We start from the raw sequence: 144179 nt of genomic DNA, 5'->3' as shown, positions 1-144179 counted from the left end.
AGAAGTTGGATGAAGTTCTCTGGAGATCAAAATGGTTCATTATTGCTTATTTAACTGCCACTATGCTGTACATACAGAGCAAGCAATGCTCCAGATTCTTTATTCAGTGGATGTAAAAGATCCATCTTACATCAGGACAGGTCATTATTATTTTGCTTGTTATTTTATAAAATAAACACACACAAATGCATAAAAGAACATTTTATTGTAACAACTAACTTACAGGTGAAGAACTGTCAGAATGAAGATTTCTTTGTTAGATGTTGAATCTCTGAGTGCTGCTTCAGCCAGTAAGCCATACGTCTTAGGCTGATCATTTACTGGAAGGTTTTGGGGGCAAATATGATCCTTCTAGCATACCACTTCACTGGTGAATTTAGGTCTAACTGGCAGCGATAGATGTTTAGGCCTTGTGTGTCTGATGGAGAAAATGCAGAGGTATGTCACTGGGTAGCAGAAAATAGAATAGGGCCCCTTTTAGTGATCCTGTGAATCTTACTCCTGATAACATAGTTGTCATGAATTAAATGTATATCAAGAGTGCCTCTTTCTTCAATTTAGTCAGATGGGATGATGGTGCCTGAGTCTTATTGGAATGGTGCACTGAGACTTTTCAGCTCTAAAGCTCTCATGCTGTGGGAGCCTGCAGAGGCTCTACACATGAAGCTATGTAAGTCTGACATTTGCTGAATACAGTCCTTAATGATCACACTAGATCTCTCTGAAGTCATTTGTGATCTGAAAGCTGGAAAAACCTGTAAAGGGAAAAGGTAAAAAGCTGTAATGAAGATAAGAGGCACCCAATGACTCACATTCTGCATTTCTTGCAAGAAACTTGTTGTCTGCGATCCCAAAGAACTGAGAGTTTTGTCAGTTTATCAGAATATTTTTACGAACAAAATAACAGAGCTAGGTTTGCCAATTTAAATTCCATCTTACATTCCATTATCTTCACAATATATAGAAAAACACCAAAATGAAGGCCAGTTATCTTGTGAATCCTCTTTTGTGAATAGCATGGACCAGGTATCTTTACCTGGAAAAGAGCAAAGAAAGGAAGACAGGAGAAATGGAAAAGTAATGCTTACATCTCCATTTCTAAAGCATTTCTAAAAGACAGAATTAGGGCAAAGACATGGGGTAAAAGTATTTATTTTCACTCTAGCTGTGATACAACAGGATTGTTCCTTGGATGTCCAAATGAATGAAAAAGAATTTCAGCAAGGTATTTGGGGTGGGGAGTGTTAGGAAGTTGTGTTTTTTAAAAGGCTGAAGAACGAATATGGAAATAACAGGTCTTTACTGATGATGCACAGTGAATATTAAACTCTTGATGTAGCTTTCACCAGCTGAGGAATAATTTCTGGCAGGTTCTTTTGAGAGAATTGTTTCTTTCAAAAATTGAAAGTATTATGTCAGGAAAAGCATCTGAATAGTATTACTCATGAGTTTATTCACTTCTCTTCAGTTTATGTGTTTGTTATTTTTTTCTTACCCTATGCCTTTTCAGAGTACTGTGCTGAGGCACATGGGTATGCTTTCAAATATGTTCTTTCTTCTCAAATACTTGTTTTGTTTTTTCTGCCTGAAAGCAGCAAAAGAAACAACTTATATTTGAGCACAGAGCAATAATAAAAACATTGTGCTGTTAGATGTGATAATCTTTGAGGAGAGGATGCTACTGCATGTTTGTGATTTTTGGGATCACACTCTAAAGAAAGGCCATTCAAGGTTTTTTTTAGATAAAATAACACAGCAAAAATTAAAATTGAAAAAAGCAGATAATCTGAGACAAAGATGTACTAACAGAATGCATGCTGTATGTCTTGATGACACTGTAAGATAAATGTTTCAAAGAAATGCTGATATAACAATATACTTTTCAATGCTGTATCACCATCTCAGCAGCAGCACCAGTGAGATTTACTTCGTAACATAGCTTCTAGGTGTCAGATTTAGTTCAATGTTCAGTAAAGAGGAAAACTAACTTTTCCATCCCATGCATACCTGCAGCTCTCTGTGGGCTTCCTCCTATACTGTAACCACTGAAAATACTACTTCATTGCTTGTTGATTTCTATTCAGGCTATCTGGAGGATTCAAACAAAACAACATCAACATTTTGATTCAGAACATTACAGCAGTTCTGAAGTGAGTCATACCAGAGAAAGAGGCTTCCTTTGATTCACACAAGGAGTATTTTATAGTGAATGTAACTAAGATTCCTTTGGAGTAAAGTAAATTAGGATCTCCATTTCAGTTGCTCACCAAATGTGTACCACAGCTTCATAACAGTCTGAACAAACTGCTCACAGTACCATGAGTTTCTTCAACACCCATGTTCCATTAGAAGTATTTTTACTTTTGCATATATTAGTGCCCACTGCCTTTCAGCTCTTTGACTAATGCACCTTACTCATTCATAGAATCATAGAATAGTTCGGGTTGGAAAGGACCTTAAGATCATCTAGTTCCAATCCCCCTCCCGTGGGCAGGGACACCTCACATTAACCATGTCACCATGTCACCCAATGCTCTGTCCAACCTGGCCTTGAACACCACCAGGGATGGAGCATTCACAACTTCCCTGGGCAACCCATTTCAGTGCCTCACCACCCTCACAGTAAAAAACTTCCTCCTTATACCCAATCTAAACCTCCCCTGTTTAAGTTTTAATGCATTACCCCATGTTCTGTCACTACAGTCCCTAATGAAGAGTCCCTCTCCAGCATCCCTATAGGCCCCCTTTAGATACTGGAAGTCCGCTATGAGGTCTCCATGCAGCCTTCTCTTCTCCAGGCTGAACAGACCCAACTTTCTCAGCCTGTCTTCATCTGGGAGGTGCTCCAGTCCCCTGATCATCCTCATGGCCCTTCTCTGGATTTGTTCCAACACTTCCATGTCCTTTTTATGTTGAGGACACCAGAACTGTACACAATACTCTAGGTGAGGTCTTATGAGAGTAGAGGGGCAGGACCACCTCCTTCAACCTTCTGGTCATGCTCCTTTTGATGCAGCCCAGGATACGGTTGGCTTTCTGGGCTGCGAGTGCACACTGCTGGCTCATGTTCATTTTCTTGTCAGCGAGCACCCCCAAAGTCCTTCTCCACAGGGCTGCTCTGAATCTCTTCTCTGCCCAACCTGTAACTATGCCTGGGATTGCTCCCACCCAGGTGTAGGACCTTGCACTTGGCATGGTTAAACTTCATAAGGTTGGCATCAGCCCACCTCACAAGCATGTCAAGGTCCCTCTGGATGGCATTCCTTCCCTCCAGTGTATCAACTGAACTACACAGCTTGGTGTCATCGGCAAACTTCCTGAGGGTGCACTGAATCCCACTGTCCATGTCACTGAGAGTGGACATTATTCATCCATAATTCACTTGGCTCAAATTAATTTTTGTTGTCTTCTTTTATTTGCTATTCACTAATGCCTTGCATATTTTGTCTCTCTCTTTCTTATAATTTCTCCTTTATGATTGTTCTTTTAGAAACAGAAAGATACAGCAAGATCCCAGCTGGATTCCCAAGGAAATGATGAAGCTCATTCCTAAGGAAATGACTGTGTGAAATGAAGAAATTAAGATTCTATTTATGAAGACTCAGGACACCCACCACAATTTGCATACTTTGGGTGCAATGCAGAAGATGTTCATTGATTTTAAGCCTCTTGAACTGATCTTCAGGTGAGAATGTACCACCAGGACTACTGTTTGACTGCATGTTCACACCTGAGGTCCTGGGATCACCGTATAGTAAAGGTTTATGAGCCTATCTAGCATTGCTTTATCATTTCCATTTGTCATGGAAAGGCAAATGGACAAGAGCACATCTACAGATAGTTTTTTAGCTTGTTCCTGGCACGGATTGTATCATCAACCCCCTGTGTGGCCATTGTGGTTTCCAAAGCCCCCAAAATTGTGATATTCTTCTGTACCTGTCACTATTACCTGTGCAGAAGGAAGGAGGAATGACAGCTGTGGTCTCAGAGTTGCAGAGAGATGACACATAGCACTGAATCATAAAGGCTGCTTTGTCTTTGAAAGTTGAACTGAGGCTCTGAGCTGTGAGGGAATCTGCCTGACATTTAGGTATGTCAAAAAATGCCTGCCCAGCCTGTGTCCTGTGTGTGTCTAATTCATCCCCAGTACTAATCAAGCCACAGTACTGCATCACCACAGGCTCCTATAAAGACCTAAGCACATCATTCTTTCCCTTTTTCAAAAGCAGTGGATTATGAGGGGATAATATGATCAAAGAGGCACCCATAGGATGATTTTGTCATACAGCCTTTTGAATCTTTGCCTACAAACTAGAAAGACAAGCAAGGGACATGGTCTTTTTGTTCAGGGTACAGACTAGTTAGTGGTAGAGTTAATGTTTGATGGTTGTAATATTCCCCCCTCCCCCTTTTTCACCTTTCACAAGGTCTCCTAGGACACTCCAGCCCTCAGTGGGCTACTGAGAGTATACAGTGGCAGTATACCTGCTCTTAGGACTTCACCAAGTCATGGATTTCTCTTCATGTGGTTTTGAGCAGCCACTTCAGGCTAAGGTGGCTAATGGTTTCCAGGAATAACATTAGGTGCAGATTTTCATCTTTAGTTTTAGTAGGCAGTCTGCAGGTAGAGGCTTAGCTGCGGGTGTGAGCTTCTTTGTGGTTGGGTGAAGAGAAAGGCATGTTTTGCCGTATTTGCAGATGCACTGTCACTTCTGATGGAACAGTCTGACTGCATAATCTATTGTTACTTGGTTTGAAATCAGAAATTTTATTATCAGTAAGAACTGCAAGCTGTCAATTCTGAAAAGGGCAACACTATGATGTTTTGCAGTCTTTGTGGCACACATCCCAGACTTGGATGGCCAATTATAGGGTATGGAGCGGAGTCACAGAAACAGAGACTGGGTGACCCTACTACCTCTAAGATCTCAAGTACTATACTTGGGAGTGGTCAGAGAAAGAGATTCCTGTTTTTATTTTACTTTTTGTGTGTGTGTACTCATATAGTAAGGTAAAAAAAGAAAAGTAAGAGATTAGTATTACTGTGGACATTAACTTTTTTACAGAAAGCACCATATTTTTGAAGGCACTTGCAGTATCCTGTTCCACCTCCCAGTTTGTCATATGGTCCCAACTACCTTAGATGTACACAACAATATGTACACTCCCTTTCCGTCCTGTTAAGGCTTACATCTTCCTCACCCAGATACAACCTTACAATCTCTTAGAGAAGGGAGTCAGTAGCATTTTCCAGTGAAACAGCAGAAACAAATTATGGTGTATTATTGTGTCCAGACTTTTAAAGGAAGTACTAAAATCCCCACAAATTTGAGGTAGCAATGTGTAATTAACCACATTTAAATTATCCACAAATTTATCAGGGAATGAATCAATAGATGGTTCCCAAATCAATAGATAGTTCCCACAGAATTTAAAACCTATGGAAACCAAAGCCTGGAAATTTTTCATTATGTTAGGCCCATTATTTAAACAAGCAGGTTTGGAGAATGACATCTGAAGTCTTGACCATTGCTTTGCCTACAGTAGTGGATTTGCTTAAACTGGTCAGACCACTGATTGTTAAGTGTTCAGTGTTTCTGGGCTTCACAAAACAGAGGAAGAGACAGTTACTCCTTTTAACATAGGTATGATTTTCTAAAATGTTAAGCCATGATAGAGAAGTAGGAGTAGCTTACAGTGCTGTCAACTCAGCAGAAGAGAGCCTACACTGCCTCCGCAAAAAGAGTATTGCATTCACTGCTATTCATCCTATATTCCCAAGACAATTAAATGTGTCAATCGGATATGAGCAGGGATAGAAACAGGTAAGAACACAGGCAGGAACAGAAACTAAGTTTGTTTCCATTTGTGAAGTTTTATTTGAGCCATGTTGGAGTGGGCTATGGTACACTACTATCATTTGCCTGACACAGAAAAAAGGCCAGTATGACACTTTGTAGTGTGGTGAGGGTTTGTGGAATACCTTTACTTTTTATAGCTTTGTATCTCATGTAAGATGGAACTGTTAAGTCTAGGAAATAGAACTAATCTATACCGAAGTAAAACCCCAGACCACATAGAGTGTGCTGTAAGGACAGAGCTTCAGTTTATTCACTCCTCCTATTGTACCATTAGCAAGTAATTACTTGCTAATGTAGACCTAGCCAATGAAGCCTGGAGGCTGTGTTAAATTTTCTCTTTGGAAATCCTCTTCATAGCCTCATTTTCAAACCATCTAACTTCATATTTCTGTGGACATGAAGAATGATCTCTTTTACACTAGAAAGAGTTAGCAGTGATAATGCAAAAAAAGGCATGTCAGATCAGTTATACTCACAGAGAGGGCCCCTCTCTGAAGGACAGTGAGAGTAACCAGCAGGGAAAAATATAACTAAAGAAATCCTTTTGTAGTCCCATTTGCTGTTCTCTTTAGTCAAGAGAGTGGGAAATAGATCAGTTCTATTCTTGGTGATACCACCAGAGAAGTCCTTGCCATTAATAAAAATTATTTGCCTGTGTCTAACTATAGTTTTGTGTTTCTGCCCATCATCATCATGCCCAAACATTGTTCAGTTTAATCAGAGCTTTGTAATGAGGACCATAATAACTTCAGAGAAAAGCTGTGTCTTACCTATTGTCTCTTGATAGGTAACAAAGAAAAAAAAAACAAACCTCAAAATAAGCAAAAAAAAATTCCCAACAACAACAAAAAAACCACAAAACAAAACCTCTAAAATGTTAGGAGACAAATTCTGTTTTCCAGTAAGCTTGCAGGTCTCTCTCCCTCTGAAGTTAAGAGTCACAGGTGCACATAGGAGAGTAGAGATGAGATCCAATCTATATATAGCCTTTCTTGAATAAAACTGCTGTCAGGTATTTAAGGTGTCCTCTTTGCAATGTTTATTCAGAATGTATTTTTTGTGCAGCTGGGTATATTATACTAACAAATAAGCAAGCCTAGGTAATGAGAATGTAGGAATGCTGATATTCTTAAAGGTAAATATGAGAATTTGTATCATTTCTAGTATAAATACAAATACGGCTCCCAGCACTGATGTCAGATGAGTGGCTAATGTCAGCTCAGCATGAACGACTGCTAAGGCAAGAGAAATTCTCTGATCATGACTCCTCCCAGAGTATCGTATCATCACTTAAAAGCCTTGGAGTTTCTGAGTAGAAGAGGACTAGGTAAAGGTCAGTTATAGATTTATTTACTGACAAATGTTTTATGAACAGAAATGTGTATCCTACCACAATGGGTAAGGAAGGCCCACATCTTAATCAAATCATAAAGTAAATTTGTTCAGACTTGAATACCAACAGACACAAATACACTAACAGTAAGAAGGAAGAAGTTAAAACAACACACAGAAAATTGGGTCAAATTATTCTTTTTTTTTTTTTTTAATCCTGAAGCCTTTTCACTGATTCTGTTCAGAATGTTCTGGAATTAAACATAAAAAGAATGAAAAAAGGAGTTGTATATGACCACTGATCCATGTAAGAGGGAGACCAGATCTTGTAACAGCTTGACGTTGCTAGAAATCTGGGAATTACTCCAGTGAAGTTCAAGAGAAAAAAAATCATCTGAGTATATCAACATGTCAGAAGTCTAAGGCTCTGATCTTTAGTCTAAATTTGTTTTTACTTGGACTGCACAAATGTGCAGGGAATAAAGACACCATTAGAACCCTCTTTAAATATCCCAATAGGCAACAGTTCATGATCAGAATATAAATATTTAAATCAATGATATTTCTCATATCAACTCATCTTGAGCTCATGGAGAAATAGACTGAGGAGTGAGAAGAGACCAGGCTCTATGGTTTCCCCATAATCCTGTGTGCTGGGGTTAATAAGGAAACAGTAGTAATCATTAGGTAGTCTTGAATAGAAGTAATTTGCTTCCTTAGAGGAAGACAAGAACAGAAATAAAGTTACTTTCTCTATCACGTTTTGGGGAGGGCTGAAAGTAGAAAATCTGTACATCCAGAAAATTAAAATCTGTCAACACTGTTAATGAGTTAGTTAGACTTTTCCCAGACTGTGTTCTGGTCCCTGTTTCCTTTTTAATTAATGCCAAAATTCCCATTTCCATTAAGAGTGTCAGGATTTTGCGTATTTTTTTTAGTTTCACTCTTCCTTTCGCACTGAATTGCTACAGATACTTAATTTTGTTTCATACTTATTTTCTTGAATTAGAAGGAATTTGCTCATCTAGGCAGATTTACAGAAATTTGTAAAGCTTTGGAATATTCCCAAATACCCAAATGGATTTTTGTGGCTTTGACAAAAAAAATGTGCGTAAATTTATGAATAAAACTGATTTTTTAAATCATACAAAACAAATCAACGAAGAAATACTTTTATCATATGGGACCATGACATGTTGCTCAATTTATAACTCATTATGCCATGAAACTGAAGTTTTATGATGCCATTAAAATTCATATGAAGTAACAAGAAATCAAAATTTATCAGCATAATAACGATTAGAAAACAGCCATGTAACAAGGCAAATAAATAAATAAAACTGTCTTTTTTAGATGAGTACAGTAACAATAAAAGGAAATATATGAGATAAATGCAACAAACAATGAAAAGAAAAAGGCCCTATAATCATGTACTTAATTGTAGAAGAATTGTAACAGATCCAATTTTTCTAAACTCATTTTAAAATCTACTTTTAGATTTTAATTCTTTCAAAGTTATTTGGTACTTGAAGTGTTCATACTATATATTGGTATTTGCTTGTCATTCAGTGCTGATTATAAATACCATTCTTTAAAAAAAAACCCTGAGGATAAATTCAAGCTGTTAGCTTAGTGTCTGTCAGGTTTTGTGAATATTATCTATCTAAACATTTTGAATGGAGTACTGACAATACAGCACACTGTTCTGCCATCCTTCCTCACACATGGAAACAACTTCATCCATTAAAAATTCCCCTAGTTCCAGGCAGGCTTGTCACAGAGTAAACTGATCCTTAGTATATTTAAGATTAGGAAAGAAAAAAAAAATAAAAAAAAAATACAGCTACTGTGAACTCAAATAGCTGATTAAAACGGGCAGTTTTGAAGACCAAAGAATAAGACACAAATGTGTATTTTTATGTAACCAGAGCAATTCTGAAAACTGAAATTCAACACATTTTTACTTTGTTTTCTTATTTCCTCACACCCCCCCCCCCTTTTTTGGTTTTTTTATAATTCATGTCAGGGACTCATGTCATTTAAGTAAGCATATGGTGTAGATGTGTCTTTCAAATTAAACTGGAAAGTTCATTAACCATTGATACAAAATAAAAAATATACTTTTTCCCCCTTTGAAATCTTAAAACAAAGATTGACAGAAGAATTAATTTCCAAAACTATGTAACAAAATTTAGGCGTCTCACAGAGGAAGCTGCATGAAAGGCAGGTATCTAATACTTTAAGCATTACAGTCAGTGACATCTGGAGAGGGATTTTGCTAAACAGCTGTCTGCTTGCAAGGGGATGTAAAATTCCTTAGACTCCACTCATTGTATTGAGTATATCTTCAAGGAGGGATTCAGTTTCTCAAACACAGGCATTTTTGGTGTCACCTACCCTTCCTTTAACTCTTTACATTTTGTTGTATAAATATATCTCTTTTAACACAGAAACTAAAATTTTCGTATAAAAGTGTCAGTTACCCCAACTATTGGATATTTTTCTTTTTTTTTTTTTTTTTCTTCTTGTTTGGTGGGGTTTTCTTTCTACATCTAAATCTGCCAAATTGTACCAGTGAGAGCCATGAACTAGGATGCTGCTGCTCAGCATCAATAACAGGATTACTTCCTATGACTGTCACCTAATACTGTTTTCAGGGGATTATTTTACACACAATAAATTGTTGCCAGATACAGTATCCTATTACTATGAGTCATAATAATATTTCTGACAGTTAGAAGTATTGGTCTTCATATCTAAGTAAATATTTCTACAGCTTCTCACTTTGTGAATTAGAGGATTTCAGCCTGCATATTGAGGTCAATAAAGGCAAATATTGTATTGAAGAATGTGATGGAGAAACCTAAGCAATGTGTCAAGTTGTGTAACCTACTGATACCATAATTAATGTTTTATTATACTGAGATAAGCGTGAATAAATAATAAGCTTTACTTAGCATACTGAACTGAGAGAAGGGTCAGGAGTTTGAAGAAAAGTATTAGGACTCTAAATGGAGGAGGAGGAGAATTGATGAATAATCAAATTAATCTCTGAGAAGTGATATTATATGTGGTGAGAAATCTCATATTTCATTTTTTTCTGCTGTGCTAGGATATTATGGCTGTCTTTCAGACCCAGGAAAATTGCCCCCAATGGCAGTAGAAAAGATAATGTAAAAATATATAAATATTATAGCAGTAATGTAAAACCATACAATTTTATGGCCATTTCAAGGTCAGAAAATGGACCAAGGAGGAGGCTGAATTTTTACTGCCTTTCTTCTCTCTAATGCACAGATAGCCATGTGCAGATTGCTCTAAGCACACAACTTCAAACTGCTTTACAGATGGCAGGGCAGAGAATGGTATCAAAATCCATCACTTCATCATGAAATGATACCCTAGTGAAATGACAAGAAGTTATGCATTAATTAAAGTTCTGGTAGGATGGGTAACTCAACCAGTTAAGATATGAGCTCAGTTTTAATGCACATTCTATATTCAGAAAAAAAAAGGTAACAGACCTCTCAACTAAGTAATACGAAGCTTTGAGGCAAGACAAATTCTGTGTTCCATTACACAAAGGAAGGAGGAAGCTTTTCCATACTACTGTTTATTCGCATGTTTAAAATATAATGTGTGGTTAATAAAATGTTCATGAGCAATCATACTATAAAACAATGCAATAGTACATCTTCATCTTCAGGGACATCAGCAATAGACAGGGATGTGTACTGTGCATCCATTCAAGTTTTTTTTTTCTTTCTGATAGGTTTACATGCTGAAAGTTGTTAACAGGTCATTAATATCAAGCAAGGAGTCTGAAATTACTTTGTCTCCTAATTTTTGTCACATTTTTTCTACAGTGCTCACAGTTATTGCACTGTATTGCTGTTTTATGTGCTTTAAGACCCCTGTAATTAAATTTCTGTAAAAAAAAAAAAAAAAAAATCACTGCTTTGTGTTCTCTGGGTTATAAATGAAACATCTTTATGTTAGCTTAGACTGAAAAGATATCTCAGGATATTTCAAAGTATCACATGAAATGATTAATTTTTTTACTGAAAGTGATTATCTGATAGCAATTCCTGAATTCCAGATAATCACATACTTGTTTTGTGACTATTTTCAAACACATGGTTCCAGCGCTTTAGTTAAAACTGGTCTGGTGACTTGCCTGCTAGCACATGGCACTACCAAGAGGAAAGATTTAAGTTAGTACCTCAGGCTTACTAGCACAATCAGAGTGTGACTTAAGTGACAGTGTGATTGCATCATCAGTGGACTTACATATACACATATATATAACATTGTAATGAAAACCTTTTTCCAAAATGAAAGATTCAGAGATTGTCTATGTTTTAATTTTCAGCAAATCTAGACTTTTACTGGTGTACTGCAAAGCATGAAATTATTCCAAGGCTTCTCGGCAAAATAGTTGAATTTTGCTACCCTGAAATTTCAGGGTGAGGGTAAGACAAAACTGGTATGCTTCTCTCCAGAATAAAAGGAGAAAGAAAAAGATGGAAGATGTGAAAGAAACACAGAAGAAGGAGGAGGGACAAGAAGAAGTGCCAAATTCCTGTCATAGTTTTCCCACTATTGCCAGGGAAAGATAAAGACAACAAATGACACTTAAACCACAGAGCATCTGCCACCTTCTGTTTCCCTACCATATCTTTGGTAGAAGAAACCAGCTTGACACAGGCAGAGGACAGAAATGTCTTGTTTGTCCATCTCCAGCAATGTGATCTCCTAAGCAGCTGATCATTCTAGCAGTGTCTGAAGGTGTCACTGGCAAGGTGAATGTCGTAAAACGAATGAAAATATCCTTCCCACGACTTGACAAATAGGAAAGGCATAAAAATACACGAAACAGAACCCCATAATTTTCAGATGTGACGGTTACACATAAGCTGGGACTTATTTCCAGTAGTGAAACTGATAGAGTAGAAATTACATGCTATGTGAAGGGTCTGATTTCATATCTTTCTTTAGTCCATCTCTAGGATTCTACAACCAGGAACTTATATATGTCCTCCCAAAGCATGTGCAACCTATTGCCCATCAGCTTTGGCTAACTTTTAATTTAAATGACAGTAGAAAAAAGTTCTATATAGCGTGAAGCCAAAGACTATTTTGACCAAAATACAAGGGTCTCTGAGTTTCATGAATTAACAACCACTGCATTTATTATTGTGTATGTATTAACCTAGTTAAATCTAGTTTCTTGGCCTAGATACTCTTTCTTAAGCTTTCCTGACAGCCTTTGTTTAGACTACTCATAGTCACAATGAATTAATTACAATAATATTTACATTTCAGGATTTGGGTTTTTTTTAACCTTTGGAAGTCAAAATATAATCATTTTCTACAGAAGTTAAAAGGCACGTAAGTAACTTCTGATATGATTTGGATTTCCAAAGGTAAAAAAAAAAAAAGTATATTTTCTGAAAGGTGGGTTTTGGGTTTTGTTGCTTTTTGTTGTTTTTTTTTTGGGGGGGGGGGTGTCAGGCCTCTTTCATGTTTTTCTCTTGTCTTGTGCATACTTCATAAAGACTCTTTGGGACTAATATAAAACTTCAGGTGTAATACAGAAAGGAAAATAGAATAGAAATATATTATGAAAGCAGATGATTACTTTCATCCATAATTTAATTAGAAAAGCTCCTTAAAAATCTAAGGCACCTTTTGGAATATTAAAACTTCTAAGATAACTTACCTTGGAAAATTCTTTTGTTTCCCTCTTTTTGCCTTCATACTTGTTTCACTGTCAGAATGCTACATCTCTATCATTTAACCGATAAATTGTTACAGTCTTTTACAACTATATTGTTATATAATGATTTGTTAAAAATCTTTATGGATTTTTTAACTAATATTTCTGCTTTATTTCTAAAATGCTTTGAGATAGTAAGTTAGACATGAGATTTTTGAGGGGCTTTGATTTTTCTTTTTTTTTATATCAGTGCTTTTAATACTCTTATTTCTAAGACCAGTGAAAAAAAGTTACCCATGACTCTCTGTGAGCTGTTTAAAGCCTACCCAGTTTGGATGCCAATGTGGCATAAACTCTTGAAGTGTTGAAATAGTCAGCTTTCTGTATTGCTACCTGAGAGTCATGCTAAATAGAAAAGCTATGGATGAAGACCTTACTGTTTAGAGGGAAGTAAATAATGTTGAGTCTTTTGTAGTGGCTAATTTTTTTTTGCATTTTTTTTCTTTTGCTTTTATTTCATATTTCCATTCAGATATTATATATTTAAACTAAGCCATTTAGAATTAAGTTCCAAAGCATAAATTTATAACAGATTGTTTTCATAAGTCCAGATAAGGCATTTATCGATCCTACACTAATTGTCTTGGTTCCCTGACGTGAAAGCTGGCATTTACAGATGGATATGACAATAACAGTTGACAGTGAAAGCAAGAAGCTCACCCATGGGGAGGACATAATTTGGAAGAATTATCCACAAAAGTTTGTAGGAGAAAAGTGGGCAGAAAATTATGAAGAAAAAGCTAGTAATACTTCCATACTAGACTGGGAGGGTGTGGGGGGTGGAGGTGGAAAAAAGTACAAATCTAACAGGGAGATGAATGAAGACAAACTGGACTTTCTGACAAGTACTATTTTTTTGTGCATGTGTTAGTCAAATCTACTCTCATGGCCTTGATCCTCTTTTTTAAGATTTCCTGGAAGCCTTTGTTTTGGCTACTTTTAGGCTACACATAGTCACAATGAATTAATTAAAATAACATTTACATTGGATAACTTTGATAAGGTTTTTGTTGGGTTTTTGGTTTTATTTGTGTGGGTTTTTTTGTGTTTCTTTTTTTTTTTTATCCATATCTACTTAATGTCTTTGTACAAGAACAAATCATATGACTTTAAATACTTGGCTGGGAGATGGCATTTCATCATTCTGGAACACTGTGACATTATGGTGTATTACATGATATAATGACCTTATGGTCTGACATGATGAATTGTTCACTCCTTGTGGAAAACTGCTTTTACTTTGCACTGATTATAAGCCAGGTATTTGCTCTGTACGTAGGTATTGTAGGGCGGCTACCCAAAAAACCCAACAAACCAAAAGCCGTTGTTTAAGCAGCTTGATACATTTGGCCAGCCCTGCTTCTAAGCTTCAAAACCAACTTTATAATTCAAGCATTATGAACTCTTATGCAGTTCAAATCAAGTTTAACTTCTGTCATAAATCTACAGGATCTTCTTTTCCAGGCACTGCTTCTCTTGGCTAATAGTGGCCACATGAAGAAAGCCACAGTGTGTGAAAGTGCACTTAAGCCTTTGAGTGTAAATATTTTTTGCACATCTTTCTGGCTAACTATTACTTTTGTCCAAAGTGCATAAGACAGAATAGTTAGAGTGAATTATTTACCTTTTCTTTTTTGTCGTTTCTTAACCCAAGTAAAGTTTTTATTGTCTGTCTGTATGCTTCCTGGCAAAACCTGATTCATATTGCAGTTTCATTTACTAAACTTTTGTTCAATATTGATTTCAAATCTATGATCTGTGAGAGAGTTATTATACATTTCAAAATGTGTAAATAGTCTTCCAAACAGCCATATGTCAAAGGGAAAAAAAAAAATTCTGCAATTTATTTTTCATAGTGTGAAGACAGAAACTTATTGGGAGAGTGCAGCTTTTTAATAAATCAAACAAATTTTTACTGTCAGGCAGATTTTGGCTCCCATCAAAATCTTCCAAGAAAAGGTATGTATTGGTGGTGTCCAAAAAGAGGTTTAAAATTATTCAATTTTTTTTTCAAAATATTAAATATAAAAAATCAAACCAAATTAAAAGTCTGCTTAAAGAACCTTTTTTCTTTTTTTACAATTTTATTCCACAAAGATGTGTTCTGTGAGGAAAAAAAAAAAAAGAAAAGAAAAAGAAAAAAGCCATCTAGGTTTCTGTGTCCAAGTCAAGGAGCCACACACCGTGGTGTTTATTGCATAATATAAAATGTGTTGACTGGTCTTTCTGACTTCAGAAGGAGCAGGATATCAGTTCTGATTTTTAACATTTCTTTGTGATGGATTCTGTCACTAACTAAACATTATATCTTGTCTTGATTTCCCTTTTTTTTGAGCAGTAAAAACTGTAAGGATTTACAGGCAGTGGAGATCCTCCTTGCTGAGGGCTACTGTGCAGGCAAAGGCACAGCATCCTTCCCATCCCTGTGCATACCTCTGTCTGGTATGTGACAGTGTCTGGCTTCGTGCTTTCACCCTCACTGTCTGTGCTTAGCACTGGAGGGAAGAAAAGCTCACAAGGATTTTTACTGAGGGTTATAAAATTCTGATGGGAATGGATCCTAACACCTCAAGGCAAGAGCTGCCCTTGCTTTTGACTAAGAATTATAAATGTCTTCCAGCAGAGATAAAGTCTGCCTGTCACTTCTGCAATCAAATAGTAGTTCTGTGAGGCATTTGGAAACATGATGTGTTATGCATCCTTCTCTCTTCTCTGAATCAGTGGGAGCTTTCCTATTAGTTTTTAAAGACCAAAACCGTAGGTGATCAGTGCTGTTTATAAAGCCATACTAATTAATGCTTATGTTTAGACAATATTAAATCTTTGAGGATTTTTCTTTCTCCTTAGCATGTATTTTGTGACTTATGTATTTTGCTTCCCAAAGTAATGAGGATCAGGGGGTTTTGGTAGGAATTTTTAGGATTATTTGTCATTTTTAAAAGACTAGTGTCATACCTCGAGTTTTTTTCCAGCTTTTTTTTTTTTTTTTTAATCCTCAGATACCTGCCCCAATGTCCATGACTTTTCAGAATAATTATTAACAGTGGCTCAGTGAGCTAATTAACTAATTCCCTTTGGGAAGACTAAAGAAGGCAGCAGGATTCAAATGCTGGTTATCTAGAAACAGTAAGAAATATATTAAGGTAAGTTTTATAATTCTGTACATGTTTTGTGGGAACAGAATTCGTATGCTTTTGTAAGAAAACCGAAATTCAGTCTTTTTAATTATGATCAACTTTTTGCATATCTCTATACTCCATGCAGTGATCATTTTGACAAGCATAAACATACACTTTCTTGATGAAAATAATTTTCTTTTCATGATTACACTTGCTGACTCCTCATTACTTAAACTGCTAAAAAAGGATCTCAAGGGAGTGGCTTAGTCTATTCCCTTAAGGTCAAGAGCTTCACAAGTGGATGTAAGTAATTGAGCTATAGGGCAAAGATAAGTAAAGCTTTTAGAAAGTTAGGAAGAAAAGTCCTCTTGATAAAGAAATGAATCTAATCTACAGAGTGTTATTTTAGTATATAAATTGTCTAATTATATTGCATCTCATAGCCAAATTTCCTATTAATTACTAAAAATGAAGGACCAATTCTGAGCCAGTTCCAGGAATCCTTTTATCACAGAGTGGAGGAGTTAGCAGCTCAATAAAAGTCAGTGTGCCCTGAAAATGAATTCTGAATCCTGCAAAGACTTGCTTAATAATGTTTTGTCACATAAGTATAGCTAAGCAGTTTGGATGGCAGAGAACTATCATTTTCTAGGGAGAGTACCTGTAATGTTCTGGGTGGCAATTTTTCCAAACAGGTGTTGAAATGTGTTTACATCTCAACTAGGAATATGGATATCACTGTAGGAAAAATGACACTTTCAGGTCACCAATCATCCCACCATAAAGTATTTATGTAAAATAGATCAGATGAATCTTTCCTTATAACTTCTTCTGACTATAAGAAAGCTCAAAACAATGAGCCTCATGTGGTCATGTCTGTGTGGGACCTTCACACTGTGGGTTTAATTTAATTACCTTACACAGGGGTGCAAAATGCCATGCAAGCTCATCAAGGGAATTCTGAATGGGAAAGACAACCATGAGCCTACACAGTATCTGTTCTTCTCTGGACAATCAGCTGGATGTTAGCTGGTATACCTAAGGTATCTCTAATGAGACTGTTTGGGTGACTATATTGATCTGCTAACATTAAGTGAGAAGCAAACACACTTTCCTTATACTGAGAGTTACTGCATTACTCCCTGGAGCATTTACACCACATCATTAATTGTCCTTGATCCTTCTGATTCAAACCTCTTGGAAATCCTTACTGTCTGTAATTGTGCTTAACCTCTAATCACAATGCTTGAGGTGGTTTGTGCTTTTTCTCCCAGCTCACAATATGGCCACCTGAACAGCATTGCACTGCTACAGTAAGGACAGCATGAAAAGAGACTACAATGAAGGAAAGATTTTTTATAGAAATTAACAAAAGTAACAGCATCTTTAAAAAGTTAGCTTCTTGGGAATTCATCTCTAAGCCTGATGATGCTGTCTTTATCATTATCTAATTTGCCAGTCACTACAGAACTAAAGAGCCTGATCATGACTAGGTAGGCTAACCCTTTGACACTAATGCTTCAGTCATTTTTTTCGGCTTTCTCTGATTGAAGAGTGGATGCCAGCTAATACTGTAAGTATGTTATTTGTAAATTATAGTGTTAAGAAGCCCTCATCTTGAAAAATGCTTCCACAGAGATAGATCACAAAAAATGAACAATGAAAGATCAATCTTTATTTCAGGAAACATAGGTTTTCTTCGGTATTTACACTGCTCCCACCAAATGTTTAAAACACATCAGTTCTTAGTGAATGTTTACTGAGATAGGAACTTCTATCACTGGAGACAGTCTAGGTGTATTTATCCAGGTCCTGTTGCTAGCCACACAAGTTGTGTCCGAGCTACAGTTTCAGTTTTTGAGACTTTACAAATACTTTTTGTTATTCTCTAAAAATGTGTTAGAGGTACCTTAGGTATATTATTGATTTAAGCCAAAGGAAGAGCTTTTCACCATGATACAGAAAGAAAGGAAAGGAATATAGGTGTTAGGGAAATTGGGCAATTTATTTTTACTAAGTTTTTGCTGATCATTTTTCTTCCATCATCCATCTAGACAAGACTAGTAAATAGTTTTGGTTTGTTGGCCAACAAGCTTGACTTGAATATATAAAATTTATTGTACATATAAAAAGTACATTATGCATGTACTCAGAAATACAGGGCCAGACACTGTATAGAAATTCAGAAATGCAGGGCCAAGAAGATCATCAGATCTTCTTGTCTGACCTGTGCTATCACAGTGGATGCAAAGCAAGCCCTCATCAGGTTGTGTTAGATGCTACAGGTGCATCAGAAGAAATGTAAGGTTTCTATCACTTCTCTACCAATTCTGGTTTTACAGGAGAAATCATTAGCCAGCCTTGCACGTCTGTGCCTTTCTTACTTAGATCTCTAGGGAATCTTCACCACCATAGTGTAAAAAAAAAAGACCTTCAGGTTACACACACTGTTCTTTAAAGTTTATCCAAAACGGTACCAAAAACTTCACATAACCATAATGAACACACTTATCCCTCTTCTAAAACCTACTTATCAACTTCTCTACATTTTCTTCTATGTTGTCCATCTTTTGCTCATCTTCCACAGTTCGTCCCCCTCTGTTGTTGTTTTGCTAGTCAAGTCGCTATATTATAACTGCTTTATCATGTATATAATTTTAGTTTGGTCTTCTATGAGGAACTATGTCTTTTTCTAGTTTCTTGTCAAACAATTTTTCTTCAATTTTCAAACCTTTATTTGGTCTTTTCTTCTCAAGGTAGCAACATGAATTACCACAACACTGGCAATTTTAGAGAAATTAAAAGCTGTAATGTTTTTAACATCATTACATGTAAAGCTGAAAGCATAAATCAGGAGTTTAACAAAAAATAAATTTGGTTACTTACCAAATTTTTCAAACCTTTTGTTTTACAGTTTTTATAGTCTACATTTACTTATTTAATGATGGTTAATAGATTTGAACTAAGAAGTTCTCATCCATGCATATTTTAAAACTGTCTTTTTGGTTTTTTCCCTCAGGTTACAAAAGTAATTGTATATGGGAACTGAGTAAGCAAAAAACCCCAAAGTTTTGGATCAAATTAATTTATCATTATGAACAATCTTCTTTTATAAAAAAAATACAACAAAAAAGCCCCAACAACCAAGCTTAAGAAGCTAATTGAATTAAGCATTTTTCATAAAAGGAAACCACATTGTCTTAATTATTTTTCTTATGTCCAAAATTTAACTAGAGATTTTAATTTATTAATAAAGAGCTTGATATATCTTGCTATACAACAGAACAAACCTATTGCCTTTGACATACATTACCTTTTGAGAAAAGGTAGTTATGCAGGATAGTATCCCACAAATTCTGATATGAAGCAAAGCCAGAATTCTGTTCATATTATTCACGCCTGACTTGTGGTGCACAGAACTGTAACAATATAAGTTATTTCACGAAGTCTTTTAACACTGAACTAGCACGACTACTTTCTCAAGAGTTTTTTTATGCTAGCTCAATCCTGATCTCCTTTGTGTAGAAATGCCAAGAATATAAACTTTTGTTTATGAGTTCTAATAGATATTATTTTCCTTTGGAGAGCAAGTCTGAAAAGAGCATGGCCCCTCTTGTAGCTCTTAGCATGATACAGGAACATCAGAAGTAATTAAATAAAATTATATTGCAAATCCCAAGATAAAAGTGTGACTAATGATTTATTCCTCAGTGTTTTGTCAAAGCCCTACTCATAATTTCAAAGCTCTAGTCAATATTCATGTAGCCAACTCTCCCTAAATATATCCCTAGTAGTGAAAGATATTTCTTTCACTACTAAAATGTTTGTGTGTAGATAAATAATTTCTTAAATTTCTAAGGATATGTTTTTAATAGTTACTGTTCTTTAATATTTTGATCCAAGCATTGGTTTTCAAAAGTATATTTACTTTGAGATTCACACTAATGAGTTAGATTTTTACATATATCTGTATATCATTCTTGCATCAAGAAGATGAATAAGACTCACTTCCCATAAAGGTATGAAAATCCAGTGCTGCATTTTACATGGCCCTGAGTAACATTTCAGTTAAAAAGCAGCTCTTGTTCAAAAAAGAGCTTTCAGAGTTGGGTTTCTTAACTATTTTTTCACAAAGAAAACAGATATAACAAATGCAAATTTTAAATCTGTTTTTTCTAATATGTACTTATTAGACATGAAACTGTTACTTTTGAAACCCCCAGAAATCCTTGCATCTCATTCTGTTGCACATGATTTATCTGTTGTTCTATACACAGGTTGAATTAATACTACAAAAATTAGCAGTCTAATTCAACATATGTATTTGGATGCAAACCTTTCAGCTTAGCAGAGCTTTTAGTCCACAGAATAACATCATCATCTGGGTATTCTTATGGAAAATTTTATCTACCTTGTATTTTCTTCCCTTTCTTCGTTTTAAGTAACTGTATTTGATGGCCATGTTACAACAACCTTCTTTTTAATATTGATTTGAATTTTCAGTATGTATGAGATGTTAAAGACACTAAAATTATTCAGCTTTTCAAAGCAACTATCAAAAATTAAACGTAACATGTAATTCTTTGCATTACAATATAAAATCAGGAGACTTTAATTTTATTCTTTAGATACGTAAGTTTATTTTATTTGCCCCATTTTGTTACTTTTAAAGTGCACTTATTTTCTACACATGTCAATAAAAATGTAAAACAATTCACAGTACTCAGTGACCACTGTGAACAAGCAAACAAGACTGACTCGTGTTATTTTCCACGCTCTTCAAGATGTTAAAATATGCTATTATAGTTCTGCTGAGATTGAGGTGGAGATAAGAGCATAAAAATAGTGAGGTAATGCAATTTCTTGACTGTTTGCTTAGACCCCAATCCAAAATTTATAAGTAAGGAAACATATTTTTGGAACAAGGATTTTTGAAGTTTTCAAGAAAAGCACGTGCAAAATTAATTGTATTAGGATGACATAGTGTTTTGAATGAGTTCACATGAGTACCCTGTAGAGTGCCTGTAGCTTAAAGTCCCAATGCAGAAGAACATTTAAGAGGCAAAAGCCAGTGTAGGATTCTTCTTGTTCAGCCTTATATACCTACCATACAGATATATTTGACTGATTTTTTCCCAATAAACTCCTTTCCTACTTAGAAAGGGAGAGGAATAAACACTTCTAGGGAACAAAAGTTGGATTCTATTTTTGACATCAACATTAAGATAAGATAAACTGTGCCTTTGAAGTTACTATTTTTCTGTTGATTATTACAGAAGCCTAGTGTGAAAGCTTAGATGTAAATGACTAAACAGTAGACATATCTCTTCCAAGGCTCAGAGACCTTAGACGGTACCTCTCAGAAAGTTCTAATTAATTTGTGTGCACAACAGATTGTTTCTTTACCACATTTACTCCTTTAGAATTTTTCACTAATCTTAGTCTGACAGAGGTTTATTTTTATTTACTCCATAGAAAACCCCTGGCAAGCTGTGGCACAGCTCATGTTATCTCAGGGATGTCAAATAGTTAAAACAAGCAAACAAAATCCCCCAAAGTAAACAACCAAACACCTAAATAATGATTAATTTTTAGAGACACAGGAATGTGGAAAAGAGCTGAAGTGTGTCCTATATATCATATGTATGGTCAATGTAGAAGGGATTAGCCCTACATGCAAACCGTTCTGCATTTGGAGACCAGAATTGATCCTGCAATAATGCCTTATTGGATAGGATACAGGTCACCAGATTAGTACCGTAATTAGCGATAAATGGGTACCTAAAGAGAAGTTCTGTTTGCCTACCTTTAGACACCTGTCAGGACAATAGGTTTGTACAGCTCAGCTGCAAACTATATTTATAGACTATAGAAAGCTTCTGGAAAAAAATGATTCAGACAAAGATTTAGATGAATGTCATGAAAATATACAACTTTATGCTACAGAGCAGAGCTACACATCTTCTAGTGTATTTAAATTTATCCCAAGAAAAAAGTAATTTGGGACATTTTCTGGGGACCAGTCTTTCAGTATTTACACAGACAACACTTTCAGTTCCTTTACTGGTGTCCATTCAGTTACACATCACTATCTTTGGCAAGCATGCTTTTGCAGATGATGATGACGACGACGATGATTATATTATTATTATTATTTGTTGTTATTATTATTATTACTGACAGGAAATCAGAATACTTATATATGCCTTCATAAGACAAGACTGAACATAGACTTTCTTTTTTATCTGTAGCACCTATAGTACCATACAGCAACTATGGAACTTCAGGAATTTCAAGAATGATCCTGAGGCTCTTTATCACCTTGTCTTTCCAGTAGAAAGATCAGAAAATGCTGTCTAGGGTATATTTATGCCTACCCTCACTTCTAATGAATATTTCAAAGAGTAAACCCTGTATAATTACCAATATTGAACATTTATGTTTGAAGTTGACACATTCTGTTGTAACACATTCTTTTACACAAAAAAACTTTTTTAAATTTCTTTTCACTTTCAAACTTTTTGTTTTTAAAGAAGTCTGCAGTTTTGGTGGGTTGGTTTTTTTTCTATTTTCCCACACTTTATTGAGCTTTTAAATCTGTAGCTTCATATGAGAGAAAAGATTATGGGATTTTATTGACACCAAAACCTTTCTCCCAATACAAAAGCCATAATCTGCCCCCCAGAAAAGGAAAATATATGGTAATGATCCTGTGTTTATAACCAGCTCTTGGTTTATAATTCAGTTCCCCAAGAATAGTCACTGAAATATTTGAGGGAGCAGTTATAAAATATATTCTTTTTCTTATGAAATCTGTTCATTTTTGTAGGTATGAAAAGAGACATCAGACATAAAGCAAAGAATGAACAGTTGAAAATGTTGCATATAAGCTACAATAGCAATATTCTATTTGTGCTCAATTGTAACTTCTCTGTTGAATTTCAAGCTCTGTACTCCAAATCAGTATAAAGCTACCCGAGAAGAAACACTGATAGAAGCAAGACAAAGCAGGCATTTGGTGGTTCCCAGAAACATCACCGCATTTCCTTCATTTACCTCTCAAGAAGGTAAATCATTTTAACTCCAAACACATTAGCAGACAGAAAGCTAGAAACATGACACCTCTCTTTAGGCGTTCCTAATTTAGGAACTATAAAGTTAAGCTCCCTGTATAGTCAAAAGGGAGCAGAGTCCTCTAGCTAATGATCAATACTGCACAAAATCTCAATTCTAACTTTAAGGAACCAAACTTAGAGTCATGGGTGATATTTAGGTTCCTAAAGTAGGCAATGGCATTTACATTGGTAAGTTAGTAGTAAAAATTTGTCTCTCAAAGAGTTTCTTGTTAGTACCTAAAGATGAAATACAAAGAGCTAATGTGTCTGACATATAACTCAGCTGAGATCTGAAATCCAAACTGAGTTACCTAGTGAACATTCACTTAACGTCTTAGAATTCTGCAAGTTTGTATGCCAATCTGTTGTCAGCACAGAACCTACTTAGAACATTACGTTTATAAACTTGACAAAAAAATGAGAGATCTGAACACCTAAACCTTATCTCATGCTTGTGAACTTGCATAAGTAGAATTCCATGTACCTTATTCTATTACTATATCCTAAATGAATTAGAAAAGAAAATATATTAAAAAAAAAAAAATAGAATTCTGTAGCTCGGAGATGAATGAACTCTAATGGGGCACATCTTCTTTATGCCATTTCTTACTGGTTGACTTAGGCATTTTCCTGTACAACATATACTCCTTCCAAGAAAATCAGCTCACAGGGCCTCTTTATAGAAGAGAGATCCAAGTGTGTGTTTTCCCTACATAATACCATAGGATCCAAATCTTCTACGGGCTGCTTCAGAAATAACATTTTAGTTACATGACAGGGCAGTAACCTACAGAGATACTGTAAAATTATACAGGTTCGTGAACTTTACTTGGCATGGATTATTAACCTGTAATTTCACTGCATTCTTGATGAATGATACTGACACCAGTTCTAGAATTTATCTGGACAAGAGCAGATTAAGACTGCTTGCCCATATTGCCCAGGATGATGTAGGAAGGAATTCACATATGCAATTTGGGAATGTGGCTTCATTTTCAAAACCCTGGCATTTAATTTAACATTCTGTTATTTTTTCATTTTTTATGTCTTTATTATTTATTTAAATATTATTATTAATTATTTATTTATATATTATTTTTAATTTATTTATTATTTAGCAAGCTGAGCACTTAGCAGCCTTCTGTCTTTTAGCACACAGACCATGAGAAGAAATGATACATTAATACTTGAGAGACAAGCCACACAAGTCAGTATGAACTTCATTAGAAAGTAAAGGATAGCAGAATAAAATATTAATTCTGCATTGGATAGACACAATACACATACTGTAATATTCAGTACCTGAAGATAGCACCCAGTTGAGACGGACAACAAAACATTGGCTGAGAAACATGCTTTTTTTATCCTCCCCTTTTGGTAATTAAGCAAACAATATATACTATCTCTTGACTATGAAAGTTCTGCAATTTAATATTGAGTAGTCTTTTGCATGTTAATAAAATATCACTTGGTATTAAAGTGGTTTTGTTAACATGCACTGAATTTATATGTCAAAATGCAATTTTGAAAAATATAAAAAGTGTAATACAATTCATGCCATGTATTGCCAATTTTATATCCATAATGAAACAAGTCTTCAGAGACACGTTCCATTTGGCACTCATTAGCTACCTATTTTTTGGTTTGTTTTAACAATATATGTAATGATAAAGAAAAGCAAAACATCTCATTGTAGATGGTCTAATTACTGTGTGTGAAGTGAGACTTTGTCCTGGTTTTAGCTAGGATAGAGTTAATTATTTTTTTTCCTAGTAGCTGTTGCAGTGTTGTGTTTCGGCTTCAGTCAGAACAATGATGATAAAACACCGATGTTTTAGTTGCTGCTAAGTAGCACTTACCCTGATTAAGGATTTTTCGGTCTCTCATGCTCTGCCAGTGAGGAAGGGCACAAGAAGCTGGGAGGCAGCAGAGGCGGAGAACCTGACCCAAACTATCCGAACTATATACTATGGTATGTTATGCTCGGTATACAAACTGGGGGGAGTTACCCAGAAAAGACCAATCGCTACTTAGGTCTGGCTGGGGATTGATCAGTTGGTTGTGAGCAAGAGTACTGTATATCACTGGTGTTTATTGTGGTTTTCCTCCTCCCTTTCCCCCTCTTAGTTTTACATTCTCTCCCTTTGTTATTTCACTTACTGTTATTATTAGGAGTAACATTATATTGTACTCTAGTTATTAAACTGTTTTTACCTCAACCTGTGGGTTTTAAATTCTTTCAATTTTCCTTCACATCCCATCTTGGGTTGGGGGGAAAGGAGGAGGTGAGTGAGCAGCTGTGTGATAGTGAGTTACCATGTGGGGTTAAACCATAACAGACTATTATTGATCATATATTAATATGCCCATTTCTGTTTAAATACATTCAGGAAAACAAAGCTACCACTTACAGAAATAATTTCGAACCAATTAAAAATGAGGTTAAGTTCTTCCAGGTAATTTTTTAAATGTGCAGCAGTATTTGTCTCCTGTGTGGTTTTTTTCTTTGTTTGGTTTGGTTATTTTGGTTTTGGTTTTTTTTTTTGTTTGTTTGTTTTTTTAAACATGACTAGGAGATAATAATACCTCTTATTTTAAAACTTACTCTTTTATTTGAGCAAGCTCTCAAGTTACCTTTTGTAGCTGCTCTCTATCTTGTTTGGAAAGAGAACCTATCTTACGTGATGATTAATTGTGTGAATTCCTTCTTTGAAATTATGTCAAAAGAGTATTTAGTAGAGTTACAACAGAATATATATACATAAGACAACTAGAGTCAGTCAGATTATTTGGGTACCTTGAGGGGATAACCTGAAGACCTCTGCTGGCAATGCAGCTTTTGCTATGACAGAATGTAAAGACTACAGTTGATCTGCAGATCTACTTGTATTTGGAAATGATCCCTTGTATTTTTAAAATCTGTTTTCAGGTAACAGGCTTAAGTAATTTCATCCATTTGATTAAGAGGAAATTAGGGCACTGTTGAAATGTTTCTCCTGAATAATAAATACCTGGCAGCACAAACAAGTTCTAGTCTTCTCAAGTGTCTTTTATCCGACCTCTGTTACTGTCAAAATGCCTACATAGGTTTTAGGAACTAAACTTCTGAATGCAGTGTTGCATTTTTCCTTTGCCTTGTTTTCTAGGAAGCAAGCTTAAATGTTTAAGATAAACTATAATTCTTTGCTCAGAAAAGAACGAGGATCTAATAGATCCAGCACTACAGAACAGTCTGTGAACTTCCAACAGTTTCCTTATGACCACCTGACATGGTTATGCTGTTGATAATCTTTCACATTTTAGTAAAACAGCAAATGAATGAATGTTCAGATACAAGCGTAATAAAGCACTTGGATATTAGGTGCTGTTAGTCTTTACAAAGAAATAAGTTAATGTGACATCCTTTTCAAAGGGACAGATCACAGGCAAACACAGATTTGATTTTAAATGGCTGTCACTCCTATCTGAAAGCCTGGGACTAATGCTACATATTGGGAGCTCAAATATCATGCAGTTTATAAGAAGCTAGAATCAAAGCACATGGTCCTCCTAGCACAATTTAGCTGCTATGAAAATGGATGCTTTCAATGGTCAGTTGCTTCAGTTTACACACCTTTTAAAAATCCTATAAGCCAGAAACCATGGACACTTGTATTTTCCCAAAACAAGCCAATACTTTCTTCATCTGTTTGTTCCATGGCAATTAAATGAATATTGTCTTCTTATTTATTACGTTTCACTCATTCCTTTATAAATTGTATTAAGTGTTACTTAAAGATTTATTTTCACTGACATCTAAAACCCATATAGTAGATCTGAAATTATTAGGCAAAGCTGTGCATACACACCAGGGTTTGGTTGTTTTTTTTCTTTATTTCTGTTCATTATATTTGAATATTTTTAATGAAAAGTATTTTTTTAGTTATTTCTGAATTAATTACTAATTAATTACTGTTTATTCTACATGATTTTCTTAAATGAAGAAGTAAAAAAATAATCTATAATCGAATAAACATTTTCTTATAAATCTAATTTTGAAATAATTCTTAAATTCTCCTAGGAGTCACAATGTAGCAGTTAGTTTGTTTTCTTCTTCATTCACTTCTACATTACAACAAAGCAAATTGAGGTGCATTCCTGACTGAAATTACCTAGCATTTTGTATTTGGAATGGCAAGAACAGTCTGAAATCCACAAACTAAACACTTGATCTTTCAGAAGCATGTAAAACTGAATGGATTTCCTCAGTATCTCTTGTAAGCATAAAATATATTTTTAATTGCAATCAAGTAGGATCTCAAAGACCAAGAGAATCTAGGGAAACTGTCTGAAAGACTGTGAAGAAAGTGTTAGACTTGCTATTTCATACAACCCAGCTCATCTTTAGGTAAGTAGCATGCTTCCCTGTGCTGCATACTCCTTGAATGTATCATTTAAATGTGGGATTTTTTCTGATGATATAGAATCAATATAATAGTTCCTGTGCAACTTCCACTGCAAAGAAGTTCATATGTAGCACCTGGTTTCCAGGAAAGCTTGTGAGCAGGAAATGCATTTTCTTTTCATTTAAGAGAGCAGAAAGGACTGAGACACTTCAGCACTCTAATTTTCTATTTGTGTTGTGCAGTGAGAGAGTTGTTAGCTGAAACATCACTTTAATATATATTACCTCAGTTCGCTAAAGCCCTACAGGTTCACAAAGGATATCAATAATTATGAATTATTCAGATCCCTGGGTACAGTTAACTGCTTCTATCATCCTTCAGTGTCATGGCTTAACCCAGCCAGCAGCTAAGCACCACCCAGCTGCTTGTTGACTCCTCCTACATTGGGATGGGTAAGAGAATTGGAAGAGTAAAAATGAGATAACACATGGATTAAGATAAAGACAGTTTAATAAGAAAAAGCCACACAAGAAAGCAAAGCAAAACAAGGAATTCACTCACCATTTCCCATCAGCAAGCAGGCGTTCAGCCATCTTCAGGAAAGCAGGGCTCTATTGCACTTGACAGTCGCTCAGGAAGACAAATGCCATCACTACAAACATCTATCTTCCACCAGCTTTATACGCTGGGCATGATGCCATATGGTATGAAATATCCCTTTGGTCAGTTGGAGTCAACTGTCCTGGCCAGGTCCCTTCCCAGACTCTTGTGCAACCACAGCCTACTAACTCGTGGGATGGTGTGAAGAGCAGAAAAGGCCTTGCCTCTGTGTATGCACTGCTCAGCAATAATGAAAACATTCACGTGTTATCAACACTGTTTCCATCACAAATCCAAAACATAGTGCAATACTAGTATGTCCCATATTAGTCTCGTACTAGTCCCATACTATTATAAAGCAAATTAACTTTATTCCATCTAAGACCATCACATGTTGTTTCACTATTGTAAACTATCTGTGGGTAATAGATGTGGCTCATATTCTGCAGAGATATAAGATCTTAAAAATTATGCTAGTACTGTGTATTTCTCCAGTTTTGACAGAATGAAGGGCCATGCAACATTCAAGAAAGAAAAGTAGATGTCCTTATAATTCTAGTGATATACAGAGTAGTGAATCAAAAGGTAATAGACATTAGGGGTTTTCAGTTTTGTTTTGTTTTTTTTTGGACTAGATTCCTTTATTCATGTAGAAAGCAAGATAAAATTTTGCTATAAATGCTGTGAATTAAACCATGGTGATTGAAAAATTGATTTCTCAACTACACTGACCGTAACTGATAATTTAGAGTAACCTCGAGTAAAATTTGTCAGGGTTTGTGAGGGTTTGTTTGTTTGTTTGTTTGTTTTCCTTATCAAGTCTGTGGCTGCAAAGAAATGATCAGAATAAGCTGGAAAAAAACTCCATCTATTTTGAGAAAAGCAAAAACCAGAAAAAGTGACTTGGATTGCCGCAGAAAATACATGGACTCAGTCAGAGATCAATATGATCAGACAAAAGCCGTTTATTACAAAGCCTTAACCCCTTAAATACTATTTCTTACATGCACTTACAGCAAAGCTGTGAGAGGCCCAAGGAAACTTAAGCAAGCAAGATAAGAAGCTAGAATTCATTGATGTAATGAGAACTGTGGACTGGTGGCAAGCTTTCGAGGTCAAGTTCCCACACCTGTGCTTAACCAATTATATGCTAGTTGCAAAGGGTCTTCAGGACATGTATCCAATCATAATATGCCAAATCACTGTATCTTTCAGGATTATTCAGAGTTTATGTACCAATTATCCATTCTCCTGTGAGAACACTGTCTCCACATTGGACCAAATGAGAAGACAGTGGAATGGAATGACAGGAAATTGGAAGACAAGAGTGAATAGCAAGACAGGGCTGAAAGTGACCCCTCCCAAGTGTATACATGTAAATAAAGCAAGGTGTAAATAAAGAAACGAAGCTGGTGATGAGGCTAGAGCACAAGTCTTTAGAGGAATGGCTGAGGGAACTGGGATTGTTTAGTCTGGATAATAAGGGTCAGGGAGGACCTTGTTGCTCTGTATACCTACCTGATAGGAGGATGGAGAGAGAAGGTGGCTGGTCTCTTTTCCCAAGGAACAAGTGATAGAACAAGAGCTAATGGCCTCAAGCTGCACCAGGGGAGTTTTAGATTGGATATCAGGAAAAAACTTTCACTGAAAGGGTGATCAGGTATTAGAAGAGGCTGCCCACAGAAGTGGTGGAGTTATTGTCCCTGGAAGTGTTCAAAACCACGTAGATGAGGCTCCTAGTGACATGGTTTAGTGGTGAACTTGGCAGTCCTGGATTAAAAGTCAGACTTGATGATCTTAAAGGTCTTTTGCAACCTAGTTGAGTCTTGGCTATAGAGATCATGGTGCTCAGGATCCTGAGAGAAGGAAGCCAGTCAAAAGCTGTATCGCAACCATGGCCTTCAGGATAGCAGACTTTGACTTCTTCAGAGAACTGCTTGGAAAAGTCTCATTGGACACAGTCCTGGAGAGAAGAAGAGTCTGGGTCTGGCAGATTTTCAAAAAATTCCCTCCTCCAAGCTCAAGAGAAGGCAGTCCCGACAGTAGGAAATCAAGTTAAGGCAGGTGGAGGCTTGCATGAATGAACAAGGAACTGCAGAATAGGCTTACACTGAAAGAAGCAGCCTACAAGAAGTGGAAGCATGTTGACATAGCCCAGTACAAATTTAGAGACACTGTCAATGTAATGCAAGGTATGAAGTTAGGAAAGCCAAAGCCCATCTGTAGTTGAAACTTGTAAGAGGTGTGAAGATCAACAAGAAAGGTTATCTACAAGTTTATCAGTAGCAAAAAGGATATGGGGGAAATGGGGTGGGTCTGCTATTGAATAGGGCAGGTGACTTTTTCAAGGAGGAAACAGAAAAGACAGAGTACTCAATACGTTCTTTGCCTTGGTCTTTCCAGAGATGTGCTTCAGGAATCTCAGGTATCCATGATCATTGTGAAAGTCTGAAGCTGTAAAGACGTTCCTTTGGTGATTAGGGAACATTTATAAAAATTGATACAGATACATAAATCTGTGGCATCTGATGAGATATAATGCACCCATGAATATAGAGTGAGCTGTCTGGTATAATCTGGTACACCAGATGGTTGTGTTGCCATTCAGAGAGACCTGCACAGGCTGGAAAATTAGGCTTGAGGAATCTCTTTGAGTTCCACAAGGGGAAATACAAAGTCCTGTGCCTGGGGAGGAATTCCCCTCAGGCACCAGTACAGGCTGGGGGCTGACTGTCTTGAAAGCAGCTCAGCAGAGATGGACCTTGCGGTGGACAACAAGACAATTATGAGCCAGCAATACACCTATGCAGCAAGAAAGGGTAATGGGCTACATTAAGAAAAGAGTTGCCAGTAGGTCAAGAGAGATTATTCTTCCCCTTTGCTCAGGACTAGTGAGATACAACTGAAGTGCTGGGTCTGGTTCTGGTTTCTGCAGTGTCTCAACATCCTCACTGTAAATAATTTATTCCTACTGTCTTGGTTTAAACCCAGTCAGGTAATTTGTTCGCTCACTTCCCCCCCCTTTCTTGCCCTCCCCCTGCTCTCGGAGGGACGGAGAGGAGAATCGAAAAGAATGCAACTCCCACGGGTTGAGATAAGAACAGTTTAGTAACCAAGGTATAACACAAATCACTACTGCTACCACCAATGATAATAATGATAAAGGAAATAACAAGGGAAGAGAATACAACACCTCAGCACCAGCCGACCGATAACTCGGCCCCCAAGCCCGACCAAGCTCCGACCGATACCTCCTCCAACCCTGCAGTCTCAGCCCCTTCCGGCTCACTCCCAGTTACATCCTGGGCATGACGTGCTGTGGTATGGAATACCTCTTTGGTCAGTTTGGGTCAGGTGTCCTGTCTCTGCTTCTTCCTGGCTTCCCCTCCTCCCTGGCAGAGCATGAGGCTCACAAAGTCCTTGGCCAAACCAAAACATCTCTATCAGCTCTGTTCCCGAGCCGAAAGTCAAAACACTGCACTGCACCAGCTACCAAGGAGGAGAAACATGACTGCTACTGCTGAACCCAGGACACCTACCAAGAAGAACTAATTTATTTCTTAGAAAAAGTAGTGTCTTACTACAATATTTTTTTCCTAATATGGAGAAGAACTTGTTTGTATACTCAATCCTTTTATTTTGCTCTCACACTTTGACCATAAACCCATTGCTAAGAGCTTCATGAGCAGATTCACGTAACCAGGAGCAACACCATTGACTTTTGTTACTAAGGTTCACCTTCTTCGGAATTTTATGCAACCTTACATCATTAGTATTAATTATAGGAAAAATGATTTGTTTTTTATAGCAAAATTGTTTAGACAGAGGACATTATAAAAGTCCACAAATTTCCACTTACTAAACTACTTTTCAAAGTTCAGGAGAGGTATAATCTGGTACAATCTCACAAGCTTCTTGTGCTTTCTTCTTCTAGTGCTTCATGGCAATAAAAATTAGATTTAATAGCAATTTAAAATGTATTATTTTAATCGAGACCTCAATAAACATAAAACAAACAAAACTTCCTGTAGAAATAATCAAACAAAATGCAAAATGATCTTCACATCCATTGACAAGTAAATTTCTGATCTGTAAACCACATGAAATCTTTTTATTGCAACATTGTTAGCAATTTCTTCATATGGCTATCAGCATAAAAGCAGAATAAGCAATCTCAGGAACCCTTTTGCAAATATTTATGAGTGATCATGTTAGTTTTGTCCATAGATAAATTCACTTGACTTTCTGTTTACCTTTTCACAAAGATGCCTCCTGGCTGGAAGAAAGGTAATGTCACCTTAATTATGTTCTTACCTTAGTAACATAAATTATTTATGCTTTAACATATTTATATTTAGCCTTCTCAAGCTTTCAATTCTGTCCTCTGGTGTGTGAGCTCTGGGTAAGTTAAGCACAGTGTTAAGGTGTATGACCTGGCAACATTTTTTTTCCCTTGCCATATCTGTTTGGAACATAGATCATTGACTGTGAGCAGCTATGTTAGTCAGCCCAAGAAGATGAAAACAGAAACTGTTCTTAATTGCTTAAAGTGGATTAAGATTTTATGCATCTCAAGGTCATTCCAGCTGTTGCACCTCCTTTACCATAACTGTACAGTTCTGGGTATTGTACTCAGACAATATGTAGTTTCTCATAACTAGATCATTAAAACAAAACTTGTCATCATGGGAATGAGTGTTTTAGAAGTACCAAAAGTTATAATGTGCCTCTTCTTATCAGCCAGAGGAATTGGGAGCAGCCAGTAGTTCAGTGAATGCCATGACTACATTCCAAATTGGTGACTCAAGTACCTCAAAAACCAGTTTCTTCTACTGCATAATTCTCCCTGCATCAATATGTATAGAATCAGCCTCTTAATTAAGTGTAATTCCCTGCACTAGGAGTCAGAAAGTCACAAAATTCAGATGCATCTGGAGTCATGGAAAACAGGCATCACCACCAGCAGAAGATACAGCTTACCTTCAGGACTGGCACTGTTGATGTTTCGGAGTATTCAGTTACTGGGATTTGCTTCCATCCAGGGCTCAGCAGCTCTCGTAAAACAGTTCATAACTATGTCTCCACGTCAACATTCTGGACAGTAGTTTCAATACTAGAAACTTAAACTTATCCCCATCACTTCATTCTGGGAGAAGTGGTACCACTTCAGAGAATAAACAAACCACTTACACTACACAGACACACACAGGTAAAAACCTAAACACCCTCCCACCAGAGCACATGCACACATAAAGAGGCCCTCACTTGCTGCTGTCCAGAAGTTAAACTTCTGATTCTGAACTTCTTTCTGCTTCCCCTGCTTGCCTTCTGAACTGGTTACAATACCGTTAGTGATGAGGAATAGCCGTCTCCTAAAGGAAAGTCATCCTGACTTAGATGCCTCTTTAAAATTGCTATACATAACATCTTAGTATTACATTACTGCTTGCATGTAGATGACCAGCTCAGATACCTGATTTGCTGTAGTCTTCACTTAGGGCTGTTGAATTCCACCCACGGCCATCTTGCTGCTAAAGGATGTCTTCTCCATACTTCTCAGTAGAAACTTTTTCAACACACGGCACTGGTGACTTATGCTTTTGTCATGAATGTGCCTCTATGAACAGTTTGCAAATACAGACAAGTTATGGAACATGCAGCTGAATAGCTAGTTTCAGTCAACAGGAATGGGGACAGATAGCTAATGTGCATGTTTTCAATATGTAATTCAATAGAGAATTTGATGAAATTAGTAAAACAATTGCATTTCTTAAAAATATTAAATGTTTTTTAAATGGGTGCACTGTTAAATTAGAAGTCTACTACAGGTCTAGAAATGTTCAGTGTTTCTTCCTTTGTCGATCTGCTTTCAAATATTTTTCTACATTCTCAATAGAGCTTCACATTGTACATTGCTCTTTTTCTTGAAGAAGTTACCCTAATTTATTGTATCCTAATCTATTGAACTTAAAAACAATGAGTTTGCATGGAAAAAAATGAAAACCAGTGTTTTATGGCAAGTAAATAGTGAAATTATGTGTGGTTTTACCTTGATCACACAGTTTGACTATTAATTGCAATTCCAATTGCTTTTGAGGACTTCTAGTTTTTATCGGTTGGTTGGTGAGGCTTTTTTTTCAGTTTTTAATATAGAAAGAACATTTTTGTAGTAAAATGTTATAAACTGCTGAAATCTGAATTAATAAATAACACAGATAGAAAAACTAGAATAAAAACATCTGTACACATACATATTATTTTAAACCCAAGGAAGGGAGGAAGAAATTAATTTGTCAGCTATGGCCCAGTTTAGGAGTGCATGTTTTGGCTGTTATTTCTTATGAGAGTAAACCAACATTTTTCTGTACTGACTTCAGTTGCAAACTTGTACATCACAAGTCCATGTCAAGGAAATTGTCATGACTAATTGGTGTTATTTCTGATTTTTCATGAAGGCATCATGATTTTTCATGATTTAATGATGATTTTTTTATCCTTTAATGAAGTATACACTTGATTAAAAAGGCAAGTACAATATATATAGCACAGCCTCATAATTGGAATGAAAAGCATAAAACCCTGCACACACACACACTGTTACAGTAATAATACCTACTACAGTATTAACTGGCTTTACATCTAATAGCAACACATGAATCTCAAAGATTGCATGATTTTTTTTTTTAATAAAAAATCTTCAGATTCAGAAACAATTTGGTTAATTGCTTTCCTAGATGTGTCCTTGATCAAATATCATGGCAAATAGCTTCTAGGGAGCATCACATTAGCAGATATACAAGTCATTTGTGGAGGCTCTCCTGCCCTGAAGCAATCAATTTTGAGACAATAAATTAAAAAAGGGTAGTAAACTCAGTATGTTATGCATATAAGCATATTTTTATATGTCTCTAAATAAATATGTTTTAAACATATTACAAAAAAGTCATTTTTCAGCCTCAAGAACTTTGTTTCCCCCTCAACACTTTTCTTAAATAGTGTAACTCAGAAACTTCCAGTCCAATGTTCTTTCAGTGTATTTCTATTATGAGATCTGTAAGAAAGCAGTCATTTATGACTTCTAAGTCAATAGAAAGTTAGGATCATTTGTCCTTACTCTATTTACTCTTTAAATATAGGAACTTTAAAGTGAAATGTGTATTTTTTTGTGCTTTATTTTCTAACATTCCTTTATATTGAGCCTTCTGGAGCTTGTCAAAGAATATACAGGGGTTGTATATCTTAGGCTTAAGATATACAGGTTTATCCTAGAAAAATGACTTAGACACTGTGAAGAGTAAATTATGTTGAACATTGGCTCCTATGTCTAAAATTAAAATCTTGCTCTTGCACCCACTCCGCTGTTTGCTACATCTGCAAACACTTCTGTCCCTAACAGACTTTTGCTTTTATTTTGAATTTAAAATCTCACAAGCAAACTGAAATTTGTCTCTCAAAACATTTTTATAATTTCCTCAGTTTTCCTTAACTCTTCAGTATTTCAGCCATTTTTCCTTTCTACACCAAGGCCTTCTAAAAATCTCTGTCCAATTAGGAATACTCATTTCTAATATTGACTGGACTGGCTCAATGGCAAGCGTGGTCACTTCCTTTTCTAAAGACAGTTGAAAGAAAACATACTAGGTGTTACTAGAAATTGGTCCTTAGTGTAAAACATAAAACCAGTCTGTGGATAAAAGATATAAAGGTATAGATACTATGCTGTATGTTCTCTTTCCTTTTACCCTAACTATTTTCTTTTTTTTTTTTTCAGAAATGGTATGAGTTTAGCATGATGAATGGACAAAAAGACAGTTACAAAGGGTGAGATTAAAGGAAGCTATAGTCTTTGACTTCCTGACTGGTGACCAGATTCAGTCCTAATAAGATGGACATGAACTGTACACTGATTTTAAATTGTCATTCATCTGTATTCTTAAAAAAAAAACCAAAACAAAACCAAAAACCAAACAAATGAAAACAGAGCTAACTTTTCTTACCTGCATCATTGCTGAGGGAGGATAGGGACCAGAGGAGACAAAGCACTAGAGTAACACTCCTGTACATTAAATATCTTCTTAATAACTTTAATTTCACTTCAAACAAAGAACCAAAACCTGGGTGGTTAGAGCACACTGCAGGCAAAAAAACTGCATAGGCTGAAATGACCTTGGAAAAAGCATGACAGTTTCTAGAAACAGGTCTCTTTCAGGCAAAATTTCTGACAGCTGTGTAAAAGCACATTTTCAATAAAATGTAATGTCAGCATGAAGAACATCCATGGAATTTCCTCTTCTGGAAATGTTTTCAAAAATAATATCTTCATTTAATTTGAAAGTATGATTGAAAGTACTTTCGGACTTGGGTATATGAGTGTTCCTTAGCTGTCTGGACAAAAGATACTGCAGTAAAACACTTTAAAAACAAAATAAATTATTTTTCCTCAGTTGTTGTTATGGTCTTTTTCTAATCAACTACAACCTGGATAAGCTGATTTTAGGTTTCTCTCTTTTCCCTATGCTTCTGTTCTTATCCCGAGATATTAACTATCTACACACAGGAAGAAGTCAGAAATACCATCTAAGTTATTGCCTGATTCTGGCTACAGATATTGAACTAATAATAGTAATGAGGACAATGGTGTTGTGTTCTTAGATATAATGACAACTGAGAGCCTAATAGATTGAAAAAGTGTCGTGGTTTAAACAAGTCAGGTAACTCGTTCACTCGCTCCCCCCCTTCTTTCCCACCCTCTACTCCTGGAGGGACAGAGAGGAGAATCGAAAAGAGTGCAACTCCCACGGGTTGAGATAAGAAGAGTTTAGTAACTAAGGTATAACACAAATCACTACTGCTACCACCAATAATAATAATGATAAAGGAAATAACAAGGGAAGAGAATACAACATCTCACCACCAGCCGACCATAACTCGCCCCCCAGCCCGACCAATCTCTGACTGATACCTCCTCCAACCCCGCAGTCTCCCAGCCCTTCCGGCTAACTCCCAGTTACATCCTGGGCATGACGTGCTGTGGTATGGAATACCTCTTTGGCTAGCTTGGGTCAGGTGCCCTGTCCCTGCTTCCTCCCGGCTTCCCCTCCTCCCTGGCAGAGCATGAGGCTCACAAAGTCCTTGGCCAAACCAAAACATCATTGTTATCAGCTCTATTCCCGAGCTGAAAGTCAAAACACTGCACTGCACCAGCTACCAAGAAGGAGGAGAAAAATGACTGCTACTGCTGAACCCAGGACAAAAAGTTATTTAATTTTTTGATAGAAATTAAACTTTCCATTGTTTTATTTTCATTAAGATTAAACACTTATATGAGGTATTTTCTCTTAACATATTTTATCAATTTACTGTGGGGTATTTTAATATTAAAATATGATACAACTTAATCTCACAAATGCAGCAAGTTCTGCTCATAAATTTATTCTGCTGAAATTATTTAAGCTTGTTGAACTATTTGTCAGGGAGAACAAGATGAACAGAATTTGATTGAAGTGCCACTTCAACCCTTTCTCAGTGAAAGCATTCCTGTTGTGAAACTCACAGTTTCAGTATGGCTTCGTTTTCATTTTTCTTTTGGCTTTCAGTTTGCTGCAGATTTTAACCCTTCTGTTCATCTTTGGTCAAGTTATGATTTATGAGCTCAGATGTTCACCTGAAGCCTAGCTGATTTACATATTTATTCTTGTTCAAATAAAATTTGGCACTACTCAGATTTCCTTCAGATGTTGTCAATAATCATTAAAAAAGGATTAATTTTTAAAACCATAACTAAGATTTTTCTGGATGAACTTGTCCCTTGTCCTTCTCCTTTCCCTCCCCTTCTTCTTTCCTTCCCCTTCTTTTCTTCTTCCCTTTCCAAAGATGTTTTTGCTTCTCACTGGAATAACCCAGCCCCAGTGGCTTAAGACACCTGACTCCGAAGGCAATTGTCCACAAGTCGACAATTCCTCAGCTGGCATGAAAACAAGTGATTTTTCAGTTTGTAATTCTTGACAGTCGTTTAAGAGGAAAGCTGGGGAACATGATAAATGTACTCAGGACAACTCCAGGAGACTAAGGCCAATCATCATGGAACACCAATCTCTCTACAATAAAGTTCCCTGGGACCACTCCAAGAATGTCTATTGGGATCAGTCTCCAAGTTGTGCCAACTCCCAAACAACTTGTAATTTTCTGAAGAGTACTATTTGACACATCCTAAACTATAACAGAGACTGTTCTAGCAGCTTAATAGTGTAAACAACAAAGTTCCTGTGTTCCAGAACACTCCCTGACACAGTCTTATTTAGGAGAATATATATATGGCTTTTGGGTTCAGTTCAACACTATCACAGGAAAGCCTGGCCCTTGTTCAAAAGGTGCTGAGCATTCTGTTATGTCTAGCCCTGAATAGCTAAAATATATTCTGTCTGAGTTTACTTAATAATCACTTTAAGAATACAGGAAAAAAATTTTCTGCACAACATGCACTTCAAAAAGGATAAATCTGGCTATGATTTCTGTGACCGTTCATGATATATGTAGTTGTTCTGAAGTATTTGAAAGTAATAGAGAAACAAAATATAATTCAAATAACTTAAGAACTGTGCTTTTATATACAGTCAGCATTTTTTTCAGTCATTTGACTCTTTTATTAATAAAAAATTCTGTTTAATTGTAAAGTTGTCAAACGCTTCAGCAAATTTTTTATTTCACCTTTATGGCTTTAATTAATGCCTGAGTTGATATTAATACACTGCCTGAGTGTCAGTGTTCTCCAAAACACAACTGAGCAATTTGTTAGAGCACATATAAAGTAATTTTGACCAATCTGGTAGAGCATACATAACAAGCTATAGAACTGAAGGTATAGTTTGCCTTGCATACAGTTATTATGTATTGTTTCTTTTGAAAATTAACTTGGGACGCACTAGAAAGTCTCTAAAAAAAATCAAAATCCTAAACTACGTTCTTATTCTTGTTTTCTATTTTTGCAATGCATACTGTATTTAATAATAGTAAAGATACAGATAGTGGCAATTACTACTCCACCTATATTCTGATCCTGAACACAAGTTGGAAAATCAGCATTTCCAACTATTACCGGACAATGGATGAAATTAATGAACTAGATTTAGGTTTATCTTTATTCATGATAATTTCAGCCTCATCTTACACAGAGCCCAATGCTTGCAGAAGTTCAGAAAAAACTACCCCTCTTGGTCAATAAGAATTCTGCACATTGTTTTAATTATGACATCTAATCAGGACTTTCCTGGAAGCAGTTTAGTTTCTAATATTCTTTCTCTTCCTATCTAAAATAATTATAAAATACAAAATTATTTTACTGTAAAAATCTACTCTTATTCTTTTAACGCGCCTGTAAAAATATTTGTCAAAGGAGAAATTAATAGTATCTGAAAGAGAAGGAAATGTGGGAAAAGCATTTGCCCTGAAATGGTGCCTGAGTGGGATATACTGACATTATTTAGCTTGAACATCTTGAAGAATCACGCAATCAATCTTCTTAACGTGAACACTAAGAAGAATATATGGATTCCATAATCCAGATGTAGACTTATTTTTCTTTCTTTTGCCATTGTAGCTTTGCCTTCACCTCAAAAAAAAAAAAAGCAAACAAATGAAAAATAAAATCACCTATAACATCATGTTCCAAAGCTATAACGAAGAAGTCTGGACTTAAGCTTGGTGACAGTAACGTCTCAAGTTAATTATTTACAGGAGTAATATTTACAGCTATGGAACATTTCCTGAGTCACTTCGGAGTCACACTGTTGCAGCTGACATTTGCATTATTTTTCTAAGAATAATTCTATGTCAGAAACAAGAGTTAGGTAGAGATATTCCTCATGATTGGAACAAGTTTGAGTAAATAAGGGACAAAAGTGAGATTTTGCAAATGTTGGCAATTACTGTTATGAGACCCATTCAGAAACAATTTCTGGTTTTGTTTTTTTGGTTTATGTTTTTTTTCTTTTTTTTTTTTTTTTTTTTTTGCGTGAATGCATCCTAAGTTTCATATATAACAGAATGTTAAACACAAGCTGTTTTCTCATCATGGAGTTAGTAGTGCATGAGATATTTTATTTGGAATTTGAGCACTAAAATGATTTTCCTTATCATGTGATTATCTTTTTGATTACTTATGGCTGGAACATCAAAAGAAGAAGACCTCTAAAAACAAGAATAAAAATATCTTCTAATTAGGAATTAGATAACTGCAAGCGGCAAGGAGAAGCAAGACAGGCCAACCCAATATGGGTGATAAGCAAACTTCTACTTTATTTGTGGCGCACTTCACTTATATCCACGTGGTGTTTAGCCACTCCTACTAGTCAGAACAGTATTGGTTAATTCTACACAGCTTCCTTCACATTCTCCTCCCACATCCGGTATCCAGTTACCTGTGAGGCCTACACTTTGCTTTGCTTGCACAAGGCCTCTAAGGATCCATGGCCTTGCTCTTGGAGCCATTCTGCAACAAGTCCCCCCTTTTTCTTTTGTGTGAGCAAAACACCGTGGGTCGTTCTGTTCACTTGTTTTCATCACGCAACTATAAGCAAGTCGAACAACTACAATGATTGAAATAACAATGATACATAAGCACAGTCCTTCAAATAACAGTGTTTTAAGTCAACCTGTAATGCCCCATGAGGACAACCATTTAGTTATCCCTAGGTCATTGCTTACTTGCAATTGCTGGGTAAGCTGAGCCAGGGTTTTCAGCTGTGCATGTATCGAATTAGAATGACCAGAAAGATTCATACAACACATTCCATCAAACTTTTCACATCCAAGTCCCTGTTCCAACAACAAAAGGTTCTGCAGTGTTGCATGTCTTACAGAGTCAACATTAAACAACAAATCAGAAATCACCTTCAATGTAGCATTTGTTTGCTTAGCAACTCAGCAACTCAGTCTGCTTAGTTGAGCCAAGGCCCCGGCTGAAGCAAGACAGGCCAACCCAATATGGGTGATAAGCAAACTTCTACTTTATTTGTGGCGCACTTTCCTTATATCCATGTGGTGTTTAGCCACACCTACTAGTCAGAACAGTATTGGTTAATTCTACACAGCTTCCTTCACACTCTTCTCCCACATCCAGTATCCGGTTACCTGTGAGGCCTACACCATGCTTTGCTTGCACAAGGCCTCTAAGGATCCATGGCCTTGCTCTTGGAGCCATTCTGCAACAGATAACAATCATGGATAAAGCCATTCTGGTATAATTTTTTCAGACTTTCAGTTTTTGTGGATTGCTCATGAGTCTACCAGTCATTGCTCAAATATTCATAAATAGTCACAGATAGTAGAGAATACAGTTCCAGTTCATGAGTGTCTAGAAATAGAGTCATAGAATCATATGTCTCATTGTCTAACAAATTCTCAGGAAGGTTTAGTCTGGGCTGTGCTTAGCTCATTCCATGGTGAGGAACCAAATCATCACTGAAGCAATTTACTCATAATTTACTCTTCTCAAAGTACTTCTCATGTACTTTCACTCAAACAACAGCAACAACAAAATAAAAATTACTAAAAAATGGCTTTTAAAAAAAAAAGAAAAAAAAGAAGAAGTTAAAAGTACTTCAAGGTGTCATGGTTTTAGCCCAGCCGGTAACTCAGAACCACGTAGCCACTCGCTCACTCCCCCCTCCCTTCCTCCCCCTGCTCCCAGAGGGATGGGGAGGAGAATTGAAAGAATGTAACTCCCACAGGTTGAGATAAGAACTGTCCAGTAACTAAGGTATAACACAAAACCACTACGCTGCCACCAATAATAATAATGATAAGAGAAATAACAAGGGAAGAGAATACAACCACTCACCACCCACCAACCAATACCCAGCCTGGTCAAGCAGTGATCTAGCCCTTCTGGGTAACTGTCCCCAGTTTATATACTGAGCATGATGTTCTGTGGTATGGAATGCCTCTTTGGTTAGTTTGGGTCAGGTGTCCTGTCTTGGCTTCCTTCTGGCTTTCCCTCCTACCTGTCAGAGCATGAGACTCAGAAAATCCTTGGTCAGAGTAAACATTACTTCGCAACAACTAAAAACATTGGTGTTATCAACATTGTTCCCAGGCTAAAAGTCAAAAAACACAGCACCGCACCATCTACTAAGAAGGAGAAAAATGACTGCTACTGCTGAACCCAGGACACAAGGCTAGATCCAAATAAAAATGTAGGTCTGATACCAATCAAAGAAAGTGTTTTAGCAGCTGTGCGATCTGCATAGTCTCAAAGACAGGCTCAGGGTGTATAAATTTCAGTAGTGGTCCTCATTCACTTTTAGAATGGATACTGATACAATGTTCACTATGGGTCTCTACTCCTGCAGGTTACAGATGCTAAGTAGGGTGATGGTTTGGCTCCCTGACAGATAATGGTCCAGACCGATATGCTATTGTAAGAACATGGTATATTCACTGAATTTGGTCTTTTTCAAAAAAAACCATAGTGTTTTAATTTTCTAAATACAGCTAACAGACAAAGTGCTACTTGCATTTTACATAATGGAATCTTAAACAAAAGGAGTCTAGAGCACTTCCACTCACTGTTCTTTGACTCGGTGCAAGTTTTTTTATTGTGATTTGCTCTTCCACCAAACACAATCTAACAATCACACTAGGTGAAAATATTAAACATTCAAACTCTGCTTAGATTTCCTAGGTCTTTGTGGAGAAGTTTGATAGCAATTAACCATTTCAACATGATAATAGTTTGAAAGTGACTGACCTTGACACTTGTTCTTCTCTGTGTAGCCTAACAGCAAAAGGCTTAGCAGAACAGTTATGGGTATGCATAACATTAGATATACCCTCAAGCTGTTTCAAGGTGAGACAGAAAAATAACAATTCCTCCTATTAGTTCTGTCCCAGAGGAGACATACAAGTGCATGAATGTTTGCTTGAAAATCATTGGCCTCATAGGCCAATAGCAGTATGCTGGTTATACAGTGATTATGCAGTGCTGATACACACAGAAGCCTGTAGGCTATAATCGTGCATTGCTCCAGTGTACTCTAGATCTATACCCAAGTTTGCTCTCAGCAGGAAGTTTCCTTGCATTCAATTGTACCTATTCAAGACAGTCAGCAGTTTAGTGCTAACCAACAGTGACTATAACAGTCAACACCTGAGAGAAGGTTGGTATTTCCTACCAAGACAAATTGTGAATTTTGCCTACTTACATGAGGAAAATGCTAAAACCATTTGCATTATAATATATTGTATTAAAACATGGTGGTGCAAAACCAGATGGTGCTACCTTTAGAAGTCTCTTAATCCTTAATAAAATAAACTTTCTTAGAAGGTATACTGCTGAGGCATCTTCCCCTGAGCAAGGTAGTGTGGCAGCAGAGCTATATGAATAAGAGCTAGGAAGCAGGAACACAGCCAGAAATGTGTCCACAACTGACTCATTTCCATGATGAAAAACCTAATAATCTTCTGTCTCTTAGAAAAGGTCCCTGGGTCTACTGCCCATCTGTTTTACTGGTGTGCACTTCATGATGAGGAATTGTCCTAGTCAGTCTTACAACTGCTGTTGGGGTATTATTCACACTCTTTTTATGCCCATTGTGTTAGTAAGGGCAGAACTTCAACAGAGGTTTGAGTCTGCTTCAAGGGAAGCCCACTGGTGATCAGAGCCTGACTACTCATTGCACCAAAGAGTCACTGAAAGCAATGGGACTTTCAGGGTCCAGGTGTCCATGTTGAAATTAACAGCCAGGTGCCACTGTGAGTCAAATCTGATGAATCAGCCTTATGATGAATCATGCACAGAGAACCCTACATAGCACAAGCTTGAGCTCATTGTACATAGAGGCATAAAGCCACCTTACTTGCTTCCCAAGGGAAAGTCAGTACTGAAGAGCTATTAGCTAACTTTTTAGTGTAACTGTATAGCTCTCTAATATCCTATTGCCTTTTCTACTCACAGGCCATAAGCTCTGTACTGAATTTGCATGGTCTCAGGGCTGATGTTTGTCTGATCTACTCTGCCTGAATTGTCTTGACCTCCCTGAGCTTTGTTTCACTTGTTTCATTTGTAGCATCAATTTGTCTCATAGACCAGATATCTACGGCTTATTTATTTTACTTTTGTTGGTTTTGTATGTTAAAAACATAATTTTATATATATATGAGTTATTAGCTATTCTATGTAGAATGAGAATCTTATGACTAGCATAACATTGTAGAGCAGAGGAATAGAGGACTGGTACAACAATGTCCATGAGACACAGGAACTTTGGATACATGTGAGATGAGCACAGGAATGGGACTATAAGGGCTGGGACACAGGCTGGTATTGGAGATTCTACAACTACAAACAACTCAGTAATGGACTGTTACAGAAACATGGACCTGGAGTAAACCTGATTTTGACAGTAAAAAGAGAGCAAAGGTATTTTTTCTAAGGCCATCATATACAGTAACTTTTGATACAACATGGAACCATAAAGCATTGAAGAAACACAAAAAGTGTAGAAGTGTGTTAACAAACACATGAAAAGGACCACAAGTGGACCCTGGAGTGAGGAAGAAGAAACTGTGAACCACATTCCTTACAGCAAAAGACTCCTGCTTCTGATGACTGACTGTAGCACGCCCACCATCACTGCCATTATGAAACCACCAAGGAGAAGGAATAGTGTGGTGAGCATGACACCAGGAAAAGGAGGAGGAAGTAAGGAGCATGTGACCAACAATGTTAACTACATTATTTTTTTTCTTTCTTTGTAATAATCAGATCTAGACTAGTAATGATTTGTCAATAAGATTGTTAAGATTTCAATGACATCAGAAGTAAATTCCAGGCTTTATTTATAAGTCATGTTTTCATTTGCCCATTCACAAGATTTTGAGTGTAACAACAGGACAGTACGTTTTAGATTGACTAGTTTCTACTTCAGAGGGCTCAAAGTATTCAATAAAAGATAGTGGATTAAATAATAATGTTATTAACCTTTAAAAGAAGTGATATTATTGTCTGAATAATAGAAAGATAAAGCTGTATTAGTAATTACCATAGTATATTTCTCATGAAATAAAATTTAATAAAACATGGGCCTCAACCCTACTCCTAGTGTTTTGTAATAATTAAGTTGCCACCACACTTGCTGCTTTCAATGATATTTTATGATTTTTAATAAGTATCTAGAAATTGAATATTTTCTCAAGGAGTAAAGGTAAAATTATTTGGGTTTCTGTTTTAAGTGTACTTAATGAAGGTCAGAATGCAAGACATTTCCTAAAAATAAATTGCCTGAATTAATAAATATATACACATTGTACCATATATAGAACCTTGTTTGCTTTAAAATATTTCTTTTCTTTATAATGAAGTACATGTACAGAATGCGGAAACCTTGTGCTGAAACAAATATTACATGTGCCCATAAATTAATGTGTCCCCTTAGGAAAATGAAATTTCACGATGTAATTACCCCATTTCTTCACTGAAGACATAAAGGAATTTATGGAACTACTTACCCTGATAATGGAGAGGGATATTTTTTTTTTTTCTCTCATTTCAATCCTACCTAGAAGCACATTATTGGAGGATGTAATTCATACTCTACTGTGGCTCTGCTGCTATATATTTATTAAAAGAAACGGAGGCATTTTTAACATTTTTCTGTCATTTGAACGTTTGTGTCCTTTTTTTTTGCCTTAAACTTCCCACGTAGCAAAAAAAAAAAAAAAAAAAAAAAGGTTAAATAACTATTTTACCAAGATTTCTATTATACAGCTCTGTAATACAGTGTGTGAAGTGACATACTTAATCAAGTTCTTCAGCATAAGAAAGGTTTCATCGAAGGTTTTTATGGTTATCCTTAGGACTATAAACCAGAAGTGTTTATATGTAAACACCAAAATACAGATTTTTTTCATAGTAATAATTAGTGACCTCAAAATTCTTTGCAAATTGAAATTACATTAATTGTCTAGACACAATATTGTCTCTTTTATACATTAAAAGTATCAGACGGCTAACTAGACAAGAGAGACAACTGTAAATTTGAGGAATACCATGCCCAAGAAATCTTGTCAAGTAAAATAAACAAAACAAACAAAAAATAAATAATAAAATATTTAATAAAGGTATTAATTAAACGTTTAGAAGCGTTAGACCTCCCCTGAAAAGTTCCCAAGCCAATATTAGGGAGAGGGTGGTGTGTTCTTTTTGTGTGTGTGTGATTTTTCGTTTTGTTTTTAATAAATGCAGTTTACAAACCACTGCAAGAATAGAAAATTTAATAAAGTACCCACATAAAATCATAGAATTGTTTAGGTCGGAAAAGATCTTAAAGATCATGAAGTCCAACTGTTAACTAACACTGCCAAGTCCAACACTAAACTATGTCCCTAAGCACTACTTCTACACATCTTTTAAATACCTCCGGGTATGATGACTCAATCATTTCCCTGGGCAGCCTGTTCCAATGCTTGGTAACCCTTTTGATGAGGAAATTTTTCCTAATGCTGAGTCTAAACCTCCCCTGGTGCAGCTTGAGGCCATTTCCTCTTGTCCTACTGCTTGTTACTTGGGAGAAGAGACCAAAACACACCTTGCTATGACCTCCTAGTTGATTCTATGATTCTATGAATCTATGACTCTATACTGTTCTGTCTTTTTTTACTTGTTTGGTTTTAAAATGGCAAAATACTTCAAAGACATTTAACATTGTCTACTCTTCCTGAATTGTAAAGTCTAGTTATTATATCAAAGTGCACACAGTCATAAAAGAAATGTCAGGTAGGACTTGTTTGCCTGAACACCAGTGCTTTAAAATTCAATGCCTTGTGCTGTTCTAGTCATCTTAGGCTTGTGTTATCGTCAATGGAAAGAGGTAGGCATCTCCAGAGAGATATTAATCTCACCCTATGAAAGGCAACCAAATTAGATCAAAACAGTCACCCTCTGGAAGTGCATATTTATCTTCAACAACCATAAATGAAGCCTAAGGTGAACAGCTCAGTCTTAGATGTCTAACACATAAATGATAGGTAAATTAAACTCTAACATTTTGCACTGAAATCACTATACAATATTAATTCCATGTCTTTCTCAACTTATTTAGCATATAGCACAAGTCTCATGCAAGAATTTATCAACTTCAGACCTTTTGAACAACAACCTTTTTGAAAAAGTTTTGCAGTCAGAGAAGAAGTCAGACAGTCTACTGGGCATTGACAATGTTCTGAGGCATTAATTCCCTGGTAACAGGGAATTTGAGTGAAAATGTCCAAGGAAAATTGAGAAGTAGATTGCAGTTTCCAAAGGAAGTGGCAAAGCCTCAACATAAAAGTAAGCCATTGCTACCAATCTCCCCAGAAATTTTCTTTTGAGGAAAAGACCAGAAGTATCTCCAAAACCAAACCAACCCAAACCAAACCTCTCTGGAGAGCTAACAGTTTAGGAGACACAAAGCTAAAAGAACGAGAAACAAAAAGTTAAAAGCCTGTCGTGGTTTAAACCCAGTCAGGTAACTCGTTCACTCCCCCCCCACACACACTTCTTTCCCTCCCCCCTGCTCCCGGAGGGACGGAGAGGAGAATCAAAAAGAATGCCACTCCCATGGGTTGAGATAAAAACAGTTTAGTAACTAAGGTATAACACAAACCACTACTGCTACTACCAATAATAACAATGATAATGGAAATAACAAGGGAAGAGAATACATCACCTCACCACCAACCAACCGATAACTCGGCCCCCCAGCCCCCGACCAAGCACCGACCGATACCTCCTCCAACCCTGCAGTCTCCCAGCCCTTCCGGCTAACTCCCAGTTACATCCTGGGCATGACGTGCTGTGGTATGGAATACCTCTTTGGTCAGCCTGGGTCAGGTGTCCTGTCTCTGCTTCCTCCCGGCTTCCCTTCCTCCCTGGCAGAGCCTGAGGCTCACAAAGTCCTTGGCCAAACCAAAACATCACTATCAGTTCTGTACCCAGGCCGAAAGTCAAAACACTGCACTGCACCAGCTACCAAGAAGGAGAAACATGACTGCTACTGCTGAACCCAGGACAAAGCCATACAGAGAAATAAAAGGGGAAGCAGAAGCCTGTTTCTAAACTCCAAAACGTGACAAGAAAGAGTATATGATTTCCCGTAGTAAAAACATTTGCAAAGGAAAGGATAAGGCCTCAAAAACATAAGGAAAAATAGATGAAGATTAATAAGATCAGCAACAATTCCAAAATGCTGTTTATGGACAGCATCTTATTTTAGTTCTTGTAAATTATACATTGAGAAAATTTCAGAAGAAGAGGAAAAAGTGCATACTGGTTGTGGTAGTGAGCTGCTGCTTTTCAGCTGTAGAGAAAATTAAAACTTGTTTTATTTGAGTCTAAATAATGAGAGATTTGTATTTAATTATGAAAGATTTGACTGGCTTTGCTACTTTTAAAGTTTTTATATCTTCAACCAATATTTGATGCAAATCGAGGTCTAATCCCGCAAGATTCCCAAACAGGGAGGGAAAAAAGAAAAAAAAAAGTTTATTGTAGTCAGCGTCCAGGAGCCTCAACTGAGAGCAACAAGAGCCACCGAGGGAGCCTCAAGTCCTTGACAGGACCTGCCCAGGAGCCGGTAGCTCAGCTGACGTGAGCAGCTGACTCACAGGGGGCGGAGCCTGAAGCAGCAGCACCAGCCCTGACTGGTTAAAAACCTGCCCCAGGGAGCGCAGTGAGGCAGTTTGCGCGGCAGTTCGAGCGGGATGGTGAGCACTCGGCCTATGATCAGGGCCCGGTCTGGGAGCTCTGCTCTGGCTGCCCCGGCGGTGGCCAGCGTGGGCACCCAAACAGAGCCGATGAGACGAGAGGCTGCAGTGCAGAGCTCGGAGTGTAGAGGGTGACTGCACTGGTCTCCTGAGGGGAGGGTGAGCAATGGGCAGGGCTGCACTCGGTGCTCCCTGGTGGAGGTCCTCCTGCAGCAGGGGCTGACCTGCGGGATGCTGATAATAGGCTGCAAGATGTCAGGAAAGCTGAGAGGAAGCAACACTGCTTGCTCCTGGCCCAAACTGTCCTCATGAAGGAAAGAAGGAGGCCGTTAACCCGGGAACCTGGGAATTAGTGACAAAAAAAAAAAAACAAAAAAAAAAAAAAGAAGGAAAAGGACAGTTAAAAGTGAGGGGCTTCCCCCTAAATCCCCTATCCCCACGCAGAACCGCTTTGCTGTCCTGCAGGGGGCTAATGAGGAAATGCACTAGAGCCAGAAACAACTGGCTGATGCACTGCTAAAGAAGTATAAATTGTTGACTTTGAATGTTTCACCCAAGCTCTGCTATTTAGTAGATATGGCCTTTAAAACTGCTCAAATATTATGTCTAAATCAACTGCTGTGTTCTAAATTTTGCACCCCTTAGCCTTCTTTTATAAAATCCTTTAACATCTGGAAAATTTGTGGTAAGGGTATAATTCCATTTTAGCTATATTTCATCTCATACCAGATATAATTAGAAAGAAAAGCTTGACCTCATTTGCCTCTCTTAATTCCTTCACTTTCCCACTATCTATCTCCATTATTGACTTTGTGACTGAATGCTTTAATTTGAATTGCATGTCATCCTTTTTTTTACACCAGTATAGGCACATTTTTTTCATATAGTGTTCTTATCTTGCATTATTTAATTCTCTTATGTGTGTTGGGAATAGGATATCTACTTTCTCAAAGTAAGTTGTATTATAATGTTTGTAGGAAAAACATGCTGTATACGCTGAATGAATCCACGAATCCTAAAAAGTCCTTGTCTTTCTGAAAAGAACTCTCCAGATTTGGGTCAGTTGCTGAGGTGAGTAGCCCGAGAGAGGATGCCTTCAACACCGGAGTGAGGGGAAGCTCAGCGTCCAGGCGCCTCAGCTCAGAGCGGCGAGAGCTACCGAGGGAGGCTCAAGTCTGTGACAAGATTTGCCCAGGAGCTGGCAGCTTAGCTGACGCGACAGCTTATTCACAGGGGGCGGAGCCAGGAGGGGCGGCACCAGCCCTGACTGGTTAAAAACCTGCCCCAGGGATCACGGGAGAGTAGGAGTGCGACGGTGAGCGTTCGCCTTATGGTAAGCCCTCGTTCTGGGTACCCCGGCGGTGGCCAGAATAGATATCCAGACAGAGCCGGATAAGAGGGGAGGCTGCAGTGCAGAGCTCGGGGTGTAGAGAGTGCCTGCACTGGTCTGGTGAGGGGAGGGTGCACAATGGGCAGTGCTGCACTCGGTGCTCCCTGGTGGAGGTCCTCCTGCAGCAGGTGGCTGAGCTGCGGGATGTTGTTAATAGGCTGAAAGATGTCAGGGAAGCTGAGAGGAAGCACGACGCTTGTTCCATGCCCAAACTGTGCAGGGGCTTCCAGCATCCACTGTAGCTCATGGAGAAAAGTAGGAGGCTGCTAACCCAGGAAGCTGGGAAACAGCAACAAAAAAAAAGAAAAAAAAAAAAAAGGACAATTAAAAGCGAGGGGCTTCCCCCTAAATCCCCTGTCCCCACCCAGAACCGCTTTGCTGCCCTGCAGGGGGCTGATGAGGAAGCACACTCACACCAGAAACAACATGCTGCTGAACTGGTAAAGAAGATCTCTACTGGTGCTGCCAGGAAAAAGTGGTGGGTTGTAGTGGTAGGGGACTCTACTTTGAAAGGGACAGAGGCACCCATCTGTCAGCCTGACCCAGTCTCAAGGGAGGTGTGCTGCCTACCAGGGTCATGGATCAGGGATGTTGCAGAGAGGCTGCCTGCTTTAGTAAGCCCCACTGACTATTACCCACTTTTAGTGATCCATGTGGGTGCTAGTGACATAGATAGCAGTAGCCCAGAGAACATAAACAAGGACTATAAAGCCCTTGGAGAGGTGGTTAGGGGCTCTGGAGCTCAGACTGTCTTTTTGTCAATTCTCCAGGGTACAGGGGAGGACCTAAAAAAAGCTAGGAGGATTGGTCAGGTTAATAAATGGTTAGAAGGGGGGTGCCATAGTGAGGGGTTTGGGTGTCTTGAACACGGGTCCCAGGTTAGTAGGCCAGGTCTACTGGGGGCTGGTGCAGCTGGTCTGAGCAGTTTTAGTAGGAGGCTTGCCAGACTGGTCAAGGAAGCTTTAAACTAGATGTGTTGGGGGAGGGAGGCATTATTCATTCCCAACACACCCAGTCAGTTGCTAGCACCTATAATAAATGCTTGGAGCAATGTAGATATATTCCAGCCACTCCAGCCAATGAGCCAGCTTCATTTGGAGCTTGGCTCAGATGCCTCTATACAAACACCTGTAGCATGGGGAGCAAACAAGAGGAATTAGAGTTGTGTGCACGTCTACAGGCGTATGACATCAGAGAAACATGGTGGGTTGGCTCCTATGACTGAAGTTTTGGAATGGAAAGTTACAGGCTTTTCAGAAAGGCAGGCCCAGCAGGCAAGGAGGGGGAGATGCTCTTTAAGTTAGGGATAGGCTGGAGGGTAGGGAACTCTGTCTGAGGACAGGTGAGCAGTCCACAGAGAGTTTGTGGGTCAGGGTTAAAGGGAGAACAGCTATGGGGGACATTACTATGGGGACCTGTTACAGACCGCCTGACTAAGAGGAATCTGTGGATGAAGCACTCTATAGACAGATAGGAGCAGCCTAACGCTCACAAGCCCTTGTTCTCATGGGAGAGAGAACCACCCTGACATCTGTTGGAAGGACGGTATGGCCCGGCACAAACAATCCAGGAGGTTCCTCGATTGTGTGGAAGACAACTTCCTTCTGCAAGTAATAGAACAGCCGACAAGGAGAGGTGCCATGCTTGACCTCGTGCTCACCAACAGGGAAGGGCTCGTTGGAAATGTGACGCTCGAAGGCAGCCTTGGTTGCCGTGATCATGAGATGGCAGAGTTCGAGATCCTCAGGACAGTGAGAAGAGCATGCAGCAAGCTCACTGCCCTGGACTTCAAGAGAGCAGACTTTGGCCTCTTCAGGAACCTGCTTAGTAAGGTTCCATGGGATATAGCTCTAGAGGGCAGGGGGGCCCAAAACTGTTGGTTGATATTCAAGGATCACCTGCTGCAAGCTCAGGAGTATCGCATCCCAACCAGAAGGAAGTGCAGCAGGAGGGCCAGGAGACCTCCTTGGATGGATAAGGAGCTGCTGAGGAAAATTCAATTGAAAAAAGAGGCTTATAATAAGTGGAAGCAAGGACAGGTGGCATGGGAAGAGTACAGGGATGTTGTCCAAGAAGCTAGGGACCAGGTTAGGAAAGCTAATGCCCAGTTAGAATTAAACTTAGCTAGAGGTATTAAAGATAACAGGAAGGGATTCTACAGGTACATAGCAAATAAAAAACAGACTAGGGAGAATGTAGGCCCCCTCAGGAAGCTCTCGGGAGAACTGGCTACCCTGGATTTGGAGAAGGCTGAGGCTCTGAATGACTTCTTTGCCTCGGTCTTCACTGCCAAAGGCTCTGACCAAACCACCCAAGTCTTGGAAGGCAGACACAGGGACTGTGAGAACGAAGACTTTGGGGCCACTGTAGGAGAGGATCTGACTCAAGACCATCTTAAAAATCTGAACGTGCACATGTCCATGGGACCTGATGAAATCTATCTGCGGGTCCTGAAGGAGCTGGCGAATGAAGTTGTGAAGCCGCTGGTCATCATATTTGAGAAATCATGGCAGTCAGGTGAAGTTCCAGATGACTGGAAAAGAGGAAATATAATCCCCATTTTCAAGAAGGGGAAAACAGAAAACGTAGGTAATTACAGACCAGTCAGTCTCACCTCTGTGCCTGGCAAAATCTTGGAGCAGATTCTCCTGGATGGCATGCTAAGGCACATGAAAAACAACAAGGTGCTTGGTGACAGCCAGCATGGCTTCACTAAGGGGAAATCCTGCCTGACCAATTTGGTGGCCTTCTATGATGGGGCTACAGAAGTGATGGACGGGGTAGAGCAGTTTATGACCTCTACCTGGACTTGGCAGAGCATTCGACAGCGTCCCACATGACATCCTTGTCTCTAAATTGGAGAGACATCAATTTCATAGGTGGACCACTGAGTGGCTAAAGAACTGGCTGGATGGCCGCACACAAATAATTGTGGTCAATGGCTGCCCCTCTGCTCTGCTCTCATGAGACTTGGAGTATTGTATACAGTTCTGGTGTCCTTAACATAAAAAGGACATGGAACTGTTGGAACAAGTCCAGAGAAGGGCCAAGAGGGTGATCAGGAGACTGGAGCACCTCCCGAATGAAGATAGGCTGAGAAAGTTGGGGCTGTTCAGCCTGGAGAACCTCATAGCAGCCTTCTAGTATCTGAAGGGGGCCTACAAGAACTTTGGAGAAGCACTCTTCATTAGGGACTATAGTGGTAGGACAAGGGGTAACGGGTTAAAACAGGGGACATTTAAATTGGTTATAAGGAACAAGTTCTTTACTGTCAGGGTGGTGAGGCACTGGAATGGGTTGCCCAGGGAAGTTGTGAATGCTCCATCCCTGGTGGTATTCAAGGCCAGGTCAGACAGAGCCTTGGATGACTTGGTTTAGTGTGAGGTGTCCCTGCCCGTAGTAGGGGCGGGTGGAATTAGATGATCTTAAGGTCCTTTCCAACCCTGACTATTCTATGATTCTATGTTTTTTATGAAAATAGAGTTCATGTATGCATCTATTCTCTCATTATTTGATATAATGACTATTTGCTTATTACTGTGTGATTACAACCAGTCATGATCAGTTGTGTGAAATAACTCATAGTGAACATAGCTTAGATATACAGTCTAGCTATTTGATAGATTTTGTCCACAAAATTCTTCTATAGTGTGGTTTGTACATTAGTGTGGAAGTTTCAGTGGAGCAGCAGACGCATAGATAGACTGAACATATTTAGAATTTTATTTTCTGTAGTGTGGGAGGGAAAGTCCTACCCAGGGAGCAGGAGCCAAACATACTGATATGATAAGCAAAAGGAAAAGGAGTCTAGAGCGAGAGATATGAAATCTTAGAAATGTTAAAGGGTATCTGTTTGCAGCAAGCTAAAAGTAGGAAATAAATGACAGGCAGCTGGGACTGAAACAGAAACTTTGTGGGAGACAAGATGGGGTATAAACTGGCCAAAAATATAAGACAGAAGAGCACATATAAGATGAGAATAAGTAAAGATAATAGAAGAGTATGATAAAGAGCAATGCACAGCAAAATGAGAGGCTATGCAGGCCGATAGAGATCAGAGCAGTAAACATGGATTATAAGGAAACTTAACTGGCAATCAGGCAGCACCGGTAGGAAAAGGCAGAGGTGGAAGGAACTATGAGATATTTACATTATAGTCTCTTCATAGTGGCAGATTATATTAAAATATATAATTGCAATATGGAAGAGTAATCTTTTCAGATGCTTCAAATACACAGTCCTATAAACAAAATGTTATAAAAATTGATTAGTGTAATTTTCAAGTTCTATTGAATCAACAATTTCAGCGAAAAAAAAACAAAACAAATTATCCTGCAGAAAAATGCAAATATAAGTCTACAAACTAAGAACTTATTAGCATCTATTGCACTCCCCTTCCCCTCCCCTCCCTTCCTTTCCTTCTCTTTCAGTCCATCCCCTTTCTCCTTTCCTTTCTTTTTTCCTTTCCCCTTTTCTATTCCTTTTCCTTTCCTTTTCTTGTCAGTGGTTAATTTTCTCTCAGCCAACAATGCATCTGCTTACAGGGAGGTGGAACATAGCTGCCTACCTTGCTGAGGTTCTGTGAGAATTAAGTAGCTAATGCTGGAAGTAAGTGCTTTGCAGATGAAAATTGCTAAGTAAGTGCTAAATATAATTACTGTTATTATTAGAGGCACATGTTTCTTTGTTTTTATAACTGACATAGATTCCATTTGGTATAATATGCAAAAATGGTCTTTTTAAGAGTGGTCAGATAATAAAAGTTCCTGTGATGCATCTTGCTGAGCAGCTCATGACAATTTGCAAGCCACGTAGCAAATGTATTTTTAAACAAAAAAAAAGTAGTCTTGCTGTTTTTAATGGAAAAAATGGCTTGCAAAGTGAAGTAGAATTCTGCATAATCAAAATGGCCTTAAAAGGCTCTCAGACCTCAAAAATAACTGTAGCACAGACCAGATCATGACTGATATGATTGTGAAAATACTCCTCTTGTCCTTTGCACAACCATAAGCATCGGAAGTATTAACATTAAAGGATTTATGCGTGTGCCTAAAGGCATGTCAGTTAGTAAATTTCAGTGCTTGGTGCACTGTTGAGATACACAAAACTCACCAATCTGTTCTTTTATCTTTAAGGATATGTAACATTATACTTGAAGAATTCCTAAGCAACCATATTTCTTCCAGCAAGCATAAAAATGATCATCAACCCTTCATGGTGCCTAAATAGTTGAAGCTCATATTTCCTTTAAATCCTGTGTAAGGGTGTGTAGGGGAGAGGGACCTGGGGGTCCTAGTGGACGACAGGATGACCATGAGCCAACACTGTGCCCTTGTGGCCAAGAAGGCCAATGGCATCCTGGGGTGTATTAGAAGGGGGGTGGTTAGTAGGTCAAGAGAGCTCCTCCTTCCCCTCTACTCTGCCCTGGTGAGACCCCATCTCAATATTGTGTCCAGTTCTGGGCCCCTCAGTTCAAGAAGGACAGGGACCTGCTGGAGAGAGTCCAGCACAGGGCAACGAAGATGATTAAGGGAGTGGAGCATCTCCCTTATGAGGAAAGACTGAGGGAGCTGGGTCTCTATAGTTTGGAGGAGACTGAGGGGTGACCTTATAAGTGTCTATAAATATATAAAGAGGGAGTGTCACGAGGATGGAGCCAGGCTCTACCCAGTGGCAAACAATGATAGGACAAGGGGTAATGGGTACAAACTGGAACACAAGAGGTTCCACTTAAACTTGAGAAGAAACTTCTTCTCAGTGAGGGTGACAGAACACTGGAACAGGCTGCCCAGGGAGGTTGTGGAGTCTCCTTCCCTGGAGACATTCCTGTGTAACATTATCTAGGTGTTCCTGTTCCGGCAGGGGGATTGGACTAGATGATCTTTCGAGGTCCCTTCCAATCTCTAGCATACTGTGATACTGTGATACTGTAAATGATCAGATGGTAAATTCCTTTGTCTGTTTCGGTTGCAGCACATGGTATGATACACTTCCATAAAGCACTCCCATTAGATTCATCGGTGCTTAAAGGATATTTGGGAATGAAACTTTTAGAAATGAGAAATAGCCATTCAGGCAGTGATGAGAGCTCTGCTCCTTACCTGATTTAGCTATTACATGCAATGTGACTAGAATACAGGTTTCTTTGGCTTTGTCTTCAGTAGATATGCATGTTTGTTTACAGCACTAGAGGTCTGAAGTGTAGTGTAACCAATCTCTGTCTGTATTACATTTGCTTTACAAACAGTAAGCAAACTTTGCTTTTTGCTAACAAAATTACTTAGTCATTATTTTACAGGCTGCCTATATTTGTATTAATTACTTCAACATAACTGTGCAAGTTTAGCTGGCAAAAAGAGAAGAAAGGATACAGATGAAACATTTATTTACTGAGTGGGAAATAAGATATGGCTATTTACTTGTATAGAAGTAACATGGGTGTCTTAAGGTTTCTGTAACACTATATGGGAGTCTTGTTTTTTACCTGCTATGCTGGAGATTATTATAATAAAAAAATAAGACATTCTAATATTGAGTACTGAGACAATTAAGACCTGCATGGAAAGGATTATCATAGAATCACAGAACTGTGAGGGTTGGAAAGGACCTTAAAGATCATCTAGTTCCAATCCCCCTGCCATGGGCAAGGACACCTTCCACTAGACTAGCTTGCCCAAGACCTCAACCAGTCTTGCCTTGAACACTGCCAGGGATAGAGCATTTATGACTTCCTTAGGCAGCCTGTTCCAGTGCCTCACCACTCTCACGGTAAAGCACTTCTTCCTTATATCTAGAGTACCTCTCCAGCATCCTTGTGGGCCCCCTTCAGATACTGGAAGGCTGCTGTGAGGTCTCCACACAGCCTTAACAAGGCTGAACAGACCCAATTTTCTTACCCTGTCACTGTATGAGAGGTGTTCCAGCCCCTTATCATCCTCATGGCCCTCCTCTGGACTTGTTCCAACAGTTCCATGTCCTTTTAACGTTGAGGACACCAGAACTGTACACAATACTCCAAGTGAGGTCTTAAGAGAGCAGAGTAGAAGGGGGAGGATCACCTCCTTCGACCTGCTGGTCATGCTCCTTTCGATGCAGCCCAGGATATGATTGGCTTTCAGGGCTGAGAGTGCACACTGCTGGCTCATGTTCCTCATTGACCAATACCCCTAAGTTCTCAGCAGGGCTGCTCTGAATCTCTTTCTGCCCAAACTGTAGGTGTGCCTGGGATTGACCTGAGCCAGGTGTAGGACCCTGCACTTGGCTTGGTTGAACTTCGTGAGGTTGACATTGGCCAAACTCTCAAGCGTGTCAAGGTATCTCTGAATGGCATCCCTTCCCTCCAGCATGTTGGCTGCACCACATAGCTCAGTGTCATCAGCAAACTTGCTGAGGGTGCACTCAATCCCACTGTCCATGTCATAGAGTCCAGCACCCCCAAGTCCTTCTCCGCAGGGCTGCTCTGAATCTCTTCTTTGCCCAACCTGTAGCTGTGCCTGGGATTGCTCCCACCCAGGTGTAGGACCTTGCACTTGGCTTGGTTAAACTTCATAAGGTTGGCATCAGCCCACCTCACAAGCGTGTCAAGGTCCCTCTGCATGGCATTCCTTCCCTCCAGCATATCAACTGAACCACACAGCTTGGTGTCATCGGCAAACTTGCTGAGGGCGCACTCAATCCCACTGTCCATGTTAGCGACAAAGATGTTGAACAAGACCGGTCCCAACACCGATCCCTGAGGGACACCACTCGTTACTGGTCTCCAGGTGGACATTGAGCCATTGATGACAACACTTTGCATGTGGCCATCCAGCCAGTTCTTTATCCACCGAGTGGTCCATCCATCAGATTAATGTCTCTCCAATTTAGAGACAAGGATGTCGTGTGGGATAGTGTCGAACACTCTGCCAAGTCCAGATAGGTGACATCAACTGCTCTACCCCTGTCCATCAGTTCTGTAGCCCCATCATAGAAGGCTACCAAATTGGTCAGGCAGGATTTCCCCTTAGTGAAGCCATGCTGGCTGTCACCAAGCACCTTGTTGCTTTTCATGTGTCTTAGCATGCCTTCCAGGAGAATCTGCTCCAAGATTTTGCCAGGCACAGAGGTGAGACTGACTGGTCTGTAATTACCCGCGTCATCCGTTTTCCGTTTTCCCCTTCTTGAAAATGGGGGTTATATTTCCCTTTTTGCAGTCGTTGGGAACTTCATTTGACTGCCATGATTTTTGAAATATGATGGCCAGAGGCTTAGCAACTTCATTCACCAGCTCCTTCAGGACCCACGGATGGAGTTCGTCAGGACCCATGGACTTGTGCACGTTCAGATTTTTATGTCGCTGACAGAGATGTTGAACAAGACCGGTCCCAACACCGATTCCTGAATGACACCATTCATTACAGGTCACCAGGCAGACACTGAGCCATTGCCCACAACTCTTTGCATGCGGCCATCCAGCCAGTTCTTTATCCACCGAGTGGCCCACCTATGAAATTGATGTCTCTCCAATTTAGAGAGAAGGATGTCATGTTGTACAGTGTCAAATTCTCTGCACAAGTCCAGGTAGATGACATCAACCACTCTACCCCTGTCCTTATTTATGAAAGTCTTGTTTTTATTCATCCTGGGACTATGAAATATCCCCTATCAAAAGGACATGACCAGAAAGGCCCATGAGACATTATCAATTCATATCTCTCATGAGTAATGTCAGTCAGACTGCATTTCTTTATGTCTATTAATAAGACCCGATTGGAAATCTAAAGAACATGGAGTATCCAGCCAGGAAGCTCAATCTTCTGAGGAAAAAAGGCAGAATAAGGAAAGAAAGATGAGAATTGAAAGCAGCTTTTAGTTTTTCGTTATCTTTTTACTCAAGCATCGGTCTTGCTACATCCAGCATAAGATACAACTAGAATCATAAAAGCCACTATTTCAGTAGCTATTATTATTAAAATTTTAAAAACTTTATGTAATATAACACATTTATTATAATAACATTACTAATAACAGTGCATTAATAGTATTGCAATTATTTCCCCAAACAGTAAGACTGTTGCTATTCTTTATAAGCACCTCTTTAACTTTTATACTGTAATAGCAATTATTGATTTTTATAATTTCTTATAATAATAAAACAAAAAGCCTATAAAATTGGGTGAAACACTTTGAAAAAACACAAATTATATGAATTACGCTGATCTTTTGAGATTTTGAGATGCCACTGTCTTCCAGAGACACAAGTAACCCAGAAAACACATGAAGACACCCTCACCTTTCCTGCTGCCATGCAGCTTCTTACAAAATTGTGCAGTGGATGCATTACCATGACTTCCAGAGAAGAAATATGTCTACAAAAAAATGATTCCTCCTGGGAATTATAGCTGTCCTTCGACACTCATTGATGACATCAAAGTCACAGTCCAACATGAAACTAAGCACATTTTTGCCTTTTTATTCTAATGATTCAGTGGACAATCAATAAAATCTCTTATTTTCTGGGCAGACAACAAACATTTTTAAGTTCCTTCTAGGCACTATTTAAAAACAGAAGTTGGAAAAAAATATTCCATCTTTTGTTAGTGTTTATTATTAATATGTTTGTTACTATTTCCGTTGCTATTTTTAAATCTTCCCTCATTGACCCCCCAAGATGAGTAGCAGCAGTACTTGAATTTTGCATAAAAATAGCAACTTCAGCATGGCCCCAGTGAAGTTATGCCAATTTCAACATAAGCCAAAGTAGAATTTTAATAGAGTGCTACATTATCTGAACCACAAACAAAAAATTAACAGACACCTGCAAGTGTGTTTACTTCTTTTTCATTAAAGGTTTAACTAAATTTTCATTAATGACTTTTTATTCCTATTGTTATAGTGATTCCAAATAAAAATGTTTCCTTCTGTGGAATACTATAGACAAGCTATTAGTTATCCATTTTAAGGTCATCACCTATGTGTCTGCTTTTTTCCTACTCATTTGTATGTATTCTTAGAGGGTCATTTGTCACTAATACTATGAATTGTATTATCAATTCATATTGTATTATCAATTTTGCATAATTGTGTTGCCCTTAGTGTAACTGAAATAAAATTAGAATGAAAAAAAAAAAAATCTCCAAATTGAGAATCTAGAGGTTTTTGCCAAATTTACAGTAAAAATGTAAATGGATGTATATTAAGGAAATATATATCTAAAAGTAATATCGTATTTTTGTATGCAAAATTGCTAACAGGTTTCATGTGGATAGTGCTTTAGTAAGTCTAACATACTAGATATCCACCTTTTTATTATTAGGGTAAACCCAATGTCATAAAATGACCAAATGTTCTGAGCAACACTATTCCAAGTCATTTCAGTCTCAGACACATGATTCCATTGTTGCAATTCAAAGTGCAACAGGCTGCTGCAACTGACAGTGTTGATCTTAGCTAACACCTGAAGGAGTTGGGCTTTACGGTTTGTCAAGTTACCATTATTTTACATATGAAGTCTCAGTTGGATCCTAATTGTGATCTTGGCTGTGATGTGAGAAAATATTAGTCAGCTTCATTGACATGACCATAATGTACTCAACCTTAATTAAGCCTATTTCCTAGTCTTATCCCAGTTGATGTTAAAGTTTTATCTACATTATACTATTCACTTAAAAATCTTACTGTGCCTACCTTTATCTTGATTACAGTGAACTCTCTCTCTCTCCCTCTCTTCCCTCCCCCATTCACCTCTGTCCCACACCCCCCCAGCATTCATTCAAAGTTGAAGAGGATAAAAAGCCATTTTCGTTATCTGGTTAAACCTAATTTAGGGTAGCCGTTTAGAAACAAGCTGTCTGAAGCTTTCAAACACATCAGCCAGCAGTTTTGGCTAGATGAAATTCAGTAATAACAAACCAATGGGCATATGGGCACACTAAAGGTGAGCTTCACTTCCAGGATCAATATTGAAACAGTCTGAGCCCCATTGAGAAGAACAATAGCTACTTTGTAATAAACATTTCAAAGTTCTTCTGGTTTTACCTTTGCCAATAATATTTACTTTGCTTCTTTATCTGTAATGTTTTTACATTTTAGCACCTTTAAGAAACAAAAATCTTCATACATTTAACTTTACAAGTGAATGCATGCATGAACAGCCTCCCATACTTTTTATTTAACACTATACTCACATTTTATATATTTAAATACATTTTATGTTCACATTCATGAAAATATTCACATTTTATTTAAAAGTCTTCAGAAGTATCTTTAAAAAAACATTTAACCGAATTTTTCTGTATATTTTTTTTTTTAGTGCTTGCTATCTGTGCAATAGAGTATATCACTATGGCTTAAAATGGGGCACTATGTTCTCTTAGATAATGTGTATCTAAAATCAAAAGAAACAAACAGAAAAAGCAAACTTACTTAAATATCTGGATATGGAGATAGACTTCAGTGGTTTGAAGAAACTTAAAATCTATAGATATATGTAACTTCTGGTACTAAAACACAGAAAAATGCAACTTTAATAATGAAATTTAACAAAAATCCACCCAACAGTTTGTTTTATCCTCTCTCACATCTCAAAGACTGCTAGCAAACTAATTTTTATTTATCACAGTAAATATATGGGAAATTAAGCTACTCTACTACTAGATTAAAGTTTTACACCAGTCATCTCAAACAGGTGCCTACATACTCAATTCTAAATACTCACACCTGAATTTCTGAATAAATGTTCATATTCTGCAATTTCTACCTGACTTGAAACTTAATGACCAAAAAGTTTAAAAGTTTAAACCCTAAAAAATAGTTTTGAATACTGCATTGTTTACAAACTCTTTATGACTCTAGTTATTTTATTCCTACCTTTTTTTTTGCCCTTTGCCATTTGAGAAAATAGGTCTGCAGAGATTATTTTTGGTGTGCTTTCATATAACAGAGACCAAGACAGTTCTCCCTGGGTTATTATAGTCTAATTGGTCTGCAAATTACTGATGGTCCACGCTATTAGGGACAGCAGTTTGCAGTTCATTCTTCATCCACAGTACATTGTGGTTTCAGTAGAGATTCCCATTAAATGTTTGATGATGGGAATATGTGATTTGATGGTAAATTGCTATAAATTTTTTTGTTGTTGTTTACTTAGTAATAAGCAGTGTCTGATATTCTACTGTGTGTCCCTGTGTGTGTGTGCGTACAAACTTGCACTCAGACAGGACTTTCTACTGCTGAAAGAATAGATGAAGGAGTTATATGAAGGTAGATCTCAGCAGTGATGCCAAATGAAACTCAGACATACTCAGATCAGACTCGTCCTGTTAATAGGAACAGCTCTCAAAAAGCTTTCTCCTGTCCTGTGCTGAATTTCACCCTTGAAATGCTCACGTATGCATAAACACCACAGCTCTAAATAAAACACAGCAGTATGGAGTCTCATATGAATATTTTAGACAACAGCTCTGCATTTCACTTCACATTCTTTGTTGCTTAATTGGTATCATTAACAAAAATGTCACAGTTCCTTAATTTAATTAGCTTTTTCTTAAACATAATACTGATTTCCTCTTTCGAAAAAACAAATGAAGAAATGCAAGTGAAAATAGCGTTTTCATTGCATTTGCTCTTTGAATAATGTAGGTCTTCTACATAACTGATTTTAAGGAAATAGGTCTCAGGGAGACTGTGCTTTTTTATAACAAGCAAAAGCTTTATACCAATGGAAACAGATTCTGGAGATTTCTTACTGTATTCAAGTCTTCTGGTCTACAAACAATTTGTCTGTACCATCAGACAATAATTCACTTCAACATTGAATCACACTAATATAATCTAAATATTTTCATGGAACCCAATGGGACTACTTATTAAATAAATTGCTTTTCTGGTTTGGGGTCTTAAGGTATTTCTGATTTTATTGTATATCCATATATAATGTAGAAAAGATTATCTGAAACTACTGTGGAATGAAAACTAGATGATAGTAGTCATATCCTGACCCTAACTATGGAAGTTGCAAGAACCCTCCTCCATACTCTGTCACTTTTTAGTTAAAATAATTAATAAGTATAGTGTTACCTGTAGGTGATTCTATGATAGCAACTTCTTCAGTAAATGAAATGTTAAGAACAGTTTTTTCTATTTTAGTAACTTATTATATATATATAATTTTATATATATATAATTATATATAACTTATAATATACTTTTTTAGTGGCTCCAGACCACCACTGATATTAATAGAGCTGGAGACTGTGACTTGCTTTAGGAAATCACCTCTGCCCTGAACACACCCCAAACTAAACACACCAAATACAGTGAGGAAAACATAATTGCTTAAAGTCATACAGTAAATGAATGACCAAGACAAGTAAAAAAACTGTGGTACTTTTCCTTATATTTAGTGATCTTGCATTGTCCCAAGTTTTAACTTTTTTTTCCATTATCAGGCATTATAGCATGCTTTCCTAAAGATTTAATTATCAGTCTCTGTTGTGTCTTCCAACACTATCCATTTTTTAGGGCATGGTTATACTTTCCAACTACCACACTTTAATATACAGCCTGAGAGTTACGTTGAAAAAAGAGAGAAAAATTACTACAGATTTTATTGAGAAATAAATGAATAAAATAAAATTAAGTGGCAACTTTCTAAAGGTTCATACTGGTGCTTTCTTTGGCACACTACAAGCAGTGCAAGTTAATAGAGCCCAATAAGAAGTTGCGAAATGAAAGAATTTTATCACTTACATCTCTCTATATAGTGAGATTATTGATTTAAATGGCATTCAATGTTTATGTTATAATAAAATTAGGTACTGCAGTATTCATGATGCTACAGATCACACATGGGGAGAGATCAGCTTTAATGATCATGAGAAGAAAGTTAAATTTTACTAGTTATCTGAACACAACTGTCTGTGTAGGATGAGATACAGTAGCCTTTCTGATGTACAGTTCTCATCTGCTAGCTTACAGGTATGTTGATGATTCATACAAAAAGTCAGAATTTAATTTACTATATAGAATAAATTGAACCTTCAATTTTGCTAATTTTCATAGAAAGAAATATGATCCAATAAAATCAAGCAAGTTTCTTATAATGTGAGGCTAGAGAATTTGTATTTACCCTGCAGCCTTTTTAAAATAATAGAATAATTTCTCTCTCCCTCTCTCCCTCTCTTCCTCTTCTCCCCACTCACACACCTTACATATTTTTGTACAAAGAGATGTTTGTGCATCCAAACATCTGTTCAACTGCAGTGTAGGAAGAACCTCAGAACTTCTGTAGGTTTATATTTGGATACATGGTGAATGATTTATACTGACATAAAACACAAAAAAAATAGACTACTTTGGATCATGCTTTATATAACCTTTCATGTAAAAGTGTAGACAAGCAAGGTAGAAGTGTTTATGTATATATGTTGTTTCCTAGTTTAACTAGGAGGGTCCTGATTTGTGCTCCAGAAACATAGACCTTTCTGAAGAAACTTTTAGAAAGAAAGCTTTAAGCTCCCTAAAAAAAAAACAAAAACAAGGGTAGGTGAGAAGCCTCCAAGTCCATAAAACAGATATTCAGGAGTTCAACTACAATGCCAGGTCAAATTTCAGCACCAATTCAGTTATAATATGAATATATGTCCTGGGTTCAGCAGTAGCAGTCATCTTTCTCCTTCTTGGTAGCTGGTGCAGTGCAGTGTTTTGACTTTCGGCCTGGGAACAGAGCTGATAGCGATGTTTTGGTTTGGCCAAGGACTTTGTGAGCCTCATGCTCTGCCAGGGAGGAGGGGAAGCCGGGAGGAAGCAGAGACAGGACACCTGACCCAAACTGACCAAAGAGGTATTCCATACCACAGCACGTCATGCCCAGGAGGTAACTGGGAGTTAGCCAGAAGGGCTGGGAGACTGCAGGGTTGGAGGAGGTATCGGTCGGTGCTTGGTCGGGCTGAGGGGGGCAAGTTATCGGTCGGCTGGTGCTGAGGTGTTGTATTCTCTTCCCTTGTTATTTCCTTTATCATTATTATCACTGGTGGTAGCAGTAGTGATTTGTGTTATACCTTAGTTACTAAACTGTTCTTATCTCAACCCATGGGAGTTGCATTCTTTTCGGTTATCCTCTCTGTCCCTCCGGGAGCAGGGGGAGGGGAAGAAATGGGGGGAAGTGAGTGAACGAATTACCTGACTGGGTTTAAACCACGACAGTTCTTTTTGGCGCCCAATGTGGGGCTCGTCCGGGAGGGCTGAGATAATGACAGATTTGACTGGATTAATAGTCACTCGTCACAATGCTGATTTACTGGTTCTCAGAGTTGTGCTTGTTGATCTCACAGCTTCAGAATGTTGTAACTTACTTAGAGCCGGTATTTGCTGTGTTAGTGTTTATCAAGTGTGGGGCTTGGGCTAAGGTTCTTGTCTCACTATGCTTTATGGCCATGACTTGTAACACGGGTGGGCTCCAGCAGCAGGGCGGGACGGACGTGGCCGTGGACTTATACCTGGCCGTCTGGCTGCTCTTCACCGTCCTGGCCCTCGCCCTACTCTCCATCTTCGTGAGGCTGCGGGGAGCCGAGGGGGAGCGGCCCCGGGAGCCGGCGGCAGCCGAAGCGGCCCGGGAGAGCGGCCCCGGGGACCAAGCGGCGGCGGGAGCGGGCCCGGAGGCCGTGCGGGGACGCTTGCCGGTGGAGGAGGTCGGGGAGGTCGAGGAGCAGAAGGAAGGGGCTGCCGAGCAGCGGGATAAGGCGGTGCAGGTGCCGAGCCCCGCGGAAGAGCCGAGCCCCGCGGAGGAGCCGAGCCCCGCGGCCGAGCCGAGCCCCGCGACGGCCGAGAGCATTCCCCGGAAGCCGCCCGCCGAGCCCCAGGAGGATGCAGGAGACCGCGCAGCATTGCCCAGCAAGGCAGAGGAGAAAGAGCTGGACTCGGAAAAAGAGAAGCTGGTGGTGGGAGAGCCGGCAAGCACAGCAGCTACACCAGCCCCAGTGACAAGTACAGCAGCATCGTTTGAGAATTCTGAAGGTTTTGAATGGCCTTTGGGTATCCTTGGGACCTGCCTGCTGATTGTGATGGGGATCAGCATGTTGGCACACACATAGGCTGTGTTCTACCCACAACCATTTTGTCTGATCTCAAAAGTTAAGCAGAGTCAGGTTTGGGTCTTGTCTGGGGTTAGACGACGATGCAGGGGGACCAAGAGATTTTCCCCAAGTCTGGACAGTCATGAGTGGCAGGGTGTGTGGGACAGTTTGGGCAAGTATCTAGTCCACTGGGCCCCTCCAGTGCTTTGGAAGCGTAGGAGATGGATGGCAGCTGTATGGAGTCCCCAGCAACAAGCTGCAGAAACTGCTGAAGGGGACAGTGAATTATTTTAAGCCTGGTGGGCCCATGGCACTTCAGGCCATCAGAGCAGAGGTGCAACATAGAGATGGACTCATGATCGAGGGGTGGACTTAGCAATGGACACTATTGCCCAGGTTATTCACGAGTGTGAACACTGCACACAGTCTCTCCTGCTCTGGAGGACTGGTACAAGAGATGGAGCCTGCCATCATGGACCAGATGGACTCAGCAGCTTTACAGGGACTGGTCCATGCACTAAGATAAGAGTATATTGAAAATGTGGGATCTGAGCATGACGTGAATTGTATGGAATAAGGGGTGGATAAGCCTATATTATAGGCTTTGCAAGGGAGAAAGATATTAGACTCTTTGTAGAAAAAGACAGTGGTGACAAATTAACATGGATTCTTAGGCTTCATAAATGAGATTTTAGCACACACACAGAAAAAAAGAAGTAGTTAATCCTCAAAAAAATTGAAGTTTTACACGTGCAAAGGTTAAAGGCACAATTTTTTTATAAGCAGCAGAGAGTATTTTGTTTTGGAATGCATGAGTAATATACCTGGACAACAACATTTATCACAAGTGATATGAGTCAACAGAAGAATGGTTATCTGGAAAATTGTCAAACATTCATTACACTTTTAGAGAAACATTAAAAGTTTCATTTTACTCATTGAGTTACATATTCATACATAAATGGCATATAATGGTCCAAATGAAGAGAAAGGACATTTGTGCAAGTCAGGACTCAAACAAAAAAATTTGTTCATTCTCACCCTTTCTACCTACTTTTGCTTAGAAAAAAGTTAAAGAAGGTTTAGAGTCATTTCATCTGGTTATGCAAGTGCCATGATACAGCATTAGCATCACTTAACACTCATTGCACAAAGAACAGCTGTTAAAAACTGACTTATTGACATATTTTGCATAGGGCAATACTCATCCTGGGAGGCAAACTTTTCACATGGGATGGTCAGCTGCCTTCTGAATAGTAATGAGAGTCTCTGTTGAACCCTTAGCTGGAGCTGGTGAGAATTCCTGAATTGATCTCCTGCTCTCTTCTCATTACCCATCTGATCCATGGGCCTACATTGATGGGTCCTGTTGAATCTAGTAGCCCATTGGCAGTGAGGCTGTTGCAGCTGCCTGGCCCTGTTCCAACTTGCAGCAAGATTGAGCATGTACACCCAGTAGCACAGAAACAGAAAGAGGAGCAGTTGTGTCATTCTGTTCTGTTTCATGGCTGATGATGTTGTACCATCAGGGCCCAGTCTGGTGGCGGCAGCCAGCGTAGGCACCCAGACAGAGCCAATGAGAGGGGAGGCTGCAGTGCAGAGCAGAGAGACTGCCTGCACTGGTCTTGTGAGGGAATGGTGCACAATGGGCAGGGCTGCCCTCAGTGCTCCCTGGTGGAGGTCCTCCTGCAGCAGGTGGCTGACCTGCGGGATGCTGTTAATAGGCTGCAAGATGTCAGGGAAGCTGAGAGGAAGCAGGAATGCTTGCTCCCAGCCCCAACTGTCCAGGGGCCTCGAGCTTCACCTCTACCTCATGAAGGAAAGAAGGAGGCCGTTAACCCGGGAAGCTGGGAATTAGTGACAAAAAAAAACAATGAAAAAAAGAAGGAAAAGGACAACCAAAAGTGAGGGGCTTCCCCCTAAATCCCCTGTCCCCATGCAGAACTGCTTTGCTGTCCTGCGGGGGGCTAATGGGGAAACGCACTCGAGCCAGAAACAGCCGGCTGATGCACTGCTAAAGAAGATCTCTACTGATGCAGCGGGTCATAGTAGTAGGGGACTCTACACTGAAAGGGACAGAAGCACTCGTCTGCCGTCCAGACCCCGTCTCAAGGGAAGTGTGTTGCCTACTGGGGGCAAGGATCAGGGATGTGGCAGAGAGGCTGCCTGCTCTAGTAAGTCCCACGGACTATTACCCACTTCTACTGATCCATGTGGGTGCTAGGGATATAGATAGTAGTAGCCTGGGGAACATAAGGAAGGACTACAGAGTCCTGGGGGAGGTTGTTAGGGGCTCTGGAGCTCAGATAGTCTTTTTGTCAATTCTCCAGGGTACAGGGGAGGATGTAAAAAAAGCTAGGAGGATTAGCCAAACAATGGTTAAAAGGGTGATGTCATGGTCAGGGGTTTGGGTGCCTTGAGCACGGGACCCAAGTTTGTAGGCCAGGTCTAGTGGGGGCTGGTGGAACTGGTCTGATAAAGAAGGGAAAGAGAAGTTTTGGTAGGAGGCTTGCCAGACTGGTAAAGGAGGCTTTAAACTAGATGTGTTGGGGGAGGGAGGCATCATTCCATCCCAACACACCCAGTCAGTTGCCAGAACCTATAATAAACGGTTGGAGCAATGTAGCGATATCCCAGCCGCTCCAGCCAATCAGCCGGCTTCATTTGGAGCTCGGCTCAGATGCCTCTATACAAATGCCTGTAGCATGGGGAGCAAATAAGAGGAATTAGAGATGTGTGCACGTCTACTGGGGTATGACATAATAGGCATATTATGGGGGATAGCTCCTATGACTAGAGTGTTGGAATGGAAGGTTACAGGCTCTTCAGAAAGGCAGGCCCGGCAGGCACAGAGGGGGAGTTGCCCTTTATGTTAGGGATAGGCTGGAGAGTATGGAACTCTGTCGGGGGACAGGTGAGCAGTCCACAGAGAGTTTGTGGGTCAGGGTTAAAGGGAAAACAGCTATGGGAGACATTACCGTGGGGACCTGTTACAGACCGCCTGATCAAGGAGAACCTGCAGATGAAGCACTCCATAGACAGATAGGAGCAGCCTAATGCTCACAGGCCCTTGTTCTAATGGGTGACTTCATCCACCCTGATATCTGTTGGAAGGACGGTATGGCCCGGCACAAACAATCCAGGAGGTTCCTCGATTGTGTGGAAGACAACTTCCTTCTGCAAGTAATAGAACAGCCGACAAGGAGAGGTGCCATGCTTGACCTCGTGCTCACCAACAGGGAAGGGCTCGTTGAAAATTTGGCGCTCGAGGGCAGCCTTGGATGCAGCGATCATGAGATGCTCGAATTTGAGATCCTCAGGACAGTGAGAAGAGCATGCAGCAAGCTCACTGCCCTGGACTTCAAAAGAGCAGACTTTGGCCTCTTCAGGAACCTGCTTAGTAAGGTTCCATGGGATATAGCCCTAGAGGGCAGGGGGGCCCAAAACTGTTGGTTGATATTCAAGGATCACCTGCTGCAAGCTCAGGAGTATCGCATCCCAACCAGAAGGAAGTGCAGCAGGAGGGCCAGGAGACCTCCTTGGATGGATAAGGAGCTGCTGAGGAAAATTCAATTGAAAAAAGAGGCTTATAATAAGTGGAAGCAAGGACAGGTGGCATGGGAAGAGTACAGGGATGTTTTCCGAGAAGCTAGGGACCAGGTTAGGAAAGCTAATGCCCAGTTAGAATTAAACTTAGCTAGAGGTATTAAAGATAACAGGAAGGGATTCTACAGGTACATAGCAAATAAAAAACAGACTAGGGAGAATGTAGGCCCCCTCAGGAAGCTCTCGGGAGAACTGGCTACCCTGGATTTGGAGAAGGCTGAGGTTCTGAATGACTTCTTTGCCTCGGTCTTCACTGCCAAAGGCTCTGACCACACCATCCAAGTCTTAAAAATCTGAACGTGCACAAGTCCATGGGACCTGATGAACTCCATCTGTGTGTCCTGAAGGAGCTGGCAAATGAAGTTGTTAAGCCTCTGGCCATCATATTTGAGAAATCATGGCAGTCAGGTGAAGTTCCCGATGACTGGAAAAAGGGAAATATAACCCCCATTTTCAAGAAGGGGAAAACGGAAAACGGGGGTAATTACAGACCAGTCAGTCTCACCTCTGTGCCTGGCAAAATCTTGGAGCAGATTCTCCTGGAAGGCATGCTAAGGCACATGAAAATCAGCAAGGTGCTTGGTGACAGCCAGCATGGCTTCACTAAGGGGAAATCCTGCCTGACCAATTTGGTGGCCTTCTATGATGGGGGTACAGAACTGATGGACGGGGTAGAGCAGTTGATGTCATCTACCTGGACTTGTGCAAAGCGTTTGACACTGCCCCACCACAACATCCTTGTCTCTAAATTGGAGAGACATCTATTTGATGGATGGACCACTCGGTGGATAAAGAACTGGCTGGATGGCCACACGAAAAGTGTTGTCGTCAATGGCTCAATGTCCACCTGGAGACCAGTAACGAGTGGTGTCGCTCAGGGATCGGTGTTGGGACCGGTCTTGTTCAACATCTTTGTCGCCAACATGGACAGTGGGATTGAGTGTGCCCTCAGCAAGTTTGCTGATGACACCAAGCTGTGTGGTTCGGTCAATACGCTGGAGGGAAGGAATGCCATGCAGAGGGACCTTGACACGCTTGTGAGGTGGGCTGATGCCAACCTTATGAAGTTTAACCAAGCCAAGTGCAAGGTCCTACACCTGGGTGGGAGCAATCCCAGGCACAGCTACAGGTTGGGCAAAGAAGAGATTCAGAGCAGCCCTGCGGAGAAGGACTTGGGGGTGCTGGTTGATGAGAAAATGAACATGAGCCGGCAGTGTGTACTTGCAGCCCAGAAAGCCAACCGTATCCTGGGCTGCATCAAAAGGAGTGTGACCAGCAGGCCAAAGGAGGTGATCCCACCCCTCTACTCTGTTCTCGTGAGACCTCACTTGGAGTATTGTGTGCAGTTGTGGTGTCCTCAACATAAAAAGGACATGGAACTGTTGGAACAAGTCCAGAGAAGGGCCACAAGGATGATCAGGGGACTGGAGCACCTCCCATATGAAGGCAGCCTGGAGAAGAGAAGGCTGCATGGAAACCTCATAGCAGCCTTCCAGTATCTGAAGGGGGCCTACAGGGATGCTGGGGAGGGACTCTTCATTAGAGACTGTAGTGACAGGACAAGGGGTAACGGGTTATAACTTAAACAGGGGAAGTTTAGATTGGATATAAGGAGGAAATTCTTCCCTGTTAGGGTGGTGAGGCACTGGAATAGGTTGCCCAGGGAGGTTGTGAATACTCCATCCCTGGCAGTGTTCAAGACCAGGTTGGACGAGGCCTTGGGTGATATATTTTAGTGTGAGGTGTCCCTGCCCATGGCAGGGGGTTTGGAACTAGATGATCTTCAGGTCCTTTCCAACCCTAACGATTCTATGATTCTATGTTTACTAGTGGAAAAACTTCATACATATATCTAACCTTTATATATGCATGTATAATATAAAGGTTATATGTATCATAGAATTATAGAATATCTCAGGTTGGAACAGACTGATCAGGATCAAGTCCAACTTCCTGCTCTTCACAGAACTACTTAAAAGTAAACCATGTTACTAAGAGTGTTGTTTAGACACTGCTTAAGCTCTGACTGGCTTGATGCCATATGCACTTTCCTGGGGAGCCTCTTCTTGTGACCAAACAGCTTCCCAGTGAGGAATCTTTTCCTCACATCCAGTCTGAAGTTTGCCGAACAGAGCTTTACTCCATTTCCTTGTGTCTTATCGGTGGTCACCAGATTATCTATCTGTCTATCTATCTATCTATCTATCTATCTATCTATCTATCTATCATCTATAAGAACATAAATAAAAATATATATGTACAGTGCAGATCCCTACATCAGCTGGACTCAGACACCCAAGCTGCCCAGTAACTGCTTCTGGACTCCAAGCTCCCCTACTGCTGCAGGATATACAAGCCCCCAAGGGCACAGACCCATTCTCTCTGCTAGTATAGACTCTTTTGCATACACTAATATATGCACACTGACACACATGTACACACTGACATACACACATGTACAGTTGATTCATTTAATAAGTTATTAAATAAATTAATAATTTAATAACTGGGCTCAGTAGCCAGCTCCATTTCATTCCCATACACACATACAGAAGAGTTCCAGCTGACGCCAGCCTATGGTCTCTCCAGCAGCTAGGTGAGACTCTTCTGGTCCCTTCAGTAAGCAGCTCTTCAGGAGTTCCTTTCACACACACTCCCCCTGGTTCCCAAGCCGCTTCACTTACTCGCCAGACAGTGCAGCTAGATCCTCACTAGTGATCACCGCACTCCCTCACCCATCTGTACTCACTCTAGGTTCTGCACCACAGACACATATAAAGCTTGGTCAGTTCTACAGAAGAATGTGACTGAGGGAGTCAATGAGGTAGCCAGATCCCTCGCCTAGGAGGTTAACCAGCTCACAGGCATGTACACATGATGCTTGTCAAGTGACCTTTGAAGAGCAGAAGCTGCATGGCAGATTCTCTGGGACAATGTGAGACTCTGACCTGGAAACTCTTGCAAGGATTAGACAAATGCTTTGTTACAAAGGCAGTTATGGCATTCAGTCAACTATGTAATGGGGTAGTTGCTGGACCACTGGAAAACTGGTGACTGAGAGTGATGAGTGCACACATATGCACTGTCAAGATACCCTAGTGCACCACAAATATGATTACAGGAGAAGCCTCCGTTTCATACTTACACCACTATTCTATCTTCAATTCCGTATAACCAGTCACACTCATGCTTCTTCCTGTACTCTTTTATGAGCTGCAACCTGTGACTGACTCAGATGAGGTGAGCTAGTCTATCTGAATGGCCATACTGTTTTCCACCTCTAAGAGCAAGTAATTGCTGCAGTAGAAGAAACATACTGCATGGAAACAGCCAGCTTAGCTTATCACCTGACTGCTGACTGCCCCAGGCAAGTCAAAGAGTAACTTTTTTTCACTAGAGGATAGAAGGGGTAATGAACTTCTGCAGCTTTTTTTTTTTTTTTTTTTTTTAAGTATACCAAATTTTGAGCTTAAAGAGGACCTAACCGATGAATGTAAAGGAACAACGGTCTTTAAAATGCTTTATGGATCAAAATGTCAGTGAACTGAAAATCACATCATGGGTAAAACAATCCAAAATAGTCATAATTAGTTTGTCTCTGTCATACCAGAGCCTTAGTTCTTAATAATACTTAATAATCCATTATAAGGTCATTGTATAGGTCAAAGTTGTTAGAAAGTTAATTTCTCAAGGACCACAATCACATTATAAATATATACATTTAATGTTTAGGGTTAAAAAAAAACCCTGAAAAACGTGAGTTTGTATTTTGGAAATAATTCATTTGATTAGGCATCACTTATTTCACAAAATTTAAAGAAAATCTTTTATGTGCTTTTTTGCCCTTAGTGTAAATGGTTAAATAAAAAAAAAAAATCCAAAACCCATCAATCACCTGTGGAGTTATTTGCTTTTGATGCTATGTGCGAAGGAATATATATTGAAAGAGCATAAAACATGTACCATGTATATGTAGCAGCCTGAAAATCATGAAGAAAGTCACTGAAGCATTTCCATATAAGAAAAAAGTTTCCTCAAAGATCAATTTACAGAAGCTGAAGTATTCAGCTTCAAATAATACAGAATCCAGCACCACCAGCCTCACTTACACTAGTTAAGGCTGTAGCACAGATTGCCCTTTGAGTTTACTGCAAAATCACAAGCTGCAAAAAAATAAACGGTATGCAATGATAGGCTTCCAACATTGTGGAGAGTCTTTTAGGGTCAAAATCACAGGGACTGCTTTCAAGTGTACTCCATGCTTGTGGATATTTTTTATTTTTTATTTTTTTGGTTACCATGGATACATCAAAAAGGTTAGATAACAAGCTGTTCTTATTAGCTGTGTAGTACTCCTCAGAAAAGCAAAGAGTCAAGAAAGATTTTCCTGCCTTGTTTTTTTGGTTTTTTTTTTTTTTTTTAATTAAGATGAGAATGAAATAAGTAAAGCAATAAAAGACATCACTGAGGAGAACTGAATGAGTCTAGAATCCATTTCATTATAGTCTTTTGATAACAAATTTCTATTTTGAGGTAGTGAAATAGTTTAACCTGAGTACTAAAATGACTCATATTTGTTTGAATTGCTCTAACATCTAAACCTGAGTTTTCCAAAAGGCCTAAGAAAATGAGAATTTTAAGGGTGTTACATGCCTAGCTTCTCCCAGCTCTTGAAATTTCATATTTGTAGACTGCAACTTGCAGTGCAATAATGTTAGCCATTATGCAGGGATGTCCTGAAAACCCTTTGTCCCAGGCAACTTGTTTTGTCTCAAGTGTCAGGTAATATTTTAAAATTGAATAAAGTGCTGGGTGGTTAGGAGCACTATAATGCAAAGCCATATCATTTCCATGCTGTTTTATTTCTTAAAGGAGTACTGAGTTTTCCATCTGAAAATGTAGAGACACTCATATGTGGAACTCATACAATCAAGTACGTGAATAAGTTATTGATGTACCATAGCCTTACTGATACTGTCAAGTTCAAAAGCAGAGAGGTTCCCTTGTTTCAAAAATTGCACATCTGTCATAACAAATCTACTTTTCTGGCATTAACTTACATTACACTTTCTGAAGGTAAAGAACAATTTATGCTCTAGTTAGTACAGACCACAGTTAAACAATCTCTTCAATTCCTGAAGACAGACAGAAATAAAAGACCCAAATAGTAATTTACAGAGATAAAAATAAAAACATTTTTTAATGTACTACCACTTTCTTATTATGGAGTTTGGATTAGAACCTCTCACTGTCTTGTTACTGTTCTCAGATCATACTTTGTAATTTTGTTTTGGGATAGGTTTTTTTTGTTGTTTTTGTTTTGTTTTGTTTTTGTTTTTTTTGGGGGGGGAAGGGTGTTTGTTTTTTTAATATGTAATATTTTACATGCTTTTAAATATATAAAATTATGAAGTTACAGTTATTTTTCCTCCAGTCTGCAGATAAAGTGAAAGACCCTGAACTAGTTTACTCACCTAAGTGGAGTATTAATTTTTCACTGTTTCATCAGACAAAATCTCTCTTTATTTAATTCTGGCACATAAAAATGTTTTCAACTTCATATGGTGCCAGAATCTTCTATTGCTTCTTACTGAACTCCTAGAACCTCATTTGCTTGTGAGTACTGTTTTGTACCAGTCATTATCATTGCAAATGAAATCAACATACATTTCTTGATAAACAGACACTGAAAGATAATATTGTCCAAAACTGTAAGAATTGTATAAATAGTAATTCTGTACTCAGCAGGAAACTTACTAAAGAGGTGGTTCAAAACTTGCTCTTTTGACTGATAACAGCATCATGTTGCAACTTAAAGAACAGGAAACTGAGGACAAAAGCAGAAATTAAGTTGGTAAATGCCCAAAGTCAATCAGAAATCCAACAAGAGCTAGAAACAGAAGCTACATCTATGATTCCCAGCTCTGGCTATGGCTGGTATGTTAGAAACACGTACAATTTACAAAATGTGCATTGGATGGGTATTTTAGAGCCTTACTGGAGCTAATCTATTGCACAATATATCCTCACATATTTATTGAGTCAGAAAGGAAGCAAGACTGCACAGTACCTGGTGGATACAACATCCACTCAGAATGGAAGGACAATTAGTTTTCATTCCTGCTGTCCCATTATTTCGTAGTCTAATATGTCTGTGAATTTAATAGAACTAGATTTTCCTTATTGTATGGTATCTGCTATGCTACAGAATCATCTTTGCTCATTTCCTTTAGCTGATTAAATATTTATCAAAATGGAATCGTCTTCAGGTAGTCAATGAACAAGCCCCAACTCCAAAAGCCCTGTAGCTTGTAGTATAGGTTATTACAGCTGGACACCTAAAACTGGTGAGATAGTGAAGCTTGGATTATTCCTAAGTGCATGGTAAGACTTCGTTTTCCTGTCTGCTACAAATTATAGCTTCAGTCTTTGATGCCTGCAAAAGGCAATTGTAAATTCTAAATGCAAGAAAATGTCTCTCCATAGCCTGGAAAGTTTAAGTACTTAAGGGAATGATATTTAAAACAAATTAGTTTTTCTTATAGGTTAGATGTAAAGGTGACCCACGAGGATCAATTGGGAATGTCTCTTCTCTTCCCTAACAAGAAACGCTATCGTATTTAGGACTCATGACTGCTTGTCCTGGGTTCAGCAGTAGCGGTCATTTTTCTCCTTCTTAGTAGCTGGTACAGTGCTGTGTTTTTGACTTTTAGTCTGGGAACAACACTGATAAAACCGATGGTTTTAGTCGTTGCTACGTAAGTTGCACTGCACCAGCTACTAAGGAGAAAAATGACTCCTACTGCTGAACCCAGGACACTGCTCTTTCCAGAAATGCTTTCCAACCTCAATGATTCTATGATTGTACAGGTCCATGATTTAACCAAACACATGCAAAGAAAAATAACAGAAAAATAATTGTCTTATATGAACTTTTCCTATGAGATACAAGATTTGAAACTGTAATACATGAACATCTATATTACGTAAGAGAATTGCTTACCCTAAACAATCTAAGGTCCTTAGATCTGGCTGGTGTTCAAGGGATTTGAAGTTCTTCTTATTTAAAATCCACCTGATTGCTAGATATTACTTTGCAAACAATACTTCACCCACAGAAAGGTATTCTGACTGACAGGAGTTACTAATCTCTTTCTTCAACTTATCCTGAGCAGAAATTTGTTTCCCTTTAAGAGTTACTTGTACCATACTGATTAATAGCAGAAATGACTTCAGCCTCAGATTTACATTAGTTTGGAGAGGGCATTACTTCCATCTTTTCTTTTACTCCATTATTGAAAAACCTTAGCTAAACCACAGAATCTGGCCATGACCCTTTTTTAACAAAATTGACTATATTTTAATGTCCAAATATATCTATTGTAATTCACCTCACACCTTATATCTTAGTGGAATTATCTTGTGTGCTGAAAGAAGAGTTCTTTTTACTTTATTCTTGGTAATACAGTTTAAAACTATTTCAAATTATTTGACAGGAGTTGAATTAGGTTTATAAAACAGTGATTTCTTTCAATTTGTTGTACCTTACATAATTTTAAAATTGTACTTCAACAGCTAGTAGGGACACTTCCTGACAATTCTTTATGTCATATTTGTTTTGCTTGTCTGATATTTCTGTCTTTTTTCCTTCTTTTCACATTTTGCTTATATTTTAAATGAGGCTTCAGAAACCATTTAACTTTCTGCCACAAGCAGATCAATTTCTGGAACTGCAGAGACTGCTTTGAGGAGTAAGCCTCTGAGTAAAACTTTAGCTCTGTTGGGAATTTTTCAATAACATCCTGATGCCTGCTTCTGGCAATCCACATATCATTGTTTGAGAGCAAATACTCTCTGTTTACAAATGAGATATATAGAGATTTAATTTAGTTTCTCCAAAATACAAATTCCTGAAGAAGCAGCCTGATAGATGTGAAATCCTGGTGCCATGTGTCTTTTAGTCATGCTACTCCATCTTCTATTTTTAAATTATGTGAAATTTAAGCTTAAAAAGGTGATAGATGGGTCACTTACAGTACAATCTTTTAGTTAGACGGACATCAATTTATCATAAATAAGAACTGATTTACTGAGTGAAGACCAAAAGATATACTGAGAGCAGGCAAAGCAGCTTTATGGAAACAGAAGAAATAATAAAAAAATAATATTAATTTTACAGGTTCTTATTCAGTTTGATCCCTGTGGTAGCAGTTATTGTGAAAATACTAAGCAACTAGCATCACTTTTGACTTCCAAACTAAAGCACATTATGAAATTTGTTAGGACTAATACTAAGTGCCAGAAGTGGATTGAAGTATTTGTGCTACAGTAGTTTTGGAAACATATGGAAAATTTCTTCTACTTTGCAGCAAATATTCCCTTTTTTCCAGACTTCCCTTTTACTGTGGAAGAAATTCTCCTCTTACAGCTTCCAAAGAGTTCACACTGTTATATTTTCATATAGACTATCTGTTAGGTTTTTGTTTTTTTTTTTTAATACAGTACTAGTACTCCAACCAGCTTTCACTCAAAGCATTAATTGATTTAAATACAGTTATAGCTTTTAAGAGCATGCAAGCCTTAGGAAAAAGAAAAAAAGAAAGAGTTACAGTATTCAAAGGACCACGGTTTTTAAGTACTTGTTAGCTGCAGGAAGAAATGGGCAGGGAGGGGTGGAGAAATGAGCAGGGTTTTGCTTGTGGCATTTCATTGGGAAATGAACAAGTGAGTTCATCATACTACACAAAGTGTAATGCTAATTACACTAACATCAGTCCTTCGCAAAAAAAAAGGAGGAAATTGATTGCTAAATGTGGTTGAATTACAGTGTGATTCTCATTCTGTTCCTACGGGGTTATGGTAGAGCCATGACTGAATGGTAGTGAGGGGCCATGAAGTGATTTTTTTCATTGAATCAATTATTATTGTATAAAATGAATGTATTTTACATATGTATAAGTATTGTATTCATATGGCTCTAAATAGACTCTGACATAGTAATTTATTTTCAAACATTGCAACTCCCTCTTCCTACAGTAGAGACAGTGAATCAAGGAATCATCAGATAATCCTACTAATTCTGAACAAACCATAAATAATAAAATAAAATAAAATAAAATAAAATAAAATAAAATAAAATAAAAAATAACAGACCTTTTTTCTTAATCTGCATTGTCCTTGGGAAAGCTGCATGTTGGACACATCTGACATGCCATCACCAATATGGGGTCTGAATGTTCTCAGGTCAGTGAAAAAGGCTGTTAATAATTACAGTCATTGAGGAAAACCAAAAAAAAGTTGTCTCTCCCTGTCTCCCAGGGAACTGTGATATTTTGAATGCATGACTACTAGTTTTCAGCACTCTGCTCACTCAGGGTGCTGGATTCTCAACTGAATTTGAATTGAGAGAATATGGCTTTTAAAATTATGCTGGTCTCAACATGCTGAAAAAGATTTCAGATGTAACAGCAACTCTGACCTTATGCTACATATAAATAGCATATTTTTAGATGTAGGATAGGACCCATTTCTAGAGACAGAAAGCTAAACGTGAGTACAATATGTCATGGTTTAAACCCAGCCAGACAGCTCGTTCACTCACTCCTCCCCTTTTTGCCCTCCCCCTACTCTCGAAGGGACGAAGAGGAAAATCAAAAGAATGCAACTCCAACGGGTTGAGATAAGAACAGTTTAGTAACTAAGGTATAACACAAATCACTACTGCTACCAGCAATAATAATAATGATAAAGGAAATAACTTGCTTGACCAAGCACTGACCGATACCTCCTCCAACCCCACAGTGCCCTAGCCCTTCCGGGTCCCTCTCAGTTACATCCTGGGCATGACGTGCTGTGGTATGGAATACTTCTTTGGTCAGTTTGGGTCAGGTGTCCTGTCTCTGCTTCCTCCTCCTCCCTGGCAGAGCATGAGGCTCACAAAGTCCTTGGCCAGACCAAAACATCATTGTTATCAGCTCTCTTCCCAGGCCGAAATTCAAAACACAGTGCTGCACTAGCTACTAAGAAGGAGAAAAATGACTGCTACTGCTGAACCCAGGACACAGTATCAGTGTTACCTGGCTGCCTAAGCTGCTATTATAGCTGCTGAACATGAATATCTAGTACCATCTAAGAGACCCTGCTGTGTACCAGCTGGCCTCCAGACGATGCTGTATGGCACCACACTTTTCCTGTAAATAAGTCAAGTATTGTATCTATCTGATACAGATACCTATCCCAGATACCTCAGGGCATTTCAAATGGCTCCAGCCACCTACCCTTCAGAAACTAAATCCTGCCCTCTAGTGACTGCTGAGCAGGGACTTCAATCATCACTTAAAAAATTCTATAACAAGCAGTGCCATTTATGCTACTCTAGGATGTCTGAGCAGGTATGACATGATCTTCAAAAGAACTATGGTAGCTCAAATTAAGGGTCAGAAAAAACAGTGGAGTACATGTTTGGCACCTAAAATCTGATCATAATGTTAATTATTTTACAGAAATCTACTCTGACATAACTGTCCTCTGTTTCAGAGAGGTGTTTTACAGGTTATACAACTTTAAATTAGGAAATTATATGGCTAAGACCCTCCAAAATTTGCAGCAAATATATGATCTATATAGGAGTAGTAATGATACTGTGCTGCTAACTGGAGAGATGCTATACCCTCCTTGAACAAAGGCAACAGTCAAATATTTCTCATTGAAGAAGAAGTTGACACCATATGCATTGCAAGAATTTTCTTTGTATAAATAAGGATGACACAACGGGATATATATAAAAATAAGTTAAACCTTCAGTTTAAAAGGATTACTAAATTTTATGTATGTACCTTAAGGACAACTAATAAACTTATTTCATAAGTGGTTTTCATAAAAACCCTCATTCAAAATGCACTTGTAACAATTTGCAGTTTTCAGAGGATTTAGAAAAAATAATCTTGAATTCTTGCCAGAATCAAATCCTTTTTTCATGATATGTTTTAATACCATTTGTTAAATACAGCACATTAATTTATTGTACATTCAGTACAGTCAGATACATTATAATTAAGAAGCTATCTTGTTTACATTAGGTCAAAACTAGCATGTTGAGAATGGCAATTCACTCACACAAAATACTATTATACAACTCACAGGAAAATAAAATGCAGTTATTATCATTTGTGTATTTGTAGTTTAGTTTCTAAAATTAAATTTCAATAACTGTTTTAGTGTAGCTCAAATAATACATGGATCAGCAGCGCTCAAGCAAGTTAGAAGCTTTAATGCAGTAACTAATACTGAAAGAAAACTCCAGCTGAATGTGGTCATCTCAGACTTAGTCATTCCCCGTGGGCTTTCAACCTGGGTTAATACATCACAAATTTTATATTATTTTGAAATGATCACTCTGTTGCCTTGATTCCACTTTTTTATTCCTTTTCTTTTGCCCATGGACACATAATTACCATGATTCTAACTTAAAAAAAAAAAAAAAAATAAATGCTCATCCCATAGGTTTTTACTTTCAGCTACTGTCTCTAGTGGTGCTGAAGAGGAACTATTCTGCTGTGCAAATTTTAAAAATTATTTTGAAGAGGTATTTTTTTTAAATTTATGCAGTGTTTTAGTAGGGCTACCTACAGTTAATATATTGAAATCCCTAAGAGCACTGCATTATCAGAATAAAACCCCTCAATGGATGTTTCATTTGAAAAGCCCAGGGGAAAGATGGCCAGAAAGACCAGATTGCAAAGGCTTCAATTGTAAGTATAAATTTAGATAGCATGATTTCCTCTTCATCTTTCTCTGATATATATGAAATGTATTACAGAGCACAGGCAATTCAAAGCCCATGTCTTCTTTAGGTTTGTAGCAGACCTTTAGACACATATAAAACATATGCTAGTGAAGAGCACTAGCCTATCTAGCTCCTTCAAAACATTAAACTTTTCTTTGTGTCTTACTAGTCCCGTATATGTGGAACATTAAGATATCTTCATGAATAATATAATATATGCTCAGAAATTTATTTGCAATTGAACACTTTTTGTGAGCTGCAAAGGGGACACATGGTGCCTGTGGCCCCATTTTGAATAAATGCTTTGGGTATAATGTATATATAGTTCTTGCTGTTGGCTGACAGGTTTGTTTGCTTCACATTACAGTAAACTGCTTTCATCACTGTGCATTGCTCACAGTGAATCAGCTGATGTCAGGAATGTGGGATATATCCATGCACATGTACCCACGCATGTGAGTATTTTTCTTCAGAATTGTATAATGTTATAAGCTGGCAATGCACAAACCACAATTATTATCTTAAGTAAGATAATAATTTTAAATTTTAAAACCTGAAAACAAAACTCTGAATCTTCAAGTCAAATGTTATTTACATATTAACACAGAGATGTAAAAGCTTGAGTTCCCTCTCAGTATGCAAAGACATTGGAATGTCTTCAATAGTAAATACCTTACTAAAATATTAGCATTTATAACAAATTACAAAATTAATCAGGTTCAACAATTCTATTATCTCTGAATTTATCCAGAAAAGGAGATGGAAACACTTGGGATGTTTGTTAAGAGACAAGCAAGACCATCTGCAATGGGAGGCGTGTCATTGTGCAGATCAATGGGAGAATAGCTTTAGGGGACATTCAAAAGAATTTCTACACATGAACTGAGTAACGACTCACAAAGAAAAAAACTTGTGGGCTTAAACAAGGGGGAATATGAGCAAAGTTAGGCCTAGGAGTGAAAGGAGTGAGAATTTTATTTGGTCCCTGATGTTGCACAAACCAAGAATTTCATTACGCTGGGAGGAAGGATTCTAGTTCAGATTTTTTCTCTTTCACATGTTCCCTTAAGACCTTTCCTATGCTTCAGTGGATTTTTTTTTGTTGTTGTTTGTATCAACCCAAAATTAAAAAGCAATATCTCTTGAAATTATTATTTAAACATTGCAAACTCTACACCAAGACCTGTTGCTGGTTTTCTGTATGTGCACGTAGTTGTGCAAAATTTTATACATAGATTTTAAATAGCTAGCTACAGGAAGATTTTAATCTCTATGATTTATATCTGTTACCTGATCTTACCAAGAGAAAATGGGCTAATTCAGGAACAGCAATGTCCTTTTTAGAATTCTTTTGACTAGTATATCAACCTTCAAAACATCCATGCAAACAACATCACATTAAATGAAATGAACTGCAACAAATCTATAAGCGTTGCCAAAACAGAGAAACACATTTCATATTTCAGAATACCTCAGTGCTGTATTGTGAGATAGGGATTTCATGGCATAAAATAATGTCTTTGAAGGAGCCATCAGGTCAGTTCAAGACCCTGATTTTTGTATTTTAGTGGCAGAATCCATCAGGAAGAAGTGACACTGGCCTCTGTTGCCCTGGCAACCTGTGTTGCCAAACAACAGGCTGGTTTAAACTTTCAGGCTGCTAAGACACTGACTGCAGTGACAGAAGAAACAATACCTTTTGCTGGATTCTTTCCTGATAGCAAAATCAGATAATATTTTGCCTACTTTTTTCACCACCTCTGATGCTCTTTCCCATTTCTTTGTGTTAACATTAGCTGTAATTAATGGGAAATCTAAATCCTGATCTAAGTCTTTTACTTTGGTGGCATACTTTCTCAAATCTCCTCTTGACAGTACTTTTTCCACACATGGCCTTTTTTACAATGGTTAATTTTGGTGGGATGGCTGAAGGGTACAAATTACTTGATTATTCATTTATTAGTTTAATTTTGTTCATTTTATCTGTTTACATTTTTTTTCTGCTTATGGTTGCAACAGTTTTAAAATATTTGTAATAATAATAATAAGATAACTGGATGGGATTAGGTACCTCTAGCTACAGGGCATATTTAAGGATAAATACAGCTGTTCCTGTAATTGGCATGCCAATAAAGAGTACCTCTGGTTGTGTTGGAGCTTTAGACAAGCCTGTCTGGAGCAGATGGTGCAGAGCTTCTCTCTGATCTAAGACACACTATTATCTACAGACACCCAGGTGTGAGTCCTCTGATCAAATGTAGATGCCTGAATTTAAACTAGTAGCCCTAGGTTCTTTTTATTGCCAATGAAGAGAAATAGACACTGTTAGGAAGAAATTTATTTCAACCTAATGTAGTTTAATAAACTAGAAAAGATGAACTGTGCCCTAGATGTTCGTATTTCTCTCAGTTGGATATATAATAATACCCAGCTCAGGCACAGAGGTCTACTTACCGTCTAAAATCGGGTGAGATGAATTCACTTTTTTTAAGGTTTGTGGAGACCCCAGTTATCATTGCCCTGGCTATTTACTGAGTCACTTGTTGACTGGCCTAACTGTTCTGTTCTCAATTAAATTAGTAGACTCATTAGCCACACTTAGCCATGTTGATCACAAGTCATTCAACCTGCTTTAAACCTGCAGGCATCTGCATTTGGATCATATTGCTCATTTGGTATGCACTTCTATGCTATTCTTTCCAAATACTTGTATTCCAAAGGAATTATCTGAATTCCTCTTGGTGTTGTTATTGTGTTTGATCATGAACTGAAGATGCAATTGCACAATTTGTCTTTAATGCATCTGTCTGCATGTGAGCAGACTGTACATGTTCTGCTTATAATTGACAGAGATATAGGACTCAATGCAGTTGCCATTTCACCCTACATGGGGTAAAAGAAACATCAACACAGCTTGGGAGGTATGGCACAGAAGTAATGGAAGACTGTTACTATGTTGATCCAGCTAGAGGTCAAGTGATATACGTACGTTAGGATATCTAAAATGACTTTAAAAATTATGACACTGGACACCACCTGGGTTATTCCCCTAGTAAGATGCTCAGTTGAGCATCTGTACATGTATGCTTTTCAGTAAATAATAAAGCTTGCCCTGCTTCCACAAAATCATACAACATTTCCCTGACAACTGACAAAAAGGATATGACAATATAATTCAGGGCAAGCTATAAAAGCAAATTATTCAAGGGTTTGTTGCAGAATGGCTCTAAGAGCAAGGCCATGGAGCCTTAGAGGCTTTGTGCGAGCAAGGCAAGGGGTAGGCCTCACAGGTAACCAGAAACCGGATGTGGGAGGAGAATGTGGAGGAAGCTGTGTAGAACTAACCAATACTGTTGTGCCTAGGAGGCGTGGCTAAATACCACACCTATATAAGTGAACTGCGTCACAAATAAAGTAGAAGTTTGCTTATCACCCATATTGGGTTGGCCTGTCTTGCTTCTCCTCGCCGCTTACAAATGGTGCCCGAACAGGGACGTGGACTACAGGGCCCCGGCTGCCAGGGACCCGGAATGCAGGGCCCCAGTTAGCGGGGACCCAGAATACAGGGCCCTGCGTATCAGGGACCCAGAACGGCGAGTGAGCGGCGCCGGCGGCAGCGGCCGGGGAGTGTGGGCAATGCTGCTGCGGTGGCGTGACGGACCCGGGTGCTTGGACTAACCGAAAGGAGTCTGCCGCTGGGGCGAACCAGACACTGCTGCGTTGGGAGGCCGATCCGGAGACCGAGATTTCAGGACGATCCAGAAGAAGACGATCCGGAAAAGGCCGCCATGAAAATGGACCGAGAGGTAGCCCTGGACTTATTACAGCGCTTTTTATAAAAGCGGGGAATTAAGCCTGAAACTCTAAAGCAGCTAGCGGGTCTAGTGGCTGTAGGGGAGGCTAAGGGATTTTTTGCAGATCCTAATACAGTATTTGAGGAGAGTGAGTGGAGAAAGTTTGGTGATGAGTTATTTGACTCGATGCTTGATGATGATAAAACGGCAAGGAAATTTGGTAAGCCTTGGAGAGAAGTAATAAATTACATAAAAAAATACAAGGTGGAAAAGAAAATCGCCGCTGTAGCAACAGAGAAACTAGGAACAGACGTCCCCGGTCGGTTAAGGCCGAGGGAAGATTATAACTCGTTTTCCCCAACTTGCGGGGTGCTCCCTGTGCTCAGAGCGCAGGGTTTTTCCCCCTCCCTTTCTCCGCCTCCCTCCTCATCAGAAGGTGCAGTGGAGGATGCGCAACTCCCTGCTCCCCCACCGCCCCAGTCGAGTTCTGAAAAGCAGAGGGATTCCGATAGTAGGGACTTTGAAAAGGACAGAGAGAGTGTGTTAGAAGGCATACGCATGATAAATGTTGAGGAATCCAAAAGAAAGAGGGCGGTGCCTCGGTGCCGGATTGATTGGGGCGCCATTTTGAAACACACAGTAGAAAATAGAGACTACGCCCTAGCGAGAGATCTAGAAGACCTGTGAGCCTTCCCAGTCCGGTACGAACCAGATGGACTGAGAGGAACACAGGGAACCCATTATGCCCTAGATTGGAAATTTTTAACTCAGTTACGAAGTACAGTGAACGAATCAGGATTGCACGGTGAGCCCACTAAACAGATGTTAGGTTATATTTGGAGCGGTACAGTTTTATGCCCTGAAGATATTAAGGGAATAATTAGCATGATCATGACACAAGCGCAGCAGCTATTGTGGCAGGCGCATTGGCAACAGCTCTGTGATAGATCATCAAACCTGCCCAGAGGCCAAAATGACCCATTGTTTGGCGCTACAACAGAACAATTGATGGGGACTGGGCGATTTGCTAGTACAGACATTCAAGTGCAAATGGGGCCAGACGTCTGTCTGGAATCCATGCCTACTGCCCGGGAAGCCATGCAGAGAGTGTGCACGGTGCCCCACACCCCCTCGTACATGTCCATTAAACAGGGAAAAGATGAAACATTTGCTGATTTTGTGGATAGACTAACCACAGCCATCAGCTTAGCGGATACTCCAGATTATATGAGGGGTCCGCTGCTGCGCCAGTGTGTCATGGAAAATAGCAACACCTATACAAAAGGTATTTTAGTCACCCTACCCGCAGATGCCACCATAGAACTTATGCTAGAACTCATGAGCAGGGTGCCAGTAGGAGCTCAGGCACTACTTGTAGAAACTGTTAGAGAAATGGGAAAAGAGATAGCTCAGGCACAGAGGGAGGCAGCGCAGGCTCAGGTACAGGCTTTTGCAGTGCTGGGTCCTCTCCGGTCCAACAATGTAGTGCCGGCACAACCAAGAAGCGAATGCAAGCCGCAGATTCGTTGCTACAGATGTGGCGGAAGACATTTGAAACAAAACTGCAGAAGGACTGTTTGGTGTTCTAATTGTCACCGAAACAGCCATAGCACAGAAGCCTGCAGCTGTTCGGGAAACGGACAGATGAACGCGAATGGCCGCCTCGCGCAGATAACAATTGCGGCCCCTGCTCACGCCGCCACCCAGTGGCCAGCGCCAAGTGCGACACCATCAGCTGCCGCCCAGTGGCCAGCACCAGGTGCGACACCATCAGCCGGGAGCTGCGGCCCGCAGCGGACCTGCAGCCCGCCACTAGAGGGAGCCTCGGCTTGGACCTGGCAACTGCAGTAGATGCGACCCTCATTGATCAACTGCCGTGTAAGATCCCCACAGCAGTACGAGGACCACTAATGATAAATGGACAAGCCCATGGAGCATTGCTGCTTGGGCGATCCTCCAGTGGACTGAATGGTCTGTTTATATTACCTGGACTGATTGATGCAGACTTTACTGAAGAAATTTGCATTGTAGCTCAAACATCATTTCCTCCGATTCATATCCCTGTAGGGAGAAAGATTGCCCAGCTAGTCCCCTTGCCACAATTAACTGCTGCAATGCAAGATACTGGTTCATTGGCCAAGCGTGGGTCCCAAGGATTTGGCTCCACGGGAGGCCTTGTTATGCTAACTGTCCCAATGACCACCAGACCCGTAGTGGACTCCACATGGTCTCGAGGGAACCAGCGTCTAAATTTACCAGCATTACTGGACACTGGAACTGATATCACCATAATAAACACTGACAAGTGGCCACACTGGTGGCCCTGCCACCCCACCCTTGGCAGGGTTGAAGGCATTGGCGGCACTGCTTCTGTGCAATGCAGCTCTAATTTAATACAGGTGGCCGTCGAAGGTCAGGTTGCTTCTATCTATGCAACCATTATACCGTTGCCCACTAGGGTGAATGCCCTAATCGGCCGAGAAAAAGGAAAGTCTAGAGCAAGCGCAGCTTTTAGTGCAGGAGCAATTACAACAGGGACATCTACAACCATCCATGAGCCCCTGGAATACGCCCATTTTTGTTATAAAAAAGAAATCAGGAAAATATAGACTGCTACAGGACTTGAGAGCTGTGAATGCACAGATACAAGCGATGGGTGCCTTGCAGCCAGGATTGCCCAACCCTGCTATGCTCCCAGAGGGTTGGCACCTGCTGGTTATTGATCTTAAAGACTCTTTTTTCACAATTAAGCTGCATCCACTAGATACCGCACAATTCGCCTTCACCTTGCCAATGCCAAATAAAGCAGTACCTTTTCGCCGTTTTGAATGGACTGTACTGCCACAGGGCATGAGAAATAGCCCTGCCCTGTGTCAACTGTTTGTGTCCAATGCGGTCCAGCCCCTTCACCGGATATGGCCAGGAACATTAATTTATCATTATGTGGATGATATTCTATTCGCCCAAAATCAACCCTTCACCATGGACCAAGAGACCCTACTGAAGCAGCAACTGAGCAAACAAGGACTAGTTATCGCGGCTGAAAAAAATCAGCGCGGCCCTGCTTGGAAATATTTAGGTTGGCATATTACAGAGGGCCAGGTACGACCGCAGAAGCTGCAACTTCACATTCAAATTTCGACCCTACACGACGCACAGTGCTTACTTGGAGATATACAATGGCTGCGTCCTGTCGTGGGCATTTCAAACGATGATATTGACACCTTGAGACCCCTGTTGCAAGGCACCGACCCAGCACGGCCGGTGCGACCCACACCGGAACAGCGGCTAACCATTCAGCGCATCAGCACACAAATCGTACAAAGATGGGTTGACCGTCGAGACCCAGACCTTCCCATAGACCTTACAATATTACAAGGCCCCAAGCAACTCTTGGGTGCACTGACACAGTGCAGAAAGAAAAGGGGGGAGGAGGTGAAGATATTGGAGTGGCTTTTTACTGCTGTCCGGCCCAAAACTACTATTCAACAGAAAATAGAAAATTTAGCAGAGTTGGTCCAAAAGGGCCGAATGAGGGTGTTGCAATTAATGGCCCAGGAACCTGGAACTATTTACCTGCCAATAAAACGGCAGGATCTTGAGTGGTATCTCCAGCATTCACAGGTGTTACAAGTCAGCCTGCTGTCTCAGGCTGCGGAGCTGAAGGTAGAGCAACTGCAATCCACCACCTTGTGCTGGATCAGCCAGCAAGAATGGATCAAGATACCAAAAAGGAGTGAGCGCCTGCTGGCCAATGCAGTAACAGTTTTTACAGATGCTGGAAAGAAGTCTCGGTGTGCCGCTGCAACCTGGATGCAGGATGAGAAATGGCACCAGCAGATATTGGCTGCGGAAGCAGAGGACTCACTGCAGACTTTAGAGCTAGCGGCGGTCGTCTGGACCTTTTTGAACTGGCATCACACAGAAATAAATGTAATCTCTGATTCTATGTACGTCACAGGTGTGGTTCAGCGCATTGAGGATGCTCGGCTCAGAGAGTGTCGAAACTGGCGGTTGTTTGACCTGCTGCGTCAGCTGCAGGCAGCCATTCATCAGCGGGAGTGTGCTTATGCCATCATCCACATAGAGTCATAAATGGTCACAGGGGTTGGGGAAAGGCAATGATAGAGCAGATCAATTAGTTTCCATTGCTGCACCCCTGAGTGACTTCGTAAAGGCCAGGGAGGCCCACAACACTTTTCACCACAATGGAGGAAGTGAGAGGCATTGTCAGGGCCTGCCCCAGCTGCAGCCATCATGGACCAGGGCTGGGAATTGGGGTGAACCCTTGGGGTTTGGGCCCTTGTGAAGTATGGCAGATGGATGTCACACACATACCGCAGTTTGGACGCCTAAAGTATGTGCACGTCACAATTGTCACATATAGCAGATTCCTGTGGGCCACAGCCCAGACAGGAGAAAAGGGTTCCCATGTAGTACGGCATCTAACTAGCTGTTTTGCCGTTATGGGAGTGCCTCAGCAAATAAAAACGGACAATGGGCCTGCCTATGTAAGTGAGAGAATGTGCCAATTTTGTCAACAATGGGGAGTCAAACATGTGACTGGCATTCCCCATTCACCAACGGGACAGGCCATAGTTGAGCGGGCGCATCAGACCCTGAAACGGTACCTTGAAAAGTTCAGTGATGTTCGCGACGTGCAAGAAAGACTGTCTAAGGCATTGTTTGTTCTGAACTACTTGTGCATTTTTGCAGATCAGGACTCTCCCCCTGCTCGAGTGCACGGTCGAGCCGCGGTGTCTGAATCTAAGGCACCCATGATGGTCATGTACCATGATCCCAGCACGGGCCTATGGCAGGGCCCGGCAGAAGTGAAGTACATGGGGCGAGGTTATATGTGTGTGCTTACATCCACAGGTACACAACGGGTCCCTGCGAAGTGGACCAAAACAGTGTCCTTATCTTCCCCTGCTCTTCCTGACAGTAACAAAGACTCCAGAAACGGCCAGCTGTCTGCCTCCGCAGCCCAGGAACAACGGGTGGGGATGATGGTTTAGTTTGCGGGGCAGAAAGCCATTTGCCTCGCCTTACCTTCCCTTGGTAAACCGTTTCCAATATGTTTGGTTAGTATTCTTATAGGCAACTGGCCCTTGCCCGTCTGCCATGTCGTATGTAGCACTGCCAACCTCAACAGCACAACAGACAATTGGGACGCTTGGGTACCATATTCGCCTATTGCCCTAAATAGACCGCGGGAGTAGAATTATTAGGGGCTGTGCGAATGGGTACCTGTGTAATATCTAGTTGAACAAGCGCCTAAGCCAAGGTGAATGGTACTGCGACAAACGTAAATTCTAGTCCTTTAGATTACAGGAAGGCCAGTGTGTGGTTCAGGTATGCTTCCCGCAACACTTCCGGCTCTACCGATCATCCCCTGAAGTTGCTCAGCGGAATGTTCCGATCTGCGGCTATCCAGCCTGGCCTGGCATTCCCTCAAAAATATAAAAGGGGACCTTGTTACTGGAAGACTGACCCTGTTGACCCCTAACACTTCAGTGACAGCGCCGTTTAAGGTGCTTGAAAAGAGTTCCTTCAGCTCCTTTCAAGGTGCTTGTACTTAGTCTTACTGCTAACTGTAGATCTGATGTAAGTTTTGGTCACCTGACACTATTGTAACAGTTTCTTTCCTCGCGCCAGGTACGGTGTCGGCAGGGGCCTTGGCGCAGCTAAACAGACTGGGTTGCTGAGTTGCTAAGCAGACAAATCCTGCATCGAAGGCAATCTCTGATTTGTTGTTTAATGTTGACTATGTAAGACATGCAACACTGCAGAACCTTTGTTGTTGGAACAGGGACATGGATGTGAAGAGTTTGATGGAATGTGTTGTATGAATCTCTCTGATCATTCTAATTCGATGCACTCACAGCTGAGAACCCTGACTCAGCTTACCCAGCAATCGTAAGTGAGCAATAACCAACTAGATGGTTGTCCTCACGGGGCATTACAGGTTGACTTAAACACTGCTGTTTGAAGTACTGCGCTTATGTATCATTGTTAGGTTAATCGTTGTACTCATTAGACTTGCTTATAGTTGTGTGATAAAACAGGTGAACAGAATAACCCACAATGTCTTGCTCACACAAAGAAAAAGGAGGGAATTGTTGCAGAATGGCTCTAAGAGCAAAGCCATGGAGCCTTAGAGGCCTTGTGCGAGCAAGGCAAGGGGTAGGCCTCACAGGTAACCAGAAACCGGATGTGGGAGGAGAATGTGGAGGAAGCTGTGTGGATCTAACCAATACTGTTGTGCCTAGGAGGCGTAGCTAAATACCACACCTATATAAGTGAACTGCGTCACAAATAAAGTAGAAGTTTGCTTATCACCCATATTGGGTTGGCCTGTCTTGCTTCTCCTCGCCGCTTACAAGGGTTCAAGGATTAAATTTTCCATTAGTTTTTGTTGTGAACAATGCTATCTAGATGGGTATGGTGACAGTGTTTGGAAAGGAGCTGAAGGAACTCTTTTCAAGAAATTACAAAAGCAAAGTGTTGTTTAACTGGGGGTCTGTTTTCCAGAACCATAGCTGTTGTGGAAGCAGTCAACTGCTGCTGAAATAACGGTGGGTGCAAACACAGTTAAGTAATGAACCTAAAATATTGTCATCTCCTTGTTTTCTACTGTTTTGTTTATGAAAGATGTGTTTTGTGTCTGTTTGCAAGTCACAAATAAATGAGTATACATTTGTTAAAACTTGTTCTGTTATTTTCTATTAATCGGTTAACTATATGAATTGAATCCTGCACGGATGTACTACAGTTGCTGAAATACACTTCAGTTCTTTCTGTAGAAACCTGGTGAAGAACAAGCTTACGTATTTCTGTGTGTTTTCAATGTGCCCTCAAGTGAATTCCATCTTCTTATTTGTCTTTCTGTTTTCTGGACCATCTGGGTAATTTCTTTCCACTCCAAGAACCTTGGAACTTCAGCTGATATAAATTGGCAGACATCCGTTGATTTCATTGGCATTGTATTAATCTACTTGCACTTCAAGTAGCTTCAGAGCTGTAGAAACAAGGATGTATAGACTGTATAGAAGACACCTTCAGTACATAAACAGTACATCAAAATTCTATGTCAAAGATATAGATACAGCTTACTCCTCTGGGAGCAGGACTTACCAAATATGCACAGTGTATCACACTTATATTTCAAAAACGTGCTGTCAAAAGTATCGTGCCTGGTCCCTCTGGGTTCAGAATACTGACATTTATGCAATCCTTTTATTTTATCAGTCAGTAAATATTTTAGAGCACTAATTGTGAGGGATTTTCCTTTATCTCTTTCACTCAAAAGTAATCTAGCTTTTTTATTTATTTTTATATCCTGTGTTTAGGTCTTTAATCTCCATCTATTTCTTCTTATAAATCAAACACCTGCTTATTAACATCTTCACTGCTTCTGACAGAAAATGAATCCAAAATAAAAAAAATAACATAAGTTACGGCTTAGATTTTTTTTCTAGAATGGAAAACAGAGATGATTCTTTTTTATGAAAGCGAAATAATTTTCTTTGCAAGGTCCAGCTGTCCCATTCTAATGCCACAGTTGCCAATACATATTTTTTAGACAAGCAAATTAGTTCATATGGCTCTTATGTAATGTCCCAGACAGCAAACTAACTTTCTCCTAAGCATTCAAAGTTTTTTGTCTTAAAATCCTTTCACCTTCCTTGCAAAGAAGTGAAAGAAAAATGGCTAAGACCATAGATGCAGAAAATGCATGGAATCATTCTCAATTTATGTCTTTTATCTGCCTCTTGGGAAAGAATGCAACAATACCTCTGGTTATTGTTAAAACCACCAGTAGAACATTGTCCTATATTCTTTGTCTAATGGCTAGAAGTTAACTGCAAAGAATTCAGTAGAAGTTATTTATTAATTAAGACAGAGCCAATAAGTAATATAGAATACAAATAATAATGATTTACCATTAAAAATGTGCTTTTGTGAAAATATTTCCAATTTTCCAGTTTGCCTTTACCTGAAGCAGGAATTACCCAGACTGTCTTCCCCAGCAAATTCTTCATATGCACCACGGGAACTTTGTCCCCCTCTACAATATGTAAAAGTTCTGACTGGGCTGGGCCAGCCCTGTTGGCAGATCCTCTGGTGTTGACCAACCAGGTGGCCTTTGGTAAGTGTGTATCCCAATGCTTGAAAGTTCCCCCACCCATTGCTCTCAGTGTAGTTTTTAACAGCCCATTGTACCATTCGATTTTCCCAGAGGCTGGTGCATGGTAGGGGATGTGATATACCCACTCAATGCCATGCTCTTTGGCCCAAATATCTATAAGGTTATTCCGGAAATGAGTCCCATTGTCTGACTCAATTCTCTCTGGGGTGCCGTGTCGCCATAAAATCTGTTTCTCAAGGCCCAGGATAGTGTTCCGGGCAGTGGCATGGGGCACAGCGTATGTTTCCAGCCACCCGGTGGTTGCTTCCACCATGGTAAGCACATGGCGCTTGCCTTGGCGGGTTGGTGACAGTGTGATATAGTCAATCTGCCAGGCCTCCCCATATTCATACTTCAACCATCGTCCTCCATACCAAAGAGGCTTTAACCGCTTGGCTTGTTTAATTGCAGCACATGTTTCACACTCATGAATAACCTGGGCAATAGTGTCCATTGTTAAGTCCACCCCTCGATCACAGGCCCATCTGTATGTTGCATCTCTGCCCTGATGGCCTGAAGTGTCATGGGCCCACCGGGCCAAAAATAATTCACCTTTATGTTGCCAATCTAAGTCCATCTGAGCCACTTCAATCTTAGCCGCTTTATCCACTTGTTGGTTGTTCTGGTGTTCCTCAGTGGCCCGACTCTTGGGTACATGGGCATCTACATGACGTACCTTCACCACCAGGTTCTGCACCCTGGCAGCAATATCTTGCCACAGTGCAGCAGCCCAGATGGGTTTACGTCTGCGTTGCCAGTTGCTCTGCTTCCATTGCTTCAACCACCCGCACAGGGCATTTGCCACCATCCATAAGTCAGTATAGAGATAAAGTACTGGCCACTTTTCTCGTTCAGCAATGTCCAGGGCCAGCTGGATGGCTTTCACGTCGGCAAACTGACTCGATTCACCCTCTCCTTCAGCAGTTTCTGCAACTTGTCGTCCAGGACTCCATACAGCTGCCTTCCATCTCCGATGCTTTCCCACAATACGGCAAGAGCCATCAGTAAACAAGGCATACTGCTTTTCACTTTCTGACAGTTTATTATATGGTGGGGCCTCTTCAGCGCGCACCACCTCCTCCTCTGGTGACATTCCAAAATCTTTGCCCTCTGGCCAGTCCATGATGACTTCTAGAATGCCTGGACGACGGAGATTTCCTATTTGAGTTCATTGTGTAATTAGTGCAGCCCATTTACTCCATGTAGCATCAGTTGCATGATGTGTAGAGGAGACCCTGCCTTTGAACATCCAGCCCAGCACGGGCAACCGGGGTGCCAGAAGGAGCTTGTGCTTCAGTGCCAATCACTTCCGAAGCAGCTCAAACCCCTTCATAGGCTGCCAGTATCTCTTTCTCAGTTGGGGTATAGCTGGCCTCAGATCCTTTATATCCCCGACTCCAAAAGCTGAGGGGTCGACCTCGAGTCTCCCCTGGAGCTTTCTGCCAGAGGCTCCAGGTAGGACCGTTCTCCCCAGCTGCAGTGTACAGTACATTTTTTACATCTGGCCCGGTCCGGACTGGTCCAAGGGCTACTGTGTGAACTATCTCGCGTTTAATTTGCTCAAAGGCTTGTTGCTGCTCAGGGCCCCATTTAAAATCATTTTTCTTCCGGGTCACATGCTAGAGAGGGCTTACAATCAAACTGTAATTCGGGATGTGCATTCTCCAGAACCCCACTGCACCCAAGAAAGCTTGCGTTTCTTTCTTATTAGTTGGTGGAGACATTGCTGTTATCTTGTTGATCACATCTGCGGCGATCTGTCTACGTCCATCTTGCCATTTTATTCCCAAAAATTGAATCTCTTGTGCAGGTCCCTTGACCTTACTCCGTTTTATGGCAAAACCGGCTTTCAGCAGGATTTGGATTATTTTCCTCCCTTTCTCAAAGACTTCTTCTGCTGTATCGCCCCACACAATAATGTCATCAATGTATTGCAGGTGTTCTGGAGCTTGCCCCTGTTCCAGTGCAGTCTGGATCAGTCCGTGGCAAATGGTAGGGCTGTGTTTGCACCCCTGGGGCAGTCGGTCCCAAGTGAACTGCACACCCCTCCAAGTAAAAGCAAACTGTGGCCTGCACTCTGCTGCCAAAGGAATTGAGAAAAATGCATTGGCAATATCAATCGTGGCATACCACTTGGCTGCCTTTGACTCTAGTTCATACTGAAGTTCTAGCATGTCCGGTACGGCAGCACTCAATGGTGGTGTGACTTCATTCAGGCCACGATAGTCTACTGTTAGTCTCCATTCTCCTTTAGACTTTCGCACTGGCCATATGGGGCTATTAAAGGGTGAGTGGGTCCTGCTGATCACCCCCTGACTCTCCAGTCTACGGATCAGCTGATGGATGGGAATCAGGGAGTCTCGGTTGGTGTGATATTGCCGCCGGTGCACTGTTGTGGTCGCAATTGGCACTTGTTGTTCTTCGACTTTCATCAACCCCACAGCAGAGGGATCTTCTGAGAGACCAGGCAAGGTGGACAGCTGATCAATTTCCTCAATCTCCAAAGCAGCAATACCAAAAGCCCATCGGTACCCTTTTGGGTCTTTGAAGTACCCTCTCTTGAGGTAGTCTATGCCGAGAATGCATGGAGCCTCTGGACCAGTCACAATAGGGTGCTTTTGCCAATCCCTCCCAGTCAGGCTGATTTCAGCCTCCAGCACAGTCAACTCTTGGGATCCTCCTGTTACTCCAGAAATATAGATGTGTTCCACCCCTTGACAGCTTGATGGCATCATCGTACACTGTGCACCGGTATCTACTAGAGCCTTATACTTCTGTGGGACTGATGTGCCAGGCCATCTGATCCACACAGTCCAGTAAATCCGATTGTCCCCTACCTCCACCTGGCTGGAGGCAGGGCCCCTCTAATGGTCGTCACAGCTTTGGACACTTAAGTCGTGGTGAGAGGGATTATTCTTCGTTATCACAGGAGCTGGAGTAAAATCAGCTCTTCCATTCCATCTGGGAAACTGCTCACCAGAGACTGAAGCCGTAGCTCTCATGGGACGATCAGTCTTGGCCCTTGCTCTCCTCTTCAGTTCACTCACCCGTTCCTCCAAAGCTGAAGTAGGTTTTCCATCCCACTTTGTCATGTTTTCTCCGTGATCCCACAGGTAAAACCATAGGGTACCCCGTGGCGTATACCTCCTGTATCTACCGGGTGGTGAATTCATTGGTTCTTCATCTCGCTTCACCCTTTTTGCCTCCTTTTTGCTTGTTCTCTTGCGTACAGGGGCAACCGATATTGGTACGAATTGGTCCTCTGGTTTGGCTGCAGTGATTATCACTGTGGTTTGAGTAGCAACTGTACTTGTTGCTGGGGGTGGTGTAGCTGCTGTACTTGGAGCTGGGGTAACCGCGCTGTCTGTTGCAGTTGAAGTTTGAGCAGCTGCTGTACTTGCCACTGGGGTAGCTGCTCTGTTCATTGAGGCCAAAGTTTGAGTAGCAACTGTACTTGTCACTGGGGTTGGTGCAGCTGCTGTGCTTGGAGCTGGGGTAACCGCTCTGTCTGTTGCAGTTGAAGTTTGAGCAGCTGCTGTACTTGCCACTGGGGTAGCTGCGCAGTTCATTGCAGCCAAAGTTTGAGTAGCGACTGTTGCTTTGCTCTCAGTTCCGCCGACATTCTTTTCCTTTTGAAGGTGCTGGATAGTGTTGAACAAGGCCCTGTAAGCATAGGCCAAGCCCCAGCACGTTGCCGTGATTTGTCCATCTCTGGTATGGCCAGAATGACCACACACCTCATTTAAGTGTTTTACTAATTCTTCTGGGTTTTGCAGTTGTTCGGTAGTGAAATTCCAAAGTACTGGAGGGGCCCACTGACCTAGATACTTGCCCATACTATCCCACACACCCTGCCACTCATGGCTGTCCAGCCTCAGGGAAAATCTCTCAGTCCTCCTACATCATTGTTTGACCCCAGACAAGACCCAAACCTGACTCTGCTTAACTCTTGAAATCAGTAGTGGGCAAAACACACTCTGTATGCGTGTTAGCATGGTGATTCCCATCACCATCAGCAAACAAGTCTCAACAGCATTAAAATGCCGTTCAAAAAATTCAAAAAATTCAAAACTCTCAAATGTAAATGGTCTGGGGGGATGACTGGGAGGGTAAAAGGATGTCTCCTTCACAGGTTGAGCACCTGAGAAGGAGAAAAAAGATGTGTAATTGCTAAGCACCTCCATCATATACCTCCCAAAGTATAAAGGTGGTGACCACACTGGGAACATAAGCCAGATCAGTTTCATGATCAATGATTCTATTGTATTACAAGTTATTACCATAAAGTACAATGGGACAAAAACCTTAGCCCAAGCCCCACACTTGAACAACACTAATACAGCAAATACCGGATGGACGTAAGATACGATACACTGAAACTGTGAGATCAAGAGGAACAACCTTGAGAGCCAATAAATCAGCATTGTGATGAGTGACTATCAATCCAGTCAGATCTGTTCTTATCTCAACCCCTCGTGCCCCACGTTGGGCGCCAAAAAGAACTGTCGTGGTTTAAACCCAGTCAGGTAACTTGTTCACTCACTCCCAGTGAGTGGTGCTGAGCTGACAACAATCGAGGTCCGTGTCCCCCCCCCCCCCACCGGGGTTCTCCCTCACTCCCGAAGGAACGGGGAGGGGGATCGAAAAAAAAAGTGCAACTCCCACGGGTTGAGGCAAGAACAGTCCAGCAACCAATGTACACAAATCACCACCACTACTATCAACTACAACAATGATAAGGGAAAATAACAAGGGAAGAGAATACGATACCACCGGCCAAGAAAACGAGTTCCACCCGGAAGCCCCATGTCCTTCTGGGTAACTCCCAGTCACCCCCCACCCCAGCCATGACGTGCTGTGGTATGGAATACCTCCCTGGCTAGCCCGGGTCAGGCGCCCCGTCTCTGCTTCCTCCCGGCTTCCCCTCCTCCCTGGCAGAGCATGAGCCTCACAAAGTCCTTGGTCAGGGTAAACATCACTTAACAACAACTGAAAACATCGACTTCACCAACACTGTTCTCAGGCTGGAAGTCAAAACACAGCACTGCACCAGCTACCACAAAGGAAAAAAAGACATGACTGCTACTGCTGAACCCAGGACATTATTAAATTCTATCAAAATATCATATATTGTACCTGTTTAAATAATCATAAAATGTACCAGAGGTGTATGGTGCTTGTTCACCAAAAGACTGTTTGCCTTCTTTTGCCTAGTGCAGCTGAGGGGAAGCAGGATCTTATGCCAAGGAAGGGAGATTGCCTTGCTGTGTCCTTTAGAACACCCCTGCCTACTGACTGAAAGGTTGTTTTTGGGGTGCAGTATAGGGCAAATAGAGAGAAATCTGTACAACACAAGATCCTGTAGCATGGCTTAAGACCCACAGACTCCTAAGGCCGGGATTAATCTGAACTGACCTGAGCCTGGATGTGCAGAATGCAGCTGCCTGTGGTTAGCTAACCACTCACTGAGCTAGAAGGGCTTGTTGAGTGGACTGAAAATTAATCCTGATGCAAAAAAAGAAGTCTGTAATGCCAGAGTATGAGAGGACAATACAGAGGCAGAGGAAAAGCTTTCAGCAGCACCAAAGTGACACTGGTTTTGAAAGCCTCCTGAAAGCGTAAGATGTAAGCAGCAGGAGGGCTTTCCTGAAGCATGGATCAAACCCAGAGCCAAGACTGACTGGTGACAGACATTTATTTTTTTTCTCAATATCACTGGACTAGCAAGCCATGAGAATGAAAGAATTTCGTACAAGAACAAGGAGGACAGTAATTCTTCAGCCTTTTTTGTTTAATCTGTTTTACATAAGAGGCTAGAATTTTCTTCGTTTTTATAGAATAATAGAATCATAGAATAGTTAGGGTTGGAAAGGACCTGAAGACGATCGAGTTCCAATCCCCCCTGCCATGGGCAGGGACACCTCACACTAAACATTCTCACCCAAGGCTTTGTCCAACCTGGCCTTAAACACTGCTAGGGATGGAGCATTCACAACCTCCCTTGGCAACCCAATCCAGTGCCTCACCACCCTAACAAGAATTTTCCCCTTATATCCAATCTCAACTTCCCCTGTTAAGTTTGAACCTGTTACCCCTTGTGCTATCACTGCAGTCCCTAATGAAGAATCCCTCTCCAGTATCCTTATAAGCTCCCTTCAGATACTGGAAGGCTGCTATGAGGTCTCCATGCAGCCTTCTCTTCTCCAGGCTGAACAGACCCAACTTTCTCAGCCTGTCTTCATACAGGAGGTGCTCCAGTCCCCTGATCATCCTTGTGGCCCTTCTCTGGACTTGTTCCAATAGTTACATGTCCATTTTATGTTGAGGACACCAGAACTGCACACAATACTCCAAGTGAGGTCTCACAAGAGCAGAGTAGAAGGGGAGGATCACCTCCTTTGGCCTGCTGGTCACACTCCTTTTGATGCAGCCGAGGATACAGTTGCCTTTCTGGGCTGTGAGCACCCACTGCCGGCTCATGTTCATTTTCTCATCAACCAACACCCTCAAGTCCTTCTCCGCGGGGCTGCTCTGAATCTCTTCTTTGCCCAACCTGTAGCTGTGCCTGGGATTGCTCCCACCCAGGTGTAGGACCTTGCATTTGTCATGGTTAAACTTCATGAGGCTGGCATCAGCCCAACTCACAAGCATGCCAAGGTCCCTCTGGATGGCATTCCTTCCCTCCAGCATATCAACTGAACCACACAGCTTGGTGTCATCGGCAAATTTGCTGAGGGCGCACTCAATCCCACTGTCCATGCTGGCGACAAAGATGTTGAACAAGACCGGTCCCAACACCGATCCCTGAGGGACACCACTCATTACTGGTCTCCAGCCGGACATAGAGCCATTGACGACAACCCTTTGCGTGCGGCCATCCAGCCAGTTCTTTATCCACCGAGTGGTCCATCCATCAAATAGATGTCTCTCCAATTTAGAGACAAGGCTGTTGTGTGGGACAGTGTCAAATGCTTTGCACAAGTCCAGGTAGATGACATCCACTGCTCTACTCCTGTCCATCACTTCTGTAGCCCCATCATAGAAGGCTACCAAATTGGTCGGGCAGGATTTGCCCTTAGTGAAGCCATGCTGGCTGTCACCAAGCACCTTGTTTTTTTTTTATGTGCCTTAGCATGCCTTCCAGGAGAATCTGCTCCAAGATTTTGCCAGGCACAGAGGTGAGACTGACTGGTCTGTAATTCCCTGGGTCATGCATTTTCCCCTTCTTGAAAATGGGGGTTATATTTCCCTTTTTCCAGTCATCAGGAACTTCACCTGACTGCCACGATTTTTGAAATATGATGGCCAGTGTCTTAGCAACTTCATTCGCCAGCTCCTTCAGGACCCGCGGACAAATTTCATCAGGTCCCATGGACTTGTGCACGTTCAGGTTCTTAAGATGGTCTCAAACCAGATCCTCTCCTACAATGGGCCCAAGGTCTTCATTCTCACAGTCCCTGCACCTGCCTTCCAAGACTTGGGTGGTTTGGTCAGAGCCTCTGGCAGTGAAGACTGAGGCAAAGAAGTCATTCAGAACCTCAGCCTTCTCCAAATCCAGGGTAGCCAGTTCTCCCGAGAGCTTCCTGAGGAGGCCTACATTCTCCCTAGTCTTTTATTTGCTACATACCTGTAGAATCCCTTCCTGTTATCCTTAACATCCCTAGCCAAGTTTAATTCTAACTGGGCATTAGCTTTCCTAACCTGGTCCCTAGCTTCTTGGACAACATCCCTGTACTCTTCCCAGGCTGCCTGTCCTTGCTTCCACCTTTTATAAGCCTCTTTTTTCATTTGCATTTTCCTCAGCAGCACATTATCCATCCAAGGAGGTCTCCTGGCCCTCCTGCTGCACTTCCTTCTGGTTGGGATGCAACACTTCTGAGCTTGTAGAAGGTGTTCCTTGAATATCAACCAACAGTCTTGGACCCCCCTGGCCTCTTCATGGGCTGTACCCCATGAAACCTTACTAAGCAGGTCCCTGAAGATGCCAAAGTCTGCTCTTTTGAAGTCCAGGGCAGTGAGCTTGCGACATACTCTTCTCACTGTCCTGAGGATGTTGAATTTGACCATCTCGTTATTGCTGAATCCAAGGCTGCCCTGGAGCGTCACATTTCCGACGAGCCCTTCCCTGTTGGTGAGCATGAGGTCAAGCATGGCACCTCTCCTTGTCAGCTGTTCTATTACTTGCAGAAGGAAGTTGTCTTCCACACAATCGAGGAACCTCCTGGATTGCTTGCGCTGGGCCATACCATCCTTCCAACAGATGTCAGGGTGGTTGAAGTCACCCATGAGAACAAGGGCCTGTGAGCGTTAGGCTGCTCCTATCTGTCTATGGAGTGCTTCATCCACAGGTTCCTGTTGATCAGGCAGTCTGTAACAGATCCCCACGGTAATGTCTCCCATAGCTGTTTTCCCTTTAACACTGACCCAAAAACTCTCTGTGGACTGCTCACCTGTCCCCCGACAGAGTTCCATACTCTCCAGCCTATCCCTAACATAAAGGGCAACTCCCCCTCCCGCCTGCCAGGCCTGTCTTTTCTAAAGAGCCTGTAACCTTCCATTCCAACACTCCAGTCATAGGAGCCATCCCACCATGTTTCTGTGATACCTATTATATCATACCCCCGTAGACGTGCATACATCTCTAATTCCTCTTGTTTGTTCCCCATGCTACCGGCATTTGTATAGAGACATCCGAGCCGAGCTCCAAATGAAGCTGGCTCATTGGCTGGAGGGGCTGGGATATCTCTACATTGCTCCAAGCATTTATTATAGGTGCTAGCAACTGACTGGGTGTGTTGGGAATGAATGATGCCCCCCTCCCCCCACACACCTAGTTATAGTCTTATAGTTATATAGTCTATAGTTACAGTCTATATTATAGTCTACTTATTGTTCTTGTGACAGAATGAAAAAGTAACTGAAGTGACTAGATTTTCTTGTGCATTCATTTTCTGGAGGAAAATGGGTATTTTCACTCCAAATCTCTGATCAACAAGTTTTTCACAGAGTGGAAGGCCCTGGAAATTTGTACACTTACCTTATAGGAAGCTCAGGTTAGATATAAGGAAGAAGTTCTTTACTGTGAGGGTGGTGAGGCACTGGAATAGATTTTCCAAAGCAGTAGTAAATGCTCCATCCTTGTTCAAGGGAAGGTTAGATGGAGTCCTGGCCAACATCGTCTAGTGTGAGGTGTCCCTGCTCATGGCAGGAGGATTGAACTAGATGATCTTAAGGTCCTTTCCAACCATAAATATTCTATGATTCCATAAAGAGAGGGAAAGGAAGAAAGGAAGAAAGACTACTTTCTTCCTTCTTGTTGTCTGCTAAAGTTGGAACTTCAAAATAGTTTGATTGATTTCACATTGACTTTAAACACATTTTTGCTAAGTTTTAAGCAGTTTAACCTGACCTTATGCAAGTCAGGTTTCCAACTGAGCATTTAATACAGGAGAACTTAATAGGTTATAGTTATAAAGATATGGCATTTACAGAACTCAGGGATATTAGCAAGTCTCTCTCACTGTTTAGGTGCATTTTGTCTCTGCCTTGAAAACTGAGAGCTCACGGTTTTCAATAAAAAGACAAACCAGGAGGAGTCTGTATTTTTCAATACAACACTAAAAACATATAATGGGTCAATGTAGTATGAAAATCATTCTTGCAGCACCCAGGGCAGAAAAAGGCTAGTGAATTCTGACATATTTAAGTCATTACTTATAACTTACTAAGGACAGTTAAGAATGAAAAAACGAAGGCAGGTAAAAGAAAATTACAGAGCCTCTTAAACAACTTCTTGAGTATGTGCAGATTCAAGTACAGAGCTTGTTGAAATATTTTCAGTGAACGCTGTATTAAATGAACTTAACAAGACAACCTGCTTTGCTCTTTGTGTCTTTGAGCTCTGGTACTTCATAATGATAAACAAAAATAAGTGATTGGCAATTCTGACCACCTTTTAATTTTAGTTTCAGCAAAAGGAGGGGAAAGAAAAGCTGTGTTCATGACTACTGTGAAATGGAGAAACTGGTAGAAATTAGGGCTGGGAAACAGAAGGAAGTAAATCAGAACTTCATAGATTCCTGAAGGACATAAGAATAAGAAATGAGGGAAGGATAATAGTAAATGTGATAGAATACCTACTAAGAAAAAAAAATTAAAATAAAGTACTAGTATTGTATTAGGAAAAAACATACTATAAAGCAGTTTTTTCCTATTACCTTAAATCATATTTATAAACAAATGTCTCTGATGACCTATCTCCCTTCTGATTTATAAATACAATGGTATTTGTGATCTTTCATAACACTTGCAAAACATTAGTACTACGAAGGGAAAAACTTTCTGAAAAATACAACACGAATACACTAACCAAGTCACTTGAAGAATCAAGCGGTTTCAACCAAAATAAGTGTGACTTTTACCATGCAAGATTCTTAAGAAATTAATGGGAGTATTCCTTTATCATTTGCTGTTATAAAGTTACCGACTCTTAACATAAGGTGTTGCTGTCCTTCTTTATATCATTATATTTTGGCATATTTAACCATGCTTCAAAGAGGCTTTGCAAGCAGCATTTATGCAGATAAAGGCATAAAGCAATTAATCATTGGCTAATACATGAAAAATATAGTTAGGTTTAATGACCTCCTAGGTTAGACATTAGTGTGCTTACCACCTTCGAGAAGGCGCTGAAAAGTCACTCATGCCCAGACAGGCCTTAGTGAGGAGTGAAAACATCAGCCTCACCTGCTCCCTAAAATGTTGTTAAGTTTTGCTTAGTTACTGATCCCTTGGTCTTACTAAACTGCTACCCCCATGGAGATCACTGACATCAGTAAAACACTGACATTAATGACACCAACCAGCTCCTTGGGCTGTTTTGTGTTTGGGTATTTTTGTTTTTTAATGACAACCAAGTTGGTGGTTTTCATCTTGAATCTTTAAGCTACTATCACTCCCCATATCTATAATCATACCTCTGTCTGTAATTCTCACTTTCTTATCCTTTTCAGCTTCACTCTCTACCCTTCTCATAGCTTTTTCTTATCATTTGTTTCTCAAAAGTCTGAGGCAAGGTTATGCTGCTGAGCTACAGCAGAGCTGGGCCAGGCATCACTGTAACATGGATGACTGGGCCAAAAAGAGGCAGGGGAGGTTACAGCAGGGGTTGCAGTGAGAACAGCTTTTACAGGAGTTGAATTTCCATGGCTGGCATGGACACATTGATAGAACTGATTGCATGGTGACTAGGCTTTAGCCCACTTTGCAACAGTATGCAAGTTAGATGCCTAATTACTGGAAGCTTCCCTCCTGTCAGGAGAGACAGAGAAGCTTCTCCAGGAAGAGAATTAGACCTTAATGAGCAAAATAAATATCAGTAGATGCCATCCTTTCCATCCTAACTTTCCCTCCCTAGAGGAAACTTTGTCCAACAACCTAAATTACACAATTTAATAAAGAATGTACCTGTACTCCTTGTGATGAACACAGGTCTTCTCTCCCAAGAATTCCTTATTGAAAGTGCAAGTACTTTCCCAACATTTATAGATAAATTATTGATCCTCAAACTCTTATTCATGTGAATAATTTTTACTCCTGAGTAGTTCTGCTGAAATCTTTGAGACCATTTACATAAGTAAGAAGTGTTGCATAAATGCATCCAAACCCCTTTTAAAAAGGTTATAACACACTGCTTGCTCTGGGCTCAGAATCCAATGCCACTGCTGACATTTTGTGAGGCATATATCTGACTCAAGGCTTCTCGCATGCATAAGCATGGGAAAGAGAGAGGTAGAAGGCTGGAGATAATGTGTAACACAAACCTAGGACTAAAACTCCTATCCCAGTCTGGAAGTAGGGACCTTGGAAAGTCAAACTTGTCACTGCTGTTGAGATGTGAAGGAAGCTGACGACTGTGGTGAACATTCCTGAGAGAAGCTGTAACATTGTCTTGAGAAATAGTCACAGCCCAAAGCACCTCTTAGGCAGCAACGTCTTTAATAGCTTTTGGCCATCAGCCTGAGAGGTCTGAACTTCTTGTCTTCTGCCAGGAAGTCTTCTTGGCTAGAAGAACTTGGAAGGTCCTCCCCACCAACAAAAGCAGAAACCTTCTAGTGAAACCCCTGCTACATGACTCCTGTGTGCAAGTGGTAGAGCCTCCCTCAGTGTACCAAGGATGGCCATGGGAGGCAGAAAGATGTTGGCTCTGTGCTGTTTGCATAATTCACAGCATCATCCATCTGCTGCATTTCCCCACGATTTGTTCAAGGACATAAAGGATACCTTAAATACAGGAATCCTCTTCTACTTTGTGCATACCATGGAGGGTATGTCATGCTTACTCTCCACTACTTCTTTATCTCTGTGTCTAGCCTCCCTACCATCCACATTTCCCTGTGTGTAGCCTCCTTACACAGGTCTTTCACATGCCTGAACAGGCTGCATAGCATCTAGAAAGGCCATGAAATTGCCATGAAAATGCCTTTGCAAGCTCACACTTAACTAAACCCATGTCATCAGTGTTATGTCCTGCCGACATTCAGGATAAAAAGACCTATGACTACCTGAAGAGAGGGTAAGAAGCCAGTAGACCACCTTTTGGTTCAGATTCAATTCCCTGATCCACTGGACACATCAGCTGAGAACTACATAACAAAGTAGTGAACATGGGTGTGTACACAGCATGTTTTTTTGTTAGGTTCCCCAACTGTTTCCTCCTACAACAGGAGGGAAAGTCAGGCACAAAGGTCCTCCAAGTGAGTCAGGATCCTTCCCCTGTCACCAAGCTGGTAGTTGTACTTTCCCCTCACCTTTTTATATTCTAAGTCCTCGTTGCGTTGCAGGAGTCCCCTCTCCCCATACAAACTGGTTCAGTCCACCAAGGAGTCTTGATGGAGGGAGGGGTGTGTGTGAAGAGTCACAGCTACAGCTACTGTGGGGCATTTTTCCCTTCCTTTGTGGTGTCAAAACCTAGGGCAAGGCACCCATAGCAACTCCTTGGATATCTTCAGGGAAGGGTGAGTGCTTATGGGGTGCTGTGCTTGGTGTTTCTTGCTTTTATACTTTTGAACCTGGGACACCCATACCCTTCCACCTTTTCTCCTATTTGTCTCATAGTAAGTTAGCTCTCCTTGTTTTCTTTCTTTTTGTCCTTTATCCTTTTTTTTCCTCAGGGAGACACTGGTTTTCTTGAAAACTGGTTCTGAATACATGAGGAACCACCCTGGTTCAGCCTCTTTTGCTACAGCCAGATACATTCTGGGCCACACCACCTAATTTACTCATGGCTGACCCATCAAGCCAAGTAGCAATTAGTTTCGTAAAGCCTCACTCAGTTATGTGTTTATGAGCTTCATTTACTGTTAAACAGGCATACACTCTGTAAGTCTTACTCATGAAAAAGGTCTGAATTATTGCAATCACAAGTAAAAATTATGCAGATGAGTAAGGGCTGTAGGAGCAGACCATTAATTAATAAATATCAGTAAAGTACTTCCCACTGCTGTGGAATGCAGCATCTAATCTAATTAAAACATTGGATTTATTTCTGCAAGTTAGTCATACACTTCATAAAGATCAGTGTTTCCAGAACTTAGGAAAGTATAAACTTTGTTTATACTGAAAATTTGTATTCCATATATTAAACAAAACAAAGCAAATATTAACTGATGGCTTAAGGCTGCCTGGAGGAGCACTACTTTGCAGTCTATCCTTTTAAACTGCAATTCACTGTACACTGTGTGTAGAAAGACACTTATTTGTGACTCACAAAAGATTCCAAGTAGTAAGCAGTGCCATTAGAGTTCTAAAAAGTATAATAAATATTGAAATCTTCCATCTGATCCGTATTTGGCAAAGCTAGACTTTTTTTTTTTTAAGATATTTTAAAGAGTAATTAATCACATCTGATTCCACTTAGCTATATAATCACAAAGAAGGAAAAAGAAACATCAGGAAGTACTGTTTTTCTTTGGGTTCTGAGTACCAGTTATACAGATGTGATTTCTGTGTATGCTGGCAGAAAAACAGAAGTAAAAGGACCACGGTTTAAGCATTCCCTCTGGATAAAAAATAAAATGTGTTATTTTGCCACTAAATTACAGCATTTGCAAAATATTGGGCTTGGTGAAACACTCAGATTCCCAAAAGGGTATTTTAAGTGCTTTTGCAGAAAATGTTTTCCTCTTCTCTTCCAGCATTATAAAGAAAGATTGTCACATCGATAGAATAGAAGGAGGAGTAGTATTGGATACGCTTTCTGATGCTAATAAATAAATACAATTGTTTTGTTTTGTTTTTCCACTGGAAAATCAGTGTATGTAAACCACAATTTTAAAAAAATTCCATTAGCTCTAAACCAGCACATTGTACTATCCATCTTTCTAAAACACCTCTCAAATTTATAAATTTTCCTCATAATTTTCTTTTTTTTCTTCCTTTTCTAAATAAATGATCATACACCTACCCCAGACACCATCATCAGGTCTATTTTAAGAATGAAGTCCTACTTAAGGATCTAAGTGGAAGAACATTATTTTTAGTACTTTTTTGTTGGTTTGGTGGTTGGTTGGTTGGGTTTTTTATAAGAAAAATAGTATGTGCATGCCAGGTAAGGCTTTAGAAGCTCTCAGAGCTTTATTCTACATTTTTTATTATGCAAGGATAGTTTCCATGGTAACTATTACATCATTTGGCACACATGCTACCTGAAGAAAAAAGAACAATTCAATAAAGAAACACACATTCACCATTGTGCAATGTGAATTGATTTATTTATTGCCTAATACTGTTTCCTAAAAACAGGAGACTGCAACAGTTTTCAGTGTCAGCATGACCACTTGCTTGTCAAAAGTAATATTACTTCTTCCACTTCTCTCAGCTCCAAACCTCCCTCTGCCATTCACTTCTTAGAAATCTTGACACTGCTCAACTACTGTAGAAAAAGTAAACCTCCTACTCTACCTTTGCTGTTTCTTCCTCGCTGCTCATGCTCTTTCTTTTTCTATTGCTGAACAGCACTGGCTATGTTCTTTAAAAAATTAAAGACATGCAGTTTGACTCCTAGAGGTGATTGGTTTTGCTGACAAAATTTGCTTAAAAATTATTTTCACAAATCTAGCTAGCTTCTTGCAAGACAATTTAGGTTACAGATTACACTTATAGAGGTATACGAAGGACAACTATTTTTTGTGTGCACATCCTCTGCATAAGACCCACTTACAGATTCTGCATGTGTTGTACCAAAGAGTAATGCAGTAAAGATGTGTAAGCAGGAGCTGATGTTATCCAATACCCAGTTTTTCCTATTGGACAATATTATTTTCCCCTCCCACTTGTTTTCCACATTTTGTGTATTTTCATTTAATTTCTGCTTCTCAAAACAGAATCTCTCCTGAGTACCTGTGTTAGTTCTTAGGAATTTTTAAAACCTAATGCTTTCTTCCTTTCCTAGCAATTATTATCACATATTATCGATGCCTAAGCTTGAAATAATTCTCTTGACTCTTTTTTTTTTTGTTGTTGCTGCATGAGACTCTGCTTCCTGATTAAACAAGAAAATCCTTCTGTCCTTCTGATTTGTAATTTCTCTAGTGGATATTTGAATTCTGGCTAGTTTTTACTAAATAAAGTTGGAAGTATACTAGGATGTGTCTGTGCCTGTCAATCTGAAACAAAGGTCGGGTGACTATCTAACTGGATTAACCTTCATGAGTCAGGCAAAAAAAAAATCTCTTTTTACAAGGTTCAAACCACAGTGTTGAAGCACTAAAATGGACACACGATCTGCCCACAAACAATGTAACACTGAAAAACACTGCACCAATTCCACTACTGGCTCCTTAAGAGAAGAGCTATTTAAATTCATTCATTTCCTGGGAAATGATTTTCTGATCTATCAAGGTAAATAGGTACTGAGGGATGCAAAATTAATCAAGAAGAAGGAAATGTCTTTTTTTTATGTCACTTTCTATCAAAGAAGGCTCTTGTCATTACAGTGGGCTAAAGTGAAGTCAAGTGGTCAAAGATAAGTGGAGGAACAGAACTTGGAAGCAGCCTGAAAAGGGCTTGGCTGGATAGCTCTTCCCTGAGACAGAGGAGGAAAGGACAATTTTTTGTAGGTGGCTGAATTTCACAGACATACATGGTAAGGCATTCTGCAGAAAGTTAATTCCTCTTTGTCCTATATATAGGAATTGCAGAAGAAACAGGGTCAAAGAATGCCTTAGAATTAAGGATGTAATTCCTTAGCTTTTCAGAGGGGATTGTGCACCTAAGATCTTCAGGCGCATTAAAATTCTTCCTTCTCAGCACTAGTTTCATAGAGTGTTAAGGCAGCTGTCATGGTTTAGCCCCAGCTGGCATCTAAGCACTGTGAAGCTGCTGGATCACTCTCTCTGCATTGGTGGGGGAGAGAATCAGGAGAGTAACAGTGAGAAAACTTGTGGGTTGAGATAAAGCGAGTTTAAAAGGTAAAGCAAAAGATGCACATGCAAGAGAAGCAGACCAAAGAATTCATTCACCAATTCCCATTGGCAGGCAGGTGTTTAGCTGTTTCCAAGAAAGCAGGGCTCTGTCACATATAATGGTTACTTGGGAAAACAAACACCATCACTCTGAAAGTCCTGCTCTTCCTTCTTCCCCCAATCATGCTGAGCATGATATCATGGGGTATGGAACATCTCTTTGGTCAGTTGAGGTCAGCTGCCCTGCTGTATCCCCTCTCAACTCCTTGTGCACCCCCAGCCTACTCTCTGGTGGGGTGGTTTAAGGAGCAGAAAAGGCCTTTACTCTGTGTAAGCACTGCTCAGTGATAACAAAAGCATCCATGTGTTATCAACACCGTTTCCAGCTAAAATGCAGAGTGCAGCCCCATGCTAGCTGCTATGAAGAAAATTAACTCTATCCCTCCCAGCTAAAACTGGTAGAGTGGCTCAGTTTTGCAAAACAGTCACTGTTTTTTTCAAGCCCATATATGGCTATGTACTCATAAATATCTGACCAGATTCTGCTTCCTGATTTGTTCAGCTTCTGTACATCCCTCTTCAGTTTTAGTTAAAGTAATGCTTTAGTTTCAAGGGCTTTTTTTTTCCTCTCCAATGTGATGTTTTCCTGTGTAGCGCCTTGTATTCCTCAGTTCTTGCTCACGATCTTTCATGCTGGAGAGAGAGTACACTTAAACAGACATATCAGTCTTCAGAGAAGACTTCCACCTCAGAAAAGATATGAAATAGAAGTAAAAGTGGAGGCAACTTTCCACTTTCATTACTTTCAAAGGTCTACGAGTCTCTATTGCTCTCTTAAAAAAAAAAAAACAAAACAGTTTCTGCTGAAATTACTGGTCATGCACTAATGTGCCTTTCGTGACACTCTTTCTTTTCAAATAACAATATTCTTTTGTTATTTAGGAATATTGCTTAAATAAGAGGTTAATAATCCCACTATGTATGCTGACACTGGAAAGCTTGACTCTGTTGCACGCACTGAATATTTTGATGTTTCACTTTGCCCCTTTCTTTAGCCCCAGGAGCCTGAAGACTATTGTATCTTACAAGAGGAGTTAAAGAGGCATTCTGTGACAGTGAGACCCTCCCTGTCTGGCTAGCATGAGACCCATAAAAGTGGATCCCTGCAACTGCTGAGGTCATAGGATGCTGACTCCATGACTACTCTGTCGCTCTAACCTACCGTAAATCTGCCCTGCACTTGAAAGAAGCCATCTGATTCCCAGATCTGCATGGAGTAAGAGCATTCTTCCAACCAGATCAACCAAACCAACAGATCATGTCACTGATCGTGTGCAAAACTGTTTGCTAGTTTCTTTGGTTTCTTGATTTATGTGACATATAGATCAGTTTGCATGGCTCCTTGAATGCTTGTGCTAATAAAAGCTGAATATGTAGCTGGGGGCAAGAGGAAAAGTCTGACCATCCTTTCTGCCAGCAGTGTGCATTTATGCCAATTAAACATATATTAACAAATAATATATAAACATATATAAACAAACATATATAAACAAATTATATATACCCTTCCTCAAAATTTCACCTGTTTTTTTACCTGTCTTCATCCTGAGAGAAGACTAAAGGATTGACTTCTGAGAGGGAACATCTCTCCTGCAGTTAGCCTCCCTATGACCTGGGAGGGCATGAATTTCAATTGCCATCCCATAGGCTGTAGGAAGTTGGCTACATTTAACATAAGATACCGGTTTTGTTCATCCAAGTGAGGCCAACTAATACTCTGTAACACTGCCCTCCTCAACCTTCTACCACCAAAGATGCTGCTCTGAATACTGTGCTGTTCAAAGGGTTAGTGAACTAAACTCATACCTCAGTTTAAAAGAGCTAGAGAAAATCTAAAGTGAAATTCAATGTGCAAAACATTCAATCAAAGACTAAATTGCAATCTCAATTGTGGAGCAATTCCAAGAAAATGCAAGTCAGTCTTATAACAAGAATGCAGAGTGATGCAGGCACAACAATCTATTTTTCTTCTTAAGGGATAAATGAAAATGATGTTCTTGATGCTTCTATTACAAGCATGATTTACACAAGGAAAATAGAAGAATAAGAGATTTGCTTTTAACTTCAATGTAGTACGTAATTCATCCTTAAATGTTATCCTTTTAAAAATTAATAATAACAATAATAATAACTATTATTATTGTTATTATTATTATTATTATTTGGGTATGGCACCGTTTTCCTCACAACCTTACAGTACAAGAAATAAAACCTGAAAAATGTTCAGGTGAATTTTAACCTTAATGGGAAGTACTGAAAAAGTGCATGAGTCTCCATTGTTACTTTGGTGCTGTGGGACTCAGGAATCTCCCCATATCTCTGGTCTGTACATGCACTGGCTTCATTTTGACAGCTTGGTGGAATGCATCTTAGACAAAGAACAGTCATCCAACACACATGAAAGAAGCCTAGGTGCAGGGCAAAGGTGGAGTGTGTTCCAGCATAACCTTTCAACTAGATGTTCACATCTTCCACATGGAGCAGGTGCATTTGTCAGTTAGACCCTGGAATGACATGAAAAACTTTAAAATCTCAGTGTGTGCATTAGTATGTCCACTGAAAAACCTGTTAAGGTTGCACCTTAATTCCTGTCCCTGAAACATGATCTACTGGTGCAGAATCAGAAACTTGCAGGATATCCCATTCCATAGGTTGCAGATAAGCACCAAGATTATACAGACTTGTTGGAAACCCATACAGGAGCTTCATTCACATCTAGTTATAATTTTTTTAAGTTCTCTCTTGTTATCACAACCATAATCACTTTTAGCTGGCGGTGTTTTTTTTCAGTATCAAGGATACTGAGGTTTTACAAATCTCCCATTGTCCTATTTTAGACTGATGTTTTTCTTTTGATATGACTTCTCAGCCTTGTGAATTCAACTGAAAAACTATGAATTTCTCATTCTACTTACTAAGAAGGCAAGATAAAGTATCCACATAATGTAGTATTGACACTAAAGGATAGAGAATAAAAGAAAAACATAGATAAATATTTATTTGCAGTATTTAATGGACTTGCTTTGGCCATGATCTCTGTTCTTTTGTTATTTGTTTTCCATGGTCATTTGAACAACTGGATTTTATTGGAACAAATGCTCACAGAAAATTAAGTTAAAAGTTACGAGTATTTGTAGAGGTCAAATGTTTCATTCAGACAAAAATATTCATGACAGAAATGCTTCCTCCCTTACTGTGTGAGTGATCACAGTAAAACGTACAAAAGAATTCTACAAAACAAGGCAATATTTGACCGACTTGAAATGGCAAGTGCCAAGACTAAATACATTTAAAAGAATGTACATTCAAAGACATTGATTTGTCTGATAGAATACACAAAAGAACAGAGCTGACATTCAGTTATGTATGGAAATCATAAAAGAGAACTAGGATTAGTCAAAAAAATCTCTTGAAACTAGATTTTGAAGGAAAACTGTGTCTTCAACTGGTTTTTGATTACACTTTGAAATGCTTTATTTCTGCTCATCTCACCAAAATATGTGAATTCTCTAAGCTGAGTTTTCAGTTCTAAGTAAGTTCTCAGTTTTCAGTTTTTATCTGATTTATGCCTGATAAAGACAATATATTTTGATTTTGGAATTAAAAAAAAAAGAAATTATTGTCAGTATTACTCTAAGTTTGACATTTTCTTCAGAGAAACAAACAAACAAGCAAACACCCCCCCAACCTCTAAACAAATAGTCCTAATTAAGCATAATGCAAAGAACATAACTTAAACTGTTATCCCACTTTCTTTCTCAGTATTTTTATAATAATACCAAGCTTCCTTTCTTGCCAAGCTTGTCTCTTGAGTGGGAGAGCTGATAAGTATTGATTCAGTTCATAAATATTGGTTTGTAGTACTGAAAAATTAAGCTTTGTCATTTAGTACAATCCAATTCTGTGATGTATTTTTTTAGTTTGTTTTTTTTTTTAAACCAAATGATTTACTCTGAGGTAATGTAGACAAAATCTGAATCTTTTATCTTATCAAGAAAGGAATAATAAGAGTATCAGTAAAAGAAAATAAGTGTATTTTTCTAGTTTTATGTTACTTCTAAAACATTTTTTGCAGTGTTTTTCAAGGCCTCCTATACTTTAAATCCTCCAAATAATTCTTCTGTGGCTTGTTTAATTTTCTTTTCTGTCAGCTCAGGTCCAGCACAGAAAAGCTTTCACAGAACCATACACATGGTCACAACACAGTCATACATATGGAAATGATAGAAACAAAATGTAATTGATTATGCTTGTTCTCTGAAAGTGCCTCTTACCATCTCTATATTTCCCTATATTAATAAACTAGTTGTGAGTTCTCTATTTGTCTCTCATTTTCTCTCACCTAGAATCCTCAAACTGTGGAACAACCATGTAAAGTAAGCAGCTTACTATTGTAATCAGAAAGAAGTTAGATTGCTTTTGAATTTGATAACTTGATTAGAAAGGAATTGAAACAGGTGGGAGTCTTAATTCTTTGTTTTCTCCTATAAGTTGTCTTAAAACAGTTTTGAGATGTGTTTTTTGGTGCGGTTTTGTTTGGGTTTCATTTGGGTTTTGGGTTTTGGTGTGTTTTTTTTTTTAATGGCAGTGTTTGCTGAAGTGACATGGGGTTTATTAGATGTTCCAGTGTTTTGATGCGTTTATTATTCTTTTTTTTTGTTTTGGTCATTTGCTGTTACCTCCTGAAAACTCCAAAGTTACATCAACAGACAGTCTCCTGCAACTCAGACCCTGAGTGTCTGAAACAGGGCACGCTCACAGGGTAGAAATACACATCCTTAAAAAGTGGTGTTCTAGGAGCAGCAATTAGCTGTGCATGATTACCTCCTAACCTGCTAAATGGCTGGTTCAGATCTCCTGCTGTCAGTAAACAACCAGGGGCTGATTAAAAGTCTTGTTATCATTCCAAAACACTTTGATGTATGTATGTGCTAGTTTTGACCTCTTTTTTTTTCAAATCTGTGTGTGTTTCTGGAATGGGTTACCAATTTCAGTAGTGGAAAGTAAAGAGTAATTCAGCAGGCCTGACCTACAATGAAGTATCCCAGCTGAATATGAAAGACTCAAGTGTCTTCCCTGTCATTATTAAATAAACCCTTTTCAACCCCCACAACATATATACTTACTTTCACTATATATCACTGTGAATCCCCAAATGCATTTTTTTTCCTTTTTCTTTAAGCAATACCAGTGTTTACAACAGAGAATAGATTGACAATATCATAAGTAGTAATAGCCACAAAGCACCTACAACACTGCAAAAGGAGTAAGGTTTTTTGTGTTGCTTAAATAGTACTTTAGTTCTACTCTTAAGAGAGTAGCATCGCAAAGTCCAGTTCTATTCGGTTCCTAGACAGATGACTGTTATATGATGTATAGCTTGTCTTTATGAAGTAACTGGAAATCGTCAGTTAAGTTCACATTATCCACCAAAGAGATTATAGGTTGTGTAGTCTCTGGTTGATAATGGCATAGGTTAGATTTAAACCAATTACCTACATGGACATTTTTTCTGCTTTAATATAAGTTTTCTATATCTGTTGGTCTGATAATAACATTCAGTTTAGTGAGAACCTGTTAAAAAACATTAAGCTATTTTTTGATGACTGTTGAGACAAGAAGTTAGCAGCAGAGGTGGATGGCAACTCTATAAGAGTCTCCAGAGCAACTGGAACAAAGAAAGCAAGGGTCCATTTTCTAAAGTTCTTCAAAGACATATATACACCTCAGAGAAAGTTTACATATAATAAACTCAATTTATTTTGTGAAAGAGACGTATTCTGGCTCATAGTCATCCAATAAGCATTTACATCTTTGTAAAGATCACATCTGTACTGTCACTCTTTATTCAGAGTCCTGATCAGTTTCATGTAATGCTTTGAAGTAATCCTTCTGGGTGATGCTATCCCATGTTCATCCAGCCCAGGAGGTGTTAGTTAGAGAAAGCATGAAATTCTAGCCATTTTATGAAGTACAGCCTCCTTGCACTCCTCTGGCATGCAGAACAGTTCTATGGGAGATGTTGGAAACTACATCCTTGCCCATTTCTTTCACCATCCATCAACACACTTTCCACATGTGAGTCTTTCTTATCTCTTCCTGAATCTGCTGGTGCTGTCTGCCTCCCCAGCTTTCTGGAGTAAAATCACCAGAATTTCACTACTATCTGAAAAAAATGTGTTTTAAACTAGCATCCTGCCACCTTTGGAGAATATTCATCAGTTCTGTACTGTAAGTCTGTGGTAAAGAGACATCAAAATCAAAAATGGCTAAACTCAGACATATAGCTTCTGTGAATATCTGCTTGGACATGGAATGCTGCTTTTGTCACCTGCTGAGTTGTATAAGTTATAATCTGGAGACACAGGAAGCATAATGACAACTGTAGAGAGGGCTATTCGTCTGGTATGAGGACAATATGAAGAAAAAGTTTAACTACGCTCTGTAACAGTCCATCTGTGAGCATGGAGGTGACCAGCCACTGAAGGGGAGAGGCAACATTTTCTGAAAGGAAAGCAAAAGGATGGCACTCAGAACTCCTCACCCCACAGCCATGGGCTGCTGCTCTAGCTCCACAGGACTGCAGGTCAATTCTTCCGTATACCATTAAAACATCAGGTCTCCTCTTACTCTGTGCTATTTTAAGATTAAAATGGGGTTCTTATCTACCACACAATGACAGCAGAGTATCCAGAATCCTAAAAAAAAATAAAAAAAAAAAATGCAATTCAAGAACTAAAATGAAGTATCCTGTTGGTGATTGTTCTTTTTCTGGCATAGTGATAATCTTCATAACTGGAGTAAAACTCATCTGTGCAGGAGACAAAGTTCTTCAGGGCTAAGTGCAGTAAAAATTCTCAGATGAGATGAGAATCTTCATGGTTTTGAATGCAGAGCACGTTTCTTTGACCTTGCTTTCTTGAACAAACACACATCAGTATTCAAAGGGGGGGAAGGGAGAGAGGGAAGAGAGAAGGGAAAAAATAAAAAAGCCCAAAGGAGACAAACACGTAACTTCCAAAACAAGATACTACGTCGCATACAAGATACTACATTGCCTACTATTCATGAAGAAGAAACCATGAAAGAACAATCAGTACTTGACAGATGTTAGCAAAGTATTGGACATCTGTCAAGTTGCTATGATGACAAGTATGGCATAAGAATTCATTTACAATTGAATAGCTACTCCAGTCCCTGAGTGTTAGACATAATGGTATGTTCTTCCTCATTCACTAACACAAGAAAACTTGTGACAGACCTACAACTCAGAAACTCAGCAGCTCCTACAGCATAGCCTGACAGTGAACAGGATAAATCCTCATAGAAAATCCCCATAGGTATGCATTCAAGCAATTTAGCAGTGAAGTTCTGCTTAGATATAACTCAGCTTTTGCAAAGCTGTTTAGCAACTTTTTCACTGATTATCTTGACTCATTTCTCACACACTGACTTTCTGAATAATCCAGATATTTATCCAGCTTTCAGTAAGAAATCTGAATAATAAAGTTCACATAAGAGATTAATAGCAATTATTCCTAAATTAATGTCTTGCTTCCAGTGACTTAAACTCTCCCCTCCAGCCATTAGAGATTCTGTGGATAATCTTTCTAATGTGTTCTTTCTACCTGTTGTCGACTCTTCATTTCAGAATGACACTTGCCTCTTCAGAACTCCTGCCCTTTCACTTGGAGAGGGCAATTACTTTCCAGTGGGTTGAAGGGTGTGCTGCCCTATGTGTAGGAAAAAAAAAGTAGTTGTGATTCAGAGGCTGTAGTAGTATGTTCTGAGGTCCAAAGCACAAAATGTCACCATTAAACAAGTCAAGAAGGCACTCCAGTAATTTCTCAGATGAGGAAGAAAATAAATAGCTGTTAGAAGATCACAGAATCACGGAATCATGGAATGGTTTGGGTTTGGAGGGACCTTAAGGATTACTCAGTTCCAAACCCCTGCTATGGGCAGGAAAAGATACAGATGAAATATCAGGTTTAGTAGGTGAGTGTATCCTTTGCTATAAATAAGATGCTGAAAAAATCTTTGTAGCTACATGACCATAACAAAACCCAAGAATCCTACTTAGTCAATTCTGATAACTTTAAATATATTTCAGCATCTTAACTTAATCTGAATATTTAAAAAACAACCTTTGAAATTGAACTTTGAGTGAATACTGATTTTTCACAATGAGTTCCTTTGTTTAAAACCACATAACGTTAGAAATAAACAGTAGTCAGGAGAAACTTAGAACTCTGAGTTCACAGAAAAATAGACATGCCATCAGCTTTTCTGTGTTTGTTGCACCTGAGGTATATTGATGGGATGGTCTACTGAAAAAAGTAGGTCATCGATATACAGATTTAGTTAGAAAATTAAGGTTCAAGTTAAAGAGAGATACTGACAGACTGAGAAGGAATAGTAGAGGTTAGAAAGAAAACATTAGTGTTTGCAGAAAAATTAGTAGATTGAATCTTAGAATCACAGAATCACAGAATAGATAGGGTTGGAAAGGACCTGAAGACCGTCGAGTTCCAATCCCCCCTGCCATGGGCAGGGACACCTCACACTAAACCATCTCACCCAAGGTTCTGTCCAATCTGGCCTTGAACACTGCCAGGGATGGAGCATTCAAAACTTCCTTGGGCAACCCATTCCAGTGCCTCACCACCCTAACAGTAAAGAACTTCTTCCTTATACCCAACCTAAACTCCCCCTGTTTACGTTCGAACCCATTACCCCTTGTCCTGTCACTACAGTCTCTAATGAAGAGTCCCTCCCCAGCATCCCTGTAGGCCCCCTTCAGATACTGGAAGGCTGCTATGAGGTCTCCATGCAGCCTTCTCTTCTCCAGGCTGCACAGCCCCAACTTTCTCAGCCTGTCTTCATACGGGAGGTGCTCCAGTCCCCTGATCATCCTCGCAGCCCTTCTCTGGACTTGTTCCAACAGTTACATGTCCTTTTTATGTTGAGGACACCAGAACTGCACACAATACTCCAAGTGAGGTCTCACAAGAGCAGAGTAGAGGGGCAGGATCAGATCCTTCGACCTGCTGGTCACGGTCTGAATCTCTTCTCTGCCCAACCTGTAGCTGTGCCTGGGATTGCTCCCACCCAGGTGTAGGACATTGCACATGCATGGTTAAACTTCATGAGGCTGGCATCAGCCCACCTCACAAGTGCGTCAAAGTCCCTCTGCATGGTATTCCTTCCCTCCAGCGTATCAACTGAACCACACAGCTTGGTGTCATCGGCAAACTTGCTGAGGGCACACTCAATCCCACTGCCCATGTCAGCGACAAAGATGTTGAACAAGACCGGTCCCAACACCAATCCCTGAGGAACACCACTCATTACTGGTTTTCAGCTGGACATTGAACCATTGACCACAACTCTTTGTGTGCGTCCATCCATCCAGTTCTTCATCCACTGAGTGGTCAATCCATCAAATTGATGTCTCTCCAATTTAGAGACAAGGATGTTATGTGGGACACTGTCAAACACTTTGTACAAGTCCAGGTAGATGACATCAACTGCTCTACCCCTGTCCATCAGTTCTGTAGCCCCATCATAGAAGGCTACCAAATTGGTCAGGCAGGATTTCCCCTTAGTGAAGCCATGCTGGCTGTCACCAAGCACCTTGTTGGTTTTCATGTGCCTTAGCATGCCATCCAGGAGAATCTGCTCCAAGATTTTGCCAGGCACAGAGATGAGACTGACTGGTCTGTAATTCCCCGGGTCATGTATTTTCCCCTTCTTGAAAATGGGGGTTATATTTCCCTTTTTCCATTCATTGGAATGAATGATTTTTCAAATATGATGACCAGCAGCTTCGCAACTTCATTCACCAACTTCTTCAGGACCCATGGATGGATTTCATCAGGTCCCATGGACTTGTGCACGTTCAGGTTCTTAAGATGATGGTCTAGAACCAGATCCTCTCCTACAGTGGGCCCAAGGTCTTCATTCTCATAATCCCTGCGTCTGCCTTCCGAGACTTGGGTTGTCTGGTAATCATGGTATCTTAAGGAAGATACTATGGATTTGAAAAATAAAACAAAGAAAGAAATGCCTTGCTCCCAAATGAAAATAAAAACCCAAGTATAGATATTGCTTCAAAAGGAAGTTCGGATTTCCTAGATGGAGTGGTAAATTCTGCAAGTATTACTCTACTTCCTGACATTAACCTGAAACATATGTCATGGCCTTACCATGATAGTTTAATTTTTATCCCATAAATCTGAAATTAAACAAAGCAGACTTATGCTGTAACAGCCTTTTTCTCTTGGCAGATAATATGTGCTTTATGTTTTTCAAAGCCACTCTGGTTCCTCTTCATTCATGAGAGAAAGGCTGTCAAATTCTGATCAGTCTCTTGTCAGTGCCTAAGCCAAGGTAAAAGAAAAGGTTGCAAAAAGAAAGGGGGGGGGGGGGAAGTAATTTTTGACTTCTAGAAATGAGAGGAACAATGAGGAAATAGGAAGGAAGAAAACTAAAAGGAGAATTTAAGAACAGGGGGCAACATATGAATGACACAGACCAGGATTTCTGGAGTTACTCAGGACTTTCTTTCGTGGTGTGTATGTCTGTTCTGTACCTAAAGGCACTGTCTTCTTTCCCTGATGTTGCATGTGTACACAGCTGAGCTAAGAACTGCCATCACAGTATCACAGTATGTTAGAGATTGGAAGGGACCTCAAAAGATCATCTAATCCAATCCCCCTGCCGGAGCAGGAACACCTAGATAATGTTACACAGGAATGTGTCCAGGCGGGTTTTGAATGTCTCCAGGAAAGGAGACTCCACAACCTCCCTGGGCAGCCTGCTCCAGTGTTCTGCCACCCTCACTGAGAAGTTTCTTCTCAAGTTTAAGTGGAACATCTTGTGTTCCAGTTTGTACCCATTACCCCTTGTCCTATCATTGTTTGCCACTGAGTAGAGCCTGGCTCCATCCTCGTGACACTCCTCCTTTATATATTTATAGACACTAATAAGGTCACCCCTCAGTCTCCTCTTCTCTAAACTATAGAGACCCAGCTCCCTCAGTCTTTCCTCATAAGGAAGATGCTCCACTCCCTTAATCATCTTAGTTGCCCTGCACTGGACTCTCTCCAGCAGGTCCCTGTCCTTCTTGAACTGAGGGGCCCAGAACTGGACACAATATTCCAGGTGTGGTCTCACCAGGGCAGAGTAGAGGGGAAGGAGGAGCTCTCTCGACCTACTAACCATCCCCCTTCTAATACACCCCAGGATGCCATTGGCCTTCTTGGCTCATGGTCATCCTGTCGTCCACTAGGACCCCCAGCTCCCTCTCCCTACACTGCTCTCTAACAGGTCGTTCCCCAGCCTATACTGGAACCTGGGGTTGTTCCTGCCCAGATGCAGGACTCTACACTTTCCCTTGTTATATTTCATCAAGTTATTCCCTGCCCAACTCTCCAGCCTGTCCAGGTCTCGCTGGATGGCAGCACAGCCTTCTGGCGTGTCAGCCACTCCTCCCAGCTTAGTGTCATCAGCAAACTTGCTGATAGTACACTCAATTCCCTCATCTAAATCATTGATGAATATATTAAATAATACTGGTCCCAGTACTGACCCTTGAGGCACTCTACTGGTTACAGGCCTCCAACTAGACTCCGCCCCATAGACTACAACTCTCTGGCTTCTCTCCTTCAGCCAGTTCACAGTCCACCTCACTACCTGATCATCCAGACCACACTTCCTCAATTTAGCTGTGAGGATGCTGTGGGAGACTGTGTCAAATGCTTTGCTGAAGTCAAGGGAGACCACATCCACCGCTCTGCCATCATCCATCCACTGTGTTATTTCCTCATAAAAAGCTAAGAGATTGGTCAAACATGAATTCCCCCTGGTGAAGCCATGTTGACTGCCCCTCATAACCCTCTTACCCTTGATATGCCTTAAGGTGGCACCAAGGATAAGGTGTTCCATCACTTTCCCAGGGATGGACATGAGGCTGACCGGTCTATAGTTACCCGGGTCCTCCTTCTTGCCCTTTTTGAAGACTGGAGTGACATTTGATTTCCTCCAGGCCTCAGGCACCTCTCCCGTTTCCCAAGACTTGGTAAAGATGATGGAGAGTGGTCTAGCAATGACTTCCGCCAGTTCCCTCAGCACCCGCGGGTGCATCCCATCTGGACCCATGGATTTATGGATGTCCAGATTGCTCAACTGATCTCTAAACCATTCCTCATTGACTAAGGCAAACTGCTCCGTCGACCTGACTTCATCTAAGGTCTCAGGGGTACAGGGCTCTTCAGGACTGCCTGCAGCAGAGTAGACAGAGACAAAGAAGGCATTCAGTAACTCTGCCATCTCTGTATCTTCTGTCACCAGGGCACCCATCCCGTTCATCAGTGGGCCTACATTGCCTCTGGTGTTAGTTTTATCTGCCATGTATTTGAAAAAGCTCTTTCTGCTGTCCTTGACCCTTCTCGCCAGGTTTAATTCTAAGGAGGCCTTAGTCCTCCTAGCTGCCTTCCTACATCCTCTAGCAGCAGCCTTATATTCCTCCCACGTGGCCAGCCCTCCTTCCATGACCTGTAAAGTCTCCTCTTCCACTTGAGCATACCCAGCAATTCCCTATTTAGCCACGCAGGTCTCTTGGCCCTCTTCCTTGACTTCCTACGTGTCGGGATGCTCCGATCTTGAGCACGGAAAAAGCAGTCCTTGAATGTCAACCAACTATCTTGGGCCCCTTTACCTTCAAACAGCCTTGCCCATGGGATTTCCCCTAGCAATTGCTTGAAAAGGCCAAAGTTTGCCCTGCTAAAACCCAGCGTTGCAATTCTACTTGCTATTCTACTAGTCCTACCACACAAGATCCTGAACTCCACCATCTCATGGTCGCTGCAACCAAGGCAGCCCTCAACCCTTACTTCTTTGACCAGATCCTCCTTGTTAGTGAGGATGAGATCCAGCAGCGCTCCTCTCCTGGTTGGCTCATCCACCATTTGCAGGAGGAAGTTATCATCCATACACTGGAGGAACCTCCTGGACTGTGGCTGGGTTGCTGAGTGGTCCTTCCAGCAAACATCAGGGAAGTTAAAATCCCCCACGACAACCACAGCCTGTGACTGTGAGGCCGCTCTCAGCTGCCTGTAGAAGGTCTGGTCAACTTCCTCACCCTGATCTGGTGGTCTGTAACAGGCACCCACAATAGTATCTCCCTTGCCAGCCTGCCCCTTAATTCTCACTCACAGACTCTCAACTCGCTCGTCATCTGTCCCTGGACAGAACGTGGTGCATTGTAGTTGGTCCCATACATAAAGAGCAACCCCACCACCCCTCCGGGCTGGCCTGTCTTTCCTGAAAAGGACATAGCCCTCCATGACTATATTCCAGTCATGTGAGCTGTCCCACCACGTCTCTGTAATTGCCACCAGATCATAGTCTCCTGACTTAACACAGGTTTCCAACTCCTCCTGCTTATTTCCCATGCTGCGCGCATTGGTGTACAGACATTCCAGGGAGCGAGCTGAGCACACCAATTTCACTCTAGGATTATAGGAGGCCTCCCAGTCTTCATCAATTCTGGAGTGCTGCCCCACTGGGGTCAGCCCAGCTACAACCCCATCCCCCTTAGAATCTAGTTTAAAGCTCTCCAAATGAGAGGCCATGCCTGTACAATTATTTTGATATTCTGGAAAACGGTGGTTTCTCCATTTCTTCCACTGCAGTTTATCACTTTTACAAAGTTTTGGCCAGAAAGAGTTCATATGGTGGCCCATTACTAAATGGTAATTGTCAGAGTAAACATATTACTGAGCTTGCATTTCATTTCTATGAATACCAGGAAGTGGACAATTATTATAGACTGTTATGAGATTATATCTTGATGCTTTTATTGTTTTGCAATAAGGGGTGTAACTTAATTAATTACCAAGGACATGATTATGCCAATATACCTACACTAAATTTCTTAAGTAGTTAACCTGAAAGTATGGCAGAAACTGGCTTGCCTGGCTTGCCTGGCTGTGGATTCCAACTCTAAAACCAGAACTTCACTCTCTACATGATTTTCAAAAGAGAGTTCTATGTTCTAGTTTTCTGTGCATGTTTAGCTGGTGACAAGGTGTTACATTTATTTTTCACTTTCTGAATATGCTGTTCTTTCTGAACATCAAGTCCTTTAAGAATGGGTTGGATACTCAGAATTGTCAGATGTCTTTGTAAACTGTGGCCCTGCTCTTAGTTAAGCTCAAGTTACCATTACTCTTTCCAGCTTCATGTTCACAATTTAAAATTGGCATGACCGAGTTCTTACAAATGTGGCACTTGATATTTACATTTCTCTGCAGACCCTTGTACAAAAGAACAGAAGATCCAAGATGGATGGTATTTCTTCCAGGAAACTTTTATTACTGGACAATTTGAGGAGTGTTATTCCTTTTCATTATTTTGTGTTACATTTTATACATTACTATTGCTTTTTACTATTTTATTATCTATTACTATTATTTAGGAAAATTAAGTCAGTGTGCTCACAAGGGAAAATGCTGCTTGACTCATCTTCTGCAGTATTGTCATTAGGGACTGAAATGCCTGCTTTAATACAGAAATCTTTGTTGCCACTGAGCCACACTACCCCTGCCAGTCTCCCAGTCATCATTTTTCTAGATTCTTTTTTTAAAACTAAGCTGAAGTATCTAATTAAGTTTAAAATAGAATGGCCCTGGGAAGAACTCTTCTGAAAGCTGCAGTAGAGATAGCAGCTCTGGAGGCTAAGACTTACAATAGAGCATTCTTTCAGGAAATCACAAAAAAAAATTATGCAAACAGAAGTGAGACTTTTGTAAAGTCAGCAAGCACAAAGCAGCCATGTGACTAAAGAAAAGAAGCCAATCTACACACAGAGGAGAAACTGATTTTTGGGAAGAATGAGTGCCAGGTGAAATGGAAAAGGATGGATGAACAGTATTTCTGCTGGCATGGAGTTTCCAGGCTTGGTTTGGCATCAACATGTGTAAAGGGAGAAGAGTAACGGTTAGAGTTCAGCAACATGCTCTGAAAATTTCAGCTTGCCTTTATGGCAAAATCTTTGCTATAGTTATCACAGTCAATGTAAAACCCTAGACTTTTGTTTCAAGGAAGCCTTCTGCATTAGAAACTGTTAGGTGTGAGGGATCAGCTTAGATGATGTGGTTGGAATTTTGTGCATGTATGAACTACCAAAACCAGTTCAGCTGCATGTAGGCCTGATTCTGAATGCTTGCAGTATCAGTCAAATTAGTTAACTTCAGTCAGCAACTCATTAAGGATCAAATCCTGAATTTGAGGTACAGCCTGTAACAATGAGCAGCATGAAGACTACGATAGCTAAGAAAGCCCAAGCAATCCCTTTCCTCTGCTTCTTTTTCTACTCAGTGAAAGGAAAGAGCAGTTTACTTGTGCTGTATATTCTTCCCACTTTCTCAGCTGTACTACCTAGATAAAGAAGTGAAAGAGAAAAGCCTAAAGTTAAGAACCTTACTATCCTGAGTCAGCTGTAAAAAGCACAAAGATATAGTGTGTTCATATACACCTGTATGAAAATCCTGCACTATTTTTATAGCAGTTTACAGGAGTATTTATCTTCTTCATGGTGATGCCTCGGTTGTAATCCAGTTAATATCCTAGCCCCAAACTGTCACTGTTTCAGACCTTAAAAATCAAAGATCATTCTGCAAAAACACATTTAAAATAAACAGGTCTAATTTCAAATGATACTTTCTACTCCAAAAATTATACCTTTTGTGTTATTTCAGTATACATTATACTTTAGCAGATTACTGTGCACTTTAATATTAATTCAAATGTTTAAAGAATCTTCACTTTGACTTTTAAATATCTAGTATTTAATTTTCGTAAAACGAAGATGCTAAAAAGAGTAATTTCTAAGCAACCTTCAAAAAATAATCCTTGAATCCCCACCGAAAAGAATTGTCCACTGAAATGCTGATTTTGTGAAACTACCAGACTTGTGTGTCCTGCTGTTATGGTTATGCTTTTTGCCCTTTTTTTTTTTTTTTATAATTATTTTATTTTATTTACCCGTGGCAGGGGGGTTGGAACTTAATGATCTTAAGGTCCTTTCCAACCTTAATTATTCTATGACTATTATGTTTTTCATCGCCAGAGATATTGAACTAAATCAATAGGTGTTTACAGAAATCCTTGAGAGTTAAAACAAGTTCACTTCTTTTTACAATATTAATGGAAGAGAAATATTCTTTTCCCCTGAAATTTAAACTGATATATAGTAATTTTTTTAGTATTAAGAAAAGGAAGCTCAATCAAATACAATGATAGTTGACCAGCTTCTCCCTTTAAGTTCAAGAGTTTGTTTTAATATGATAAGATATATAAGCGGTATGATATTATTTCACAAAGATAACATCTCTAAATATGGAAATATTTTTTAGCAGTTACATGGTCTGTGGATGTAGAAGAGCTTTTCATTGTCCCAGTTGCAATCTCTTGCTTTGGCTCCTTGGGTTCCTTCACTAGAAGCTAAAATATCCTCTATTTCTACTGCATAGCTACATTAATGATCAATGAGTATTTAGGAAAGTAAAGGAGAGACAAAAACCTATTTTGGAGTGAATCTCAAGAAGTATCTTGTTAAATCATGGTTTTGCAGGACAGTGCCAACAGTAAACAGCAAAGGGAAAAAAGATTGGATTTACAACAGCCAGAAACACCCTATCAAGGTAAAAATCTACCTTCACAACAACAACCCTACTTATTTGTTTGCCAGAGCTATATTTGTAAAAGATGGAAGAGGAGCCATTTTAAATTATGTTCCCAAGATAAGCATATTCAAAACCTTCACAGGAAGATGATCCACCAGCACCTGATAGCCAACAACCATCTGTAAAATCTCTATTCAAAATACAGTAATCTTGCCTATGTAATATAAATGCCTGCTTGACAGAAAAGAATAATCTCTTTTTTAAGTGTTTTCTTGACAAACATTGAAGTTTCAAAGCATGGGGCATAAAAATGCTAAAGTGAAAAGTCCCCAGTGCAATAACAGGTTTTGGTTGTTTCTATCACCTAATCCAGAGACTGGGGTAACAGAGTACAGATAGACGCAGCTGTTCAATATAATTTCAGACTCTATGACTTTGACATTGATATAACAAAAGGTTTAAAACTATGAAATTATCACTCATATGTAGAAGATAATTTGCTATAAATCTCTCCCAAATACACTCTCCTTACAATTCTTTCTCCCTACTGGCTGGAGATCTGTCACTAGTCATTTCTCTTGTGTCGGCAATTGACAGTGGTGACAGCACTGGTTCTCATTTCCTTTTCTGTAAGGGAGGGTGGGGAAATGACAGAAAGAGGGAACAGCAAATGTAACATAACAACAGCATGTATTATTTTCCTTACATCTAATTGTGACTTACAGCAACATCATATTCTTCTCTTTTTATATGAGGATTTTTTTATATATATCTAATTCCATTCCTCAGAGAGAATTATTATAAGTGTTCTTTTATACATGTTTGTGCCTAGACATAAAAGTAAACTCTGGGGGTACGTTTTGCAAACATTCTCCTAGAACACCATTAATACCCAGTGTTGGGTATTTTGAGAGAAAAAAAGACATAACCCCTCCTGGTTCTGTCATTAAGATGTTCTTTAATAAAATATTTCACCTGCTGAGATTTCAAATGAATCCTTAAAACTAGGGATCCTTCTTTGGCATTCTCTCTTAGAGAAAATACAAACATTATATAACACTAGCATGTAAAATTTTCCCTTTTCTTATTTTCTGTTCTGTTCCCCTTTTTGTTTCTACAGCTTTTCTAGAAATAACTTCTTTGTAGAAGATCCCCTTCACATCAGTGTGCTACCAGTGCTTATACCCCTGAAGCACTGCACTTCATGACAGTCTAGCTCAAATCAGCCAGGTGCTGCCCTAGATAGCAGTCTTTCCCTGTGGGCACACCCTTGTTTGTAATGTAGGCATGCGACCTACTTTAAAAATTCCCACCCACATGCACAGACACACTCACGGAGTTAGCCTTTTCCTTGCTGAAAGCAAGACCTTAAGGAAATATCCTCATTGAAGTATTCAAGTTTCTATTTGATAAGTAAACCAGTTGCAGGGGAGCCTGTAATTTGGCATACAGTAACCTAGCTCTCAGATATGTAGCCAGTAATGTTTCTGCTGTGTTTTTTTTACTAAGCCATAACCATCCTGTGATTTTTATTTAATAACCAAACCTCTTCTTCACTGAAATATTCCTCTTTCCAAGTATTCCAAGAGGCAACACAGCTCAGGTGATGTGGGAATTCACAGCCCTTTATGTGATATTTCTATAGAAATAGTATGATGTGGTGGGTTGACCCTGGGTCAGGTCTCCACCAAAGACACTCGATCACTGCCCTTCTCAACTGGACGGGAGAGAAAACACAACAAAAGGCTCACGGGTCAAGGTAAGGACGGGGGAAGATCACTCACTAATTACTGTCACAGAAAAACCAGATTCTATTTGGGGAAAGTAATTTATTACCAATGAAATCAGATTAGGGTAATGAGGAATAAATCCAAATTTAAAAAAAAAAACAACCTTCCCCCCGTCTTCCCTTCTTCCAGGGCTTTACTCACAATTTTCTCTACCTTCTTCCTTGCAGTGGTGAGGGGGGATGGAGTATGGAGGTTGTGGTCAATTCACCACATGTCTCTGCTGCTTCTTCTTCCTCAGGGGAAGACTCCTCACACTCTTCCCCTGATCCAGTGTGGCGTTCCTCCCACAAGAAACTGTCCTCCATGAACTGCTCCATCATGAGTCCTTCTCATGGGGTGCAGTCCTTCCAAAACAGACTGCTGCAGTGCAGGCCCCCCCTTGGGGTCACAGCTCCTTGCAGCAAACCTGCTCCAGTGTGGGCTCCTCTTTCCATGGGGCCACAGGTCCTGCCAGGAGCCTGCTTCAGTGTCGGCATCCCAGAGGGTCACAGCTTCCTTCAGGCATCCCCCTGCTCTGGTGTGGGGTCCTCCATGGGCTGCAGGTGGAGATCTGCTTCTCCATGGACCTCCATGGGCTGCAGGAGCACAGCTGCCTCACCATGGTCTGCTCCACAAACTGCAGGGGAATCTGTTCCTGTGACTGGAGCATCTCCCCCTCTCTTTCTGCGCTATCCTGGGTGTCTACAGAGCTGCTTCTATCACATAGTCTCACTCCTCTCACTGGCTGCAGTTTCTTCTGTGCAGTAACTTTTTTCCCTTTCTTAAACACATTATCCCAGAGGCACTACTACTGTCACTGATGGGCTCATCCTTGGCCAGGAGTAAGTCATTCTTGGAGCCTGCTGGCATTGACTCTATTGGACATACTGGAACCTTCTAACAGCTTCTCACAGAAGCCCCCTCTGTGGCACTGGTGTTACCAAAACTTTGCCGTGCAAACCCAGCACATATAGCTAGGAGAATATTTAAGAACCACATATACAACAGCCAATAGAACTCTGTTGTACTGGAGCTTTACTTAAAAAGATGAGTACAGGCAAAAGCAAAACACCTAGGAAAAGATGACATGGACTTTGAGACCAGCTTGCAGAGTATGTAGTCATACATAATTTTATAGTAATATGAGTCTGGTCCTGCATGTTACTAAATGCTTTAAAACTCCTTAAAAAACGCTTTAAAAATCCAGAATAAAAGTCACACTTAAGTTGTGCTGCCAGTCAGCAAAGAGTGTGCAAAAAGGCAGTAGCTTAAGGAGATCATAGGTACTGTACAGGCCTTCAATGCTTCTGACCTCCTTACAAAGCAGTAAATTTCCTTCTACATCCTTAATCCTATATAATCCAAATCTCTGTAACAATGCCAATTTTATTGTTTTGATCATTTTCTTGGCAGCAATGTTAGAGCTGGTTAGCTGAAAATTGCTCTGTCTGAGCCTGCAAACATAAATACATTTATGAACTATAAATTATGTTCAAAGACATGTCATTCCTGCCTTCCCAGCACTATACAAAGAAGTCCATTAAACTCTATATAACATGGGCTTAATGCTATTTCCTTTGATGGCAATAGAGAAAAATGCTGGCCATATTCTCATTACACTTGTTAGGATTCTGATAAGCTGGGTACATGGTCTGACTACAGTAGTGCTATAGTGTCTTCCCATGCAATCCAGAGAAAATCAGTAAGTAAAATACCATGCAGCTGTGCAAGTTCTGAATCCAAAAATATGCGTGTTTTATGTAGTTAGGCTAAACTGTTAAAAGTTTTTCCAGCTAGGGTTTTGAACCTCCTTCTCCCAAGTGTTTTAAGGGAATAGCAGCATTGCCACCTCTAGCTGCACATAAGAAGCATCAATACAGGCTGAAGGACTAATGAAATGAGAGCAGCCTTGCTGAGAAGGACTTGGGGATACCAGTGAATGAAAAACTGGATATGAGCTGGCAATGTGCACATGCAGCTCAGAAAGCCAGCCAACCACCCTGGGCTGCTTCAAAAGAAACATGGCCAGCAAGTTGTGGGTGGCTATTCTGCCCCTCTACTCAGCTCTTGAGAGACCACATGTGGAGTACTGCATCCAGCTGTGGAGTTGTCAGCACAGGAGAGACACGGACCTGTTGGAGTGGTCCCAGAGGAGGGCCACAAATATTGTTAGAGTGGTGGAAAATCTCTCCTGTGAGGAAAGGCTGAGAGTATTGGGGTTGTTTAATCTACAGAAGAGAAGGTTCTGGGGAGACTTTATTGCAGCCTTTCAATATGTAAAGGGGGTGTATAAGAAAGACGGGGACAAGACTTTTTAGCAGGGCCTGTTGCAATATGACAAGGGGTAATGCCTTTAAACTAAAAGAGGGTAGATTTAGACTAGATATAAAGAAGGCATTTTTTCTGATGAAGGTGATGAAACACTTAAACAGGTTGCCTAAAGTGGTAATAGATCCCTCATCCTTGGAAACATCCATGGTCTGGATGAATGGGTCTTTGAGTAACCTGATCTAGTTGAAGATGTCCTTGGTCATTAGGTGACATCTCTGAGCTTTTCAACACAGATGCTAGAGTGCTGAACCCCCCAAAATTCAATCCTGAAGCCTCTCTGAGCTGTGTTACATTACTGCCTTTGCATTCCACCTGGCTAGAACACTGCTAGATGTTTAATTATATTTTTAACACTGTTTTCTCTTTTACACGTGTGCTCTCTTCTTAGGATTTGGACAGGATTCCTGGAATCTAAAAATTCATCTGTGATGGCAAAAAATCCCAACTATTTATCCATTATCTTTCTATGTCCTTCTAGCTACCATCTGCCTGTGTATTGTTTTATTTCCAAAACAAAGGATAAACAGATGATATTGTTCTTTTGCAATGTTTTTTTTTACATAGGTGGGGCTATGCTAAGCATCCTGTAATGAACACACATCTTGGTGCTCACTGCCAAGCCTAACTATGACTCTTCCTGTGAAATTTAAGTTACAATAAAATAAAATATTTAGCAGAAGATTTTAAATGCCAGGTTTCTTGAATGTTTCAATGTTTCACAGCAGGTCTTAGTGCCATAAAAGAGCGTACAAACTCCTTATTTGCACACACAAATATGAACAGTCAGCTATTGATGTTCTTGGCTACAGGACCACAAATGCACATTTAATGCATATTTATGGTATGCTGTCTGAAATTATACTGATGTATAACTATTTCATATTTAGATTCCAACCTAATGACGCAGAAATATATCATCTATTTGAGTGAGTTTCCTAGATCTTGGCTTTGGATATTTGGACATGGCCTTATTTATCTGACTTCTAGAACAGGTTAATAATGGGTAAAAGATCCAAAACAGTGGGCAGAACTTTTGGTCTACTGATTCAGATCCATGAGTTAAATACAGGGTAAGGAAAATAGGTATGCAGAAATACTGAGATTTCTTACCTTATTCTGTCCCTGAAAAATCATACAGCAACAAAATGGTCTATACAAATTATCATATTATATACCAATGTATGTATATATACAACATTTCTAAAGGCATGTGCCATACAGAATTAAATTTGTACACAATACAGGAAAAAAAAAAAAAGGTGAAAACCTCTATTCTGATAGCATAAACAAGTAACATAGTTTTAGTTAAAATCATATTCACTCAAGAAGGGGACAATCATACCAGATGAGAGATTTCTCTGCTACTGGAAGATTAACAATTTGGGGTTTTTTAGTACACAGTGTTATACAGTGTTACACTACAATTAAGACTCTTCAATATTGCACAACATGATTACAAAATTTCTCATATCTTGAATATATTATTTTGGTTATATTTAAGGTATAGAGCACTTTCTATTACTGTTATTATTTATTTCCAAATTTTTTAAAACTGCTTGAATGTAAACACTGCAAAAATACCAGTATCAACTTCAGCTCCCTGGCAGTTTTTATGTTTCCCTGCCCTTAATTTTAATACTGCTAGACATTTTGCAGTTGTTTACTTTTGTTTGACTTTCAAATAATCACACTGTATCTTTTGCCCATTTCTTCAAAAAAACACTTCACAGTTTTTGTCTGTTTATTTACAGTCTGCCCATAATACTGCAAATTGTGGGCTTACGGATTGTTCACATTTCAAAGTGCAATTTCAGCTCTATCATCATAGATGTTCAGCCTCAAATTACCAATTCATTATATTTCAATATCAACAAATGGTCAAAAAACAATCAGTCAGTCCAATTCCATAAGCAATATAATCTCCACTACATCTCTACATCTGCACACATGCAAGCACACATATATTGGTTATGCCAATGATTTTTTTCTCTATTTCCTTCTGGAAGCTAAGAATGCTTTTCATAAAAATGATCCCCAATGACACAGCATTCCTTCTGATGCAGACCATGAAATCTTGAGATAGCTTAGCTACTATTTTTGACCCTCAAGATCCTCTAGAGTCACAGGACACTCTGGCACTGGGCTATTATCTTAAATACACTATAAAGTACTGTCACTGTAAAATGTCTGATCTTCAATATTCTATGCTGAAGACATTATCTAAGCTGTATATTAACATTTTGCTAAACAGTTATGTGATACTTAGCTAAATAATTTCTTCAGTCTACTCTACAGCTGCTATCTAACCATAATATGCAGGACTGCCAACTCACAACCATGAAAACCAATAGAAACAGTAGTCAGCCTTATCTTTTTGAGACCAGAACTGCATTTTCACCCTTATATTATCACACAAATGCTAGAGACAGCTTGAATCAAGTTGATTATTTTATTTTTTTCTTGAAATATTAATGGACAGTGTGTTCTTTACTCCTTCATGCAAAGTGCGACGACATGCTATTAAGTAGTTTTTGCCTCTGAGGTGGACTATTTTCAGCAGCAAATTAAGTGAATATAGCTTATAGCTTCTATTAAAGGCTGTTAGTAGTTAAAACTTAAGTTTCAACTCATCAAAATGAAAGACACTGGTGAAATCCTGGTCACAGTCAAATCAATAGCAATAACCTCATTGACATAAGTGATATCAAGTTTCTAGCCGCTATGACGTACAAAATGGCTTTCATTAAAGCTGCAATAATTATAAGGCTGTTGATGATACCAAATCCTAAATTCTTTATTCAGATGGGTTGACATCTAAAGTAATGACCTAATAAGACTAAGTACTTCAGAATCCAGATTAACAAAAATAAAACAATGTAACAAATAACGTCTTACATTTATATCTATACTTTTGGACTTTAGCTACAGGCTACTGTAAGAGTAATGAGAGCCACAAGTAGCAGTTTAATGTCCTCTTTTCCTGTTAAAATGGTGAAGAGGCAGACAGATAAACACACATCCACAGACAGCCCAGGTGATCAGTTTTCTAACCAGCAGACATTTGCTTAGTGGGTGTCCTCATTTACAGTGTGTGGAATCTGGGAGCAGACCCCTGGAGGGCATTTCAAAAGTCAAACAGGCTTGGTGGAATGGCTGATAAAACTGTACAGAAACCAGCAGGTGATGCACAACTTGGAATAACTCCAAGATTTCTTCTCCACGGGACAAAAGAATTTAGGAACATAGCAATTAATATTTCTACCTGGAAGGATATGTGGAATGGATGTTTTTTAAAAATTACTCTGGGTTTATCTACCAACATAGTAGCTTTTTTTTTTTAGTTTTGATTTCACTTCTGTCCTACAGTAAGCAGACAACAGTGCATTACTTTTTTCAGATACGGGTTATGACCATTCATATTCAGGAGTGTGAAGCTTTAGCTGTGTTTATCTGAAATTGCTGACTTTCCCACTTTAAGAACCTAGCCCTGAAGTCTGCAATGGCATTGTCTCCAGCATACATATTTCTTACTCTACAGCAGACTGCACAGGTATGGTACTGAAGAGTGATTGAAAATGCGGGTTTTTTTTCTGGACAGGTTCTTTTTTCTCTGGATTTTCCTTAAAAGTCACCTCCATAGGAATGCATAAAAAGCCCCTGTATTCTCCTAGCAGTTAAGCAGGTGGTGACTTGTAATTGCTATGATTACTGCTATTGACTAATGTGCTGGTTTTGGCTGGAGTAAGAGTTCATTTTCTTTATAGTTGCTAGCATGGTGCTATGCTTTGGACTTGTGATGGAAACAGTGTTGATAATTCAGGGGTGTTTTCCTTATTGCTGAGTAGTGATTACAGAGAGTCAAGGCCACCCACCACTGAGTAGGCTGGGGGTGCACACGGAGATTGGTAGGGGCTCAGCTGGGACAGCTGGTCCCAACTGACCAAAGGCATATTCCATACCATTTAGCATCATGCTTAGCATATAATGCTGGAGTAATAAGGCAGCAGTGGTGGAAGATGACACTTCCAGAGTGACAGTTTGTCTTCCTAAGTATCATTACATGTGATGGAGCCCTGCTTTCCTGGAGATGGATAGACATCTGCCTGCTGATGAGAAGTGGTGAATGAATTCCTTGCTTTGCTTTGCTTGCACACACAGTCTTTCTTTACTTATTAAACTCTCTTTAACTCAACCCCTGTTTTTTATCAATTTTACCCTTCCAGTTCTTTTCCCCATCCCACAGGGGTGTGGAAGAGGGGAGCAGGAGGTGAGCAAATGGCTGTGTAGGGCTTAGTTGACAGCTGGAGTTAAACTGCAACAACTAGCTACATATTGTGCACACAGTGTGTCTGTGCCAAAACTTCCTATTATCCTTGTTATCCCTTCCTCTTGACATCTGAAACTTGTTCTTTTTTTAATCCTCCTATAATGCCACGTCTAAATTTTTAAGGTCTGTAGAGCAAGGGAGTTTTATGCATGGGTCAGCAAGTATAGTACCATTCTAATACCAAGTAATATGCTTCACCACAGGAACAGAGTCAGCGGGGGCTGTTGCGAAACAATAGGTACTCGGCAAAATTCAAGATGTCCCTTCTGTCACATATTGCCTCTTTCACGTACATAAAAACCTGTGTGTGCATGTGTGTTTGTATGAGTGCAATTTTTATATATACATATATACACACACACACGTGCACACACTAGCCTCAACAAAGCTCATTCTCCTAAATCTTGCAACAAAAGTGATAAAATATGATAATAATAATCTCATTGGTAGTCAAAACAGTTAGCAGGCTTAAAACCCTTTTGGAAATCTTTACTCAAAGACTGAATTCTCAGAGTTCATTCTGGCCTTTCCCATCCAGAACACCTGACTAAATTCAAATGAGTTTATATATATTTCCTTATACAGCACTATCCTTCATCTAGGCTAAAATCCCTTTATTGCTATTGTCAGGGAGTTTCAGATATGAATATTTCCACTACAATCAATATGAATAAGGAGCTCATGATTTGGATCAAATAAAAATAATCTTTTTTTTATTTCTGTTTTTTTACATCTCCACCCTGTGATTCTCCATCACACATTCCTGTCCAGTGGCTGTAAAACATTGCATGAAGCACCTAATTAGTCATGATTTAATGCAGACCACATTAAAAACAATAAAGTAGAATGCAATATACCAGAAATAATTTCATCCTTTAAGCTACAGCTATCATTTAATGTAGCATATGGCTAACAGAACTGGAGTAAAATGCTAATTTTCCCTCTGCTGACTTTTTGCAGAGTAGCAGGGGCAGCAATAACCTGTATTCAAAGAACACAAGGGACCAACGTGTTTGGTGGTGTAGCTCTGCTTATACAAGTCAAAAGAAGATGGGTGAATGAAATCACCAAATGAAATCAGTGGCTGAATCCTTATTAGCAACTAACTTTATGATCACTATATGATAAATAGAATCTTTCTGGCTAGATTTTTTTTTTTTTTTTAACAAAATGATGGACAATTTGTGGTAATTCTGAAGTGTGCTATGAAGACATTTATTCAGTTCTATTGCCTTCCTCTTCTTTCAGATTTTTCAGATAAAGAAGTACATTGGTTGTGAGTTAAATTTACTTTAAATTCATGCCTTTCATCTGATTTTATGATAAGCATTGATTTTTATTCAGTACCTACGGTGTGGTTTCAATAAAACTAGTAATGAACATTGTTGATGCATGTTATTTACCCTTTAATCTTAATTTTACAGCTTTGGGACTTTACTGAAGACATGTGCTGTGTTAATAAAATTCCTGACTTGCTCATCCAGTTCAGTTGTCAGGTATGGAAAGGTTCCTTTTTTTGCTAGAGTAACTTAAGTTTACATCCTTACACTGGGGCATGCAGGTACTTTAGAATAGAATGTGTTTGTTTATCTACTGTTTAACTTTTTCAGCTTAGAGAATTGTTCTTTATTTTGAAGTCTTTCCCAGTTTAGAATCCAGATTTCTAGAGGTCATTTATGATCCTTGAACATCCATTATCTTCAGGCATTGGAAGATTACAGCTGTCATTTCCAGAAGTACATATTGAGATATTGACTGGTATTTTTTAGTCTAATTTTGTTTTAAGAAACTGTTTAATACAGTACTGTCCATCAAATGGGTATAGAAGGTCTAAATATGAAAGATAATTTGAAAGCAGTCAGTGTGAGTATTATGTCACCTACCAGTTATTGAAAGCATTCTACATGACATATGTTCACGTTTTATCAACAAAAATACTGTATACTGCAATAAGTACCTAATGAACAGGTTTTATCCTCATTTTCTAAGAAAACAAGTTTGATGTAATGATCTGTCTTTGTATGTTTATGTTTCTCTGTCTCTCCTTCTATACCTCACCTATGAAAAACATTTTTTAGCTTACTGGCAAATTTGAATATATAAAGGCAAAAAGACATAAAGATAGCGATGTATACATACACACAGTTGCGTGCATGCACATAACAATGCAAAACTTGGTGCTGTACTTTTTTTGGCTTCCAATTTGGATTCCAACATGTATGTATTACTTTAATGTGGCAGGTAAAAGTCTTGTGATTCTGTAATTTCTGTTTTTACTATTGTAACACTAATGGAAACAAATTATTCCAGAAAAAAGAAACCAAAACCAAAAAACTTCCCCAAATACTGATGTGGACAATTTTGTTCTTTTTTCTTTTGTGTTTTTTTTTTTCCTTTTATTCATTCTTTTGTCCCATTACAAGGTATTGATCTGATTGTATTACTTTTGTCCTTCATGAGCACATCTGAAACAGAATAATCAAAGCAATACTCTTATGTCAGATAAAAAGAAAAGGAAAAAGAAAAAAGCTTTGAATTAAATTAATCATTTATTACTATTTCAGTAATAATTTTCTTGGCCTTGAAGTGCAGTTCAGCATAATAAAAGGGATATGATGTCTCGAGGGAATTTAATCTGATTCTTTTTCAACAATGAAACTATTCTGTAAAATTTTAACTAAGGTAGTAAAAGTTTCATTTCAGATTAAGCCAGGGAAAGCACTAAATCTTCTTTTCTCCTGCAGAGGAACAATCCAGAAGGAGGATTACCAAGACATTCAATCCCTATATAAACAGATAAAGGGATGTGTGTGTGGTGTATGTGCATATATATATATATATATATATATATATATATATATGTTCATATATATATGAACTTTAATCTGTTTAATAGAAACATTTACTACCTCAGTTTGGGCATAAAAGTGGAGCTTTTATTGCATGGGACAGAGTCTTCTGTATGTATTAGCATAGGGCCTACAGCTTTGCTTGAGTTTGAAATGGAATATTTTCAAAAGATGGTGAGACATAGGCTCTCTTGGGAACAGAAGTGTCTTCACTTTCAGAGGAGCTCTCTGCCAGCCTTTCTGTAGCTGTAATGATCTCCAGTTATTGAAGAAAGTAGAATTAGAATAATACTTCTGTAATCATTTGGCTAAGATGGACAGATACCCTGATAACACTGATACCCTGATACATATATATGTATATATATGTGTATATATATATATTTAAATTATAATTTAAATTATATTGTCAGGCCAATAACTGAATGACTATTCAATATTATTAGTAAATTATCATCATTATTGGTCAATTCTTACAAAATGTTCAATAATCATTGTTTCCAAGTGACGTATTTGCAATTCAACACTTCTACAAGTGTTCTTTTCTGAGAAACTAGACAATTACTTAAATCCTTCAGTGGAGGTGAGACCTTTTAAGAATCTGACACTGTTATTCAAAAACATTTGAAGGATCTTCAAAAGTGTTACTGGCTCAACTCTTTTTTCAAGGCCAGATATGTTGCGTTAGGTTCAGTTAAAGACTATAGGAACATTAAATACCTCTAAACAGTCTGGTGTCTGAGGTTTATAATAATCAAAAAATACCTGAATAATAAGTCTTGATTGAATTGCCACACAAAAAATGTCTAATGCTCTTTGAGATACCATGCTGTATGCCACTTCAGAACAGTAATATAATTGGATATATCAGTCACATGAAGAAATAAGATTTTGATGCATAATTTGGGGTTCCACAGCCTGGGACAGAATCTCACCACTTACACCTTGATAGAATTAACTGTACTATTAGGTTTTCAGCACAATACCCTCAAAGAAATTGTACTGATGTCTATCAACTATGTCAGCTTTGCCAAAAGCTAGCACCACAGGAATTATCTCAGACTAGTTGGCTACCATGTTGGGATTAATTGCTCTATTTCCGATATTAAAACTGTAGACATCTGCACGTGAGCTAGTAATTATAGTGGCAATAAGTACTCTAATTCATCTTACCAACAGATGCAGGCGTTAAGGCCTGTGTCTTAGAAGGTCTTGGTGTTGTCATTGGTCTATATTGATAGGGTGGCCAACTTATCTATAGACATCTAAAAGATGTCTGATAGATCCTATCTACAGCAATCGTTTACTCTTGAGAGACTTACATGTATGTCTAATCTTTTTATGCTCAAAAATGTAGGTGCCTATGTCAACTGTGTGGCCTTTAGTTCACAAAAAATATGTTTTAACAGGAATTAGAGCCTAAGTTTAACTGACTATGCCTTAAAGTATTGACTACTAAAATCTCTGTTATATGTACAACCTGGAAAACAAGCATAAAATAAAGAATCATTGGCTATGTCTTGCTCAGTCAACCAGAGGTAGAATTGATGATGTCTGTAACTACTAAATAAAAGAGAACTGGGGACCTATCTATCTCTCCTCATGCCAGGTGTCACAAAGTTACTTAAGAATTTATATTGCTTAGGGACATACCTATTCAAAACTGACAAGAGAAAACTGGGGAGGAAACTCAAGTACTTGATTCCTCACAATATTCACTTTTTGTTATCTATCTCATCCCATGGCAACGTTGTGAATATCTGTAGCATTCTTTTTCTCTCTTTCTGAAGGCCTAGCAATTAGCTAGACAAGTGTGGATATAAACCTATTGATAACTACTTAGCCTCAGGGAGAGAGGTTGGTCTTTGAGTCTTCTACTAAGCAATGTAGGCAAAGAACCATTTATGTTTTTAGTCCATTTTTTTTTAATATAGACTAGAACATTAGTAAGGCAGTGGCTCCTACCAATCTTCTGTGAACGAAATGTCTCCAGGGAAAAAGACTGAAAACGATCTTCTACTTTTCTTAACAGTTACAGAAGGTTATACTTAAAAAATTTTCACGTAATTGCCCAAAACCATGAGATTTTAATTCTCTTTCACTGATGACTTTACTTGACAACTTTACTAGCTGCCAGGGAAATTTTCTCAGGAAATTCACCAGCTTTTTTTGTGAAGAGAATTGAAAGGATGAACAGTATAATATTTGAATATAAATTACAAGAAACAATCTATTTTTTTTTTTAGATCTTCTGCTTTTTTGAAATTCAGCACTTACTTACACCCTAATTCCACAGATGTATTGCTTTCTCATCAGTATGAGTGGTTAACTAGCAACTGTGCTATGACAGTTCAAAGTCACTTAACTTTGATGAAATCTTGCTCATTCTTACTATTTTATGTTTTTTGATATCATAGTTATGGTCATATTTGGGATCTATATTCCCCACATAAATGACCTCAAGGTCACTATGTTAATTTAGGAATACAAATATAAGAAGCATTGTCTCAGTACTTTCAAAATACAGTGGGCTCAGTTTTTTGCTATTTCTCAGACCTTCCTTTTGTTATACTTGTTTTCTGCTTTTGCTGTAAGCTGCTTTTCCATATGTTCATGCCCCCAAAAAATGTAATTTCAGGTATTAAACATCACATAATTTATCAGCTGATACTATATGACAAGTGCTTAGCTTGGCACATTCTTTAAAACAAGCAAGTGTGGAACTTAAGTAGTAGAAGTAGTAGCTACTGTGTTAGGTACTGAAATTATTCAGTAGCCAATAAAAAAATAGCACATGAAGTTCAGAAGGAGAGTGTGAATGTAAGTAAGTGTGAAGCTCCTTAGAAATCATGTGGTTAGGGATATTCTATCATTTTTGTAGGTACAGTGTTGGGTAAGAAAATTACATCTCAAGGTGCTTAATTTCTTACTAATTTTTCTAAAGCCTGAGTTCATAAATATTTTGTTATTTTAAAACTTTTGTAAACTCAGAGACTCACAAATTATTTGTTTTAGTACTTACCTATTACCTGATGCGGGTAGAAAGACTCACATCTGGGTTTATGTAAAATAGAACTAGGAGATGTAACATTACTTTCCTTTTGCAGTGTCAAGAACACTCAGGTCAAGAAAGAAAAGGTAAAAGTCCTTCCTGTATTTGTGTGGGGTTTAAAATGTATTTGTTTTTTTTTTTTAAAGTCCATAAAGAAAATGGTCTCAATACGGGACTGCTGAACAGTCCTTCTCTTTTTTCTTTTTTACCTCCATAACATTCATCTGTTCAAAGTAGAACACTTTTTAATAGAGAAAGAAAAAGTTCAAATTGCTCTCTAAATATTTTATCTATTAGGATTTTCTTTTGGAGATATGGCTTAAATATCTGCAAACAAAGGAAGAACTGCAATATGAATATCCAATATAATCATTGAAGCCTCTACCCACTAGGTTATGAGAAAAAAGGGAGGTACTACTTCCTATTTCTGTCCCTGTTTAGAAGAGAAACTGTTAAGTGCCTAATCCCAGAGTGATATGCAAGACTATGAACCCAGAAGAACCCTAATAGCTTTATAGAGTCTTAGACTAAACTGCATTTTTATGAGCACTCCATATTTCTTACGTTAGATGGTTGGTACTTCTTTATGTTATTATTTTCTATACCTTATTCTAAGGTACTCAAATTTTGTAGAGAGGTTGAGTCTGCTGTTGAGAAAGTTTGCGTAGTTGTTCAAATACCAAATCCACTTGACTTTTAATTCTCAGAAAATGGATGTGCAGAAGGCACAGTTAAAAGCACCTATCGATAGTATGAGTAATATAATCATTCATTAAGGATTCTTCATACATGCAATGAAATACCAAATGCTTCATTCTCAATTAATATGTACTGCAAATTCATTTTCATGAGCTTTCTTTTCCATCCATCACTGATTTAACAATGTGCAAGTGTGTGGTGCCTCTGCATAATTACAGGTGTTTCTTTCACGTTTACAAGACAAGTTATAATTAATATGTAAATTATTTTCTTTTTCTGTGTGAGAGAGGCTTGTTGGTATTTTAAAGAGCAATGTGTGAGCTATGGGACAGTGGCAGGTTACATATAAGGGGAGTTCATTTGTGCATGTGCTGAGGGAAGTAAATTACAAGCTTCTCTGTCCCTTAGTATTAACGAAATTGTGCAAAGTTATGCCCCAGGAGGCAGCTTCAGAAATAGCAGAAACTGAAATGTAAATAGAAATACGAGATGGGAAGAAAGACATAAACAGTTGCCCAGTAGGCAAGCACAGTAGCAAAATCATACTGGAGAGATGGGGGTGAGGGGTGGTGGAAATCTGAGGAAAAATATCAGATGGGAAACAAAAGAAACAACAGTGTCTGTGTTCTGTTCTTCACATTTTTAGATGTACATCGGGAGTGGAAACTGGAACTCTTTTGGGTGCAAAAGAGAATAAATGGGAGGTGAGGTGAGCTTAAACAATTATGTGAGAAATTTCTCATGTCCATGATTGTGAGATACTCTCAACACCAATTTTGCCTTTTCTAGAAATTTACTCTCTCACAACTTCAGTGAAGTTCCTTTTGGGAATCTACAACCCAGCAAATGAACACTTGAACATTATTTTCTCCAGCATTTTATTTTGTTCCTATTTTTGCTATCTTAACTATTTGAACATAAAACTATATCACACTGTCTTAAGTGTGCCAGTTGAACAAGTTTTTAAATGTATATACTTTTGAGGGTCATACAGCTGTTAGCTTTAAAGTCAAATCTGCTACATGATTGCTGCATGCTTCATTCTTCTATGATGTAAGTGCCATTTTCCTGAGATAAGTGGAGTTTCATGTCTCTATTGTGCAAGAAACTCCACTAGTTGGACTCCTGTGCCCACGTAAAGCCAAAGGTCTGATGAAAGTCTTCGTTAAGGAAATTGCTCTGGAGCTAGGAGGGGGAAATTGAATTGCTCATATGAAAGAATTTGGTTATGAGAGCTTTTCCTCAAGCCACTTGGGCCTGTCAGGGTTAGCTATCAGAGCTATCAAGGTTTTAGCGGTTTTAATGTCATATAAACCCTGTATATGACTGAAGCATTCAAACCTTTTGCTCAGCCACAATCCTATTTTTATAGATATGAGCATTTTTCATAAGCAGAGAATATATTCTAGTTGTGAGGCTTCACTACTGAGCATACAGTTCAGAGCTTGTCTGGTGAAAAAACAGCTGCTTCACAGGATTACCATGAAAATTACTTTGTTGCAAAGACTGGGAAAAGACTATGAGTATTTAAGCTTCACTATATAGTCTGAATCACTCTCAAATATCCTTTTAAGAGAAGGCATACCTGGACAGTACCTGAAGTGGGCTATAAGGATGCTGCAGAGAAACTTTATTAGGGACTGTAGTGGTGGGACAAGGGGTAGCAGTTTCAAACTTACACAGGGGAAGTTCAGGTTAGATATAAGGAAGAAGTTCTTTACTGTGAGGGTGGTGAAGCATTGGAATGTGTTGTCCTCTGGCAGTGTTCAAGGCTGGGCTGAACAGAGTCTTTCATGACATGGTTTAGTGTGTGGTGTCCCTGCAGTTTTGTGTGAGGTGTCCCTGCCCATGGCAGGGGGTTGGAATTAGATGATGTTAAAGTCCTTTTAACCCTAACTATTCTATGATTCTATGACTAAAAACTCATAGCACCAGGAATTCACTGGGAACACTTCCTGATGCACTGAGGAAGGGAGGGTTTTTCTCCAAAGCAAGTTTACTTGTTACTTTTCTTAGAGACAGCCTACATACTCTCCTTAATTAAGACACATATTGGCTCATTTCTTCACTCTCTCAGAAAGGTGAATGCCTCTTCTTTAGAACAGTTGTCATCTTGTTACTTGAGTAAGCAGTTATCAAGTTATAAATCTCTTCCTCTTTGCACCATGACGTAGTGTACAGGACACATCA

This window comes from Pezoporus flaviventris, unplaced genomic scaffold, assembly GCF_033815535.1.
Source record: "Pezoporus flaviventris isolate CSIRO_AGI_PZ_B2104156 unplaced genomic scaffold, CSIRO_AGI_Pfla_v1 ptg000025l, whole genome shotgun sequence".
NCBI classification, from domain to species: domain Eukaryota; kingdom Metazoa; phylum Chordata; class Aves; order Psittaciformes; family Psittacidae; genus Pezoporus; species Pezoporus flaviventris.
This window is presented reverse-complemented; position numbering follows the sequence as displayed.